The 144,179-nt window shown below is 34.1% G+C and overlaps 3 protein-coding genes across 5 annotated transcripts; 2 read left to right on the top strand and 1 right to left on the bottom strand.

Annotated features, from left to right (window-relative positions):
* Positions 1-22,165: 22,165 nt before the first annotated feature.
* Positions 22,166-24,000, top strand: LOC104648205 (protein SPEAR3-like). Its single transcript, XM_010325110.4, has 4 exons — positions 22,166-22,563; positions 22,916-22,983; positions 23,487-23,571; positions 23,661-24,000. The coding sequence occupies exons 1-4, from the start codon at positions 22,306-22,308 to the stop codon at positions 23,769-23,771; spliced, it is 522 nt and encodes a 173-aa protein (XP_010323412.1). The 5' UTR covers positions 22,166-22,305; the 3' UTR covers positions 23,772-24,000.
* A 7,164-nt stretch (positions 24,001-31,164) lies between these two features.
* Positions 31,165-38,694, top strand: LOC101245558 (polyprotein of EF-Ts, chloroplastic). The gene is made up of 5 exons (XM_004242881.5): positions 31,165-31,442; positions 32,169-33,850; positions 34,754-34,930; positions 36,628-37,333; positions 37,780-38,694. Exons 2-5 carry the CDS (start codon positions 32,233-32,235, stop codon positions 38,423-38,425), a joined length of 3,147 nt encoding a protein of 1,048 aa, XP_004242929.1. The 5' UTR covers positions 31,165-31,442; positions 32,169-32,232; the 3' UTR covers positions 38,426-38,694.
* Positions 38,695-51,231: 12,537 nt separating this feature from the next.
* Positions 51,232-98,022, bottom strand: LOC100462656 (mismatch repair protein). 3 transcript variants are annotated; one of them, XM_004242880.5, is made up of 19 exons: positions 97,736-98,022; positions 97,567-97,623; positions 97,170-97,466; positions 96,070-96,622; positions 87,064-87,159; positions 86,894-86,949; positions 69,540-69,606; positions 69,209-69,304; positions 68,831-68,962; positions 68,699-68,732; positions 68,550-68,597; positions 63,558-63,754; positions 63,348-63,474; positions 62,988-63,259; positions 57,912-58,103; positions 56,583-56,996; positions 56,391-56,487; positions 52,343-52,470; positions 51,232-51,808 (listed from the first exon to the last, which is right to left on the bottom strand). In XM_004242880.5, the coding sequence occupies exons 3-19, from the start codon at positions 97,421-97,423 to the stop codon at positions 51,323-51,325; spliced, it is 3,249 nt and encodes a 1,082-aa protein (XP_004242928.1). In that variant the 5' UTR covers positions 97,424-97,466; positions 97,567-97,623; positions 97,736-98,022; the 3' UTR covers positions 51,232-51,322. The 3 variants fall into 3 exon arrangements, with proteins under 3 accessions (XP_004242928.1, XP_010323410.1, XP_010323411.1); XM_010325108.4 differs by having other exon boundaries at positions 97,578-97,623; positions 97,736-97,983; XM_010325109.4 differs by lacking the exon at positions 97,567-97,623 and having other exon boundaries at positions 97,736-98,011.
* Between the last annotated feature and the right edge of the window lie 46,157 nt (positions 98,023-144,179).

Below are 144,179 nucleotides of genomic sequence, written 5' to 3'. Positions count from 1 at the left end.
CAACTTTGAATTTCGCTACGTCAACCAGACATCTCATCCCTGGTTTGGTATTTGTTTCCATATCAGACACTCTTTCACTTAACATTTTCTAAGATCTCAACTCTCTCTTCCTGTGAATACAACTTATCAACTTTCCTATTCTTTCCTACTGAACCAGGTCCCTTGACAAACATGGGATATGATGCATCAACTAGCTCAGGAGAGGATTCTTCTCTCTTCCTTTTTATTATTTCTTTTTGCCTTTCAGTAGCAAGGAACTTCTTTAAAGTATCATTTTTTTGTCCATGGTTTTTTGGAGGTCTTTTTACTCGGTGCTTCCATTATCCTTCCCTCGGTCGCAGAAACAACATCTGTAGACACTATTTCACTCTCTTCCATATCTTTAAAATCATCAACCAACTCTACATCAGTAACCTGATCCTCATTCACAACAAAGTTTTTCCTTCTTCTCTAGTTCTCCTAAGTTATGGTTTTGCTCAGTTTTATTGCATCTCCCATCCCTTTCTGAGAAGTACTCCTTGTATGATAGGGCCTTGGTTTTTATCCTTTGATCATCGGTCACCTTTTCCATTCTTATAGAGATTGCAAAAAATTTATTTTGAACTTTCTAATGCATAGGTTGGTTGTCGTCATTATTATCACTCTTCGCAGGTACATTAGAAGAACCAGATCCCTTTATTGCCTGAACTCCTGTGGTTGAACCTTGCCTTTTCTGTACTCACTTTATTAATGATGGGTCATCTTGGTCGTCCTTTTTAACTTTTTCCTCACCCTAAACAAAAGTCAAACCAGAAATAAGGTTTGATCAAATTTTGGTGGGGAACCCACAAGAAGAGATTTAGACTTAGCCAAAAACTAGGGTTCCTCCTCCAAAAGTGATGTTATGTTATCTTCCCGCGTTTCAATAAGAAAATTAACCACTCATTCATCACATATAGCAAGAATATTTGACTTTGCACATTTACCTTCAGGAAGATCTCCGTCAAAATTTAGTTTAGAAAAGGTAGGATGCATCGAATTGGTTGAGACTCACCAGTAGCAAAGATCCTTTTCTCAAACTTAACCTCAGTAGTATCCTTTAGGGGATGAGTTTCGGGATCATTGAGATCTAGAGTATCAAAAACTACAACGGAGGCTGTTTTTAAGATGGTTCACCACCATGTGTTTGGGTTGGGAGTTCTTAAACCAGAGGATTGGTTAAAGTAGGACTAGAAGATTCATTTCCTTAAACTGGAGAGATGGTCTAAGTTGGGTGTAGGGGAGTAATTTATTCCAAGGGGGTGGCAAACATTTTTGGATCAACTCCACTAAGGTTCTCCTTCATTTTGATAGTAAGAAAAAAAATCTAGACATTTTTATGAAGTTTTTTTTAAAAAAATGATTATTTTGACACTTACTGACTTTGGAAAAAATTTGAAGTTTTGGGAAGAACTAAGAATAAGGGGGTATGAATGGGAGTTAAAATGTGCATCAGGTCCCTATACATGTAATGAGTTTTGGTATTCAAAGTATGAGAGAACGGTCAGAATCTAGGATGTTAGTCATGTGGCAATTTCATTGTTTTGTATGAAAAATTAGAAATGCAGTGTTAAGAATGTTAACCTTCGTGAAAGGACCGAGTCCCTCTCTATAGCTTAAATGTAATTTCCCAGATCTTTCCTAAACTTCTTTTTACTTCAGCCCTTCTGTTATGTGTGTGTACTACAAGAGGTATAGAACTGAAGATACATTACTGAATTAAGTTAAACAAACAAAACTGACAACAAGGATACATGCTCCCTTTGCATAGTCATAATAGATTTGATTGCTTCAAGAAGGAACAACTCGGTCAAATTTCAACATTGCCAAATTCAATTTGTGTTTCTCAAACATGTCACACTCATAGATTTAGTACAAATGTAAAAGCAATGTGATCGTCAAAATAATTGCATGTTGATATTACCTTTGTTAACATTATCCCTCAAAATGTTGTGCCTTACATCAATAAGCTTAGTTCTTCTGTGATGGACTCAGTCCTTAGCCATATCGAGAGCAGTTGTGTTGTCACACATTAGAGGGATAGTTTGAATGATCATTCCAAAATCCGTAAGTTGTTTGATCCTTAGGAGTTCAGTGCAACAATTTACAACTACTACATATTCTGCCTCAATTGTTGAAAGAGAAAATAAATTTTGTGTTTTAGTACCCGAAGAACTGAGAGACGACCCAAGAAAATGAGTAGTTTCTAAGGTTCTTTTCGATCAACTTGGTACCCTGCATGATTACCATCACCATATACAAGGAGCCTCCTAATGGATATAATAGAACTGGGTCCCATGTCTTCTTCAAATATCTCAAAATCCTCTTAGCAATTTTCAAGTATAAATCTTTAGGAAAAGATTGGAATCTTGCACACATCCCAACAATGAGCACAGTATTAGGTCTACTAATAGTGAGATATAGTAAAGATCCAATGATTCCTCTATACATGATTTTATTCACACTTGGACCAGGTCCGTTAGCCTCCATCTTTGAGTTGGTCACTTTAGGAGTATCATGGGTTTGGCATACATCAAGTGGAAACTTTTCACTAGATCTTCGGTACATTTTTCTTGAAAATGGAGGTTGCATTAGATGTTTGCTTGATCTACAAGCCTAAGAGGAAACTCTACATTCCCATCTTTCTCATTTTAAACTCACTACCCATGAGTGCAACAAACTCTTCACACAACACCTTGAAGGTATCTCCAAAGATAATATCATCGAGATATACTTGAATATTCAGTTATTCCTTTCCTTGTAATTTCATAAATAGAGTATCATTGATTATTCCCCTATTCAACCCATTCTCCATAAGGAACTTGGAAAGACTTTCATATAATGCTCTTGGAGCTTATTTAAGTTCATAGAGAGTTTTGTCCAGCTTAAGTACATGATATGTATTATTATAATCTTCAAAAGTTTGGTGGTTTATTCACATAGACCTCCTCCTTCATGTACTCGTTCAAAAAACCAACTTTTCACATATATGTGATACAATTTGAAGTCCATGAAAGCTGGAAAAGCAATGAGTATACTGGTGGCCTCCATCTTTGACACAAGGGCAAAAGTTTCATCAAAGCTAATGGCTTCTTCTTTATTATACCCTTCTTCCACTTGTATGGTTTTGTTCCTTATGATAACTCTATGATCATCAAGTTTGTTTTGGTATACCCACCCAGTCCCTATGATAGTTTTATCAATTAGTTAGGGAATCAAGTGATATACCTTGCTTCTTTCGAACTAATGTAGCTTTTCTTGCTTTTAGTTTACCCAATCAACATATTTCAATATTTCCTTAATTTTTTTGGTCTCTATAGATGATATGAATGTTAAAAATGCAACCAGATTTTTTGTTTTGGATCTCTTGTACATTAAAGAGTTCATTGGAGAAATCATACTATCTCATGGATGGCATGATTTATGCTTCCATCATGTATCTCATTCAAACTGAGTTCAATCAGCTTATTCAACTTCACCTTCTGGATATGCATTTATATGTTTACATTGTCATCTTATTCACTGTTGTCCAATGCACCATGTCCCTTATTAGGCTTATCGTCTTCATTAGTTTATTCAAGAATTGCTAGTTTTTAAGAGGTTATTCTTTATCAAATTCATTATACTGAGTATCTATCTAAATTTGAAATTAACTCTTCAATATCATATCCTCTTTTCTCTGTAGATTCTCAATTTCTCTAGATTCATCAAAAGTCATATTAGACATTCTCTAATGCACATTGTCCTTTTCTTATATACCCGATAAGCCTTGTTGTACGAAGAGTATGTAAACCCCAAAAATATTCTAAGCTAAGCCTCGAACCATTATTTAATTACTTGTAAAATTGAATCGGGTGATCCTTTAGTTACTCATATGTGTAAAGGTCATTTATTTGGTATTCGAATAGATTTGGATAGACATAAGGTCGTAAGAAACCCCAGCACAGAGTTGAAATCTTTATTTTAGATTAGGTTTTGACTTAAGTTTCTACTAAAGGTCAACTCCAAACGATCATATATCCCAAAACATAATGAATTAGGTGTCCTATGACTTACCGAATTAAAGATCTTTGGATCATCTTTCCAACGCCACCAAGTTATTTTTATTTCAGGTTGGAGTAAAAAGTTGACCATTTTACCAAAGACCGTCAAAATAGATTTTTCTGAACCTATGAACGATGACTCCAAAATGATGGGTCGTGGTTTGAAAGACAACCCATCTTGTCAAGTTGTCAATGTAATACCGAATCAATCTTTTGGATCCAAATCCTATGAACCCAATCGACGTTCCGTGGGTGGACCGACTAGTCATTGTTTGGACTCGTAAATGGACTTTTGAGCCTTAAAATTCAACATTTAATCCACGGATGGGATCTATGGTCCGTGGGTCAAACCACGACCAGTAGATGGTCTCATGGATAGTTTTTGAAAGCTTTTAAAAAAGGGTATTAAGTCTTTTCAACCTCTCTAATCCTACCCCGTGACTTTTTTTTCACCTAATTAAGCTAAAGAGTGTAAAGAAATTATTTTACATTTTATAACAATTCAAAGACTTAGAGCAAGGATTCAAGAGGAGAAAAGCTAGTATTTTCTCAAATTTCATCAATTTCTCCAACAACTTTATTCTTCCTAGGTCTTTAAGGCTATCATAGTGATCGACTAAGTTCGTCCTCACTCTCTACATCTAATTTTGATCGCTAAAGAATAATATAGGGTTACATTCTCAGTTTTTATAATTCTTGAGATGAGTTCAGTCTTGAATTCCGAGTTGTTATTCCTAATTTTTGAGTTGCTATATATTATGTATTGATATTCTTAAGTTGATCATTCATACCCATTTTTCAGTATGAACCCTATTATTTGAAGTATTCACTGAGTTATTGATGAGAATCTTTTTAACCAAATAATTATCTTAAATTGATTTTATCATAAAGTAAAAAGGCATTTTTGAGGAAGGTTTAAGAGGCATTTTGAATAAAGCTTAAGGGAATTATTGACTCCCAAGTTTATCATTTTTACCGAGAGAAAAGACGAACCTTGATTTCTAAACAACTAATGAGTTCAGAGTTAATTTAGAGCAGTTGCCTCTTTTAAGAGGATAGTTGAGAAATTATCTCAAACTAGATAAAGATCAATGTTTTGTACATTGAGGAAGGTAAATATTATTGAGATTAGTATTGAGCACGCATATGAGGGAGATTTCACGCAACTCACGGCCCACATAATCCATGTATTGTCATCATAGATACAATACTATACTTTTAGATGAATCCTAAGTTCCTAATGGCAGAGCTTAGTAGATACACTTAGTTGAGGTGTTGTATATCCCTGCACGATATAGGAAATTTCTAGCAGTGTGGACAAAATATTGTATCATCACTTAGCTCATCATGATGGTTGTCGGTTAAAGAATCTCTCATAGAGTTAAAGTGTTTCTTATATATCACTTATTATGCTACCGTTCAGATAATGAAAGTGTTTTTTTTATAAAGTGTTAATGATTTCACTTCCTTATTTATTTATATTCAGTTGAATATATATCTACATCTATTGCAACCCTTTCTTTTGGTTGTTTTCTATTCAGATATATTGCATACTCGTACATTCAATATACAGATGTCAATTAACCTTCATATTTCATGATGCAGATACAGGTATTCAGGATCACTAACAGGCGTTTCGTCGAGATATTTGTGCTTAAGATATCTTTGGTGAACCTCCTTGCCTTTTGGAGGATTTCACAATTTACTTTCATGTTATTGTTCAGTTGCCTTGAGTCTTATCCTGAATTATATCCTTGTATTAGATCTACACATATAGTTAGAGTTGATGAGTCTCTCAGTATTTCCTTTTGTTTGAGACATTTTGAAATTATTTTGCAAAGTATTATTATTATTATTGTACTTAACCATTTTCAAACAATTGAGTTGAGTATTCACTTGAGTTTTGAATGTTAATAAATATTATTTTTAAAGCTTCTTTATTCTTAAGTAAGTTTTCCGCTAAACAGTCATCCAGACCAAGGGTTTGCTTGGGGATGAAAAACTTTTATCGTGCGTGGTCCACGTCCAGGGTGTAGGCTCGAGGCATGACAGGGTATCCCACAAATACTCCTTCATCACTCGTGTTCTATGCGTTTTTCGAACTATGCCTTCAAGAGGAGCTTCCATGAAAAGGAATATGAATGTGGAAACTGTAGCACCACAAGCTCTTGTTGATCATTTGTCCATAAGGTCACTCATGCATAATTAAGGGTTGTTTTCCAAATGCTGGCCTAAGCCATGATTGCTCAAGCTAACTATGAGGTTGTATCTCCCACGAACCCAAATGTTGATATGATGGCAACTAAAGTCCAAGACTTCACTCAGATGAAGCCTTTCTAATTCTATAGTGCAAAGGTGGATGAGGATCCACAAGAATTTGTTAAGGGTATTCAAAAGATTATCAAGATTATGGGTGTCACTCTAGTATAAAGTGTGGACTTGGTGCTTACCAACTGAAAGGTGTTGCCCAGATTTGGTTCAATCGGCAAAAGGAAGAAAGGGCTATTGATGGGGTTTCTATGGATTGGGATAAATTTAAAGGTTCTTTTCTAAGTAGATTCTTCCCTCTCGAGATGAGAGAGGCAGAGTTTAAAGAATTCATCAACTTAAGATAAGATAGTTTGAGTGTGAAGGAATAATTCTTAAAGTTCACAGAACTTTCAAAACATGTTATGGCTATGGTGTTGTCTCGAGGGCTCGAATGAGAAATTCCATTTTCGGTGTCTCACAGATGATTCTAAAGGAGTGTAGAACCTCGATATTGATCAATGAGATGGGATTTTAAAAGTTGATGACTCATGCTCAACAAATTGAGGGATGAAAGTTAAAGAGAGTGCGTTGACATTTTTATTATGTGGTTTTTCAAGTGGCATCCCTCAAAGGATGTGACTAGAGCTCTACAGGAGAGTGTTAGGACGCGTTTTATGGAGTCTTATCACTCTTGGCATAACTTTTCATAGAGGATATGTCATGTCATGTTTAATGAGTTTAAGGTATGTGATTAGTTATATAGTATTTTAGTTCAGTTTAATATTATTTAGTATACTTCTAATCATATAAATATACTCATCTTATTTTCAAATAATGTGTACTTGAAAGAGAAAGTATAATATGATCATTGCAACCACTTTTAAGAGGGGGTCAATCTAGCTAAAAAAAAAAGCTCAGAATTTAAAGATATGTGAAACTTGACTTTTTCCAAGTGTCTTTGAAGAGTTGTCTTGATATTGAAACATAGATGAATTCAAGGCTTTGTCTGAATAATATCAAGAAAGCTAGAAACAGTGTTAAGAGTGGCTTGTGTATATCGAGGGTGTAAAAATTGTTGGAACAATAATGAGGAAGATGGAACATTTCTCTAACTTTAAACTTCTAAAACATAGATTTAATTAAAGTTAATTAAAATATTAGTTGATTGTCATCAGAAATTATATTATTTGTTCGTAAGGAAAAGCATTGGACCACACTCTCCCTTGAAAATGAGGTTTTCAAGAGAACTCATGTAAAGAAGAAGAACAATGAGCCGGATCTGAATGATTGATTGAGGAAAGGGTTGAACAAGATTATTTAAGTTAAAATTTAAATTTTAAGATAAAAAGCATAGATGTATTACGTATATATTTGATATTTACTTTTGTTTTTACTATGCAAAGAGATTATCTATGACAATTGTTTAAGTTGAGCCAAACTCAAGAATTTCTAGGAAATTAGATCCAGCTTACACCTGAACAAGCCTATTAAATTTAGAAGGTAAAAGTCATAGAGGAGACAAATAAGAAGATTCTATGGTATAGGTTCTAGGAACGATTTGCGACGCATTCAGTCAGGACTAGAATAAATTCAATCATCACGCCAAGCCAAGTTTATCGACGATATTTAGATAATTGTTATTTCGCAATCAAGCACTTAGCATACATGTGTCTCGCAAAAATTCAAAGCACAACAAATTGCTCAAAATAAAAGCATGAGCAAAACGGTAGAAAAATCAAAAAATAAGTAATTAACATCGTTCAGAGGCGCAATGCATCTCGTTCTCCAAGATGATTCTCTAGTAGCAAGGACCTAAGATTGATGATGAAGTCAAATGCATAGCCTCCATCCTTATTATCCCTTAGTGAACATTTTATTTTTTTTAAAAAACCCAAATTTTTAAAGACTTATAAGTCCTTATATTATGATTTTAATGTTTATGAATATTTAATGAAGTTTGTTATTATACTATGTTTATATATTTATTGTTTGGTTTAGTTGGAATGGTTAAATTGAATTTATATGAATTTCTAATTTAATTATAGGTGGTCATTAGAAACAATCGGTTTCTATGGTAAAAAATGTCGAAACGAGTCCTTTTTTCCATCATTTTTTTCAGAATTTTCTTAAATAAAATTTTGAGAAAAATGGCATCATTTGTCGCTTTTTTTGAAAAAATAAATGACGTTGTCCGTCGTTTAGGAAGAAAAGATATTTTTATAAAATACGTGATGTATCGTTTTAAAGCGATGTTGCCCGCTGCTTCTTTAAAAAATGACGAGGTCAAAAGGGACGAAAGTGGCGGCATCTCTTTTTTGTCCATTTTTTCCATAATAATGTTGAGTAGCTAATTAAGTGTACAACTGTTGATTAGTGTTAGTTAATTATTGATTAGTGTTAGTTAGTTGTCAATTAGTTTTAATTAACAGTAAGGTTAGTTACAGTTTGTTATTGAGTTAGATAGCTAGTCACGTTTATATAAAGCATTGTAAAACATCTTTTTTAGTTAAGCTGTATAGTGATAATTCAACTAATACAAAATTTCTTCTTCTGTCTCTAAATCAGTTCTTCTTCTTTAGCTTGGTTAGAATTGTTGGATTTAACATGATATCATAGCAATTGGGAATGATTTTGAGGGTTTAATTATGAGGATTTTATAGCTTTGTTACAATGAAATTTACAAGAATTAATTTATGGCGATCGAGGATGCATTTGCAGGAGAATCGAGCGGTAGAGCAACAAGAGACGCCATTAATAGAAGCTTAGTCACTCTTAATCATAATCATCTTTTGTACTTGAGTTCTTCTGATGTACCAGGAGCTTTATTGATTTGGATTCAATTGACCGGAATGGAGAATTACATAATTGGAGTCGAGCAATGGAAATTGCACTGCTCGGAAGGAACAAATTGGGATTTGTCGATGGATTTGTGTTGCGCAATGATTTCAAAGGAGAATTGAAGAAAATTTGGGATTGCTACAATGCTATCGATCTCTTGGCTTACATATAACTTGAGTAAGAAACTGCTTAGTGGAATGCTTTATTTCTCCAGTGCACATGAGGTATGGCTTGATCTCAAAGAGATATTTGATAAGGTCAATGGATCAAGGTTGTATCAGTTGCGCAGAAGTATATTTACGCTTACACAAGGAATTTTGTTTGTCTCTACTTATTACAAAAAATTGAAAAACTTGTCGGATGAGTATGATTCAATTTTGCCTCCACCTAGTTGTGATTGTTCTTAAATTTAAAATTTTGGGATTTCCTCCACCTAGTTGTGATGGAGTCTTTGGCAAAATGTATCAGAACAAGTCGACCACAACAATTCAACAATAGACAAATTCCAAAGAGGAATTATCAGTCCCTTTATTGTGACTTCTGTAACATGAGAGGACATGTTAGGAAAGACTGCAACAAGCTAAAAAATTTGATCATTGCCAATCAACTGGACATGTGAAGGAGAATTGCTACTTGCTAATTGGATATCCTGACAATTTCAAAGGAAAGAAAAAGGTCAATGCAGTTATTAGAGGCGGATCAATGCAATAATAGGACACTCACACTTATATGCAGGTCCTTATGGACAAGATGGCACACATAACTACAACAAGACAAACACCTAGTGCTTAGAACACACAGGAGCAGTGGCTAGAACTGTTACACAAGTCCTCACCACAACAGCTTCAACTCATGCTTGAGACATTGCAGGAATGCAACGCTCAAAGCAGTGTCAACATGGCAGGTAATTATACTTTTTATTTGAAGTGGATTATAGATATAGGGGCCTCAAATCACATGATACATAATCATCATCATTTGATTAATGAGAAACTAGTAAATAGTAGAGGGAAGGTGCAACTACCTACAAGAGAATCTGCTATAGTTTCACACATTGGAAGTGTACAACTAAATGAATGTGACATGATTAGTGAAGTCATGTGCATACCAACATTCAATTTTAACCTATTGTTTCTGAACAAACTGACAAAAGAGTTAAACTGTTATGTTTGTTTTTCCCTACTCACTGTATTTTTTAGGACCTCTTGTATGGGAAGGTCAAGGGATTGGTAAAGTAGAAGATGCATTGTTGACCAGAACTTTTGCACAAGAGATTACGACATGTTCCTATGGGAGTACTTCGGAGAATAAATGAGTTTAATGCTAGTAGTTGTTTTACTATTGATCATTGTATTGTCTGTCCACAAGATAGGAAAACTAGAATTCCATTTTCTCATAGCAGTACTATAGTATATAATGTCTTTGACTTGGTACATATGAATGTATGGTGCCCATACAAAGTCACTACTAACAAAGGAATGAGATATTTTCTCACTCTAGTTGATGACAAGTCTAGGTGGAGCTAGAAAAAATTCTTGCTTTGTTTGAAGTCTGATGTAATTGTTTTATTGAAACAATTTTTGACCACGATAAAGAACAAGTTTGGAAAGTGTGTTAAGGTATTCAGGTGTAATAATGAAGGTGAATTTTTGAATTCTAGCTGCTGTGAATCATTTGTCTCTTGGGATTATTCATCAGAAATCATACTCACACAGTCCACAACAAAATGAAGTTGAAGAGAGGAAGCATAGGCATTTATTAGAGACTGTCAGGGCAATCAAATTCCAAAGACATTTACCAAATATGTTTTAGGGAGAGTGTATTGAACCGGGAACATATATTATCAATAGGATCCCACTGTCTGTTCTGAAAAACAAGTCATTATATGAAGTATTTTATGGTAAACAGCCTTCTTTGTCACACCACTGGGTGATAGGTTGTCTTGCTTTTTCTACAAATTTGAACGTGAATGATAAAATTGCACCTAAGGTGAGGAAAGTTGTGTGCTTGGATATGCTACTAGTCAAAAGGGATATAAGATACTAGATATTGAATACAAAAGTACATTTTGTCAGCAAAGATGTCAATTTTCATTAGGATGTGTTCCCCTCACAAACTTCAGGTCCAGAACAGGACAAAGATGAAGGTGTTGCATTATCTTATTTACTAATGGAATATGGTAATCTTACACCTTGAGTTGTATTCAAAAATACAGTGGATGCCCCTATAACTTCAACTCAACAGGATGTTGTCACTAACTCTTCTTCTCATGGTTCAACCAACCATTGAATCTCAAGATCAAGCACCCTTGGTTTCTTCTCCTGAACCAATTATTTTAACAACTCGGTTACCTGTTGTTACAAGAAAATCCAATTGACATGCAAAGCCCCCAATCTTGCATACAGATTACATTCTATCAAAGAACAAACATGTAGGTTATTGCTCCTATCGTATTTGTGTTGGACTACCAAAGTATCACATCTACTTACAGAAGTTTTGTCACTAAATTTTCACAAGAGAAGAAACCTGCTTCTTATGAGGTGGTTATACAAGATCCTAGATGGATTTTAGATATGCAAAGTAAGATACAATCATTGGAAGACAATCATACATGGGAGTTTAAACTCTGCCTAAGGATAAGACGGCAATAGTATGCAAATGGGTATACAAGATTAAAGACAGGGCTGATGGATAAGTTGATAGGTTCAAAGCAAGTTTGGTAGCCAAAGGTTACAATCAAAATGAAGGCTTGGACTATCAGGAAAATTTTTCTCGTGTCGTAAAAATGGTGATTGTTAGATCAGTCATAGCATTAGTAGATGCACAACATTAATAAATACACCAAATAGATGTATTCAATGATTTTCTTCAAGGAGATATGACTGAAGAAGCTTACATGGATTTGCCCTTGGGATTTGTCCATCAAAGTGAGAAGGGGACAGGGACCGTATGCAAGCTTACAAAGTCACTTTATGGACTTAAACAAGCCAGCAGACAGTGAAATATCAAACTGACCACAGCAGTAGGCAACTCAGGCTTCCAGCAGAGTCATTATGACTATTCTTTTTTCACAAAAAATCATGGAAAAAGGTTAGTAATGGTGCTTGTTTATGTTGATGACCTATTGATAACAGGCAATGACCACAAGTTGATCTTGGAAACAAAGAAGATTCTTCAAGACAATTTTCAGATTAAAGATCTAGGTGAGTTAAGGTACTTCCTAGAAATTGAGTTTGCTTGGAAAAAAATGGAATCCTTATGCATCAAAGAAAATATTGCCTTGAACTGATTTCAGATATGGGGTTATCTAGTTCAAAGTCTATAGATTTTTCTGTTGAGTTGAATCAGAAGCTCACAACTGCAGAAATTGATTTACACTTCCCTTCTACTAATGAGCAGGATAAGTTGCTGAGTGAGCCTGAAATTTATCAAAGATTAGTTGGGAGATTACTTTATTTGACAATGACAAGACCAGACATTGCATTTGCAGTGCAACTACTAAGTCAATTCATGCACAGACCCTATACATCCCACATGAATGCATCATTAAGGGTGGTGAAATATATTAAACAGACACCAGGATTAGGGAAACTTATTGTCAGGATTAGGGAAACTTATTGTCAGGATTAGGGATGCTGACAATCATCTTACTGCATATTGTGATGAAGATTTGGAATCATGCCAAACAATAGGAAGTCCATAACAGGATACATGGTTACGTATGGAACTCACTAATTTCGTGGAAGGCCAAGAAATTGTACACTATTTCAAGGAGCTCAGTTGAAGCTGAGTATAGGAGCTTAGCTTCAACAGTGGCAGAGGTTGTGTGGTTGGTTGGTTTCTTCAAAGAACTAGGGGTTCAAGTGAGGTTGACAGTACACATACAAATCATCCATATAGATAGATGTCAATCAAGGGTTTCATGAACGAACTGAACATATAAATATTGATTGTCATTTCATTAGGGAGAAGGTTTTAATGGGAATAGTTCAACCAGTGTACTTAAATACAACAGAACAACCTACAAACCTATTTACTAAAGGACTTACATGTTTGCAGCATAGCTATCTACTTACCAAGCTAGGAATGAAGAATGTTTTTCATACACCTAGCTTGAGGGAGGATGTTGAGCAACTGGTTAAGTGTACAGTTGTTGATTAGTGTTAGTTAACTATTGCTCAGTGTTAGTTAGTTGTCAATTAACAATGAAAGTTAGTTACAGTTTGCTATTGAGTTAGATAGCTAGTCAAGTTCATATAAAGAATCATAAAGCATCTTTTTTAGTTAGGTTGTATTGTGATAATTCAATTAATACAGAATTTCTTCTTCTATCTCTCAATCAGTTCTTTTTATTTAGCTTGGTTACAATTGTTGGATTTAACAAATAATACATCATGTATCTCTTTTGGCTTTCTTTTAAATTTCACGCATTTGTTTTAGGCTTTCTTTTTAATCTCACACATTTGTCTTAGTTGTGAACACTATAACAATCTTAGTAATAAATTTGAAAAGGACAAAGTAAAGTTAAATAGAAACCCAACTTATAAATCTTTAGTCCCTTTTCAGTTTACGTGGTATTTTTCATTTTTTATGAGTCAGTTTGATTGTTTTGGAAACTAAATTGAATTAGATTTAATTAAGTAATTAAGAATTAAAATGTTAAAAATTATATATAAATACTATAAATTGTAATTTCTCATGTTGATATGAAAATATCTATATTTTTAAAATATTGATCAAAATTTATCTAATTTGAATCTCAATAAGTCAAAAATGTCATATTAATTGAGACTGAGGGAATAAAAGGATGCTAGACATCATGAAATACCTTTTATTTAGTTAAGTCTATTTTCCTGAACATAAGTATTTATTTTTTTCGTAAATGTAAGTCTTAACAGTTAAGATATACTTCTTTTGTCCCAATTTATGTGAGGCATTTCAAATTTTTAGATTCAAATAAGTTTAATTTTTAACGTAAATTTTTTATATATTTTTTAAATATTTTGAATTATCAAATATTATGACTTATAGTACTTTTATATATAATTTACAAATATGTAAATTACATTTTTAAAAAGTAAAAATCTCATAGTCAAATTTTTGATCAAATATAAATTATTTGACTCTCAAAAAATAAAATGTCACATAAATTAGTTTAGTAGTTGGCAGAGAATATGGGAGGGAGCAGAATCGATGGATTTGTAGGGAAGTCATGTCCAGTAGTTGAAGTGGTTAGTTTCATGACAGCAAGTTAGCAAAAGGATGTAATTTGCAATGTTTAAGAAAGTTAAAAGGAAGACTTTTTTATTTTTATTTATTCTGATGACACAAAGATGTGCTTTCTTAGTTTATTTTTATTGATCATATTATATTTTTTGAAATTAAATTAGATTATATTAATATATTAAATAAAAAAATTAAATATTTAAAAAACTATATGAAAAGTATTATAAATTGCAGTTTTTTGCATATTTATATGATGAAATAATGCATCTGAAAATGTTAGTCAAAGTTTTTATAGTTTAACTTTAAAAATAGAAATCATGATCAATAATAATGAACGGAGGGAGAATTTGAGTTTGAAGTATAAAGAAAGGGATGTCTTTAGCGATTAACTCATCTATTTTCATTCGTTTTAATCAACAATATTATTTTGAAATAACAAAATCAACTTGTTTATTACTTAAAATTCGTAATTCTTATATCCACTTTTAATTGTCATGAAAGTTCATTTGATCAATTTTCAAAGTTAAATTAAATTACATTAATTTGATATTTTAAATGAAAAAAATAAATGTTCAAAACTATACGAAAAAACTATAAATTATATTTTTTACGTATCAATATGATATAAAAAAGAAAATTACATCTTAAATTTTTAATCAATTTTATTATTATTTGACTCTTAAATGACAATTAAAAATGGACGGAGAGAATATAATTTAGTGAAACTGGAAGATTTAAACTCCATGTTTTAGCACTTGTTTTTGTTAGATTTACTACAATCAATCTGGTGGTGTGTTTTTCACTTTTCTGATGAAAAACATCACATTTAATTTACGCTATAATAAATAATAAATATGATAATATATTTACACAAAAAAATATGCTAGCATCGTTTCTATTTTAGCAGTAAGTAATGTTGATTTTATAATTATAAATCTCACAATATAATAAAAGGGACTGAATTTGGCCCATCCATTAAATAATTAGCGTACAGAAAATCACAATCACAATATAATATAAAATTTGATAATGAGATCAATCTTTTTTTCTTAAGAATCTTTGGATGATTTTTTTTTTTTTTAATTAATGGTAGATGCAGAGAAGCAAAGTGACCCTTAACCCTTTATGGGAGGATTTGGTACAAGTCCCTGTGTACTATATATAATAAAATAATTAATTAGAGAATCTCATTTTTTATAGGATTGTGTGGTTGATTTGGTGTCTAGTTGGAAGTGTAGGATGGTTTATTTTATTTATTATTATTAATTTAATTAATGCCAGCAAAACCCCAAATAAAGAGAAAAGAATAGCATATTTCTTTCAAGAGATTATTATTATTAGAGTATTAATTAAGATAAATCGTGTGGAGTAATGCATAATGTAGTTTTGCATGTGCCCACAATCTATAATAGATATGTTCTAACATCTCTCCCCACTTATTTTTTTTTCCATCCTGTATAATTATTTATTTAATATTATTAATTAAACTATGATTATTACTGACATGAAGCTGTACGATCTATATTATAGGTCTATTTGAAGGTAACACTCCTAATAAGATTTTTTCTATATATGAATTCAAATTCAAAACCTCTAATTAAAAACATTTAGTTAAGGCTCAAACAGTTTCATTATTGTAGCACAACTCGAGTTGATGTCTTGTTTAAATACTAGTAATTGTTATTCTATCTATTATATTCAATTATTCTTTTTCATATATTACTACTTATAATTACGTATTACTCAAAATGTTCAGGCTCTACAAATGTCAATCTAATTTTTTTTTAATTTTATGTTCAACACTTATATTAAAGTCAAACTAAATCTAAATTTGCGTTCAAAAATTTCATATTAGAGGATAAAATGCACTCTAATAAAGACGATTAATATGGTTTACTCACTTTGTATTGTTAGACTTTTTACAATAGGGTGTGTTAAGTACTTTCTATAGAATAGTGGGTTATTTTCTTTTTTATTTTATTTTATTTATGTTTGATATATAAGTAAAAAATATTATTCTAAAAAGATTTGTGTATAATTTTAAAAAATATTATGGAAGGTGAAGGTGGAGGGTATGAGGTGGTGTAAATGGCTATGGATTATGGGCGATGGAACGATGAGTGAAGATCAGGTGTATTAAAAGATGTGAAGGATATTATCAATGTGAAATATCATTTTTATTAGAATAATTATAATTTTTATTTTTAAAAGACTTATTATCAAAAAAAAATTGACCAATCCAACCTTAAAAAAATTAAAACTTATTCTCAATACACTCATATTATTATTGATAACCCAATAAATATTCCGTTGTACAGACCTGGGACAAACAAAATGGTGATGAAATTTTAATAATGTTTCGTGAGACAAACTTTGGGGTCTACATGTCAATATTGTTCCACTTTCCTAAGTAAATATTCTATTGTGATTTTGGAGTAAGAATAAGATTACTTTATTAAAGTAATTAACTTAAAATGTGGTATTCAAGAACACCTAATTTTAGAGAGATTTGCCTAAAAGATTTCTTTTTAAAAAATGGGTACAGATATTTACTCATGAATTTAAATTTTGAATAGAGTAAAACGTGTATTATTATACATATTTTTTTAATTGTTATTACATGTCAACTTGATAACGAGGAATAACTGAATTCCTACCTTTTATATTACGTAATTACTATTGCTAAAAATAAATCTTGATCTAAGCAAATAACGTCACATTCTATACACTCTGGCCCCACCCCACTTCCCACCCTATCTAATAAATATATATTAAAAATAAGTAACTAAAGAAAGTCACTTATTTTTCAAAAATATATATATATTTTAATAATAAAATTCTCCCCATAAACAAGTTCTACATAAATATTTTCCATGAAAACACTTTCTACACCCTAAGTTAGCAAACCTTAAACATTAGTACCTTACAGTTATCCCGTGAATGGACCATTAAAAAGTGACTTCCTATGGAATGACAAGAGAAGGAAGAGATCTGAAAGAGAATATGACACTTTTAGGTAGGTGTCTTCAAAATTGAATTAAAATTGATAATTCGAATCAGAATAAAGTTAATAATTTATTTATAATGAATAATTGATCTAGTAATTTTTGTAATGAGTTTTATTTTTTTAATTATCGAATTATTGATTATTAACTGTTTGAGATTTTCTTTAATGATTAGTCGATATCTCATAACAAATTATATTTATATCATTCGATATAGAAAGTCCTTAACTTAGGCTTTAGCTTCATATTTTTATTTTTGAGCTGTCTCAAACTCTCAATTTATTTTACGATTTGTCGGAGCTCCTTTACGCAAAATGCAATTTGTCACTTATGTGCATGGTTTATTTGATTTGACACCTTATTTATTAGTGATTTTTAATTATTTTTTTTTCAAATCTTAATAGTTAAATCGATAATCAAATTGATAACGATCTAATCAATTGATTATTGATGAGCCACTATCTTCATATTTTTATAATGAAATAGCATATTTACAAACTGAAATAATCAATAAATCAAATTAATAAACTTTAAAATCAAACTAAACCGATCGATACACTGTCAAAAAAGATTTGTTTTCTTAAATTGTAATGTCTAGAGTTCACATGTTTGTTTAACAAATGAGTGGATTCTCTCTTTCCACCACACAACAACTCATAAAATATGCCCCACAAATCATGCGTCTAACAGCTTTGATTAGATTATGATTTACACCTTTAAAATTCTACATTACTTCCTACGATTATGTTAAGTATATTTAGCATACCCTAAGTAAGTCATTTTGGTAAAATATCTCTTTAATATATGCATTAAAATTGTAAAAAATCTTTGAAACTTTTTATTAAAAAATTATCAAAACATTTACTTAGATAAGGGTAATTTTGTAAATAAAAATAAATCAATACTTCTTTTATAAAAAAAACAATTATTTTGGAATAAATTAAAAGACCAAAAGATCATTTAAAAGGGAATGAAAGGGAGTCATAATTTATTTCTTTACTAGTATAATTTATCCTTCAGATTTGGATTCAGATTCTGAAATAAATTGCATGAATTGTAAAAAAAAATAATTTACAAGTGTCCCCTCAATTTATGTTCGAATTTTAGAGATACACTCTGAATTTATTTTATTAATATTTTTTTATCTTTTTTCGTCCTACGTGACACTATCTTGTAAGCCTAATGCTGATTGACTTTTTTTTCAAGTTAGTGTCACGTAGGTCGAAAAAGGATAGGAAATTACTTATAAAATAAAAGAGTAATAGTACCTTAGTATATTATAAGTGTGTATCTGAAATTTCGAATATTGATTAAGGGGATAATTGTGCATTTTTTCTAAAAAAAAATGTTATATTGTTCACATTAATTACAATTGTGTTGTTATCTTAAACTCATATACATTCAAGATCTGATTCTCATTAAATTATTATTCCTTACACGAGACTCATCAGTTTTCAAATAATAATAATTAAAAAAAAAAAGTTGTTCTTTTAACAAAAAATAAATAAAACCCCAGCTGTGGAATTATTTTTAAGTATATTTAGCATGTATGTTTGCTTCATGTAATTGGTTATAAGGTCAAAAAGTTTCATTAATCCTACAAGACAATCCCTACAAAGTAGCTAATAAAGATTTCAAGGATCTATAATTATTATATATTGTAACTCTTCAGGACCATTTGGTTATAAATATTAATTATTATAAGTATATTTTGGGATTTTTACTTTTTTTTTTTGTTTTTTTTTTGGAAAAATCTGTTTAATCATAACATTTATCTAATTTTGGGAAATCTTTGTTTCTTCTTTTTTTTTTTTTCAAAAACTCTAAAATCTATGAAAACAACAACAATAATAATAATAAAATGATTTTCGCTAAAATGTACTAATGTTTTCTTCTTGTATCAATTTTTATAGGTTTGTGAACTTTTAAATATGCAGCTTTTATGTCTTTTTTTTTTTAAAAAAAAAGGTTAAATACACATGTTGAAACTAGGGGTGTATAAAACCGAATCGAGTCAAATCGGTAAAAAGAAATCCGACTAGTGATTTTGTATAGGAACAAAAAATCCAACTATATTTGGGTTGGTTTGGTTTTAACTAAAAAAACAATCCGAGATCAAATCAACCCGACATTTTATATGTAATTTTAAAATTTTATTGTATACATAAAAATATTTACTTTGATATCATTTTTAAATATTTCTTATATTATTTCATAGCTTTATCTTTTAATATATCATTTCAAGTTTAAAACTTAGAATTCGGAATGGTTCAATAAAGATTATAGTTCATAGATGTTGATCATTATAATAAAACTTAAATCAAAATCAAATTAATATTAATGCAAGAAGAAAATCAATTAAACACTAAGAATGACAATAATATTGAATATTTGTTTTTTAGCTTTATATTGGTTTAGACAATTAAAATACATAATCTAATAATAATTTTTCTTAAATATTTAGTAATGTAACTAATATTTATCAAACTTAATTTAGCATGATTTAGTACTTTTAAATTATGATTAGTTTCATATGACTTTACAATATTTATTTTATATGATGATTTCATTATTATTTTTTATTGAATATTTTTGTGTCATCAATACTAATCTCATATTTTGTGTTATTTTTTTAAGAAGCACCTTAGATAATTGTATTTTGGTTGGGCTAAAGAAATTTTGGAGCACAAGTTAATTATTTGTTTGTATGCACACATAACCGAAAAAATCCAAATATCTGAGAAAATTTGAAGTTTATTAGTTTGGTTTGATTTATAAATTTAAAAAATTTGGCACAATGGTCCGATTTGGTATTTGAAAAACCCGAACCAACCTGAGATTGAAAAATCAGAAAAAATCCAAATTTTATTAGTTTGGTTTAGTTTATAAATTTAATTTTTTTACACGAATAATTTGGTTTGATATTTGAAAAACTCAAACCAATCCGGTCATATACACTCCTAGTTAGAACTTCAATTCAAATTTCACCAAATTTTGTTGGAAGTGAGGACCTTGATCGGATGACAACAATCCCTCACGTTTAATTTTAAAATTGTGAGTTAAAATCAGCAAAGACTAAAAAGGTGAAAACTCTTAATTAAGGACAAAAATTAATTAATCAAATAAAAATCTATGTCAAACGTTAGATAATTCTCATATGATAATGCACATTTACTTACGAGAATCAAACAGGACCATCGACACATTGCATCTTACTCATCTAGATAACATAATTCCTCATATTTCTTCCAATTTGCGTATAAGCAAATTATTAAATATTTCTCCCTTCAGTCCAAATAAAAATATAAATACATTAATCAAATGTCAAATGGTTAAAATTATCTTCTTCTTTTTTCACTCTTTTCAAACTCTTTTTAAAAATAAAAATAGTCATTATTTGCGATATAAAAGTAGCTAAAAGATCCATTAAAAAGAAAGATAGTTCTATAATCCATTAACCAAAATAATTTCACTATAAAAAAGTGTCAACAATCATTATATTGGACTAGACGGAGTACTTCAACGGAATTAATAAAATGTCAACACATAAAGGGTGTTCAACCAATAGGGTATAAAATCTATTTTCAAAACAAATAATTATCACCCATACAAAAATTTTAACGCAAATAAGATGCACGCTATAATATTATAGATTATCATTATTATAGTCAATTCCCAAGAGAGGTAAGAAAAAAATAATTAATAAAAGGAGGTTAGTGAGAAGAAACGTGGAATCGAAGCACATAAGAGAAAAAAAAAAGATTTTGTATATATAATTGCATTAAATTAATATGAGTTTATGATTGAAGGACAATCAAATAAAATAATACTACCTCTGCTTAAAAAAAGAATAATTTCTTTTTCTTTTGGAAACACTACATGATATATTTAATATTATATTTTTCCATTTTTAATTATTATGAATTTTTTTTAGTGTTAAATTATAAAAACTTTAAATTACATTTTATGATATATTTTTGGTAAAATGTACAAGTATCCCTCAACCTGTCCGAAATCTCAAAGTCACACTTATACTATACTAAGGTCCTATTATCCTCCTGAACTTATTTTATAAGTAATTTTCTACCCCTTTTTGGCCTATGTGGCACTAGTTTGAGAAAAAAAGTCAATCAACATTGGACCCACAAAATAACTATACTAAGGTCCTATTATCCTCCTGAACTTATTTTATAAGTAAATTTCTACCCCTTTTTGGCCTATGTGGCACTAGTTTGAGAAAAAAAGTCAATCAACATTGGACCCACAAAATAGTGTCACGTATGCCGAAAAGGGATAGAAAATTATTAATAAAATAAGTTTATGGGGTAATAAGACATCAGTATAATATAAGTGTGTCACTGAGATTTTGGGGATAGGTTGAGGGGTACTTGTGCATTATCCCAATATTTTTTCTTCATATGTGTGAATTAATGTAATCTAATTTAACTTTGAAGATTAATCAAATTAACTTTCGAAAAGCGTAACATAACAAATAAAAAAAGGACGGAGGGAGTACCACAATATTAAAGTGCATTTTCATACATTTATTCTAACTTTAATTTAGGATAATACGATTGATAAATCTTTTTTACTTTCCTAAATTTTGTACTCAAATCAAGAAAGATTATTCTTTTTTAAACGGAATGAGTAATATCGAAAATTTTTGGAAGTTGACAAAAAAAAGAAAAAAAGACTAAAATAATTAAAGGGCATAAAATCCAAGCAAGTATAAAATAAAATAAATGAAATGAATCTGATAAATGTAAATAGACAATCTGATCCAGCAATGCATTAATTATAAAATTATAATAGGGAAGTTGGAGATCATATATAAAAACCCCTTTTAGGAGATCTCCTTCCTCTTCACAAACAACTACTTGACACACAAATTTATTTGTTAGTTCTTATTTTTTGGAAGAGAAAGAATGGGAAGTGGTTATTTTGGTGAACCAAAGTTGGGAAATGAAAGATCATCATCATCATCAAGAAAGAGCAAAAAGAACAATAATTTAGAGAAGCCAAAACAACCACAAAGAGGTCTTGGTGTTGCTCAACTTGAGAAAATTAGATTACATACTCAAATGGGTTGCAATACTTACAACCCTTATTCATCAACTCCATCATTCTCATCATATTCATCATCAACCTCTTCTTATGCTTTTACACCACAACAAACCATTATGGTACCCCTACTTTTTATCTATCTATCTATCTTTTTTTTTTAAAAAATCAATTCCAATATTATGGGAAGAGAATGCACATTCATTTTTATTTGATTCTAATCCTTGTGGATTAAAAGGTAGACTAGACTGGACCTGACGGCCGACCCTCTTAATATAATGACTTGTTTTTTTGTAATAGATGAACATTACATAATTACAAAGTGTCCTAAACCAATATGACAAAATTGTACCATATGTTTGGATACTAAAAATTGAAATTTTTTTATGCTATTTTGGGAACTATGTATGTGTGCAACTACAAGATATTTTTTTCCCTATCTATGAGTGATAACAAATCTTTCTTTGATTTCAGATGGGATTGGGGGACATTGAAAGAGCAAATATTAGATATGGAGATTCCCAGCTACCTTCTACACCTAGGTACTATTTACTTTATTAATTTTCCTACTTAATAGAAAATCAGTTTGTACTTTATAATTAAGGGTGTGTTGAAGGAGAATATTTTTCTTTTAGAAATTAATTGTGTTTTCCTACTTATTTTCTTGTATTCTCTAGTGCAAGTGAAAAACTATTATCATAAAAGTAACTGTATACATAATTTTTATAAATACTAAACAAGATGGGGATCAAGGTGAAGATGAAGTTTGTTAGAAGATGAAGAGAACACAGTCAATATATATAAAATGTTAATAGTAGAGTCAACTTTCACTAAAGAGCTTATTTTTTTTGACCGACCTAAATGTGTTTTGTCACTTGTAATTCCTAAAAACCTTATCATGCTCAATATCCTTCATAAATAAAACTTTACACATATATGTTTTTGGATCGTTTTTTTTTTCATAAATGAGTCATTTCATTAGGACTGTTATTATTACCCTTAGCTAATATATGATTTTTTTACCTTTTATTATTATCACATTCAGTGCTTGGCATCCTGGCACAGTGTATGAGCCTCATCAATTTGCTCAGCCAAACATGAACAGATATCTACTTAACCTACAAATAGAGGTATATATTTTCTTGCATTTCTCAATCAAATAAATTGGAATTTTCATATTATTTTTGTAATGTCTTATAGTTTGATGAATGAACTACAGGAATCAATGGAGAATCGAACCAGAAATAACTCAATTGGATCAAGTACTAGTCATATCTCTGAATCAAACGGCGACCATGAATTAGATTTGGAGTTGAGGCTTTCAATTTAATTAATAACAACAACTCTGTGTATGGATGATCATCATGTTATAAGCGTATAGACTTTATGTAGATTTTAGAGTAACATTTCGCTTCGTTTCTTAACAAAAATTTATGGAAATTTGTTACTCTCTTCTGGAATAATTGAAGGGAGTTCACTATCAGAAAACATGTTGCACTTGCTTGATAGTATTTCATTAGGGTATATATGGATAATATAGCAAATTAAACATCTAACAATTAATGGCTTTTCTATTTCATTTCTTATAACCTTTTATATATTTATCAGTACTATTCATGATTTTGAAATGCTTTTTTTTTGGGTGGTATGTAGACACGTAATTTTGACCGAATTTAAATTTAACATCAACTTTTAGAGCATAAATAATTTTATCAATCTAAATTGAATATATTATAATTTTATTTATTTATTTATTATTTTCATTAAGTTTATTTAAAAGATATAAGAATAAACAACATAAACATAATTTTTATTAGATAAATTTATTTTGATAGTTGAAAAAAAATAAAAAAAATAATATATATATATATATATATATGTATATGTGTATGTATATGTATATATATATATATATATATGTATATATATTACATATATTATTTAAATAAACTAATATTTCTTAATTATGTCTTTTTTGTTTTAATTATCCATTTAAATATTTTTATTTATTTACTCAAAACAATTAGCAATTAATATAATTATCATTTTCATATATATATATATATATATATATATATATATATATATTTAATATTTAAAAAAAAAGGAACACACACACACGATCCCTCCCCACTCCCCACTCCCACTCACACCCCACGTACACCTGCACACACTACACAAAACATGTATATATATAAAAAAAAAAAAAAGATCAGAAAAGAAAAAAAAAGGAGAAAAACACACGAGAAAAAAAAGAAAAGAGGAAAACAAAAAATCTGCAAGTAAAAAAAAAAAAGAGAAGAAATAACAAAGAATTTTTTTTCCGAAGAACACACGCACAAAGAAAAGCACAACTAAAAATAGTGGAGTTCGAGGTTTCAAGTTCGTGGTTCTTAAATTCTTTCTTTTTGTGAAATAATTTCCACAAGAGGTAATACTAATTTTATTTTGTATTAGTTTTATGTCATGATAATGCGAGAATGAATCGCAATATATATTAAAGTTGTTAAATTTCGCGTATGTTTAAACCATTAATATTTATTCATGTTATTGTATGAAGTATGTTCAAACGTTCATATCAGTTTATGTTTAGATCCTTGGTATAATTATATTTAGTGTGAAATTATTATATCAAACCACGATTTATTTTATATTTAAATAACCCATAGTTTATTTTGTATTTAAGTAAAAATATTGTCCAAGTCATGTAATTTTTAATATTTAGTTTATAATGATAACAGGTGTATCTATTATGTAAATATATTAATTTTAGTTAGTAGAATTTTTATTTAATGTTAGTGACGTAAAAAAAATCGAATAAAGAATGAAAAAATATAATAATAATAATATAAAAGGAAAAAGGGAAAAGTTAAAAAAAAATAAACTGTGAAAAAGAACATACAAAAAAGAGGGAAAAGAGAAAACAAAAAAAAATAGAAAAGAAGTATAAAAATAATATAAAAAATTCAATTGAAGAGGAAAGAATTTTTTATATTTATTTTTTGAAAGTTTCTTTGTCCAAACAAAAAAAATTAAGTTGAAAAAAAAAAACAAAAACAAATAAAACCTTGAAAGTATAAAAAATAATAATAAAATAAATAATAATAATAGCAAAAGATAAGAAAGTAAAAAAAATGTAAAAAATAGAATAAAAAATAAAAATAATAATAAAAACAAAAGAAATAATAATAATAAAGAATATCTTATTTTATTCTGCTTTGCTTGATTTAATTTAGATGTGTATATATATATTTTAATTAAAGGGCATAGATTAATAAAATAAGGTAGTTTTAATATATTTATATAAGTCAAAGAATGAGGGTAAATATATTTGTCTTAATAATACAATATTCATAAATTAGTTTAAGTCATGAATGTCCATAAAGCGACCGTGCTAGAACCACGGGACTCGAGGGATGCCTAATACCTTCCCCTTGGTCAACAGAATTCCTTACCCAAACTCGTTCGCAGACCAAACAAAGAGTCATTTCCTTTTGATTAGGGATTAAATAAAAGGTGACTTGGAACACCGTAACTCAATTCCGAGTGGCGACTCTGAAAAGCTAAAATAATCCCCTAATTAATTACGTCATTTAAATTGGAAAAACCCATACGCCGCCGCGCGAAAAAGGGGGTGTGACATGGTAAATAGGAGATGATATATTATTACTACTACAACTATTAGAGGTAAAATTGGTTGTTTAAGCGAAACAAAAGAGTTCTTACTTGGCTATGTCACCTTCATCGATTTGAAATAAACAACGATCGAACTTCTCAAAATATGAAGTAGTTAACTTGCTTAAAAAAAAGTTTTCTTGAGTATATAGTTCCTGAAATGTTTGCTGAACTGCATTCTTTGCAAACACTAGAAAAAGTATCTAAAAGGTGGGTTTTGCTCCTAAAGCCCTCCTTAGGAGGTCTGCCACCCTATTCTGCTCTGAAATATGTGTATTGGCAACGCTTCTCCACCTACCCGGTCATTTTTGAAAAATTTCTTAAAATTATCACTTTGTTTCTCCCAATGTTAATTCCAAGTCTTCTATAATTGATTTGAAAGTTGATTTTGAATTTGAGTAAAAAGTTGAGAAATTGGTTAGTTTGTGAATTTTAAAGGCTAATCTGTTAAGAAAGTGACTTTGAGGTCTTTTCGAGTTCTGAGATTCGGAATTAAATTTCATCGATTTCACTAGTCTTGAAATGTGAAACCCCAACCGTAAGAGTATTCAATTTTTTATTTCAAATCTTTTTGAGGATTTGAGATCCTAAGTTGTGAAATAAAATTCAATCTTTGGGTTGACTTTGGTCAACATTGAGGGCTCGCATGCTCGGATCGGAATTCGAGAGCTTGCTTAGATTTGGGGGGATGATCTTAGGCATAGGTGACGTCTTGGTTGATTTTGAGAGGCCTCAAGCTTGTTTTCGCCTTTTTAGGTATTGAGTTAGTTTCTTATGATTTTCATGAATGTCAGATTAGGGACACCTCATATTCGTGTTTTGACGGTTCCGTTAAGTTTGAACGTCGAGTATATTTGATTTGCATGTGTGGTTTATGTGTACGGATTTTCGAACAATTATGAGGGTCCTTTCGATGATTTTTGAGTTCTTGGTGTTCTATGGTTTAGTGCAACCCTTTGCGTTTGTGGAGCTTGTGGTCGCGTTTGCAGAAAGGATGGGGTAAGAACCCCTCATTTTGCAGAGTCTTGAACACATTTGTGGGAGGTCAATGGGTTGATCTCCACGTTCGTGGAAGACCTACTGCATTTGCGAAAGTTCAACTCATTAAAACCCGCATTCGCGGAGGACCCTTAATAGTGTTTAAACCTAAATTTTGGGATTTCTTACCCATTTTGATTTTTGGAGCTTTGGAAACTTGGTAGATGTGATTTCAAGTGGGGGTTTTAAGATAAAATTATTGGCTAATATTTTTTAACAATAAATCTTTGATTACCCATTATTATTATTATATTATTATTATTATTATTATTATTATTATTATTATTATTATTATATTTATGATTTAAATCAAGATTTTGAGTTGATAAATTGAAGTTATTCAAGAACTAATTGTGTAATGAAGTAAAAGTGAGTTTGTGAACTTATTTTATGTCCTTTTTGAGATGATTTTCCCTAATTAGTTTCTAAAGTATAGAATAATGTTTTCAAGTATTCAATTTTGAATTCAAACCTTATTTTTTGAATTGGGTTTGTGTTGATTGATCCAGTTTTCAAGAGAATTTGATATAGGTATTATCGTTTTCAAAATAGGATTGTGAATACTTCCTTGTGCATAGATTGTGTGGCTTTAAAAGTGATATAGAGGGAGAGACTCAACTATTAGAGTGATAGTTGATTGATTTAAGACAAGTGGGTTTCTAAACTTTGTATTCTAATAAAATTCATTTACTTCCTTCGTTGATGGTGTGTTGGTAGCAATGGTGATGGGTTGAAGGATTTAAATTGTCCACTTACTAATATTTAAATGAATAAAAAGGGGTAGAAATGAAAAATATATTATGTGATGAACATGATCATGTAAATAGCTTTATTTGTTGTTAGAGATTGATTGATGAAATCCTTGAAAGCATAAATGCAGATTTGAATTGTGCAATTTATTGTCTCTTCCTTGTGGTGTGATATTGATGTGTGCATTGATCGTTGAACATCGTGATGAGACATATGATGGCTGTTATGCGGAGGTCTTTGCTGGCAAGTGTTATTATACAGAGGTCTTTGCCAGCGAGTGTTATTAGACCAAGGTCTTTGGCGGTGAGTGTTATTAGGTTGAGGTCATTTTCGGCGAGTGTTGTGATGTCGAGTTCTTTACCGACGTGTGTTGTGATGACAAGGTCATATTTCGCAAGTGGCTACAAAGTCAATGGGAAATGGTTCTTACAAGAGACGGACTATTATGACTTGATGTACATGATATTTATATGTTAGTTGGTGGTTAATTGTTAGCATACTTGTTGTGTGTGATTAAATTACTTGATTTTGAGGTTGACTTATTTGATTCTTTTAATTGTTAAATTGTGGTTATTGGACTGTGAATATTGGGCTTTTTGGGTCATATTGTAGAATTTCTAGGCTAGATTGCTTTTTGTGAAAGTATTGAGGAGGTTCGGTTGGAGAGTCAGGGTTATTCACGTTCTAGCTAGTCGCTTTGATTAGTAGGTTATTTATTAGGTACTATATTGTTGGTACTCACCCCTTTGCTTCTACACTTGTGTAGGTTTCGAGCCTAGACTCAGGTGATCTTCTTCTCCTCTTGACAATTGTGGTTCGTAAAGGATTTTGAGTAGTAGCTGCTTGTCATCATGAAATACCCTCTTTCCCTTTCTCTTTAAGATTTGTTTTACTTGATATTTAGACTTGTATTTGTCTTTCCAATTTTGTATTTTCATAAGTGTCTTGTACATGTTACAACTAGGTTTTGGGGGTATCGTATAGAATAAATAAGTTTTTCACCTTTGTATTTGTAGTCACTTAAAATTTATCAAAAATACATTTATTTAAGTTGTTTGGATTATATTAAGTTAATTAATATATTAGTCCAAATAAATATTATGGATTAATATAATTGATTTAATTATTTTAATTCTGATAAATATGAATTTAATTAAAGTCCGCTACATAAAGCTCATATGATATTTCAATTAAATCTGATTGGCTGAAGGGAGTCCGGTTCCAATCACAACTCCTCTATTCTAAAACTATAAATAGGGTTCTCATAATTTAGAAAAATAGAACCAAGAATTCTAAACAAGAAGCTAGAGAAAGCTCGTGGATCAAAAGCTATAAATTTCTCTACAACTTCAAGAATTCAAGAATTCAAGGATTCAAGAATTCAAGTGTTCAAGTTCAAGATTTGAAGAAGTCAAGATCAAGTTCAAGAACAATCAAGATCAAGACACCGGATTCAACATCAAGCTCGAAACCCTTGAATTCAACTAGAAAGTCAAGATCAAGAAAAAATTCAAGTCAAGATCAAAATGAAGTCCAAGATCAAGTTTAAGAAAAATCAAGATCACCGGATTCAAGATCAAGCCTCGAAGCCTTTGAATTCAACTAGTCAAGATCAAGATAAAGTTCAAGTCAAGATCAAGATCAAGTCCAAGAGCAAGATCAAGATAGAGATCAAGATAAATCCCAACTTGAAATTATATTTGAAAAGGCGAATTCAGAGGAATCATAGATATTGTAACACTCGCACTTGAAATAATAAATCGATTGTTGCTATAATTTTCCATTCTTGATCATTGTTTTCTCGACACCAATTTTATTGTCTACAGTCTTGTTCTTATTTTACTGTATTTCCGCATTTATTTCTTTTTGTTAGGTTGAGGTTGATTTTTCTGGGTAGGAATACACAAGTGACGTTACATCTATTTTTGAGTTGAGACAAAATGATATCAGGTTCATAAGTCTCAAATGTGTACAATTCAAGTCTAGGTAGAGTCTTGAGGATCAGTAAGAAAACATTGTAATTATCTTAAGAGGCTACAAAGATTTTTAGAAAACTTCATTTTGTTCATCCTTTCTTATTGTGCGTGGTTGCATTCGTTAGTGCTGAGTTACCGCGTGTTGTTTTGACATATGTCGAGGACTAGGGCTTCTATTTCTAGTGGTAGGGGGGAGGCAGTCCCCGAGGTTGTTCTTGAGACCAGACTAGGGATAGAGATAGGGCTCGAGCTACAAACTATGCTTGTAGAGTGGTACCGAAGGCCATGTCCGTGGAGAGACACTAGCTAGAGGTAGAGTTGAAGAGGCTTCTCTTAAACCACAGTTTGACGTTGCTGAGGTTCAGGTTCCTCCTAAGTTTATATGAAAAAATATACTAAAAAATTAGTTTGTTACAAACCATCGTATCCCATCATATAGTTTGAATTACATCATCTAAATTGTGTTCCAAATAATTTAGTATTCCAAATTATCAAAACAAATTGTATTTCACAACACATATATTCAATATTCAGTTTGGATCAAATCAACTAACTTTTATTCCAAATAAATTTATATTTGAATCATCCCACAAAAATATTTACAATCATTCGATCAATCAATAAATCCAATCATACTTTCATTCCAGATAAATTTGAAACAAATATGTATTATAAAATTATTTGTATTTACAAACATCTTATATTCAATATACATGCTGGATTGCATCACCTAAATTCTATTCCAAATAATTTTGTATACCATTAATTCAACACACAAATTCACAAATTTTTTAAATTCATTTAATATTGTATTTCAAACAAATTTACAATGTAATCAGACGATATACATTATTAGTCATTGTTTTGATAAATGATTACTGATTTTAGCGGTACTTTTTATTTATTATCATTTTATAGCAATTAAATAATAATATTATGTTAAATCTGCAATTTGTATTATAAGTGAATTATGTTTGCAATATATATGTATAATAATTGTGTATTTTAAAAAAATATATTATACTTGTTTGGTAAGAAATTGACACATTGTATTATAAGTGTATTAAAATATGAAATAAATGTATTATATCCATCAATAAAACTTGTATTATATGTAAATGATAAATTATTCATTGTAATGTATATCTAAAAATGATCAATTATTCATTGTAATATGTATTTAAAGTGTATTAAAAATGATCAATTAAAAAAAAAACAATAGATATTTTTTCAATATAACATGTTTTCCCTTTTATAAACGGGACAAAAAGTAAATATCACACTGTGTGTACAAAATCTCCGAAAGCATGATGGGCTTGTTGGAATTGACGACCCGACCCGAATGAGAGGAGCATGGATGGGATGATGGTCCGGATAAGGATAGAAACCCCCACCTTTCGTTTCCCTCTTCTTTTATTAGCCATAAAACTCACAAACAGGAAGGAAGAGTTGGTGTGCTTGAGAGTCTGACCCCTATCCCCTCCTCCCTCACCAGCAACTTCATTTCAGTTACACTATCTCTTGTTTCTTCATATATATGCATACAACCCACCCTGTCAAAGGTTTGATTTCTCACTTCAACTTCCGTCTCTGTTGAGTTATTCTTTCACTAATCATTTTGAGTTTTTACTTACTGTACTAGTTGTGCCATAATTGATGGGTAATGATCAATTATATGCACCCATAACAATTGATTCAATTTCTTAATTTCAATGTTCAGAAATGTTAATCGTTCTACCACACTTGGAATTGTTAAATATTTAGCTTCTAAGTTAGAGTTTCTGGTATGATAGTTAGTGAATTTACTTGCTTCTTTGCAAAGTACATATTATATATATATATATATATATATATATATGTATGTATGTATGTATGTATGTATGTATATGTATATATATTATTAGATACTGAATTGCATTTGTGTTTGTCAATTCTCAAGGTGTAGTCTGTTTTTTTTGATGAATTTTTAAATATTTATAAACTGCTAAGCCTATATGTTATAATCATTCTTGTTTATGGAATTGCTTATGATGATTTCTCAACCACAATCTGTAAGTTCAAGAGCAAATTTATTAATTTTTCTTTTTTGAGTGCTTTTCAATGAATTACGCCTAAATGACAAACGTATGAGACTATCCGTTTATTTTCAGCAACTCGGGCTTTGCTGTTTGTTCTATATGCTTATAGTATTTCCGCCATGCTGCAGCTGATATCCTATCACACTATTATTAAATGATATAGTCATGTTTTCTTCTTTCTCTAACCGTTTTTTTAAATATATTTATCAGGTGTTGAACAGATGATCTAATCCTTGTACTTCACAAACCTTAGCAACCCCAAATATTAATCAACATGGCTCCAATGGTTACAATTGCAACTACCAATGTATCAGTTACTCCAGGAGCTGTCCTTCTCACGAGAAGGAATCAATGTTTATCAAAATACGATGTTTCACGAAAATCCAGCAAGCAGACTTTACCTACCCCAAAATATATCCTGCCCCTGTCAACATCTATTAAATTGTTTCCCCATTTTAGAGTTGGTTGCATTTTACGACATAAATTAAGAGGTCTCGTAGTATCAGCAACTGAAACCGATGTAGCAGTGGAAGAAGTAGAAGCAACTGCTGCAGATGATGGATCTGGTGGAGTTGCTGAAGCTTCATCTGATGCTGCTGAAATAAGTGAAGAATCCTCTGTATCAGATGTGAGTCCTAGATCTGTTCAGTCTAAGCGTTCAAGACCTGCTAGAAAGAGTGAGATGCCTCCTGTGAAGAATGAAGACCTTATTCCAGGTGCAACTTTTCCTGGAAAGGTCAGATCGATACAGCCATTTGGTGCTTTTATTGATTTTGGAGCTTTTACGGATGGATTGGTGCATGTTTCTAGGTTGAGTGATAGTTATGTAAAGGATGTAGGAAGCATTGTATCTGTTGGACAAGAGGTTACAGTGAGATTAGTTGAAGCAAACACTGAGACAGGGCGCATATCTCTCACCATGCGTGAAAGTGATGATCCTAGTAGGCCACAGCAACAGAAAGATGCTCCAACCAATAGTGACAGACCCCGAACTCAAAGGAAGAGCACACAAAGGAACAACCAAAGGAGAGATGAGAAAGTCTCAAAGTTTGTCAAGGGGCAAGATCTTGAGGGCACTGTAAAAAATCTAACCAGGTCTGGTGCTTTTATATCTCTTCCTGAAGGAGAGGAAGGGTTCCTGCCAGCATCAGAGGAAACTGATGAAGTGTTTGGAATTATTGACAGTGGCTCTTCACTAACAGTAGGCCAAGAAGTTAATGTCCGTGTATTGCGCATTGCCAGAGGACAGGTAACTTTGACCATGAAAAAAGAAGAAGCTGCTTCAGAGTTGGACTCAAAGCTCAACCAGGGTGTTGTCTATTCGGCAACAAATCCCTTTTTATTGGCTTTCCGTAGCAACAAAGAGATCTCTTCATTTTTGGATGAGAGGGAAAAAGAAGACGAACAAGCTGAACAATCAAAGGAAGATGCACAGGAATCAGATGCGGCGACTATTAAAATAGACGTGTTGCCTGAAACTACAAGCATAGAGGAAGAATCAGTAAATGCTGCAAATGATGGTGTTCCGGAAACTATAAATGGGGAGGAGACGAAACAAAACGTTGATGAAGAAGTGGAGTCAGCTCCTGAAGGAAGCACATCCACAATTGGTCAGCAAGCTGAGGTGTCACCTGTAGGAGATGCTGAGGAAACTGAAGCTGAAACTGGCTCATATGAGCAAGCAGCTGATCAGATCTCAGCATCTGAAACTGTGGTGGGTGAGGAGGTCGTAGAGAAACTAACTGATGATAATGTAAATGTGGTTGCAACTGAAATACCAAGTGTCACAGAGGCTGTCAAAGAAACAGAGGAAACTAGTGCCAGTGAGAATGATAGTATATCAAGCCCAACTGGGCAATCTGAAGCTTCTTTGGAGAATAGCAAGGATGAAGGTGTCTAATAAGAAATTTTCCAGTCTCCCCTCTGATTTATTACATCCTTTCATTCTCGCTTGCATATTTATGAGAAACAATTAGATACAACTATTTCAACGTTTAGACAATTTTGTTATCCAAATAAGGTTTGGTGCATGGTATAAATACACTTCACTCATTATGTGGGGAACAATGTTATCAAAGGCGCACTGAAGCCTTGAAACGAGGCTCAAAACGTGTTTGAATGCTTCCCCTCGCTTCATGTGCGCTTTAGTGTTGTCATAAAGGCTCTAAGACATACTTTTCCTTGTGAATGAGCATTTCCTAAAGAGGTGACGCTAAACCATTGATATTTCACTTTGTTGTAAAAATAATCAATTTCTTTGTCCATATATTTGCTATTTATGCTTATAACTGTTAGTTTGGAATATATATATATATATATATATATATATATATGTTTGTTTGTTTTCTCCATTTGCGCCTCTTCTCAGTAAATCCCACACTTTATTTGCACATTGCACTTCAAGCCCCAACGAACCTTAGAACTTTTCTTGCACTTTTTGCTTTTGATAACGCTGCTGAGGAAGAGATGAATGGTAATGATATGAATCAATCTAAGCAAAGGCACTTTAGTATAGTTCATGTTGATAATTTGGTATATCCTTCTTCTGTTTCTTCTTCTGATTGCATCTTGTTCAACATACACAGTTTTCAGTTTCATATATGGAGAGCTTTCTGGTGACCGAGACATGTCCTTTTCTTTTGATTGAAATAACGACAGGATGATGTTCTTGCTCTATGTAAACTCTTGAAATCAATTACTTATAGGACATAGTGTTGTGTTAGCCTGTTAGGTGAGAAAGATAAACTTAGGACGAGTTACCAATAAAATAGCTGACAATCCAATTTTGTACACAGAAAGTCAGGACGGTGTTGGAGTTTTAGACACTCAAGTTGAAAGTGCTCCTTCCGTAGGGGAACAATCATCTGATACCGCTGCTCAACAGGAAGAGGGGGCTCCCAACACTGATCAAGATATTGCGAACTCAAGTGAGCAAAATGGGACTGCTTCATTAAATGAAGCCGCAGCAAAAGGTTTTGCTTTTATTTCCCTTTCTATTCTGGGATATTTCTGCTGTTAACTTGTTAAAAAGGAAATACCATTCCTTACAATAAAATTTGCAGATCTAGTTGCCAAACATTTGTATTAGTTGGTAGGATGTGAAAATTCATGGCTGAGTGATGAAATAACTGAAACTCCAAAGATTAAGAAGCTTGTTGTGTTTTTCTTTTTTTTTGGGGTGGGTGGAGGGGTGGGGAGGGGAAGCCGGGTGGTGCTTCATTTACCTACTTGGAGAAAGAAGTTGCATTAGAGGATATTAACTTTTTACACATTTACATTAGACTGCATGCAGATGCTTCACTGAAACTGTGAATCAGAGAAAATGGAAGAGAATTTCTTCTCTCTACCTACCTGGTACTTATAGATCTCTTTTTTAATATGGTAGTGGTATCCAACCTAGCTTGAGAACAACTCGACTAATACACAGGATATCTGCTACCTCCCACCAGCACAGTGATTGGTTATCCACCACAGTTTGGGCAAATAGGAAGAAACACAACTCGACTAATCCACAGGATATCTGTTACCTCCCACCTTCACAGTGACTGGGTAACTCTATCCACCACAGTTTGGGAAAATAGGGAGAAACCACCTAGTATTTTTTTTTGCCTCCCCCTGGGCCATTGAACCTGTGAACTCATGGTTCTCAAGCCACTTCATTGACCACTAGGTCAGACCTTTGGGTGGTCTTACTAATATTAAATCTATTATAAACATATATCTTAATTTGATCCCAGATAATTCATCTGAGTTAAAAATCTGCTTGTTCTGATGCCTTCATCATTCAATTTTGGGAGAATAATGAAATGACGAGATTTGTGCTAAAACACATATACCTGCTCATCAAATCTTTTGTAGAGATCTAATTCATTAAATAGCTTATTGAAACAATAGCAGTTACTACTTGTAGCCTTAATTCCTAGCGAGTCAAAGTTGGCATATGAATCTCCTTGTCCATGTTCCTTTATTTTGAGTTGGATAGTAAAAACATATATAGAAGAAAAAATGGATCTAACACAGTGGATATCCTGTTGAAACATGGTAAATTAATTCATTTCCAGAGAACATTTATGAAGAAAGAGATAGCAATGAGATTAGTCTTGAAGAGGATTTGGATGCTAATATCCAAAAGTGTCAAATTTGTTGTCAAAAAAAAAAGTGTCAGATTGACTCTCCTTATTGTATCACATAAAGTCGTAGAGTCTTGAATTATGAATATAAATTACAATGCTGAAGAAGGGCGATCTTTATAGTTAACGCTAATGGTTGTCAAAATCTGAATGTATCCTAGTTTGCCTTTATAACTGAAATCTGTAGGGTTGTAAAATTTAACCTATTTGTTTCTTCCTGACACTACCCCTTTCAGTCCATCTATAATTTATTAATGGGGCCAGTTACTTTCAGAAACTCTATTATGTTGTGCAATATCCGACTTCCTCTGCTTTCCTTATATCTTGACCTTCTTTTTGTTGGTCTGTTTGATTGATTCCGCCAAGCTATTTGTAATATTAATTCAGATTAACTGAAACAAAGAGTCTGGCTATATTGTTCCTTGATATGTCTATGTAAATTGTCATTCATCGAAGAATTAGATAGTACTTTTGTATCGAAACAAGAACTTTCACATTCATGTCTGGTCACTAAGTCCTGTCCTCTGTGTATGCAACAGCTATTTCACCTGCTCTTGTGAAACAATTGCGTGAAGAGACAGGAGCAGGAATGATGGACTGCAAAAAGGCTCTTACAGAAACTGCAGGTGACATTGTTAAAGCGCAGGAGTATCTCAGGAAAAAGGGCTTGGCAAGTGCTGATAAGAAATCAAGTAGAGCTACAGCTGAAGGCAGAATTGGATCATACATCCATGATAGCAGAATTGGTGTCCTGGTAGAGGTTAACTGTGAAACAGATTTCGTATCGCGTGGTGACATTTTCAAGGAATTAGTTGATGATTTGGCCATGCAAGTGGCTGCATACCCTCAAGTGCAGTATCTTGTTCCAGAAGATGTGCCAAAGGAGATCATCAACAAGGAAAGAGAAATCGAAATGCAGAAGGAAGACCTATTATCAAAACCTGAGCAGATCAGATCCAAGATTGTTGATGGGCGGATAAATAAGAGGCTTGAAGATCTGGCATTACTGGAGCAGCCTTACATCAAAAATGATAAGATGGTTGTAAAGGACTTGATCAAGCAGACAATTTCAACGATTGGTGAAAACATCAAAGTGAAGAGATTTGTGCGATACAACCTGGGAGAAGGTCTTGAAAAGAAGAGCCAAGACTTTGCTGCAGAGGTGGCTGCTCAAACAGCAGCTAAACCTGTCTCCTCGCCGGGAAAAGAGCAACCAGCTGTTGAAGCCAAGGAGACTACTGTCGAGTAAGTTTCTAATTTCTTGATAATTACTTCCTATCAATATATTGTGTTTCTTCAAACGCTGAACAACCAGAAATGTGGCAGCAGGGCATTCCATGACATGTCAAATATATAGTTTTATTACATTAATTTTCAGTTTGCTTATTGTTGTTACTCAACTTCTCATTATTAAATGATAGCTTTAGTTTTCTGCCATCTTTAGACTCCAATACTGCTTATACAATCTTCTAAACCTAAGTACACGTTTCACTTCAATAATTTCCAAATAAAATCTGGTTCCAACATCATTATGGAAGAGCTAATCTGAAATAACTGTCAGAAGACTCTGTCTTTCTCATCTTACTGTATAACTCCATGCCAACATTTTATCCTAAACCGTTTCCAATCCCAAAACTCCTATATTGTTTTGTGTCTCACTGTTAATTTCTGTTTTATGGATTCTAATGCAGGGCTCCGAAAGCAGCAGTTTCAGCTGCTTTGGTTAAACAGCTGCGAGAAGAAACTGGAGCTGGGATGATGGATTGCAAGAAAGCCCTCTCCGAAACTGGAGCGGATCTTGAGAAGGCACAGGAATACCTCCGAAAGAAGGGTCTTTCAACAGCCGATAAAAAGTCTAGCCGACTTGCTGCTGAGGGGAGAATTGGTTCATACATTCATGACTCTCGCATTGGTGTGCTAATTGAAGTTAATTGTGAAACCGACTTTGTTGGGAGAGGTGAAACATTTAAGGAGTTGGTTGATGATTTGGCAATGCAAGTTGCAGCATGCCCACAGGTGCAATATGTATCTATCGATGAGATTCCAGAAAGCGCTGTCAACAAGGAAAAAGACTTGGAAATGCAGAGAGAAGACCTTAAGAACAAGCCTGAAAATATACGGGAGAAGATTGTTGAGGGCAGGGTCTCCAAGAGACTTGGAGAGCTTGTTCTTTTGGAGCAGCCTTTCATAAAAGATGATAGTGTTCTTGTGAAGGATTTGGTAAAGCAAACTGTTGCTGCTCTTGGGGAGAACATAAAAGTTAGGAGGTTCGTTCGATTTACTCTAGGCGAGGAAGCCAAAAAAGAAGGAATAATTGAAGAGCCAGCTGCTGTATGAAGCTAACTCTAACTTGAGATGAGCAAAGCATAGGAGGACACTCTACTTGTGGGATGAAACAAGTTATAAATCTTGGGGTTGAGCTATTTTTGTATAATGTAGTCCATACTTGATGTACTGTGAGGCGATTAGTTTTCTTCTCTTTTACTTTCTTGTAGATTTTCTGGTCATGTGTCTTGTATTTTCATCACAAACTAGGAGTTTCGGAAGCCATTTTAAAGCAAACATGTAAAAGAGAATCTTTTGATTAAAGAAGAGTTTTTCTGTGACTATTTTTTTAACATTAAACTTGTCAATTTATGAGGAATATTGCTGGAGTGGTTGTCATTTTGCCTGCTTGATGTGATGCCTTTTCCTTCTCATGTCACACTTGCAGTGATTTTGGAATCTAAATGATATGTATAGAAATGATGGCCCCAAAATAGGGGATTTTAAAAAAAAAAGTGACTTTAAGGTTTCAAAATAAACGGGCGGTTACATAAGTTTTAAGTATTGAGTGTAGGTGAAAATTATGTGATTATGATTAAAAATTGTGGAGTTGCTCTCAAGTTTATAAGTTGACAGTTTGGTCTATTAAATTAAATGACGGGTAAAAAGATAAATTGACTAAAACCTAATTTAATCAATTTTGTTGGGAATTAAAATTGGAGGGAAGCCACCAGTGAGCTGTACGTATTCCTCCTCTTCTTATTCTTCTTTCTTCTTCCTCTTTTTTTCTTCTTCTTTAATTAATTTCTTCAGGAACAATAAATGAAGGAATTATTTGTAGGTATTAATTGTCCTGGTAAACGAGTCGAGAAGAAAAATTTATAAATTTGGCATTGAAAGGATGGTAAGAAACAAAGAGGGTCGGTAGAGATGACTGTCGAAAAAAATATTTTGTATGATGATTTTATTTGAAAGGATGTCAAACCTCAATTGTTGGGAGAAAATTCAGTTTGTTGCATTGTTCATCAATTCTATCAGCTACGTTGTGAATTATGTAGTTGTGATTTAGAAATAGATGACGCAGTTAAAGTTCTGTATTAATTAAATTTTCATGTGTAGAAACATATATGCATTTCTTGCAAACTCATGGGGAAAAAAATGATTTTTTTGTGATTTGTACTGATTTTTGAATTTGTTCTTTATAAAATATTTTATCTAAAACTTTTTTGGCATTTTCCATTGCTAAATCGTTCAATTATCGATTAACCCATCCTAAAAGTGACATATATATATATATATATATATATATATATATATATATATATATATATATATATATATATATATATATATATATATTCTGTTGAAAAAATTGCAACAGACATGTCATATGTGACAACATATGTATTATACAATGGTCTTTTGGAGGTTAATTCAATCAAATTGTCACCTAATTCAACATGTAACACTCATATATAGTCTTACAACATGTCTAAGTACAAAATTATGGTCTAATACAACTAGCACCATCAATTATTTTTACAAAGACTATCATACCACTAGTACATCATACAATGACCAAGTAATTTCATATAATAGTTTTATAACAATCTTGTAAATCGTTTTTTCAAGTGTTGTAACATATTTTTGTTGCTTAATTATGGTTTAAAGTACTAAAATTTGATCTAATTTGACATTTTTTCATTTCTAATCGCTCAATTTATCGATTAAGTATCCTTGAAGTGACATATGTGGCAACGTATGCACGTTCTGTTAAAAAAATTGCAACAGACATGTCATATGTGGCAACATATGTATATCCTAAAATGGTCTTTTGGGGTTAATTCAATTAAATTGTCATTTAATTCAACATGTAGCACTAATATATAGTCCTACACCATGTCTAAGTATAAAATTATGGTCTAGTACAACAACCTCCATCAATACTATCAATTATTTTACAAAGCATATCATACCATTAGTTCATCATACAATGACCAAGTAACTCCATATGATAGTTATGTAACATCCTTGTAAATTGTAGTTTCAAATGTTATTGCATATTTTTATTGTTTAATTATAATCCAAAGTTCTAAAATTTGATTCAATTTGACATTTTTTCGTTCCTAAATCGCTCAATTTATCGATTAAGTCATCCTTTAAGTGACATATGTGGAAACATATGCATTTGGAAAAATTGCAACCGACATGTCATATGTGACAACATATGTATATCCTAAAATGGTCTTTTGGGAGTTAATTCAATTAAATTGTCACTTAAATCAACATGCAACACTCATATATAGTCCTACAAGATGTCTAAGTACAAAATTAATATGGTCTAATACAACAACCTTCATCAATTCTATCAATTATTTTTACAAAGACTATCATACCACTAGTTAATCATACAATGACCAAGTAACTCAATATGATTGTTATATAACACCCTTGTAAATTGTTGTTTCAAGTGTTATATATTTTTATTGCTTAATTATAATCCAAAGTACTAAAATTTGGTTCAATTTGACATTTTTCCGTTCCTAAATCGCTCAATTTATCGATTAAGTCATCTTTGAAGTGACATATGTTGCAACATATGCACGTTCTGTTGGGAAAATTGCAATAGACATGTCATATGTGGCAACATATGTATATCCTAAGATAGTCTTTTGGGGGTTAATTCAATTAAATTGCCACTTAATTCAATATGTAACACTAATATATAGTCCTACAACATGTCTAAGTATAAAATCATGGTCTAATACGACAACCATCATCAATTCTATCAATTATTTTTACAAAGACTATCATACCACTAGTTCATCATATAATGACCAATTAACTAAATATGATAGTTATATAACACCCTTGTAAATCGTTGTTCCAAGTGTTATAAAATATTTTATTGCTTAATTGTGGTCCAAAGTACTAAAATTTGGTCCAATTTGACATTTTTATTCAATTCCTAAACTCGCTCAATTTATCGATTAACTCATTCTTGAAACGACATATGTGATAACATATGCATGTTCTGTTAGAAAAATTGCAACCGACATGTCATATGTGGCAAGATGTACATCCTAAACTGTATTTTTAAAAAAATAAGATAATAGTTCAAAAGGAATAACAATCCAACCATCTTACAAACAAATAAGTGATAAAACCACTAAAAAAAGTCCTGATTTAATACCAGTAAGTACTTCAAAATTCTAATTTAATTTTACCTTAGAAGATATCAACGATAAACTAGAAATGATGAGGGCAACATCACTTTTTTAGAAGAAAATCGCAACATATAACCACTGATGTTGTAGAAAACATCGCAACAACTTGAACTGTAAAGGAATAATGGAACGAGAGAAAGGAAAGAAGAGAAAAGAACACGGAAATTAGTAAAAATAAATTAAATTTAAAATTTGAAACGAAACGACCTTTTATAGAGGAGAGGAGAGAGGGAAAAAGGAAGAGATGATTGTTTAAGACATTTTTATTTTACTTTTTAAAATTTTTTTGACAATTCATAGTGTAACTAACATCTATTGCCACATATATCCTTTTTGTTGGGGCACATGCATATAATTCTATAGTGTCTTTACAACAGAAGTTATATATGTTGCCACAAACAGCACATTTCTTCCTTTCCGTCATAATTGATATTTGTTCCAACAAATAAAAATAAAAATAATCATTAATAGTAATATTATCAGCAAAAATGAATAATTGGTGACAATGCAATGTTGCCACATATCTCCATTCTGTGACATGTGTTACTACATATCTTCTTTTTGTGACATATATTGCCACATATATCCTTTCTGTTGGGGGCACATGTAGATAATTCTATGATTTTTTTTGTATATATTACACATTTCCATCATAATTGACATTTGCCAACAAAATAATAATAATAATGATGATAATAATAATAATAATAATAATAATAATAATAATAATAATAATAATAATAATAATAATATCAGCAAAAATGAATAATTGGTGACAATATACTCAGTATTTACATATCTTCTTTCTGTGACATAAGTTGCCACATATATTCTTTCTGTTGAGGCACATACAGATAATTTTGTAGTATTTTTTACAACATAGGTTATATATGTTGTCACATATACCACATTTCTTCTTTTCCATCATAATTGACATTTGTTCCAACCAAAAAAATCATTTATATTGTCAGCAAAAATGAACACTTCACCAATTGTTTTTATACAACTTATCAACAAAAAAGGTAATTCACAACGGTATACATAACATCAATCTAATCAATGGTGAATATTGTTACTTCACATCACAATTGACGACTTCATTTTTTTTCTCTTTCTCTTTCGCTTTCTTTTTCACTTTCTCCTTCTCCTTCTCCTTCTCCATCTCCTTCTCCTTCTCTAGGTCCTTCTGCTTCTCCTTCTTGTTCTCCTTGCCTTTTGGGTTTGAGTGTGATACTGAAATAGTCACTGTTTTTTTTTCTTTCACTAATTATAGATAGTGATTGAGAAATAAATTTTTTCAATTTCCTACACTTCAAATATATGTTGGACAACTGAACAAGACTATATTTCTAAAATCATATGAAAAAAATGATCACAAAAAGATCAACAAAAATAACAAAAAATAAATTTTCACCGAATGTTAACAATACATATAGATTTTTTCAAAATTATGACTTTTTGAGTTTGTTAATTTTCTTTCAGAAATAATAAATAATAGGTACCATTATACTCATTTTTCACATCTATAGAACGATTTATTCTTCATTAGCCCAAGAAAAAAACTTAGTATTGTTCTAAAATTGTAAAATCTCTAAACAAAATGACTTACTCATTTTAAGTCGAACACAATCTTCAATTCAGAAAGAGGAGAGAGTCACAACCAGAGATGAGGAGGAAGATAAGATAATGGGGGAGAATATTTATTTTGATAGACGGATTGTCGAATTTTATAAGGAAGAAGAGAAGAGAAGAGAGAACATTGGGAGAAGAAGAAGAGAAAATCCTATTCTCATTAACATCTTTTTTAAAAAATGGATTTGATAGAATTATAAAAGTTGAAAAATGGAGTGTTTTTTTGTATTTTATAAAATATTAGAAAGTTTTGAAAATGTTAATTTGGTCCCAAATTTACTTAATTACATTTCAAGAGGATTTGACCATCTCTTTGTCAATCTTTCACCTAAAAAAAAGTATCTATAGGGGCCTTAGGAAGGGATCTGACTTAATGCCTGTTACCATTGCTTTGGATAACATAGGTTTTTCCTACACTATATAGTCAACAATCCCAGCAAGAGAAACAAGATAACATCGATACACTCGATCCACCAATAAGGACTCACCATTGTGTCATGATCCAAAAATGAACATGCTGAAACTAGTCTATTCCTACCATGATAAGTGAGTGTCTACCCAACAATGCGAAAGAAATGTGAAAAGTAAAACAAGAATAACATAAGAGCAGAAAACTTAGTCATTCCAGTAAATCCTCCCAAAACATGATTGTCAAATGTACAAGACACTAATATAAATACATAATTAAAATATAAGTACAGGTGTCATAGTCTTTATCTCTAGAATTAATCAAAGCATAAAGTAAAAAGAACAAGAGAGACCCACTTGGATGATAATGTAAGGACCCTTAAAATGAATTAAGGTGCTTAGAGCCTCACACGTGTCTACAAAATTTTAAAATATGTTAAACCAGTGTTTTACAATATGCATGTTTAATTTGAAGTCGTTAGGTCAAACGTCCAAGAACGTCCGATGATGTTTGAAAGTAAGCCTTGAGATGTGCATGTGTGTCTTGGTGTATCTTGACATGTTTTACGTGTTCGTTTTCTTTGAAATTGATATGGAAGGTCCTTAAATTGTATATGATTGTATATACGTTGGAAACATACGGGTACGACTCCACAAGGACCCCGCAAAAAGGCCCTCAAGGAGGACCTAAAGGCTGCCTAGACACTGCCATGACAGTGTCAATCGACGATGGATCGACGCCCCGTCAATGGGGGGTAGCTTAAAACTTATATGGGTGAGCATATTCTCCCAAAGTCAGCCTCAATCACCATCGACGGAGCAACAGGACAGGTCGTCCCTCCATCGACGCCCCGTCGATTAGCTTTTGTAGGTGCTGCTTGTAATTGATTTATAACATGAAAACCCTAAATTACTATAGACGGTTATTTTATGTATTTTTGGGTATTTTAAGTTGATTAATAACATGAAAATCCCATACCCCATTCATTTTTCAAATTTGACTTTCCCCTCTAAAAAAGAAACCTCTCTAGAAACCTCCATTAGAGTTGAAGCTCAAGAACAACCATGGTGATGGATTCTCAAGATTTCTTCACCAATTTTTTGTGGTCCTTTTCTACAATTAGGTACGGTGATGCTTCATCCTTATTCAATCTTTCTTCTAAGGCGTCCCTTTCAAATGTTTTAAATGAAGATTTCATTAAACCTCCAATCTTTCAATCTAGCTGTGGGTTCTTTCTCAAATTGTTTTCAAAGGATTGCTTATGTCAAATTGATGATCATATACTGTTTTTCATGTTGAATTCAATCCAATTTCATGATGAATCCATGATACCTACCAAATCTTGATTTAACTATGTGATAATTATTATGATCTTGATGTTAGGGTGATTGTAATGTGATTCAATTATGATAAATTGTTTATAGCTACTGCCAATTATGTAAATTGATGGTGATTTATTGATGTGTGATCAATGATGGTCAAGGTTTAGGGATTGGGTAAATTGATCTATATTACTCTATTTTCTATAACCTTGATGAAGTAGTGTACCTAATGTGATCTTGAAACCATGATGTTGAAGTATGATTTCGTTTATGTAATGTTACCTTTAGCTACTGTTTTATACGTATATTGATGTTGAATTATGGGAATTGATAAATGATGATCAAAGCTTGGTTACTTTTTGTCAATCCTTATATGTGATGTGATCATGACCTTAAAGGTAATTGTATTATGAAGGTGTGATGGTGATGATCACCAAATGTGAAGCGTTATGCCTAGTCTTCCATGCTAGTTGTGACCTAGGTTGTATTGCTAATGTCATAAGCATGTGAATAACTATGTTAGGTGTGGTTAAGGTGCTACCATTGATGAAGTAATAATGTTTAATGTACCCTACCTATGTACCCTTATATGCATACGTGTTCTTAGTCAAGGTTAGGAGTCTTGGATACAAAGTGAAGTTACCTTGTATCCTATACTAAATTATGGTGTGTGGTCTATGTTTGAATGTACATTGTGGTCTAAAGAGGGTGACTGACTCAATGTGTTGTTGATAGCCATAATGTGATCATGTTGACCAATGTACACACACTCTTACCTCATGCATGCTTACAAGTAGTATAGGTTCATGGTGTCTAATGAAAGGGTGTTCTCATATGTACTTGTGTCTACTACCATGCATGTAAATATATGTCCATGAAGTATGCTATGTATCACTTAACTAGGATGATTTGATAGGTGTACTATTATGGACAAGGGTATGGGACCCTATCTATGCATTTCACTTATGTGCCTTGATAGGGTAGTTCCTAGGTTGATTCTATATGACCATGAATATGAATGCATGATTAATCTGTGAACATGTCTTATGCATGAATGAAGTGAAGTTTGAACATGTGTGGCTTAAGGGTATTTATGTGAAAGGTTTGCTCACATATATGCACACACACATGAAAACATGTCCATTATACATGTATGATGATCTAGTCAATAGAAGGGCTCTTGAAAGGTGTTCTTAAGGGTATCCTAAACTAGATGATGCTTGAATATGCTATGTCCATGTGAAAGGTTTTCTCACATGATTTAGGTTGATGAACTCCCATTTATGACCTATGATCTAAGCATATAGGAGGTCAATCTCCTAAAGCCTACTTTTATAAAGTAATGATTAATAATGGCTTTTCAATAAAGAGAACTTAGCCTAGCACTGAGTGAACTAGAAGATGAGGGGTGCCCTTTCCCAATGTGGGAAGGCTTATTCACCATAGTCCTCACAAGGTGGATAACTACAATGTCTCAATAGGCATAAAGAGGGTTTCCATATATGCCTCCTAGTTCCATAATTATGTTTCCCCATACGACCTAGCTAGTGGATCCATCTAAAATTCTAGAATGATATTCATGTCTTACCTTGGGAAGTAAGATACCCTCTCTTGGTGTGAGGAGATGACATCAAATTCCATGTTTAGCATCCATGGTCTTAGTGTCGATTAAGACTATAGTTTCCCTAAAGTAAAATGGACAATGGAAGTAAAGCAAGGACCCTAACTAGGATAACCTAAGGGAAGTTGCTTAGTGTAGGTGAGGCTATGAGACTTTACCTATGCATTGCAGAAGTAGCTCCTAAAAGGAGTTCTAGGAAGGCTCTCTAATGTATATGTATATGTTTATGTTCATTATGTGACATTGTAGTGTTGTCTACATGTTGTGATGATATGCATGGTATAAGTCTTAATGAGTCTAGATAATGTGGTCTTACCTTATACGCATAAAGTGGGTCTTATTGACTATATAGCGAAGGTCTTGCTTGTCATGTATGAAGTTGTCTATACTTGTCCTTTGGATGCATGAAGTAAATGGTAGGCTTGTAGTCTCTTTGTAGGTTTACTTAGTATGTGTGAGATTATGGGACTTCACATGTACATTGTACTAGTAGGATTAGAATGAGATTATGAGTAGGGCTCTATGATGTTTTATGAAATGAAGTCCAAGTATGTGTTGTTGACTATTTCCTAGAATGATGTTATTGATAGTGTTGACTTACGTAATGTCTTGGATTAAGTCTTATATGAGGTTTATGCATTATGTTGAGTTGTATGTGAAGTTTGTACTACCATGATAAGCTATGCCTCTATGTATATGTATATGTATATATATTTGATGATTAATGAAAATTGTATGTATGATTACCTTGTGGCCTTAAGGTGATGTTTGAGTGTGGATAGTGTAATGAGACATTAAATAATACATTGCACCAAGTATCACTAGAGGGTTACTTGGAAAGTTAAAGAGTGAAGAAAAAAAAGAGCTTATTGTGAAATAAAAGAGAGCACACTGTAAAGGAAAATGAGTTACTGTAATGTGATTCAAAATGTGACATAAATGTCATGTGTGATTTTATGTGATGTTATACTATTGTATATGCCTAAATGAAGCATGTGAATTGTATGATTCTTATGGTATCAAAGTTTTATGAAGTTTTCACAAAAAAGCATGATGCATAGTTTCAAAGCAAAATGTCCCCCTTTTAAATGCATGGTTTCGCATGGTTGCCATACTTAGTACATTCTTGTACTAACATTATTTTTCTTTACCTTTTTACACAAAGTGTAGGTTATGAATGCTTAAAGGATGTCTTGTGAAGGGCTTGATATGTGTTTCCCAAGCTCAAGGAAAGGGATCCTTAAGTTCAAGGATTTCCTATGTCATTGTTTTAAGTAAAGTCTTGTAATAGTTTAGTTATGATTTACGTTGAAAGGGTCGTGTCCCTATTATACTCTAATGATGTTGAGTCTACGAAGGAAACGAGATTTAGAGTCTTTAACTATGTATTATGATATTTTATATGTTAGAAGTGATGTTCTAGCATATGATGTGCTATAAAAGTTTTAAAATTTTCGCTAAATTTACCTGTGAAAATGCGATAAATGATAACTATAGGCTTGTATAAGATTTGCGAGAGTTCAAGTATGCCATGTTACTTCTAGGGGGTGCTTACCGGCCGTGACAGATAAACAACTACCTATCGATGTATCCTCAAAAGGCCTCAGAGATAGAACAAGAAATAGAAGATCATACGGGTCTGGGCTCGAAATCTACACAAGTGTAGAATCAAGGAGTAAGTACCAAACAACACAATGCTAAAAAACAACCTACTAAAAAGGCAAAACTAGCTAGAAAACGAGTACTCTTTTCATCACAATAGAAACTCCTCAAACTACAACCTACATATAAATCAGGCCAACCTAACCGTTTTACCATGCACAGTTCACAAGGCTCTACAATTACAATCTAATAGTCACAGTTAATAGCCAACAAGTATCAAGTATATCAATCACAAGTATCAAATGAATCAATCACAAGTAGCAAGTAAATCAATGACAAGTATAAAAATGCATCAAATCACAATAGTCAAACTCTTGACCAAACCATTTCCCTTCAGCTTTACATTATATCACTAGCCGGAATCATTTCCCCCGGCTTAATACCATATCACTTGCTAGAACCAGACCCCTTTGGCGCAATACCACTAACTAGAATCATTTTCCTTCGGCTTTTTTCCATATCATTAGTCGTAACCATTTCCCTTTGGCTTTATATTATGTCACTAGCCGAAACCATTTTCCTTCGGCTTAGTCAACAGATGTCTCATCATAGTGCAATGAAATCACTGCAGTTAAGCAATTTCATGCCATAAGGAAGAGACAACAATTCAAGAAATTCAAATCCACATTAATGTCATTAATGCATTTCACCGGTCAACAAATTTGGGTTCATAATAAGGAAATTCACAATACATTATGCTCAACACATTGCCTTTTCATCAATACATTGCCTTTTCATCAATCCATCTTTTATTCATTAATGTCAATGACGTGGAACAATGAATCCATTACCTCATTCCCTAACACACACAATGAAGGAAATACATGATTTCAGTAGATTTATAAGGCTTAAGAGATCACTTGATGGGCTAGGTCGGGCTGACCCATTTTTTGTGGGAAGAAAATGATTAGCCCAACCCACAAGTACGTGGGCTACGGGCTATGCTAAGCCAACCCACCTTATTAAAAGTATTGTTTTTTATAATTTTCTTGAATCAAATTATAATTTTTAAATATTATCATAAATATCTTCAAGACAATATTACATGTAACTTGTTAATCAAATCCACAAATAAAATTATCTTTATGATATTTAATAAGTTTGATTTCAAGTAAAAATATAGATAGCTAAATAGAAATATTAACCTAATTATTTTCTAATTATCATACTAAAACACAAAAACATGACAAGATTGTATATGGTAAGTCCAACGTAGTGATTCTCTAGAAATTTTATTTTGTGCAGTACGTATTTTATAAACATAATTTATATTTAAAGTTCAATATTTAAAATTTTAAATAAATTTTGAGTTTGGACTCTTGATATTTTTAATATTCTATTTTGTTTCTATTTTTTATTTGGCCCATGGGTCGGTCCTACTCATATTTCTCAAGTCTTACAGATTAGCAGACTTATTTAGGCGAGATTAAAAAGTCTTTTTCTAAATTGGGCCCCAAAAATCCTAGCACAATTGTATCGAATTATGGGTTAGGCCAGGCCGGCCTACGGGCCTAGCTCATATTGAAGACTCTATGTTTCAGTTGCTAACTCGATTGAATACTTCATTGAGTGCCAGTCGCGCCTCATTATTTTTGGGCATGACAAACTTGATATCAAAGCAGGTTGTATCTCAGGGGTCCACAAGTCGTGTCAACTAGAGTCTTGTTTACGAATGTATTATGCACCACACTAATGATCAAGATGCTAAAATACATTAAGGAATGGTTTCATTTCTTTCAATTGGTAGATCGTTCTATGGTGAAAAACTATAAGAACACATAAAATCTAAAATGTGCTATATGCTTCTTATCTAACATGCTACACACACTTTGGAGATGGCACAACGAGAGATAGGTACTTGTCGTTTCCTACTGAATCAAAGGGATAGATTTCCCTTGGAGGCACAAAGGGAATCTCCAGTGCCCCTAGTACCAGCTTCCCCTACACTTGTTGAAGCCCGAGAAGATACAATAACCCCAGCATCACCAGTTCCATTGTTACCTAAGAAAGCTAGGGACACAGGACCTCCAAAGTAGATGTTGTTCCTCCACCAAAGAATGTGGATAAGGGATGTTGTTCAGTTGCAGACTGGGATGGTTTAGTCAGGAGCAGATGCTCGAGAGACTGGTCAGAAAGATTGAAGGTATGAGAGTTTCTTCATTCGGCCCTCCATTATTTACGGGATTCAGTTCTACTGAGGATCCCCAGGATTTTATAGACCATATATACAAAGTATTGAGGGTAATGCATGCCAAAGCATCCACACAGCGATGAACTCTGGCTCTCATGGTACATACAATATATGGTGCATATCTCGTCAGACAATTAAACATGTGGCTATTATTCCTTAGGCTCATCTTCCCTTGCAAGACTAATTAGGCTGTTATTTTTGTGTATACACGTGAGTACAATGATTGCTTCCGAGATTGTTGGTCTTGTTTCTCTTTTTATGTTTCACTTGCCAAAAATTCAGAAAAGATTTATTTGCATGTAGCTATGGCTGGCACTTGGGAATTTTTTTTTTTTTGTAAAAAAGAAAAGAAAATCCAAACCCCAGTTATAAGCAAAAATATGTTTGATATAAAACCAAACTATTAGATTCAACAAGTATTTATGATTTCAGAAGTATGAAAAGTCATTTTTTTAAATCCTAATATGAAAAACAGAGGTCACAAAAACGGAAATAACTTTTAATTTGTTTTCAATATAACCTGCGAAATCCACTTTTTGAGTTTAATTTATTAGAGTAAAATCATTAATTTTTCTCGTTCATTCGACAAACTTCACGGAGAATTTAATGAAAATATAATTTACTTTATGTATGTAGCAATAATAACTTAAGTAGGTTGGGGCAGAAAACCCTGTTCAAAATGGGTAATTTTCAATTGAAATCGGGCAATTGGGGCTGATTTTGGGGTATATCTGTTGAATTTTGTAACAGCAAGGATAAATTTGACCAAATAATATACCGGAGGATAAGGCCAACCAATAAATCATTTCGACCCTTTTTCCCACATAAAACATGTACACCCTTTCTTCCAAAATAAAAACATCATCAGTTTACAGCATAATGGTCTATTCAAAAGACCAACATTTTCAGCAAGTGGATCTATCAGCCTTAAGTTCATGCCACAAACAAAACAATGTATCAAATAGGTCATTGTCGTCATCATTGTCACTATTTAGTCCACCATCCGTCTTCGAGATATCCAGAAGAGTCGTGAACCATTGCTCATGCAGTGTTGAAAAGTTAGCTCTTTGTTCAGAAGACTTAAAACTTTCTCTGTTCATTTTCTTCATTACTTGCGCCGCACTCAATGCAGATTCAACCACAGTTTTCGGTATTCCAGCCATAAGGGCTACTTGCATCCCATAGCTCTCCGGGCATGCTCCAGAGGTTAGGCGGTAGAGGAACACCAGTTCTTGCTCTGTTGGAGATGAACTTTGAGATTTCAACTTGAAAGAGCAGGCCATGTGTTGTAATGCCACATGTGGATGAGAAGCAAACTCTTTAGTGAGTGGATGATAATGTGTGGCAAACAGTAAGCGGCAGTTCACCGTCTCTACAAGGTGTCGGAATACCTGGACAGAATTTCTAACATGTCAAAGAGTACACCTCACAGTTTGAATGTATGAAACAAAAGCAAAGATGTCACGACCAAAATGACTCGAAGACAATCAACAGTCTTAAAGGCAAAGAATCTTAAAGGCATTGGCTGAGTCCCCAACTAGTTCGCTCCATTCTATATCTTGTGATCGTATACCTTTAGAATAGTTCACATACATAAAAAGCTAATTCAGATGGCAAAAATGAACACTTCAATAATTGCAGACAAACTAATATAGTATTTTATACCATGTCTTCAGGTAATACTTATTCTCAGTGACTCAATTAAGCTCAAGATATCATAGTAAAAAGCTGTTAAACTATAATCATGTATATGAGGTAGAGCACCTATCATTACACCAGTTAACTGGGAAAGACGGATCAAGTATCAGGTAAACAAATGCAAAAAAAAAAAAAAACACTCCCACAATCTATCACTAGAAAGAAATTAGAACTCTTGCATGCAGCTAATCAATCATCCAATAAAAGAAATTAATGGGGAATCTCACAGCATATGCAATAGCATATCCATCAAAAGTGCTTGTTCCTCTACCCAATTCATCCAAAAGAACAAGGGAATTATACGTAGCATTTTGAAGAACTGATGCGGTCTCCGTGCATTCAATGAAGAAGGTACCTGCAAAATGTATACAAGATAATCAAATAAATTTTAACCTGCATATTTGGTATAGATGTTTCTTGCTTGAGCTTTACACATAACACGGTATATTTTCTCCATGACATCATTGATTTAAACATCATCTTTATCTGTGATGCAAGCCAAAAATGAAAACGAACCCTAAACTAGGAACAAGAAAAGAAAAGATAAATAGCTTGACATAGGAAGATTCAAGCTTGACTTCATGTTTTGAGGCCTTTTCCTCATAAAGTCCAATTTAATTTCTTACCACACGATTTTCTTGGTACAAATCTTGATAAATAGTTTCTTATACATCTAATTCTAATTTTTTGGCTTTGTAACTTGATTTAAATTAGATCAAGTTCTTTATGTCCGACTTTGTTTCAAGCAATTTTCCTTTCTTGGGTTTATTTCATTTCTTTTCATTGTTAATTTTCTTGATTCAAGGCTGTTAGATTTTCTTTGAGTCAACCATTTTGACTCTTGGTATCCGTTGATTGAATCGATAGCAACTTTGGCCGAACTCTTGAGTGGTAAAGGCTATAGTGTGATTTGAGTGGTGCTAGCCAAGCACAAAGGAGTCCAAACATGAGTGATAGTGAGGAACTTTAATTACTAATCTTGTCTGTTCATATTGTAGGTCTTGGAGTTATAAGATCCCAATTTAAAATGACCTACCTTCTTTATGGAAGCTAGTGGAGAAAAGTATGAAAAGTGGGAATCCATGATGGAAATGGTTCTTGGGACTCTTTAAGAGAAGCTTGTTATTTATTGGAAGCATAATAGCAACAGAACAACGAAGGTGGGAAGCCCAATTGAGACTTGGGATGCATTGAAAAGGAACTTGAGGTACCATTAGTAGGGGCATAAAGAAATCAAAGCTGCTTCCCAAAAGAAGCAAGATTTCTCAAAAAGGATTTTTGGAGTTTCGTCCAATGATAATGAGAGACAAAAGATAGAGATAAGCAAGGGAGTGGATCGTGGCAACTCTAGAGTGGAAAAAGGAGAGGATGTGAGGAGTGAAGTGACCAAGTTGCCACAAATTTTTGCTTATCCTCTCTTTATAAGGAAGGATTCTTGTGTAGGTATATAAGCTTGGCGAATGGAGGAATACAAACTCCAACAAGGAGCCTACACTTAATGATGTGATCAATATGATAAGTCTCCTTAAACAAACAATTTGACATGCTTAAAAATATGTGAGTCGAAGCTCCGGTTCAAGGTAAAGAAAATCCTTCTTGTGAGACTCAAGTTACCATAGCTAAACTTGACACGTTAAATTTTTCAAATGAACAAAGTATGAGAATAGCTTGTCTTCATGTAAGCTTAATGATTCTTTATAATATAGTGATAATTTCTTTGTTGAGAATGTTCATACTCTAGTTGATCTTATTGATGACCGGATTAATCCTTCTTGCAAGGTTCATTTGTGTCCACCTAGTGTTGACACTTGTGCTCTGAATGATAGTTCGTTTTCATGTGATGAAGAGAGTACATACAGAGATTTGTTTGAAAAGAAAGGTAGCATACTTGAAATTCACTTGTTCTCCTATTTCTCGAAGTCCATTAAGAATATAGGGTTGGGTGAAGATTGTGCTAACTATCCAATTGTTGATATCAATCTCACACTCTTGAAAAAGGATGATCCTTTGGGTAAAGATAACCTTGATTTGCTTGATTATTTGAGAAGGTCAACTAGTGATGGTCCTTATGATGATGGTCTTCATTGTGACTCTTTGTATGACACCCCACCTTTACTTAATTCATGTAATGACTTGAGTTATAACCACATTGACGTTAGTGGTGATTTGTGTCAAATTGGGTATTATTCTTTGAGGAGGAGGAGGAGGGTGACACTTGTTTGAAATAGGGTACTTCTTTAGGCTGTCCTATTCTTGGTAATATGCTTGATGATATTTTGAATCTAATAGTAATCTTATGAGTGGACCCCATGGATGAAGTTATTTTGCGAGACACGTATCTTTATTATCTATTTGTATATGATGCTCTTATTTGTGTAGAGTGTCTCTTATATGACATGAGATCTAATGGGGTAGATGATTGTTGTCTTGACCATAATATGTGGATCTCCTTTCCTTTTGACCTCGGTGATTCTTTAAATTGTTGTGATTTGGTCGTGGTATCACCTTGGAAGTGGTTTGGTTTATCTTGAAATAGCGGATCAATTGTGATGTCTTCTAAATAAATGTGATATCGTGATCTAGGTATTTTGACACCATAAGGACTTTTACGACATTCTTATTGCATCATCGTGGGAATAGCCAAGCATTTTATGCTTCATGTGAGGATTTGTTCTTTGTGAGTAAAGTTGATTTTTGGATATATCACAAATTTGTGCATCCTTGGCATGTTGATAGGTTTGTTAACCCTCATGCTATGAGGTTCTTGTTGTTGTTTGTCTTGCCTATGTATTTGCGAGGTTTGAATTCAAGGAAAAATCCTTTTCAAGAAAGGGAGAATGATGCAAGTCGAGTTTCATTAAAACCTCGCACACGAAGCCAAGATAAGGAGTTTGTACATACATCTTTGAGTTGTTACTTTGGAAACTTGGAGGGTGCTTGGAATGGAGAGTTGAAGCTCAAGTACATGCTCAAGTTGAAGTACAAAGCTCCACTTAGAACACTACTCTGAAGAAGGGAGAAAGATAAGTATGCAAAGTGGCTATTTCTAAAATGCAAGTATTTTGTGTAAGAAGAACCTTATTTCACAAAGGGTATTTTTGTAATAATTAGCCTAGGCTATAAATAGTGGAGATTAGCTCCTTTAGAATTAAATTATTTTGGAAATTGTTGATATTCAATTTAATAGTAATACTCTTGAGGGAGTTAGGGCCAAGGCCATTGTTGATTGATATGTGGACGGGATTGCTTGCTTGAGGTTCATTCCTCTTGAGGATGTTTCTATCATATAGGTGTTTGTTTGGTGTTCTTAATAGGAGGTTTTGGGTTTAGTATAGTCATTGCTGCCTATTAGTCCCATTTTTGTATCATGCTTCCTATAGATCTGGTGTTTTTTAAAATAGGGTAAATGGGGGTATTGGTTGTCATATAGCCATGGTTCTCGACTATGTTGCTCGAACTCTTCAAAAATGTTTATAGGTGCGTGTCAGAACCTCCAAATAAGTGCATTTATTGAAGATCCGAGCCGGGTACAAAAGCATTTTAGGAGAGTCCGAGTAACATAGGGTCCAAATTCTTATCCACCTTGTGTGTTTCTTCTATCTTTTATCTTTTGTTCATCTTTGTTCTTGTTCTTAGCATTTATATTTTGATCTCCACATCTTGATATTGCATAAAGGTAATATTTATATTATGGAATCCCTGAGATGGCATCAAAGTGTGTCCAAGTACTTCCATCTTCATGAATAATCCTTGTAGTGTTTGGAGATCTTGAGTTTGACTCCTCGTGAATGGCCTTGATGCTAGCTTGCCAATGAGAGTAAGGTGCTTTCTACTTTCCAGCCCAAGTTCACAGCTTAACTTTTGACTCACTCAAAAATTCTGTAATAAAGTAGGAACTATGTACACATAAGAAGACCACCTGTCGCATTGAAAAGAACAGGCAGCCTTTTAGCATTGTGGTAATGATGGGATATTCACAAGCTGAGTAGTCATGATGAGGAAGACTATCGCTTGAATATTCCAAAAGCAGCCAATTATAGGCCTCTTTGCGTCCAACTAAATTGTCCTTTATCTCTTGTCTTTTATTTTTCTAATTTTCGTTCCATGCAGACAGTGGTCCAGTACAAATTGGAGACTGTGGCAGACATCTTAAACTAGACTTTTCCCAGTGAATTAGAGAACACATTCGTCCAAAGAATGAATGACTGTATAGATAATAAAACAGAAGGTAAAGAGGGGTAGGACAGATAGTTCAAATTTTTTTATATTACTTACTTTCACCAGTCATGATTCGATCAGTGGCTCCAAGACGTGTAAAGATGATGTCCACAAGTGAAAGCACACATGTTTCTCCAGGCACATAGCAACCCAACTGCAATAAAACAGATATCTTTGAACTCCAGAAGCCAAGTACTACTTAAATAAATAAATAAATGAGAGAATCTCTAGACCTAGAAAAGAATGAACCTGAGCCATTATGACAGCCAGACAAGAGGCACGTAAAAGAGTCGACTTTCCACCCATATTTGGTCCGGTCAATAGTAAAGTTCGAGGATAGCGGATATTTGTATTCCCTCCAAGATGGAGATCGTTAGGAACAGGAAGTCCCCCACTTTCACCAAGAGCATATGGATGCCACAACCCTTTGATGTTTAGTGTTGATCCACCAGTGTCATTGCAGATATTTGACGGCTTTGAAAGAGGCAAGATCACTGGTCTACACATGACTCCAGAAGAAAATTTTGCAGTAATGGAAAATGATCTTAATACATCAACACAACTTATGGCATAAATTAATTGAGACCACTCAGTAGCCTTCTCAATAAATAGCTCCATCAAAATGGATAGCGTTTCAGTATCAAAATCAGTAGCATTATGGTCCTGACACAGTACAAGAAAAATGAATTACAAACTCTAAGCATTGCATGATTAGGTTTATAATCCATATAACTACAGTTAAGCATCAAACTTAAGTACCAGATCACTACATAGGGATAATTGAGGGAGCTAAATTCGTGAACTGGTAAACTGTTCCTTCTTTTTTATTTTGCAGGGAGGGGGGGGGGGGGATATAGTGGTTGTTGACAGCTGTGGGGAAAGGAAGCAATTCCAGTACCAAAATGATGCTTTTATGTGGAATTAGCAAATTATTATTTGCACTGGGATTCCAAGACAACATGATCACCAAGCAAGGTGCCATATTATACATACAACCTAACGAGAACCTAACATGTCCCATAGTATTTGTCTCCAATTTGCTCTTAGGCTAGCTAATCAATAAAATTTTCAGAAATAAGCATAAACAATATTTTGATTATAGAAACAAGAAATAAAGTTGTCAACTGTCGAGTATAAAAGCAGATATATAGGTCAATCTTATATTATGTTTCCTAAAGCCTTCAAACGCCTGCTTCTTCCAAAAATTAAAAGGATTGTGAATGTAACAGTTATCAATCACAAAACATGAAAATACAGCTTTAAGAAAACTGTGACAAGATTAACGGCCAGACTCTAACACACATAATTAGACAATCAACAAGCAAGCACTTTCTTTTTCCTTAGAGGGTAGAGGGTAAAGGCCAGGCCTACATTCTCTGGAATTTTGAACCTGTATGCTGACTAGAGTCTCACTAGAAGCCCACTGAGGCAATCTCCAATACATACCAAAAAATAGTGAAAAACAGAAGAAAAGAATAGTGAGCACATTCACATACATCGAAGATTAAAAGCGATTTAAATACAATGGTCAAAATATTCTTGACATGGAATGAGCCAAAAGTATATTGTATCACCAACCTGAAAATTGGGGAAGTCACTATCAATTGCTGCTTCAAATTGGGTCAGGAACTTATCAAGACCATTGTCACCATCAAGAACAGGCAAGGATACAACTTTAGCTAGGGAAGCGGTCAGACATTCCTTCTGCAACAATCTTAACAAGTCCAGCCCAACCCGTAGCCCTTTAACGAGCAACCCAAACACTTTGATCTGTAGTAACAAGAAAACAACCTTGGGTGAAACAGAGCTTAAATTGACTACATCAATAGATATGAAAGGGCCATTTTTAGGTGATCAGGAAAATTTCTTCATTGAGGAGAAAAATACCATGGAACGAATTGTGCAGAAGCACATAGAACGTCATACTAATATTCATTATTTATATTCAATGAACATACGAAAATTTAATTAAAAAGAGAAGGAAGCTATTAACTTATAACAAGCCAACCTTTAATCTGAATGCCCCATTTTACGGTTTTAAGACTCTGTACAAGTCAATATTACAATTTGGGACTTGTTGGGATGGTTCAGGTTGGGACCCGAGAGGTCCAGGTAAGTTTAGGGCAAGAAAACCCAGATTTAAACTGTGCATCTTTTACTTTTTCCTGGTGCCAATGCGATCACGCTTGGGACGCGATCAAGTAGAAGGATTCTATCTTAAGGACCATAGCGCCAAGGAAGTGCCATTGTACTGTTGGTCTCAGTTGATCACCGCAATCGCGGCTGCTTGGGTACTATAGCACTGCTGGTCTAAAGGTTGTACATGCATATAAATTTCAGAATAAGGACCTTTTGCTTATTTGACTATTTATGGATCTTGGGAGCTCAAATCAAGGCAACTTTCAGTGGGGAATTCATCTACAATGTTGGGTAAGCAAGCTAAACACGGGCTTGATAATATTTCATGATCGCAGATTGAAGCTAACACCTAAAAGACGAATTTGAATGGTGAATTTGGGGATTCTGACCTATGTTTAAGAGTATGTAATTTGGAGATTAGAACATAGAACTGATGTACGATTGAAAACGTATTGAAGGGTAGTTTCAAAAAAAAAGTATTGAAGGTTCGGGCATATTAAATTATGTCAAACAAAGAAGAAAAATATTATTGTTAAACTAAGAACATAATTTAATTCGATATTTGACCGCGAGGTTTGGGGTAGACCTTTTGGGTTTATTTTGAATTTGACTGAGACTAAAAATATTTAATTGACATCAATGGATTCATCTGACAATTCAATAAGGCTAGAGTTTCGTCGGACTCGGGTAAGCTAAGGCTTTGGCCTCAACGGGGGAATTTTCCCAAATTGATATTCCCTTCTAGTCCATATTAAGTGAACTGTTGGAACTTTTTTCATAGTTCAAAATAAGTGAACTATTCAAAATTCAAGAGAATTGTTAGAACTTTTTCTAGTTTACATTTTCTAGGAGAACAGTTTGGAAATAATCAAAAGGGTAATAGTGGAAAGTAGCTTTGGATTTATGTCATTAAATATTATTCTTAAGGGGTGTGTCATACTCCAACAATTCACCTTACATGAACTAGAGGGAGTATTGTTTGACATATACTAAGTATATGAGAGTACCATAAATGTGAGGTGACAAGCATATATGCGACTACCAGAATTTTGATTGTAATACGAGGTATAGGGTATTATTGTCATACATGCTTTACATGTTCTTTTTTATACCGTGACTTTTTGAGCAATATACCGTGCTAGAACAATGTAATAAGCATCGTATTTACATGCTAAATTAACATTATGAGCTATGTGCATGTTTGATTACGTGTGTAGTTGTTAGTGATAAATTGTACATAAACAATAACATACCTAGTGTAGTCCCACACAGTGGGATTTGGGGAGGGTATTGCGTATACAGACCTTACCTCTACCTATGAGGTGATGTACAGAGGATTCCAATAGACCTCGGGCTCAAGACAGAGATAGTCTAGGAAAAAACTATATGGAAGTACAATAGACAGTAGATAGTAACAAAAACAATAGCGTAATAGTCTAACAAAATAATACTACAAATAAACTACACGGAATAATAGGTACTCAGTAGTCACTGAAATTGAAGAACAAGAATCTACAAGAGTAGTCCTACTACTACTAGTAAGGGCAACTGGCAACAAGACAAAGCACTCCTACCTACTAGCATGGACGCAACCTGGTCCTACATACTAACCTTCAACCCTAATCTATGTCCTCCACACCTTCCAAATAAGGTTATGTCCTTTTTAAGCTGCAATTGTGTTATGTCACGTCCAATCACCTCTACCCAATATTTCTTTGGTCTACTTCTATCTCTCTTGAATCCATCCATAACAAACCTCTCACACCTCTGCACTAGGTCATCCATGCATCACCTTATCACAAATCTAAATCATCTCAACCTCGCTTCTCGCATCTTGTCTTCCACCAATGTCACCCCCACCTTGTCTAGGATATCCTCATTTTAATTGTATCTCTCCTCGTATACCCACACATCCATCGTAATATCCTATCTCTGCCAATTTTATCTTTTAAATGTGAGAGTTTTTTACTAGTCAACACTCCACACCATACAACATAGTTAGTCTAACTACTACACTGTAGAACTTGTCTTTAAGTCTAGGTGACACTTTCTTATCACGGAAGACTATGCAAGCAAGCCTCTATTTCATCCACCATGTACCACTATAGTGAGTGACATGCTCATCAATTTCTCCATTTCCTTGGATAATCAACTCAAAATACTTGAAACTACCTCTCATTCGGCAGATGTGTGTCAAGTCTCACTTCTACACTAGCCTCATACATCACGCCATTGAACTTGCACTCCAAGTAATAAGTACAAAACCTAGACCCCTTTAGATTCTAGGGTTTGTCTCCAAATCTCCAACTTAGCATAACTTTGTTGCAAGTCTCATCAATCGAAACTAGGTCATCCACAAATAACATACACCATGACAACTCACCTTGAATATGTCGCGTAGTTGGCTAATATAGGATTTTCCAAAGAGATATTATTCATATCAAAATCTGATCCTCGAAGATCATAGGATAATTGTGGTAATCTAGAATATCCTATCTATGATTCATTCTCCTTATGTAGAATCATATATATGATTCCGTACAGTCACATAATTCATGGAATTTAGGTAATTCGGTTTCACAATCTCTTATGCACATTAAGTCATGTATATGTGATAAAAAGATGTGAATGAAATTATTCAACTATCTTATTTCACATGGTATCAGAGCTTTGGGCTTGTTCCTAACCAATTTTATTCATCTTGTCTTGAAAATTCCTTTTTTTTGCTATCTTTTAACCGCCCAAAGATGGAAACCATTCAAAAACCATGATAAAAAATGGTACGCAAATATTCCAGCCTCTGGAAATGTTTCAGCAATCATAGAGAATAACTCTACAGTTGAACTGGAGACTCTTATCGGTTGAATGGAAAAATTACCTAAAAAGGGCTCAACTACTTTGTACTTTTTAAAGGGTAAAGGGAAATTATAACAGCTTCTCGATACAGGACCATCTAAAGAAGACCTTACTTTGATGAATGGATTAACATGATGCAATGGTAATGTCTTGGTTATGGAAAGAACTTAAGAAACAGTAAAAGAAATTCATTACTTTTGCCGTAAAAAATAGGAAAGAATATTTCCACAGCATGAAAGTGAACGGGATATGATTAATTGGTGAATTTGAGGTAAATCGTCATTTCACAAAGAAATATTAGTCGTTGTCTTTCTAGCATTTTTCCAAAAGGGCAAAGTAATCAAAGCTGAAGTTGAGATGGCCAGTTTAGTATCATCAACTTATGTAATGCTTTTCAATAATAAATACATGCAGAATAGGACTATATTCATATATAATTAACACTCAATTGTTTATTTATACTTTTCATATGATAACAAGTCTAAGATAATGAACAAGTTTGAGAAATTTAAAGGTAACAACAAAATTGCCTCCAACCTTACATGGATTTATAGTAGAGGAATAAGGAATCTAACTAAACTAGAAAAAAAAATAGCATGCCAAGGAAAATCATTTGGTGGATGCTTGAATAGAAAGAAATCCAATACAAATGCCATAAAAGATATGTAGTAAAAGTTGGCAGAAGTGTGAGAATAGTGGAAGAATATAGAGGAGCTTCCCTTTGAGCTCCTACTTCTTGTAACTATTGTTACTCTCCCACAATCTTATTCTTCAATTTTGTTGTTACTTGTTGTTTCTTTTGCTTCAATTATTGTATTATTTGTTGTTGCTACTGTTCGTTTCTCCACTACTATATTTCCTTTCATACCCGGCTTGTTATGCTTTTCTTAAGCCAAGGGCTTTTTAGAAGTAGCCTCTTTCTACCCTCACAAGTTTAGGGTAAGATCTGTGTACACACCACCTCCGAGACCCACTTGTGGGATTACAATGGGTATGTTGTTGCTGTTTGTAAAATTAGGTCGTACGTCTAACACACCTCCCAAAAACTAGCTTAAAGGGAGGAGGTCTTCCCAAGCCTTATAAGAAGTCCACCCATCTCATTAACCACCAATGTGAAACTTTTGTCATTCTTCATCACCCGACCTCATGTCCAATGCTTAACATCTGTGGGCAATTTTTATTTTTTGGGGGGCCCTAACATTGAGTAAGATGGACCCTACTATAATATCATGTTAAATTAGGTCTTAGGTCTAACTCACACCTCAAAAGCTAAGCTCAAAGGTAGAAAGACTATTCAAGTCTTATAAGGAATCCACCTATCTTATTAACCACCAATGTGGACTTTTGTCATTCTTTAACATTGTTGTTATTGTTGTTTCTGCTCATTTGTCTAAAAAGCAGGAAAGATGCGAAAATGACACATAATTTCATCCAATACGCAATAAAGAGATAGTCAGTCCATTGTTTTCCCGGTAGTAGAAAAGTGTGAAAATTGCAAGAGATGCTCAAAACTAATTATCTGCTAGTCTTCTTTTTGGAAGCAAATTGAACTACTGTGTTTTTAACCACACAAACTAATAATTCAGGAAGTGAGAACTTTTGGAGAATAACTGCACGACAGACTAAGAAAACCATATTCTGATATTAAATAAGACTTACCCGCTGCTTCAATATCTTGGCACCAATCAAGGGCAGAAGGAGTGCTTCAGAAGATTGAATGCTAGCCTTAACCCGTCCAAGCAGCCTATCCAAATCTGGAAGCTTGCGAAGATATTGAGCAGTGGATAATGTAGCATTGTCAACAAGTTTGTCAACTACATCAAGCCTATGATTGATTTTCTCTACATCTTTGAGGGGGTGACAAATCCATTTTCTTAAAAGTCGCTTCCCAGGTAATGTAACACAGTTATCCAGATACCTGTATAAAGTACCTGACACACAAAGAAGAAAATACAATTGCCAGAACTGCCCCTTAGAATGAGTCAGAGCTTTGATTTGACAAAAAAAAATTGTACTTGCCTGATGGACTCCCATCGACATTATTGTTGAAGATTTCAAGATTGACAAGTGTCTGTCCATCCATTTTGAGGCAACCCTTATATACTTCGTATGATAGAATATCACCATTATGTAAGACCTCATTTAACTGTTAAATTCAGAACAATATATTCACCAAAATAATATAATAAGTATTACACACAAAAAATAGGCCATGGTTCTGAGACTTACCATCAATCGCTCTAAATGATTAACAAGACTCCCAAGAGCACATAAAGCAACATCATGGTCCTCTCCATCAAAGGCGTGATCCCACTTATTACAAGATCTTTTAAAGTAACCTTTCAAGTCGAGGAAATTTTTCACTTCTGCAGGATCAACAAAATCTGCACCTGGCTGAACTGGAGATAGAAGTGGTGCTGCAGGACCTAAAGGGACAAAGGATATTTATCAAGAGATCTAAGAAAGTGAAAACTCTACCCTCCCCCACCCCCAGCCTTTACTTTTTGCTCAACTTCTTCTCCTTTTGCTTTTCCTATTCTTTTCTTGATTGCCCCATGTAAATAAAAAATGATTCTGTCAGTGAGATTATAGCAGAATTCACGGTGAAGAAAATTCGTCCATATGTCAGCATTTTACAAATGCAGAAACAAAATAAAACTCAGGGTTTGTTTATCTAAGAGATCTGATGAATTGACAACTCCATCAACACCATCACCCCTCCACTCTGTTCCTAAGGCTCATTTCTTATCGTTTATTAAAATTTCTCAAGTTGGAAGCACCCATATCTGAAAAGCATTTTCAGCCCTAGAGACTTGCAACAAGAAAATAATTAGACATAGAAGTACTGTAGAAATTTAGAGATATTAGGGGCCGTCTGTTTGTTGGTTAGACTTGTGTACGTAATTAGTAATACATCTATTAGTTATGCAGGTATTCGTAATGTAGGTATTAATTATGCAGGATTAAATAATTTCTTTGGCTACTGATTTGCTATATTAAAAATTGATAAAAATTATATATTTCTTAAGAATTAAAATATTTATTTACAATTATACCCTTGACCTTTCTTACCTTTGTATTTCTTTTTTCTTTTTGCTATATCGTTTAGGCTAAATTATAGAAAGGAATTGGGTGTCACATTTCAACTTCCTCAAATAGTTGAACAAACGTGTATATATATACATAAGTTTGTTCTTTCTTTTTGAATGTCGTGGCTTTTTTTTGTCCCGGCCATATTTATAAAAAGTAATCCATGGAAGCTCTCAGATAATGAAGAAAAGCCTCTTGTTAGTTGACAGGAACTTCCTAGTTGATTGCCTTCTTGTATTGTCTCTATTGTATAATGAAGTAGCAGGAGACGTCATTCTAGATTTAGAAATGCGCAAAAAGGATTTGAATGTCTCCTAAAAAAAGTGGAGTACATTAGATTGAGAGTGATCAAGGGTAAAGTTGTCAATTACTAGAACCTTATTCCGGTATAACTTATTCCATCTTCTGCCCCCACATAAAATAATGAGCAAACTTATACTATTTAATTACTCATCATAACTATAGTTTGCTATAATTACCACTCACGACTAACATTATACGTTAATTACGTGGCCTGATTTCAAGTTTGTATAATTACCGCGTTTGTATATGTATAATTCGCCAAAATATACAAATACATATGTATAATATACAATTATCTAACCGATATACGTATAAAGTTCACCTCTCACTCTCTGCCCTCTCTTGCTCGCCTCTCTCCTGCCTCTCCCAATCTCGCTCGCCTCTCTACTTCTTCTCCCTATCTTGCTTTCCATATATACAAATACATATGTACAATATACAATTATCTAACCAATATACATATACAATTCACCTCTCTCCCATTCTCTGCCCTCTCTCGCTCGCCTCTCTCCTCCCTCTCTCAATCTCGTCACCTCTCTCTTCCTTCTCCCAATCTAGCTTGCCATATATACAAACGCATATGTAAACTATACAATCATCTAACCAATATACATATACAATTCATCTCTCTCCCACTCTTTTCCCTCTCTTGCTCGCCTCTCTCCTCTCTCCTCCCTATAACATGTAGCTACGAATTGTAATTATCAAACTATAACTATGGAGAGTAATTAGACTATTTTTGAGTGGCTATATGTGAAAGTTCCTCTAAAATAATACATAGATTAACTCATAATTTATGCATGTATTAGTCATGTTCTTTCCAAAAATTTTAACCAAATATTATGTGTGTTGAATCTTATACCTCATATAAAAATCCTACCAAACACGGTAAAGCTTATGCAACATTTTATACTTGAATAACTCATCCCTTCAAGTAACCAATTTAAGTTTGATCGGAAATTTGTGCATAGAATTATCAATTTTCTTATATGAAACTTTTATATTTGTAAACTACTTAAAAAGTACTCTAAGTCACAAGAATTGACAATGCAAAATATATAAAAGATATATGAAAAATTTACGGTCAAAGATAGACTCTTGTTTGAATCTCGAAATCCGAAAAGCACCGCATAAATGGGGACAGAGGGAGTATTATGTTAAATCGAAAGAGAGTGTGTGAGAGTGAGAAGGAGAAAGAAAGTCTACATACATAAAGAAACCTACACACTTAATTAAAACTTAGAATAATTATTTACGTATTTATAAGATAAATTATAAGAATAGAGACATACACACAATGAAGGAGTTTATGCACTAAGCCCAAATCACTATTACAGACTATAAGTTTATGATCTTGCAATGGAATTAAGTTGACATGTTTGGTCGATAAGTCAGCGACATAATAGCTCTTGATTGTCTTCTTGTACAGGAATTAAGGGAATGAACAAAGCTGAAAATGCTTTGGAAGGTCAGCAATGGAAGTGGGAATTTTTGTGGGAAAAGGGAACAATTGCACAACAAACTTAAAGGAATTTATGGAAAGGAAACCAATCAATTGCTTGGTTACAATAGCAACCAGTGAATGAACAAACTAAGCTCAAGGCACAGATTTGTTCAAGCACTACCATTAACATAAGGAATTCAAGCTGGGCTGCAATAAGCTTCTACAGCAACTCAACCCTTCACTTTTGAGTATTTGTGTTCCATTTCATGTTTTGAGGCCTTGCATAGGTTGGTATATATTGTTTGGAACCTGTTGATATAGCTTGGGTTTGAGACCTGAAGGGTTTGAATTGGTTCAGCACATGTTTGAGCAAAAACTAGTGTTTGTGCAAGTCCAAAGTTGGTGCGCTGGAATTGCGGAGAAAAGGACCGTATTTGCGAAGAACCTAGTCTGAGCCCATCATTTTGGAGACTCATTTTTTTAATGACCATGGTGTCTAAGCCAGCTTTTGCGCACATCGACTGATTCAATGGGACACCTTCCACCACCATAGGTTTCGAACATGGAAAAGTGATACGACCTGTAACAAAAAGGAAAGAACAATTTGTCCTAAAGATCAAATGAATTGAATTGCTCTTGAACAAATCACTCAAGAACCCTAGGACTCGTTTGATGTGAGGGATAAGAATAAATAGTCCTGGGATAAAAAATAGTCATGGGATAAAATTTAGATGTCTTTTTTGGTTGACATGTTTGGGAAAACTTATCCCACCATTTAAAGGATAGCGATGGGATAAGTTATCACATAATGATGGGATAAGTTATTCCATATATATGGTGGGATAAGTTATCCTAAGAAAACTACCCAGAATAGTTAATCCTGAGATAACTAGTTCCCAACCAAACGACCCCTAAGTATTCTTATTGAGTTAGAAAGGAGAGAGTTCTAGACTTTGAATCACCAATACAAAATGCTTACAATTGCTATAGTATTCATTTATATGTTGATGAATATGGGAGGGAAAGTTAGTTACAATTAACTTTAGGAAAGGCCAACTAATTGTGCAGATGAGTTGCATGTGACAACTAATTGATCCTGGATAACTTTTCAAACTAATTGCAGATGAAATGAATACGGAAGCAAAATGAGAAATGAAAACCCGCTCTAATTGTATCATATCAAATACCACCCTCTTCGAAAATTCTTTGTCCTCGAGGATTAAAAGGTGTGATCAGCATTACGTTATGTGTAACCGAAGAGGAATATTACTTTACCAAATATGTCAAACCAAGATCTTGGGTATTGCTTCAGTTCATACAAGGATTTCTTTCGTTTGGATACCTTTCCTTGACTTTGATCAGACCAGCAAGAATCTCCATGTACACCACTTCCCCAGAGAACCTTGTTCCACTTGACTAAATGTTTGACGGTGGAATCATTTTCCCATGTCCCTTTCCATAAGAAATCCCTCCTAATTTTATCAAGTCTTTGTATCACCCCATTAGGAATAGGGAAGAAGGACATCATATAATTAGGTAAGGCATCCAAAACTGAATTAATGGGAGTGACTCTGCCTCCCTAGGAGATATTTTGAGATTTCCATCTGGTAAGCTTTTTCTCACACTTTTCTATCAGTGGGTTCCAGATGTTCAAAGCCTTTGATTTGGCACCTAATGGCATGCCCAAAAACCCTGAGGCATTTGATATACAGGTTTGAGTTGTGGCTCCTCAAAAACCCTGAGGCATTCCTTCTCTCTGGACAACTTTATCATGCTATTAAGGCCCTCCATAACAATGATAAAAAGGAAAGGAGATAGGGGATCTCCGTGCCTCAGACCCCTTTGAGCAGGGAAAAAACCTTCTGGTGCACCATGTATAAGGACTGAAAATCTGATAGTAGAGATGCAACCTCCTTCCGAAACCCATACATGCAAACATCTTCACCAAAAACTTCCAGTTCACATGATCATATGCCTTTTCTATGTTTAGTTTGCACAAAATTCCTGCCTTTCCTCGGGTAATTCTTGAATCTACTACTTCGTTTGCAATTAGAATGGCATCCATTATTTGTCGATTTTTAATGAATGTCATTTGATGAGCATCCACTAGCTTGTCAACCACTTTCTTTAGCCTTTCAGTCAACACTTTGGATAACAACATATACACACTTCCGATGAGGCTGATGGGCCCAAAGAAAGACAGATTTTTCACATGATAATTTATATTGTATGATAGATCTAGGCTTTCACATCACACAAAGAAAGACACAGATTTTTCACATGATAGGTAGGACAAACTGCTTTAAACAATTAAAGATAGCTTTGATCAAAATCACAGTTGTTTCATGATACAGTGAACTTACAAGAAACAAGAAAATCCTCACCTGTTGATGAATACTTTTTCAGAGCTTTCTGGGCATCCTTTGACAAACCTGTTAAAATGGAGATGCGAGACAAGGAAGTCAGGCTCAACACAATTATTTCCAGAGAACAAAATAATCCTCCCAAAGTCTAATTTGACAAAAATATGTACCCCTTGCATTGAATATAACTTCCTTCGGTGACACCTACACATGCAACAGAGAGCAACATACAATTATCAACCAAGCAAATCACACATCTATTAAGTTACTCAAGAAATATATTAGATCTTTAAGTGTCGTACTTGCATCAGCAAAGCTTCCAAAGCTGCACAAGATGCATCATCCTCGACGGAACCAACCCAAACTTTCAGAGCAGCACAATCGACAAAAGCAAATCCAATAGTGGTTGAACCATTCCCCAGCTCCTTGCAAGTCTAATTCATAGTGAAAGAAGTACATTTAATCATCTGCCTCAGTTGAAGCCTCACGTTGTAACACAAGGATAACCATATGGACAACAAAAGATTTTAAAGCTTTCTTTTGATCATTTTGCCAGAGAAAGAAAACGACATAAGATTGCACAAAACTTTACTCTGCACTTACAATAGATAACTCTACTGTTGTGTAGAATTAACAGACTCTATCATGCCAATCTCAATTTTATTTAAAAAGATGCTGACCTCCTTGACGGCAAGAAGATGAACTGCATCAGGCCCAATATTACCCTCACTTGTCGTAGAAGGGGTGAGTACATGAACTAGTTTTCTACGAATAACCTGAAACCAATATTTCTCATTATCAAATCACTCAATGCCATGATGAACAAAGAGCAGTTTAGTGCTCATAGGAGAAACAGAAGAAATTTTTGATGCATTAATTGCTCCAATGTATCTTCTGTTACTTTGTTATCACATTTGGAACAGTTAAAGGACTATCACCAACCTCACCGCCCCAAGCATTACAAAATATTTTAAGAACAACCTAAACCCAATGAATTCATGCTGCACTTACAGAAGTAGAGCCTCTAGATTTTGCTTGCTCGGATGTTTCCAACTGTTCCATCCGTCCAACTTTGTACCTTCAAATTTGTTAGGTAAACTCAACATAAACGACAAGATATATTTGATGAGAATAAGACACTAAATAAGAAATTATCAACAGGGTGGTCAATTCCATTATCAATCTATTCCATCTTTCTCTAACTTTCCACACAATTGCTTTCTCTCTCTAAAGACTTTCTCTTTCTAGATTTTTTAGCATTCTGTGATGGAGATGATCGCATGCCCAGGTTCCCACTAACGAATCTCAACCAAAGACCAAGAAAGAGGTTGCATCTGGGCTGGGATATTCTCCCCGAGCCACCTAAGGTATTACATCTATCTTCAAATGAGATCTGTTTATTGTATCTTGTTTTCCGCTTTGGCATTGCTAGATCTGATTAAGGTTAAGTTATTTTTCACACCAGGTATGATAGAGACTCAAGTCTTTATGTATTCTATATAGTATCTTGAGTAAATCTATTGTGTTCTTTCTATAATCATATGGTACTTTTAGCTGGGTGTTTGTATTTCAATTTCGATTTTCATTTCTTCAGCATGAGAAAAAGAATAACTATATTTTACCAGATCTTTCTTTTTCTTTTCTGATAATCGCTTTATAATTAGATCCGATGTGAATTATCTATTTTTGAAATTTTGTGATTAATTATGATGTGTCAATTAAATCAAATTGGCTTCCTTTTACCAAAATTTTATGTGGAAGTATGTCATAATGTCAATAATCAATTGAAAAGCTCTCATGGATTTGATTACAATTACAAAAAGGGGGTGGTCAATATTGATTGTGCTTCTTCTTCTTTTTTTGAGAAGGAATATTTATTGTGCTTCTAAGATGGTTCTTATTTGAAGCAGACATTTTTAATCCAGTTATGTAAACTCACCTGACAAATCATAGTTGTGTTAACAACTATTTCGCGATTAGCCAAAGCTCTATCTAAGGCTAGGCCAAAAATAAACACTTGCTACTTCCAGAACCAGTTCGTGCAGAAGTCATTGGCAGGGACAGTTTCAAGCTCTGTCCAGGTTATATCTTCCGGTTTACCCTGTCTTTTAGTTCTTGTTCTGCCTATTCACTTCATTATTTAGCCTCTACTTATTTAGTTCTTGATTTAGACTCTATTTATTTAGTTCTTGATTTAGCCTCTATTTATTTAGTTCTTGATTTAGCCTCCATTTATTTAGTTCTTGCTTTAGCCTCTATTTTAGTTCTTGAGCAGCCTTTGTTTTCTAGTTCTTGTTCAGCTTCCTGTTTGATGTTCTTGTTCAACCTATTTAGTTCTTGATTCAGACCATGTTTGGATTGGCTTATGCCACATATTCCCAGTGTTATCAAAAGCAAAAAGCGCAAAAAATCTCCAAGGTTCGTGGGGGCTTTAAGCGCAAAGCACAAATAAAGCGTGGGCTTTAATGAAAAAAGGCTCAAAGGGAGAATATGATACAAATATATATGTTTAGTCCAAGACTAATAATTATAAACATGAATGACACATTTTTTACCAAAGAAATTGAAAATAATTAGTAATATAATGAAATATCAATTGTTTAGTGTCACTTCTTCATAAGAGGCTCACTGGCAAGGAAAAGTTTGCCTTGGAACCTTGATGACGACACTGAAGCGCACATAAAGCGAGGCAAAGTGCTCAACATGTTTGAGCCTCGCTTCAGGGCTTAAGCGCGCCTTTGATAACACTGCATGTTCCTCACCCTTTTGGCCTCAGATGGTTAATGCCTAACACTATCAGGGAAGTTCTTGAATACTGGAGCCACTGGAACGTTGACAGCACCATCAAAAAGATTTGGAAGATGATACCAGCTGCCATCTTTTGGACTATCTAGAATGAAAAAAATAGAAGATGTTTTGATGGCCTCTCAACTAGACAATCAATGCTCAAAGCCAAATGTCTTTTGTATTTATATAGTTGGGTTTTTTGTCCCAAATGAATTCCCCTGATAGCTTTTTAGATTTTGTTTGCTCTATGATAGTGTACTAGAGATAACATACTACTGCTCACTCTTTTGTAACTACTTCGCATCTTCTTGATGCCATGAATGGAATAAATTACTTCATGTAAAAAAGTGCTTTTAAGCCAAAAAAGGTTAAGCATTTTTGGAGTGTTTGGGTAAACTAAAAAAGTGCTTATAAGCACTTAATATTAAGCTAAAATGATAAAAATAAACCAAAAGTCATAACTTAGAAATTCTACCTTATGGCTTTTGTTTTATAAGTCAAAAATTAAGAGTCAATCCAAACTTGCTGCTCTTAGCCACAGCTTTTTAGTTCTTGTCCTTCTTATGTAGTTCTTGATTTAGCTTCTATTTTTAATTCTTGTGCAGCCTTTAATTCCTAGCTCAATTTATCTTATGTCTTGTTCAGCCTTTGTTTTTAGTTCTTGATTTAGACTATTTATTCCGGAATTTTAGTACCTATGTTAGTGGTTTTAGGGTTTGATGGTAGTTTCCAAGTCCTTGGTTGGGGGAGGGAGCAAGGAGCAAGGAGCAAGGGTACTAAGGGAGCTTTTAGGTTGAGAGTTTGGTCTTGGAACATAGGGACTGTAACACCTCGCAAATTCAAATCTAAGGATCCAACCCATTAGTTGTAAGTGTATCAACTTGGGCCAGGTGATGTGCTACTTATACACGTGTGTTAAGGTTCATTCTTAAGTATGAAAAGTATATCAGATGTGGTTTAAGGTCATAAAGGACCTTCAGCACTAAGTCGAGTTCAAAACCTTCCTATCGGCTAAGTTTTTCATATTAGTTCGGTTAGCTTCAAACGATCATATCTTTGTTAGGTGGCTCACTACCTAACAAATTAAAGGTCTATGAGTCTTCTTTCCAACGTCACCAACCATTCGTGAATTCGATTCTAGAGTAAAAAGTTATGACTGATATACCAGAGATGTTTCAATCTGGCAGTGAGTGACTGTTCGTCACAAGTGTGACGGCCCATCACATGTGGGCTTCACACATGACCAGTCAGCTCATTTTTTTGGCCTAGTTATGACGGCCTGTCACCCAAGCGACAGCCTATCACTCGGACAACGGTAGAACGTGAAATTTCGTAGATTTTGTGTTAGAGAAGGGTATTTTTTATCCTAAAACCTTTGGGCAAGTTATCTTAATGACCTTACAACAATCTTAGGACGGTTAGACAATCAGTTTTCATCATTTAAACCATTTCATTCTCTCCCCAAACATCAACACTCAAGAATTTTCAAGAAACACCAAGTTAGGGTTCCTCTTCCAAGGTTCTTGATCTAGCTTTGTCAGGTATGTAAGGATATCATATTGAGAAACTAAGTTTTTCCTCATGCCCTACCAGTGTTATCAAAGGCGAAAAACGCAAAATAGCTCTAATGTCCGTGGGGGCTTTAAGCGCAAATAAAGTGTGGCTTTAACGAAAAAAGACGCAGAGGGAGAAAAAAATACAAATGTATATGTTTATGCAAGACTAATAATTATAAACATGAATGATCAATATATGACCAAAAAGATTGAAAAAAAGTTATAATAAAGTGAAATATAAATTTTTTAGTGTCACTTCATCACAAGAGGTTCATTGGCAAGGAAAAGTTTCTTAGAACCTTGATGACCACACTAAAGCGCACACAAAGCGAGGCAAAGCACTCAACACGTTTTGAACCTCGCTTCAGGGCTTAAGCGCGCTTTGATAACACTCTGCCTTACATCTATAATCTAAGTAAGATCGAAGTTAAGGTGTCACCCCAAAGTTCATGATTTCAAATTCTTTTATTTCGAATATGCTCATTGTTGATTCTATTATTGAATTCATTATAGTTTATGTTGTTAATGATCCTTGATTAATTTAGGGTTCATGCTATTCTACCACGTGACCCCTTCTTAGCTAAAGTTAGTTGAGAATCATGTCAAACAATTTCTTATGCATTGTTTTCATGAGCAAAGTATATTTCAAGAATGAAAGAAGTACTTCAGGAAGAATTTCAAGAAAGTATATTTTACATTCAAGATGCATATTTTCAGAAAGAAGATCTGCATAAGATCTACAGTGTTGTCATACAATACTAATAAGAATAAAAATAGAGCTATCCAATACTAGATAGGTTTCTGCCGGAGTTTTCCACCTTATTTTCTCATCTAACCTGAGTTATCACCTTACGTGATAGCTCACTCTTTACCTGTTCTTTAGTCTAGTATCTTCATCTAACAATGGGAGAAACAGGATCTATTTTAATGCGGGTTTCAAGTCGTTTGATATTACAAGATGGAAATCGGTAAATGCGGAGTGGTATGATTTATGAATGGGTAGAAAGAAGTCGTAAGATGATAAGGGGATCCTCCATGAGCCGCAAAATTATGGAGTGGATCTGTGTCATTCTAAGAGAAGCTTCTGGCGACAATAAGAAGACGATGAGAAGGTAGAAAAATGCTGAGAAAGGGGCTGAGTATTTCTGCACAAGAAAGTAACTATTAATAATGGAAGGAGATTTGTCCTAGTTATCCCAGAGTTAACCATTAATGCTGGATGGTTAGAATTTTTTTTTTTTGAAACTGTAACATTTGTATCTCACAGAGTACTTAGGTAGTACTGAAAAACCATATTTACAAAAGCAGAAAGTAAGTATAATCTATCCAAAAACTGAGCCAAATCTAAATGGATCCTAAAACATCTATGATTGACTCAGTTTCATTGGAGTAGACATTTGTACACCAAAAGCAGAACAACAATATTCACTTAAGCTTAACTTCCTGCAGGCTGTTGTTCCTATTCTCAAAACATCTCTCGTTTCTATCCCTCCATATAGTCCACCAAATACTAGCAGGGATCATCCGCCATCTTTCTCTGTTTGTAGCCCCAACTCCAGCCATCTCCCAATCGAATAGAGTCTCATCAATCTTGCTAGGCATACACCAAGATATGCCTCTAAGATTAAGGAAAATCTGCCACAGTTGCCCAGTAAAGTTGCAATGTAAGAAGAGATCTCTCACTGTCTCATTAGCCTTCCCACACAAGGAACATCTATTACATAGAGAGATTCCTCTCTTGGCCACATTATCAAATGTCAAGACTGCCTCCTTAGCTAGCAGCCATGTAAAGCATGGCACTTTGTGTGGCACTTTGATCCTCCAGATTTGCTTCCAAGGCCATTTGAAGTCTTGAATGCTACCAGTAATTTTCTGTTTGTATCCTTCTTTCACCTTGTAACTACCTTTGTTGTGCCCCTGCCACCATAAATAATCCTCGCCTGTTTGTATACCTTGAAAACTCTCCAGAACCTTAAACAATTCAAGTATTCTGGGAATTTCCCAGTCATTCAAATTTCTTCTGAAAATCAGATCCCAGCCTTATTGTGTCCACATTTCAGCGACAGTCTTCTGTTGGTGTTGAGCCAGTGTAAAGATGTCATGGAAACGATCTTTGAGGCTCATACCAACCATTTATCAAGCCAGAAACTGGTTTTTCTGCCATTTGGTACCTTGACAGTTGATTTGTTACTGAGAAAGGGCCAAAATATTCAGATGGATTTCCAAAGGCTAATCCCATAGGGGGTATTTACCGCTTTAATTACCCATTTATTTAGCTCCTCATACTTGTGGTTGATCACCCTATTGCCATAGTGCTTGGTCCTCTTGATGATACCTCCATAACCATTTCACCTTAAGAGCTTTGCTATGGTTTTTGAGATTCTTGATACCTAATCCACCTTGCATCTTACTTATGATGATGTTCTTCCACTTGACTAAGTGAAAGCCTTTTCTTTCCTTATTTCGTTGCCACAAGAAGTTTCTTCTAATTTTGTCCAACCTCTGAACTACTAACTGGGGAATATGGAAGATAGATAGCATATATGTAGGTAGAGCATCCAGAACAGAGTTTATCACTGTTATCTGCCTCCCAAGGAGAGGTATTGTAATCTCCATCTGGCTAGTTTGTTTTCACATTTCTCCACTATTGGGTGCCAAATGTCTATGGCTCCAGACTTTGCCCCCAAAGGCATGCCCAAGTATACTGATGGCAGAGTACCTATCACTCCTCCCAAGGTTTATGAGAGGTGTTCCATATCCGGAACCACATTAATTGGATACAAATGGATTTTGTTCCAGTTTATATGTAGTCGAGATATGGCTTCAAAGTAGACTAGTATAAGTCTCAAAATCAGCAATTGCTCCTCAGCCCCACAAAATATTAGTGTATCATCAGCATACTGTAGGTGTGTGATCTCCATGCTATTCCCAGCAACCTTACTGACTTCAAATCCCTGTATTCTTCCAGTTGTCTTGGTTATCTTCAACATATTGTTAAGCCCCTCCATAGTTATGATGAACAAGAAGGGTGATAACGGATCCCCTTGCCTGACTCCTCTGTGTGCATTGAAAAAGCCTTCAGGAGACCCATTGATGAGTACTGAAAACTTAACAGTTGAAATACAAAACTTGATCCAACCGATCCATCTGCTACCAAATCCCTTTTGTCTCAGCATACTTAGAATGAAATCCCAATTCACATGGTCATACGTTTTCTCAATATCAAGTTTTCACAGTATACCAGGTTTCTTCTGGGACACTCTAGAATCAATTGCTTCGTTAGCAATGAGCACTGCATCCATGATCTGTCTGCCTCTGATAAAAGCCATCTGTTGTTTGTCTACCAACTTATCCACAACTCTCGTCAACATTTCTGTCAAAACCTTGGACATTAGCTTATAGAAGCTTCCAATTAAGCTGATGGGTCTGAAGTCCTTGAGTTCCTTCGTTCCGATCTTCTTAGGAATCAGTGCTATGTAGGTTGCATTATAGCTCTTTTCAAACATCCCAGTTGAGTGAAAATTGTGAAAAGCCGCCATAAAGTCATATGCTTAATGATCTCCCAACATTTTAGAAAGAACCCCATTGTGTATCCGTCACGACCAGAGGCTTTGTCTATAGCACACTTTTTTAAACACTCAAGTACTTCTTGTTCCTCAAAATCTGCCTGCAATGCTTCATTTTCACCCTCAGTAATGGTAGGATGGTTGCTGATATTTCCAGAGGGTCTCCAATCTTCAGGTTCTATATACAATTTTTTGTAGAAAGAAATAATTTCTTCTTTAATTCTGTTTGGCTCTGTTATGGTCTCTCCCTGAACTTCCAGTTGATCAATATTGTTGCATCTCTTATGGGCATTAGCTGTTTGGTGGAAGAACTTTGTATTCCTATCCCCTTCCTTGAGCCACAAAGCCCTTGATCTCTGTCTCCAGGCCACTTCCTCATTCTTCAAACACCCCTCATACTCTATGAAAAGTGTGGCTTTTTTTTCTATCTCCTCCTCAGTTAACACTCTGTTGCTTTGATGTGATTCTAACTCAGCCATATGATTGAGAAGGTTGTTCTTTTGCAATTTCAGATCACCTTGTTCATTTCTGCCCCATTCTTTCAATTTCCATTTGAGGGCTTTGAGTTTGCATGCTAAGATGTAATCTGGCTTCCCATAGAATTCAAAATCATTCCACCAAACCTTGATTCTATCAACAATCCTTATTGTATCAGCCACCAATTTTCATACTTAAAATAGGATTTAGATTGTTCCCAATGCCCACATATCAGAAGTCACTCTTTGCATAGTAGTTTGCTTTATGTTGGAGAAAAAGAAATTCCATTCTGTTGAAGCCATAATCCTGTCTATCCTGGATGATTAGACATTACATTTAAGATTGAGAATTTCATTAAATGCGCTAAAAGATGGAAGTTGTCAGCCCGCCGAGAGTTACTGATCCAAACTACACATATGTGAGGGTTGTACGTGATAGTAAATGGCAGTCCAAAAAACTAAGAGATGCAGACAACACAAACAAGGATACTGGACTACTGAAGAAGTGTCTGTCTGGTAGGACAACCGGAAGGGAGGAGTAAAGTAAAACCATCCTTGACAAAGATAAGAAGATGGTCAACTATGCTCTGGAAGAAGGCTTTCAGGGTGAACATTCATGTAATGTATGGTGATAAGATCCTCTTAGAATTCCCCAACAAGCACATCGCTGAGCAAACCTTACAAGGGAAGTGACGTTGGAAGAATCAAACTTTCAGCTTGGAGTGGTGGAACCCAATGGTAGGGTGTGTACCTAATAGTATGATTTCCACCGGAACTTGGATCAGAATTGTCGGAGTCCCTTTCCATCTATGGTCACAAAAAGACTTCAAAGAAATTGGATCCTATGTGGGGGATGGGAGGCCACTGAAGAAGAAACAGAGCTGAAGAACCACATGAAATGGCCAAAAGAAGTGGCGATATCTAGAAATGGTGTTATGTACGATTTTCCGATATGGTCGGAAAGCAAAATCAGATTTGAAATATCACAGGAAATGGACAGCAGAATTGCTGAAGAAGAAAGGAGAGACAAGGACCCAGTTAATCCAGTTATCCAGAGGATAATAGACTGTTCCTACTGTTGTGAAGTACAGCAATCCCACTTTTCTAGGGATCTGCCAGCAATAGACTACGAGGAAGCGGTCAATTCAAAAGCTGCCATAGTGTTTAAAGAGGAGCGCATGAGAAGCATGTGACCACTTTAAATGAAATTGAAAAATTGGCCAACGTCTGAAGCCCAATAAAGATCCCATAGTTTCAAGAAAAGGGGGCCTGATTTCTCAAGCTTAGGCCATTTTTAATAACTTAAGGGATAGCAATGGGTTGGAACAGAATACAGACATCTCAATTGAAACTCCAGAAGTTCAATATCTCCCGGGAACAGAGCTAGCAACCATACAGATTAGAAAGCGATCGATAATTGAGGAGAGTGACACAACGAGTGTGTCCAAAGAACGGTAGAAGTAACAGTAGAAGGTGAGCAACAAATAATAGAAACAACTGACAGGAAGTTGGGGGAGAAAGAGACTGATAATATCGAAAATATATTAATTGAGGTTGGAGAGATAAATTCACTTACTATAGTAGGGGAATGGGATATCACGGAGGCAAAACCTCTGCAAGTCCAGCAACAACAATTGATAATATGCAAGGAAAGGGAAAAATTATTGCGGGTGAAGCAGAATATGATTAAACTGGGCAAAGTGCTTGGAGCACACTTTCAAGGTCATGAAGAAGAAGCTCTGGAACTACTTCTACTGGTGGATAGTTCTCGACAAGCCAGAAGAACAGAACTGTGAATTTTTGTAAGAAGGCAAGATTTAGAGGCTCTCAGGAGGCTGAAGAGTCTTGTGTCTTTTGATGTCAAATTCAAAAATAACAGGAATAGGAGCAAGGGGAGAAGTGAAACAAATAGTAATTGATGAAGATCAAACTTGTCTCATGGAATGTTAGGGGGTTGAACAACAGGGATAAAAGGAGATTGGTTAAGATTTTACTGATAGGATGGAATGCAGATATTATTTGTCTGCAAGAAACTAAACTGGAGGGAAATTTATTTGAGGAGGTGAAACAAATCTGGGGAGGAAGATGGGTTAAGTTTGCTTGCCTAGAAGCTAGTGGCACTAGAGGGGGTATACTATTGCTATGGGACAGCAGAACATGGAGGGGAGAAATCTTGGAAATCGGTGCTTACTCATTAACCTGCAAATTTGAGGCACAATTGCAAGACTTCTCTTGTCATATCACTGGGCATATGCTCCTAATTGTTACATAGGAAGAAGATTAGTATGGGAGGAGATAGGGGCAGTAAGGGGTCTGATGGAAGGTCCTTGAGTAGTATGTGGGGAATTTAATGTGGTCAGATTCATCTCCGAAAAGAGAAACTGTCTAAGAAGATCAAGGGGCATGAGAGAATTCCCTGATGTCATTGAAGACTTGAAGTTGATTGATATACAACGTGAAGACAACAAATTTACTTGGTTCAAAGGGGATAACCAGAACATAGCCTCTAGGATTGACAGGATCCTATTTTCAGAAGAATGGGATGAAAGCGTCAACAATTTAAAACAAATGTCACTGCAGAGGTTAGGATCTCATCACTCACCTATTGCCCTACAAGGAGTGTGGAACAAGAACAAAAACTACTTCAAGTTTGAAAATGGTGGCTTGGCACAGAGGGATTTAATGACAGAATTAAGGAGTGGTGGAGCTCTTTCAAGTTCTCTGGAAAGCCGAATTTCATCCTTGCTTCCATGCTTAAAGCTCTAAAAATAAGCGCAAGGAATGGAGCAACAGTGAACAAGGAAACCTGGGAACTAAAAGAAAGAATTTACTCAATAAACAGGCAGAGTTTGATAAAATAACGGAAGAGGAGACAGAAAGGAGGGCAACAAGTTTGTTGGAGTATGAGGAATTAATTAAAAATGAAGAAATATCATGGGAGGCAAAAGTCAACGTCATTGTGGTTAAAGGAGGGTGAGGAGAAAGCAGAGGAGCTCTTTATGAAAATTGATAATAATAAGCAAGGGAACAAGGTGGGCAAGGGAGAAGTCACAACAAACAAAAAGAAAGGAGCAAACGAATTAAAAAGCCTGGAACTGGATACAAAGTTCATGAGCTTTGGCACTAGAAGTAGAGGGGTATACGTGGCAATAGAACAATAATGAAGCTAAATATAGTGTCATGGAATATCAGGGGGATGAACTCTGCTAGAAAGAGGAAGTGATCAAAAATATTATGACGAACTGGAAGGCAGATGTAGTATGTTTCCAAGAAACCAAGGTGGTAGGGGAAATTGAAAATATTGTGAAGGAAGTATGGGGGAATAAATGGGTGAATTATGCACAGTTAGAAGCCAGTGGAACCAGGGAAGGCATCGTTATTGTGTGGAATAAAAGGGAGTGGGAAGGAGAAACTAGCAGTGTAGGGATGTACTCTAGGGATGTACTCTGTCACCTGTAGCTTCACAGGGATATGTCAAGATTTCAGCTGGCACCTCACAGGTGTCTATGCTCCAGATGATAGAGACTTGGTGGGAGATTGGTGCTGCCAAGGGGTTGATTGCAGGACCTTGAGTCCTATGTGGGGATTTCAACACTGTGAGGTACCCAACGGAGAAGAAAAATTGCAACAGAATCAACAAAGGAATGACAGATTTCATAGAAGACATGGAGTTAGTTGATCCTGAATTATCTGGGGGAAAGTACACCTGGAAGAAAGGAGACAGGCATACAACAGCAAGCAGACAGCCAGACTTGACAGAATTTTGATCTCGGAAGAGTGGGAAGCAAATTTTAGAAATATAAGGCAGCACATACTTCACAGATTGACATCAGATCACTCTTCCATCATGTTACAATGCGGCACTTGGGAAAACACAAAGTCATATTTAAATTTGAGAACTGGTGGTTGGACATAGAGGGTTTCAATGACAAAATTGAAGGATGGTAGAACTCCTTCAGTTTCATAGGGAAACCTGACTATGTCTTGGTTGCAAAGCTCAAAGCACTAAAAGAAAAGCTAAAAGAATGGAGCAAAACTGCACAAGGAAACTTGGGAACACAAATACAAAATGTCTTGAAACTCAGCTAGCTGAGTTAGAGAAGATACAGGAGAACAGATCCTTGAAGCCAGAAGAGATAATCTCCAAAACAACATTGATCAGTTAGTTTGAAGACATAGCGAAAAGGGAGGAAATAGCTTGGAGGCAAAGATCTAGGGAAGTGTGGCTAGAGCAGGGGGATAGAAACACTAATTTCTTCCACAGAACTGCAAATGCACACAGGAGAATGAATATCATCTCAAAGCTGAAAGTGGGAGGAGAAAATTTGACTGAACCAGACGAGATACAGAAGGAGATAGTAACTTATTATGAGGAACTATACTCTGAGCCAGAAGAATGGAGACCATACCTAGAGATGAGAAACTGTACTATGATTCATGAAGAAGAAAACAAATTACTCTTGGCACCTTTTGAGGAGCAGGAAATTCTAGAGAGAATAAAAGCATGTGCAGGGGACAAAGCACCAGGGCCAGATGGTTATTCCATGGCCTTCTTCAGCCAATGTTGGGACATTATTATACCTGGTGGCTACAGTTCAGCAGTTCCACAAGGCAGAGAAGTTTGAGAAGAGTATTAATGCCACCTTTGTGGCTTTGATTCCTAAGAAAGTGGGAGCTAAGGAACTGACAGATTTTAGACCTATTAGTCTAATAGGTGGAGTTTACAAGATCATTGTCAAACTGCTGGCAGAAAGGTTAAAGAAGGTGCTACACAGACTTGAAGACAACCAACAAATGGCATTCATAAAAGGTAGACAAATAATGGATGCAGTGTTGATAGCAAATGAATGTATTGAGTCTAGACAGAGAAGCAAGCACCCTGGAACTCTATGCAAGCTTGATAAAAGAAGGTCTATGATCATTTAAATTGGAATTTCTTACTACTTATCATGCAAAGGATGGGTTTTGGAGCCAAATGGATTAGATGGGTCATGGGTGAAATTCTGCATAAGCACAGTTAATTTTTCTATCTTAGTTAATAGAACTCCTAGTGGCTTCTTTTCATCCCAAAGGAGACCGAGACAAGGTGACCCCCGACACCCTTTTTATTCATCTTAGCGATGGAATGTTTGAGTAACCTAATTCACACAGCAAGGATGAAGCGCTGGGTAAGGGGCTTAGGGTGGACAGCAGCGCACAAAATGGCTTGGAGATTACCCATCTGCAATATGCAAATGATACTCTCATTTTTGAGAAGCAATGACAGGGCAAATGTCGATCCTAAGAGTAATGTTCATCATCTTTGAAGCAGTCTCTAGATTACATATCAATTGGGGGAAGAGTTACATTTATCCCATAAATGAAGTGGCTCAGGTGGAGAGTCTGGCAGGGGTTTTGGGTGGTAAGGTAGGGGAAATACCAACAATATACCTAGGTATGCCATTAGGGGGAAAGAGCAAATCAATAGGGATCTGGAATGGAGTGATAGAAAAATGCAAAAAGAAGCTAACCAACTGGAAGAGCCAATATGTGTCTAGGGGAGGTAGATTAACCATAGTTAATAGTGTGCTAGATGCAATACCTGCTTATATGATGTCTGTGTTCCCAGCACCAGACAAGGTCATATAGAGGATAGATGCTTTGAGAAGAAATTTCTTTTGGCAGGGAAATGAAGATAAAAAGAAGTTTCATCTAGTCAACTGGGAAGAGGTCACAAAGAACAAGAAAGAAGGGGGACCGGGGATTAGGAACATGAAGAAACTAAACAAAAGCCTAATGTTGAAATGGCTTTGGAAGTTTATGACAGGCGAGAATATGCTATGGAGAGAGGTGATCAGGGCAAAATATGAAATGGAGAATAGGTGGATGACAAAGATGGTAACTACACCATATGGATGTGGTATTTGGAGATCGGTAAGAAATCTTTGGCCTCTGTTTCGTTCTAGAATCAGATTCCAGGTGGGTAATGGAATGAAGGTGTCATTTTGGGAGGACAGATGGATAGCCCAAAGAACCCTGAAACAATTATTCCCAGACTTATATACACTAAGCTTTCAACAAAATGCAACTGTGGCTGAAATGTGGACAGGACAGGGGTGGAACTTACATCTTAGAGGAATCTAAATGATTGGGAGATGGGGAACATAGTGGCCTTTTATGATACAATGGGACAATTTAGGAATATGACTAGGGAAGAAGACAAGGTTGTGTGGAAGATCGGCAGCAAAGGGGTTTTCAGTGTCAAAACAGCTTACAAAGATCTCAATCATTCAAATTAAAATGACAGGATGGAGCTCTGGCCATAGCAGATGATATGGAAACCTAAAATCCCATACAAGGGTAAATTGTTTCACATGGTTACTAGCAAAGGAAGTAGTGTTGACACAAGAAAATATAAAGAAGAGGAAGTTCCAATTATGCTCAAGATGCTATTTGTGTGAGGAACAGGCAGAGACAATCAACCATCTCTTTTTGCATTGCAAATGGACTGATCAATTATGGAGAATATTCAGCAGCCTTAGGAAGATCACTTGGGTGAAACCAAGAAACATAGCACAACTCCTAAATTGTTGGACTAATATAGGCAATACTACAATTAAGGAGGAGAGATGGAGAATTGTCCCAACTTGTATATGGTGGACAGTGTGGAAAGAAAGGAATCAAAGATGTTTTGAGGGCAAGAAGAACAATTTGCAGAATTTCAAGATGAATTGTATCGCTCTTTATTATTTTTGGTGTAAACAGAAAGTTTTAGTACAGGTAAAAGAACTTTTTGATGTTATAGACTATTTGTGACAAAAAGCACAGATGGAGTCAGTCTAGTTTGTAATACTTTTGGAAGGGAGCTACTTTGATGTAGTATACCTGCGGATAAATAGGAAAAGAAGCTATCGTACTCAAAAAAAAAAATACCAAATTTTTTCCCAAGATGGAAAATGCACACAAAAGGTACAACAGCATTGACCAACTCATGATTCAAGGGGAATTATCTCAAGATCCAGGAAGATTGAAGGGGAAATTGTCGAATATTATAGAAAGTTATATTCTGAAACCACAAGATGGAGACCAGGTTGTTTATTTCCTAATTGTCCCAGACTAACAAATAAGGAAAAAGAGATGCTACGAGGGGGTTTTGAGGAGAGTGAAGTTCTGCAATGTTTAAAACTATGTGCAACAAACAAAGCACCTGGTCTAGATGGCTTAGCAATGGGTTTCTTCATAAAATGTTGGGAGATACTGAAGCAAGACATCATGCTGGCCTTTCAGAATTTCCATGAACAGAAAAGGTTTGAAAGAAGTCTCAATACCACTTTCATAACTCTCATTCCAAAGAAAAAAGGAGCCAAGGAGTAGAGGGATTCTAGACCAATCAGTCTAGTAGGCAGTATATACAAGCTATTTTCCAAAGTACTGGTAGAAAGGTTAAAAGCTGCGATAGCCAAGTTGATTGATCTACAACAAATGGCCTTCATCAAAGGTAGACAAATCATGGATGCAGTGATAATAGCTAATGAAATTGCTGACTCCAGAATAAAGCAGAAAAAACCTGGAATCTTGCGTAAGCTAGACATGGAGAAGGCATATGACCATGTTAACTGGGAGTACTTATTGGATTCTATGAGAAGAACGGGTTTTGGTCACAAGTGGATAAAATGGGTCAAATAGTGCATCTCAACAGTAAGATTTTCAGTGCTTATCAATGGCTCACCGGCAAGATTTTTCAGTGCACAAAGGGGTTTAAGACAAGGTGATCCTTTGTCACCCTTTCTCTTCTTAATAGCTACAGAGGGTCTTAATAGCATGATCAAAACAGCAAATCTGAATGGGAGGCTCAGAGGATTTGATGTGGCCAGAATTGGAGAAAGGAACCTGGAGATAACTCACTTGCAATATGCTGATGATACTCTGATATTATGTGATGCTGAAGAGGATCAACTCATGACCTTGAGGGTGATTTTGGTACTTTTTGAAGGGATTTCTGGGTTGCACATTAATTGGAAGAGAAGTTCCCTATATCCTATTAATGAGGTGCAAAACATGGAGATTTTGAATGCAATCCTAGGTGGGAACTGGGGAATCTACCCACCATCAATCTAGAGATGCCACTGGGAGCAAAATCACAATCAAATGAAATACAGAATAGTGTAATTGCAAGGTGTGAAAAGAAATTGGCAAGATGGAAGACTCACGATCTCCCTAGGGAGACAGACTAACTCTCATCAACTCAGTCCTTGATTCACTCCCAACCTACATGATGTCTATTTTCCCCATTCCAGACGAGGTTATTAATAGATTAGACAAGGTGAGGAGAAAGTTTCTCTGGCAAGGAAACAATGAAAGGAAGGGTTATAATCTGGTCAAATGGGAAGCAGTGATAACAGCGAAACGACAAGGGGGATTAGGAACCAAGAACTTGAAATTCCAAAGCAAGGCACCTAGAATGAAGTGGCTATGGAAGTATAGCAATGAGAACCAAACCCTATGGAGGAATGTTGTTAATGCTATGTATGAAGGGGAAGACCACTGGATGACAAAGAAATAACAACACCCTATGGAGTTAGATTATGGAGGTCTATCAGAACATTATGGAGTGAATTCAAAACCAAAATTAAGATTAAAGTTGCAAATGGTACTAAAACTGATTTTTAGAAAGATGAATGGCATAAGTCAGAAAGACTGGAAAATTTGTTCCCAGATATTCATGCATTAGTCTCACCAACAAAAGACTATTTAGAATTTTGGACACCCCACGGATGGAGATTCAACCTTAGAAGGCATCTAAATGACTGGGAGATCCAAAGAGTTGCAGATTTCTTAAATACCATCGAACAATTCAATGGACTGGAGGCAGGTTAAGATACCTTATGGTGGAAAGAAAATACGAAGGGCCAGTTCAAAGTAAGTAACGCTTATAGGTGGATGAATCAAACACCTCAATGCATAAGCAACTGGCCATAGAAAGGCACTGGAAAAATAAAATTCCACACAAAGTGGCCTGGTTTATCTGGTTGCTAGCCAAGGAAACAACTCTCAGCCAAGACAATCTGATGAGGAGAGGATTACCACTTTGTCCTAGGTGTTATTTCTGTGGGAAAAAGGCTGAGACAGTTAATCATATATTTCTTCATTGCAAAGTCACTGGACAGCTATGGAGGATTTTCTTAAATCTCAAAGGCATCTCATGGGCTATGCCTGGAAGATTACCGGAGCAATCCAGAGCTGGGAGGAAGCTGGCGTGCAAGCAAAAAACAAAGATAGATAGAGATTTGTCCCTGCTTGTATCTGGTGGACAATTTGGAAGGAAGGAATGTTAGATGTTTTGATAGCATAGAAAATTGTATGCAAATGATTAAGCTAAACTGCCTTTTGTTACTATGTTTTTGGTGTGATCAAATATATTCAAATGACACTATCTCCATAATTGATGTTCTAGATTCAATTTAGGTAGGAGTTAGCAGGATTTTGAAGTAAAATTTGTATATATGGTTTTCAGTACAACCTATGTAGTGTTTATGAGAAATATATGAAGTTACCTGTTCAAAAAAAAAAGAGTGCTGTCATACTTTTATGCGGGAAAGCAGAGGGAGTTCTCTTCTACTCATCTTCTCCTTATTTAGTAGTATTATTCAATATTCACATAGTATCTTATTCGTCATTTCTTCCTACAACCATTGTTTCATTTGCTTTGTTTATCCCCGGACCCACGTGATTACACTGGCATGTTGGTGGTGGAGGTGGTCAATTGTAAATTGTTACTAAAGAATAAGTCACAAGTCATGCTGAAAAGGTGACACAGCTATGAGCACGAGTGATGACTTGTTAAAAGATGACTAATACAAACAAACAGATAAGCAATTCTAACTACAGATAAACTAGCAGAGCCATTAGTAAGTAGGAATCGGAGATCAGAAGCAGCAAAAGCTATTATCATGTTCCTTAAAAAAGATACAGATCTCAAAAATGAGATTTCTAACTCTTACCCTCGCGCTAGGAGCTTCTGAACAGCTTCATCAATTCCACTTTCAGATATACCAACCTGAAAGAAAAGCAAGAAAATAAGTACATGAATCAGATTCCATAGACTAAGCTAAACCTGAAAATGATCAAAACTCCCTCTTCAAACATCCCAAGTGAACTAAGTACAGCATACCTGTCGACATTTTCCCACGCCACTTTGCGTCATTTTCCAATCAAGCTCCTTGTGACCAATTTCAGCATCTAGTTCATACAGCTCATAAAATTTTCCCTTTCAAAGCATTAATGTTTTAGAGAAAGCTATATATATAAGTAGCCTTGTGCAAAATTGTATTGAATTGAAGGAAAATAAACAGATAAACTTATTGCAGTATAAAAAATCAGATAAAGGCAAACCATAACTCACCAAAGGTAAATATTCTCTTCTTCTCAAGTCTAACCATATATAGGTTATCTATCCTAGCACTTACGGTGCAAGTATCTTTGCCTATATTGCCCTTAAACTTATATGAATCGATCCACATTACATTCCAAACACTTATTGTTCCCTGTATTTTCTCCAAAAAATAAATTGCAAAATGTTTTGAAACTATTCAAATATATGTTGCCCAAGCATCAAAATCAAATGAATACATGTTCCCAAAGGATTTTCACAAATAAATCTGTCATAATATTGGTTGGAAAATCCACAACATCTAATAAATATTTAGACCCAAAAGTTATGCTTTGCAAGATCAAAATGTACATATTTCAAGCTTCCAAATGATGTTTTCATTTTGCTAAGGTTTTACAATGAATTTATCTATGGCTTTCAAAATGTTAAAAGTAAAGGCTCATGAAATGGGAAGAGAATGTTAAGATTTTATGAGTTTTTCTTGATTTTCTCATATCTATAGAACTATGATTTCCTTCATTAATTGATCATACATGATTTTATAAGTTCTCCACTAAAATGCAACATGATTTGAAACCTAAAGAACTTAATGTGCAAGGAGTCGAATGCTATGATTTTTCGAATGGGCCAAATGTGCCAACCATATATTGTGTTTGGGGGCACCACTTAGTTGGCTGAGAGGGTATTGTCCACAGGGCCAACCAGAGGGCGAAGCAACTAAAGCAAAGTCTTTAGGCCCCAATTTTATTTTTTATGCGGTGTTTGATATTTTATTGTGGGCCCCAATTAATTTGGATTCCCCCACTTAACGACCATTAAGGAGAGAAGCACTTTCAAGAAAGACTATTTTCCATGTTGGAGCTTGAGCCCAAAACTTTTGGTTAAGTAAAGATGAGGCTCATTGTTTACCAATAATAGATTTATCGACTAATATATGTTTAAAAAAACATTGAGCATTTAAAAGTAGAAAAGTATTTTGTTTATTACAAAAAAAGGAAAACTACATAATTAGACATACTTCACATTACGTATCTTACCACTAACTAAGAGTTTCCAACGTGTCTTACACTTAGCTACATGTACTTTTGCTACCAAATACATAAAAATAGGGAGAGAGGCGAAACAGATTGGGAGGGAGGCGAACAAGATTCGTATATATCCCAGATACATGCAAATAACACTTGATACACACTAGATACATGTATCTATATGTTTCTAGAGTGATTCACATGTATCTGGGATATCAATAACCCCAAATGTATGAGAGAGTGGCGAGTGAGATAGCAGAAAGTTAACATTTTATAGACAACAATACACCAATGGTGATGGTGTATTTCAGTAGTAGTAATTACATCAGGAGTATACAGTAAGCAAAACCAAAAGATATTTATACCCCTCCTAAACTATCTAAAAAGTGAGTAATAGCCTACCTCTTTGGGGAGGACATGATTACACCAAAAAATAAAGGGTTGCACAACGGTTCAACTTCAAACTCTGGAAAGGGATGCTCTTGTTTTCGAAGCATCTCTAGTTCCTTTCCTTCCAAATTGTCCACCAGATGCAAGCAGGGACAATCTTCCATCTCTCCTCGTGACCTGATGTATTCCATTCTATATTACAGCATGCTAGAAAAATCTGAGGTGTGTCTTGTCATGGACCAGCTGATTCCCCTCAAATTCAAAAAGACCTGCCACAATTTCTCCATCACTCTGCAATGGAGGAAGAGATGGTTTGTTGTCTCTGTTTCTATTTCACAAATAATTGTCTTCCCTTTTTCATTAGATTGTCCTAAGTTAGAACTGCTTTCCTAGCTACCAACCAGGTGAAACAAGCCACATGGTAACAACATTTCAGTTGGCCTGTCAAAATGTCTATAAGTTGATTTCAATTGGAACTTCCCATTGTTGGCCGTCAACCATTGTAAACTGTCCTCCTTTGTGTCAAGGTTATTTGAATCCCCTATGAATGGCTATGAAGCTTATGTACCTACCACTTTCATAATGAAAAGTGGTCCTTCATGTTCCATCTCTTTATCGTCTTCCTCTTTTCTTCCATAGCTACATTGAAGACAAACACCACCACTTCATGACATAAATGCTAATAGTAACTTGTCGCATTAAATATCTGTTGCGCTCAATCCAGCCGAACCATACTTCTGAATCTTAATATCTCATAGTAATGTTGTAGGTTTTAAACCCTACATTATAAAAATCCTATCTTCCCCATATCTATTGAAAAATTCTGGCAAATTTCTCCCCTGGAGACGGAAAAAATAAAAAAGGACTAAAATTGACAATGCATAGAAGCGTGGTTTTTAACTCTGTGCGCACCAAAAGAATAGCGGCTATGGGTTTTCCTTGTCATAAAAAAAGGACTAAAATTGATAACCTCAAAAAAGTGCCTAATAGCATTTTTTTAGCTTCAGCTAGATGTGCCCGATCAAGCTCAGGTATATCATAGAGGTTCATAACACACTAGTATTGTTAAGTTCTTTTTCATTAATATCTCATCTTGCACGCACATATCCTTGTTTTGAATATGTAATATTAAAAGCTTAAGGAAGGAATAAGTTACCGATTTCAAAAAATAAACAAGCTTATGAAAGGAAAATGTTTAATGAAAGAAAAGTACTTCTTGGAAGGAAAAAGGCAATATTTTTTCCTCTTATGCATGTATCATGTTTCATAATTCATGTAACATTGATTCGCTCGATTAAGTCAACTTACTAAATGTCGGTCCGTCCCACTAACGTTTTGGGGTGTGGCATATCCCTCCTAGTTCACAACACAATATAAGTGACTTGAAAATTTACTCTAGAAACTCTAATCTCCATTCCAAATATTTAACTGAGTTTTGATTCAAGCACCATTATCAACCACCAATCTTATGAGTTGCAGGAACTAGTCCGCCCTTCACTTATTTTTTCTATTACCCACATAGTTTCAACAATGTAGGATTTTGTCACCAATTTTGCTTTTCAGGTAGATTCTTTGAACTAGGAACTTTGTATTCACACAAAAGAACTCATCAAGAAAGTAATGAAAAGAAATTTACAAACCCTCAAGTGGTGCCTCATACTCAAAATCCAAAAACAAACTTTCAAAAAAAATTAGTTGGTCTATAAACTCCATCAAAATATCTACTTCCCCCTTAAATCTTGCTTACACCAAAATACAAAAGACTAAGACATTTCATCTTGATCTTTTGTGTATTGCCAACCTTCTCGTTATAATATCTCTAATTCCTTTTGATAAAATAGTAATAGGTATATACAATTCTACTTAGAATAGAAATAGGAATAATATATATTGCCCTAGTTGGAAAAGGTGTTTATTGTAGTGTCTATAAATAGGTTCTCTCTGTAATAATATGCACAACAACAATTCAATAACATTTTTCTCTTATATTTCTCACATGGTATCAAAGCCTCTTCGATCCTGGTAGAAAATCAAATAGTTTCCGCTGCCAGAGGGTGGCTATTACTCATATATGCTGCCCTTCATAATTATGTTGGCAAAAGTTGGGTCACCGTTTATCTTTCCGATGACTATTTTCTCATATCTAATTTGTGTAACACCGTGGTGACTACTTTTTCATATCTAGTTTGTGTAGCACCGCGCCATCTTCCTGGTGACTTTTCATATTTAATTTGTGTAGCACCTTGCCATCCTTTCGGGGACTACTTTTTTTGCATATCTTATTTGTGTAGCACCGTGCATCTCTCCGGACTTCTTTTTATATTTAGTTTGTGTAGTAACGTAGATTTTTCTGAACTACTTTCTCATATCTGAGTTGCATATCATCATGTGTCTTTTCAGTAACTCCTCAGATTTGATTTGCATACTTCCATTCGTCTTTCCGGTGACTCCTCAAATCTGATTTGCATAGGGTAGTGCTATCATTCAAACCCTACCCATATAATATTATTTGTTTGATCGTGACTACTTTTAGCCATCAAATCTAATGCTCTTGTGTAATGTGTATAAGCATGTTCCGGCCAATTTTTGGTGACTTTCTTGTTTAATATTGACTCGTCTATTGATTCCAACATGATCCATACACTTTATAGAAGATTTTAAGCACTTCCAGCGATTGTTGCATTGCGAAAAAATTTATTTGGGGCAACCACCTAATTTTATTGCTCAGGGGAAGTTAAGTAGTCTTGTATGTCGATTGTGTTAGTCACGCTATGGTTTGAAATAGCGTGTGCAAGCTTGGTTTGGGAAGTTCAACATTGTAATTTATCACTCTATGATTTATCGGCATTATGCATCAAATCTGGTATTCATGAGAAGACTAAGCACATTGAGATTAAATGTCAATTTTGTGAAGTCGAGTGATCAACTTGCAGATATCTCACCAAGCTCTTCACCAGTCCTCGTATTAATTATATTTGTAACAAGCTAGATACATATGATTTGTATGCACTAGCTTGAGGGCGACTATTAGAATAGTAATAGGTATACACAATCCTAGTTAGAATAGAAATAGGAATAATATATAGTTTCCTAGTTGGAAAAGGTGTCTATTGTAGTGTCTATAAATAGGGTTACTCTGCAATAATATATACAACAACAATTCAATAATATTCTTCTCTTATATTTCTCACACCTTTCTACCATTGTGTCCACCAAATGCAAGCAAGGATATTTTTCCACCAATCTTCCTTTGATCATCTCTTTCCAATTCCTTGCCAGTGTGATTGGGACCTCAAAAGTGGTTTTGGGAATTGTCATGTTTACCCCGAGTATACAAACGAAAATGTTCCACAAATTCGTCGTTGTCATGCAATGCAAAAATAAATGGCCATTCACTTTAGCCTCTTGTCCGAACATATAACACCTTGAACAAATTTGTATACTCTTCCTTGTAGCACTTCAAGAGTTGGACAAGCTATTCTAATTACAACCATGTGAAACAAGCAACTTTATAGGGATCTTTATCTTCTAGATTAAATTCAGGCCAAACTATTGCCAAAGAGATTGATATTCCTCTCGAGTTACAGGACTTCACTGTAAAAACTCCTCTGCTATGAAATTTCCAAATTGGTTTGTTGAATGTTGTGGCAATGCCTGAAAATTAGTTTAAAGCATGTAGTAGGTTTTGCTACTCCTCCAACCTCCCAATCATTTAGTGTCATTTTGAACATAAGGTCCCAACCTTGAGGGCTCCAAAGGACCAAATCTATGTTATAGTGGCATTCTGTTGTAGGCTAATAATGTACAACTTAGGGAAAAGTATCCTCAAGTTCACATCACCTAACCAGATCTCAATTCAGAAACTAGCCTTCAAACCTTTCCCCACTCTAAAGGGCACCTTCGCATTGAAAGCAGTCCACATTCTCCTGATAGTTTTCCACAGAAAGCACACAAAAATGTCATTCACCTCTTCAATTATCAAGTTGCTCTATAAGCCATATTTCTCAGCAATGAACCTCCTCCATAATGCCATATCTTCACAACTGATTTTATGAGACTCAATCTACCTCCCAAGGATAGATACTTTTTTTAAACTGGCCTCCTAGGATAGATATTGACTCTTCCACCCTGTTAGTTTCCATTTACTTCTCTCCAAACTTCACTCCATACTTCCAACACTTCGTTCTTCGCTCAAAATGGCATACCCTAGGTATATGATGGGAAGACAAGCCACTTGATAGCCCAAATTTATTTTTTTAAATTACCGAGAAATTTGTCTGTGACCTACCCTTTGGACCAATCACAACCTTCTAAACTCGGCGGATAGAGGGTCTTAACCTCTACCCTTCTCCACTTAAATACCAGACTTTGCTTTGCATGATGTGGGCTTGAAACTACGACCTAAGCCACAAATCTTCCACCTTTTGCCACTCGAGCTAGGCCTTAAGGGCTACTTGACAGCCCAAAATTGTAGGCAAGGCTTTGCATATAACTCCCTATTCTCTATCCAGCTCAAGAAATCAACCATTACATTGGTTATTCTATTGCATCCTCCCCTTCTGCCATTGTTCTAACGGTATTGAAGTCCCCACAATGGGAATCATGTAACTCCATACCCTCTATGTTTTTCACCATAGATGGCTCACTACTCTTATTATCTTTTGATAGCCATTTAAAAGAAAGCTTTTGTTGTGTAACTTCTGATCCCTCACTCCTAAACCTCTCTTTTCCTTTACGTAAATTCATTGTTGGTTGTCATTTGTTCATGCCATGAACGGCCAAATTGAGCGGCTTAAGACTCATCTTATACCAAAGGGTACACTCAGATATTTGAACTTGATTACAATCTCATGGATAAAATAGCATATGTGTGCCTTTTTCCATCCATAGTTGTTGTTGGACATTAATAATGCTTTCGCACGATGACGTTGAGGATTAAGTTTATATGAAGCAACTAACCTAGTTTTGTTGCTCTAAGGGAGCCTAGTACAGCCTTACATGTTGTTTGTGCCGATCACTGGTCTGAAACAAACTCCTTGAGTCTAGTTTGGTAAATTCAACACAATAATTTAGGACTTTGACAGACTCTTGTTTAAGTTGATTACTCTATGTATTAATAACATTCTAATTCAACTCTGTGTATTCATTTGCTGGTTTATATTTATGATATCGTTATCACCGGCAATAATCAAGATATATCACTTATTTAAAACATCTCTTTTAGCACTTCAATACTAAGGATCTTCACAAATTGAAGTATTTTTTATATATTAACGTGGTTTGGTCCAGATCATGCATTGTTATTCACAACAAAAGTATGCCCTAGACATTGTTCAGGAGATAGAACTGGCAAAGTGTAGATGCATTGACACATAAATAGATTCAAATGCTAAACTACTACCAAGACGAGGGAAATCACTTGGTGTTCTTGGAATATATAAGCGGTTGATTGGTAAATTGAATTACCTTACAAATCACAATGACTAAACCTAACATTTCTTTTCTTGTGAGTGTTGTAAGACGGTTAATTTCTACCAGTCATAGTCATTGAATACAATTGTCCACATTTTACGATATATAAAGTCAATCTCAAGCAAAGGGCTAATCTTCAAGGATTAAGGTCATGGCAGATCGGTGGATATAAAGTTGTTGAGCAGGCAGGATCACCTCCAAATAAATGTTCTACATCTAGATATTGTATTTTAGTAAGAGGTAACCCAGTGTCCTTGTATAGCAAGAAACAGAATGTGATTGCTCCATCAATGTAGAAGCAAAATATCAAGCAATAGCTACAACAACTTATGGGCTAGTTTATATCAAACATTTGCATAAAATCTGGAGAGATCATTCAGATAAACTTGTGTGTGATAATCAACTAGCCCTTATATTACGTCAAATTGATATACCATGAATGGACTAAGCACATTAAGATTCATTGTTACTTTATTAGAGAAAAAGTAAAATGATTATATTGTAACAAGCCCAGTGTGTATGACTTATATGCATCAACTTGAGGGGAAGTGTTCCATAGTTAATGTATATAGTAGACTTAAGTGTCCCACATTTGAATAGCTGTATGTATACTGTGTAGAATATAAGTATAAATAGGGCTTATACAGTAAAGCTACGCATCTTAATACTATTTTCTTTATGCCTTTACTTCTCACATATGTAACCTACATAAAAAGTAAAGACCCGAAAATGTTGATAGATAAACTTGAAAGCAAAGAAACTAAAAACAAAACCATGCTTGATGGATAAAATTACATAAAGAGAAAAGAGCAAGAAAACAGTCAGAATTCCAAGAAAATCCTAGAAGTTATACCATCTAGCTACATCTTGTTAAAAAATTAACCTTAAGAGTAATATGATCAAAAAAATGGATGACCATGGCATATGGGCCAGCGAGACCATCAGTTCTTAAAAGAAAATGATGGATCATCTACGAAGAATGAGTCAAAGATTTAGAGATTGGATTAAACATAAAAAACCAAAGTCATGTCTTATGTGTTCCTAATAGTTGTTACTTCCCATGGACTCTACATGACAAACTTAGAAGAAAATCATCAAGTGGTTGATAATCAAATTCATGATAGATAAGACAAAGACTTTTGGGTAGTTATAGCCATAGCCACCATGCAATAAGAGGTTACTCAAAAACCACTAATGGAGGAAACAAAAATAAAAAAAACTAGGAAAAAATAGTGAAAATACAAAGAGGATGTTTTGAGAAAGATACCATTGTGTAATAATTTACTATCGTAATTTTCAAATATATGAAACAATACTTATGCAAATACCAATAAAGAAACTTAACCAAAAAATTATCTGAAACAAACTAATGCATAACTTAACTTGTATCTCAATTGTCACAGTAAATATCAATGCGCAATGCATTAGAGTCCACTCATATGGCAAAAATATCAAAAGAACAAGAAACAAAATTTCCTTAATGGCTTTAAACTTCAAAGTTCTTTTCCAAGGGTATAATTCAGGGCATGTAACAAGTGTAACCATATTATCATTGCCCAGAGTACACAGACCAAGTCCTACCATAATGATATAGAAGAAACTACATCTCAGATAATAATTATGGTTGTTCCCAAGTTCCAACTAGAAGACTTAAGGTAATTTATTTACTCAATATTCACAATCCTATCCATCTGAATCGTTACTATTTTCAGTTTATTATAGCTCAACTTCTTAAATATGATGAAGTAAAATCAGCACTTAACACTGTCTAAAAGCAAAATCTGATACAATAAAAACTTGTTGCACTGGAAAGAAAAAGAACAAACAAGCATAAAATTACGGGGGAAAGTCACTTTGCTTGAAGGAAGAATATACAAGAGGGAAAAGCAGAACTGACCACTTTAAAGAAAAGCACAATGTCAATGTATTTACATTTGACATCCCAGTACTGCTTCTGAGAAGCGGACATTTTTCTCAACACATCAGGTGGAATATAGAGTGTTTGCTTATCATAGAGTGGGTCCCCTGGCCTTCTACCATTCGCATCCTTGATTTGAGATGGATGAAGCCACTCAAACTTGCTAGTCATTTCAAACTCCTCCTCGAGATTCTTCCTTTTAAAATTCAAGCCCTTAAGACTTTTAATCCTCTTGCTTGCATTCAATGAAAAGCAATCACTCTTATCACCTGAGGAACAAATGTTGTCTTGGACTCGCTTTAATCCAGGTTCATAAGGTTGCATACTTGGTGTTTCTGGCTCAAAACCATGATCATCACTTGGAATAAGAGATACTAATCCTTTACCCTCTTGATTACCCTTTCCATTAGAACAGACAGAACTTCTATTAGTGTCTGATTGTAAGGAAACAGAAGCATTTCCCAGCCCGTCTGATCCTTCATTTTTTGTAAAAACAGAGGATATCTTACATGGATCACCTTTCGCAATATTCCTGTACACAACATCAAGAAGTAGTTAATATCATAACCCATCTCACAAAATTGTATGAATATTTTGCAGATACAATAAAACCAAATGATGAACAACATTTCAGCTGCAACATGATAAATAGCCAACAAAATAGCTAGGAAGCAGTGTGCATTCCATCACCCACAACAAAATAGAACCAAAATATAAGAACATGGTTATTGCAATAACTGAAAAATATTAACAACGAAGCATAACAACACCACCTTTAGGACTGAAATGTATACCCTTGGTTTCAGTGGTCAAAGCAGAAAGAAAAAAGCAACAAAAAAAAAGCAGCAAATGTACATAATTTCGACCAGGCTTATATTAACTAATTAGAATAGAGAGCCAAAAATTGTAACACATAGTAGCTCCAATTAAAGCAGAATTTGCAATAGTATCAAACAATTTGACAAAGGTAATTTTGACAAGGCTTTAGTAATAGAATGTATAGTATGAATAATACCATGAAAGGTAGATAAAATTATAAGCAATCAAATACTTAAATAGAAAAAAGCAAAAAGTGATACCGTGGTTTTTCTCTGTTAAACTTGTGCATAATAGAAGAGAAAACAGAAGAGTTATCCCCATTGTTGAACGGGAGCGGCACCTTCTCAGGAGGAGTTTCAATTCCCAATATTTCTTCCTTAAGGTCTATGGTGGAAGAATTCGGAACTGCATTTCTACTTGGAAATTTCCGTCCATTGATTGTGTTATCGCCGGAGCTTTGGTCCTCCGGCGAAGGTTTCTTGAGGTAAGAAAGTAAAGTTTTCTGCCGCTGCATTTTTAGTGGGGAAGAGAGAATTGGCACCAAAGGACTTCGCAAGCTGTCAACACCAAACAAATAGCTTCAAAATATTAAGACATGCCAAGGTTCAAATGGACTGATTAACATGAACAAATGACAGGTAAATAGCAAAAGCTTACTGAAAACTAACAAGGGGCAAATTTAGTATCAACAAAGCTTTATCATCACTTTAAAACCTACAGAATCAACAGGAACTCAGGAAAAAACTTAATAAATTGAATCCGGAGTCAATACAACACACTGACTGATCAACAAAGAAAAAGAAAAAGAAATGAGATGTAATATTACCTTTTCCTGGGGCGAGACGAAGTTGAGAGATACTAAAATCTAGACTCCAAACCTCTTGAATTAGGGCTTGAAAACAGGATAAGGATCAGGTACATTGAAATTTGAAACTCATATGCTGGGTCGAGAAGAAGAAGAAGAAGATGAGGGTCGGTCCAGTCGTTTGTACGTTGTGTGTGTGTGTGTTTGAAACTCATATGCTTGCCGAATTGTGTTCTTGTCTGTATTGGGTTTTGTTGCATTTTTGGGGCAATAAAACCGGGAGTACTAGCCTCAATTAGTACTCACTTAGGAGTCAATATGTGGTTATATTTGCAATTACCAAATGGCCATTTGGAATTTTTTTAGTCATAGTTGACTATTCGCCTAAAACTTAAATAAGACTAATTAATTAATGAGTGTTTAATCTTAACAAAATAAAATAATTAACTCATAAATATAAATTATAATTAAACTAAACTAATATATATACATATACATTATTTAAAAATTAAAAAATAACTTCAAAATATTTTTAATTTTATAAATACGAATTATTTCAAAGTTTGAAGTTGGAGAAATTCGATAGTTAATTCATATTGTGGAGGATTAAAATTGAGTGTCAACAAAGTAAAACTAAAATATATCAATCTAATCAAAATTTTGAAACGGATTTTTTTATATTTGATCAACATGAATTTTACTTCATATATTCTGTTTGGTTACATTTTCTCTTCATTAGCAATTTTCTTCATTGAGACTCATGCTTAATTCCAGTTTTTAAGCTTAAGGCCCCAACATACTTGGCCCTTTTTGGTAATTTTCAGTTTTGATTATTCTGCTAGTAATGAAGGTTGTTTTATATTGTTACACTAAATATATTTGTGCAATATTTATGTTGAAAAATAAATTGAATATTCTCCTCGTTTGAAAATGTGATATATTTCCTCATTTCCTAGGACAATCAAATATTCAATGAGCTCCTCTTTTAATTATCCAAAAAGGTAAAATTAATTAAAACAAATGATATATTATTTAATTTTTTGACAATTTATGATTTAAAATTCATATATTTGGGATTACAAGCATAACTAATTGAATTAATTGTATATGAATTAATACAACTAATACATGCATTGATAATGCATGCAATATTAATACACTCTATTTAACATTATTATTATACACTCTATCAAATGATCCCGTGACTTGAATATATATATATATATATATATGTGTGTGTGTATTAAAAATATGCTAAATTTGGACCAAAGTCAAGGAGATTTTTCCATTTTACTAGTAATCTCACCATCCCTTCATGTCCCAATCTTGACAAAATACCAATAATGACTTATATTTTATGTATTATCAACATTCTGATTCAACTTTATGTATTCATTTGGTGGTTTATATTTATGATATCGTTATCACGGGCAAAAATCAAGATGTATCACTTATTTAAAACATCTCTTTTTAGCACTTCATATTAAAGATCTTCACGGATTGAAGTATTTTCTATATGTTAAGGTGGTTTGGTCGAGATCATGCATTGTTATTCACAATAAAAGTATGTTGTAGACATTGTTGAGGAGATAGAACTGGCAAAGTGTAGATGCATTGACACATAAATAGGGGGAAAAAATTTAGTATAATTTTTTTTCAAATAAGTCAATTATATTTTTATATTTTTTATTAATAAATTACTCATTTTAAAATTTATCAAAAAAATAAAAATAATTTTTTTTGTTGAATTTAAGGTTACTATATTTATTTGTGAACTTTAAAATATTGAAATTTTTGGATCTAAGGTTACTATATTTTTTTTTTTGAATTTTTGGCATTAATTTTATTTTATTTTTTATATTTTTCCTATTTTTTATTAATCAATTACTCATATTTGGGATTTACCGAAAAAATAAAAATTAATCAAAATTGTTAAAAAGGAGTCGAATTTTTATTTAAAAAGGGATTGATTTATGGGTCGAATTAGGTGTTTATGAGTCTGAATTCCTCTCCATTTTCATATAAATGTCATGTGTTAAGGTCAAAATTACATGACAATTCCATGTGTCATTTAAATAAATGAAAAATGAGTTGGATATGTTCAGCATACCAACTAACGTCCATAAGGACACATTTGAGCCAAAAGTTGGACAGCGAGGGCATGAGTGACCCAAACTTTAAACGGAGGGTATATCTAGACCTTTTCGAATAGTTTAGGGGCATATTTGACATTTTTCTCAAAAAATAAATTGAATATTCTCCTCATTTGAAATTAGACGTAATATATTTCCTCATTCCCTAGTACAACTAAATATTCAATAAGTCCCTCTTTAACTATCCAAAAAGGTAAAATTAATTAAAACAAATGGTATATTATTTAATTTTTTGACAATTTATAATTTAAAATTCATATATTTGGGCTTTAATTTGAAAGCAACAAGCAATACTTAAATAAGCTCATTTAATCAATTCATTGTGGTCTCGTTTGGTAATCTCTGTGGTACAATGTATTAACAAAAATAATGAGTCATTAGCCTTGTGTATTATTAGTACCTTGTTCGATATTCTTTTTCAACCTGTGTATAACTAATGTTTGTATTAGTTATACACTCTAGTGTGTATTGCTAATACCATAGATTTCTAGATATAAGCAATGAAATGATTTTAATGCATAGAGACTCAATTATCCCTCAATTTTTTTTTACATCTTTTCCACCATAATAGTGAAGGGTATATCGTAAATAATTTTTTAATGCAATATATTTTATTTTTAATGCATCAAACCAAACAGTGCATAAAATAATTCATATACAATTAATACAAGCATAACTAATACATGCATTGATAATGTAAGCATTATTAATACACTCTATTTAGCATATATATGTATTAAAGATACTACTAAATTTGGACTGAATTCTAGGAGAGTTTTCCATTTTTACTCTTATGCAAGTAATCTCACCATCCCTTCACGTTCCAATGTTGATAAAACTCCAATAATGACCTTGTATTCATATCTTAAACTTATAAAGGAATTACTTTTACCAAATATTTAAGAAATCAGTTAACACTGAATCTATAAGACTATTATACAAGTATAAAATTTTATATGTACATGGTCGTCTTTGTTGGGTTTAAATAAGGTCTGAAATAAAAAATGAGAAAGAGATGTGGAAAACATGAAACCAAGTGGAGGAAAAATGAAAAGACATTTCTTCTATATTGCTAGAAGAAATAAAAAATTGTGTCCTTAAATTAACAAACACTTATTTAAACTGTAGAGGGTTAAGTAAAGGGTGCCTCTCGCGCTATCATCGTCGTCATCACTTGCTCAGCTTCGATAAATAATTTGATTAAAAATTTTTTAGGTAAAATTTATTGATCAATCTCATTAATTTGGAATTATTATTTAATTGATTCATGGGATTTTAATTATAGTCAACAATTTGCATAAAAATTGAATAAGACAAATTGATACTAATTAATCAACGAGTTTTTTGATCTTAACAAACTCAAACTATTAACTCAAAATATAAATTATAATTAAAGTTTTAACAAACTATTTCATTAAAAATATTTTGGTGAGATACGATTTTGAATATTTATAAAGGTAGTAGTCATATAAAAATTGAATATATAACATTATTTGAAAATGACAAAATAGCTATTAATACTAATTATTTCAAAGTTTGAAATTGAACAAAGTCGATAGTTAATTTATATCGTGGAGGGCTAAAATTTAGTTTCAACAAAATAAAACTAACATAGATTCATCTAATCAAAATTTTTTAATTGTTTTTAAAAAAGTTGATCAACATAAATTTTACTTAATATATTTGGTTTGATTACATTTTTCTCTTCATTAGTGCTTTTCTTCATTGAGACTTACGCTAAACTCCACGCTTTTGAGCTTAAGGCCCCAACACATTTGGTCCTTTTTGATGATATTAAGTTTTGACTAGTTTTGACTATTATACTAACAATGAAGGCTATTTAGTATGTTTATCCTTAGGTTGCGCGGATATTTTAAAATAAATATTTTTTTAATTTAAAAATGACAAATATGAATTATTGAGTGTATATATTTATATATATTATATATAATTATTTATTTATTATTATTTTCTTTTTTTAATAATATTTTGAAAACATTTACTATTTAAATATTATTTTTATATAGCTATATCAGCGATACTTTAAGTTTTATAATACATTATGTGTGTTATAAAGTATTTGTATTATAGTGAATGTCTATCATGTGGAGTCTCTTTTAGGATATGATTAAAGAGTCCTCCAACTTGGGGATCAAGTTAGATTTCTCCTATAAATAGAGTGCCCCTCTTCATTGTAAATTCATTCATCATCAAGAGAAATAACAAGTCTTCTCTTCTTTTCTCTCTATCTTCTTCTTCTTATTTAATAGTTTTATAACACGTTATCAGCACGAGACTCTAATTTCTCAAAAGTGAAGGTTAGATTTGAAGAATTAATAAAGGTATTATTTATTCTTTTGTTTTTAATGGCCAATCTTACAAAACTAGAGTTCACTGCCCTCCAAAGTTCGGGCAGGAACTACCTCTCATGGGTGTTGGATGCTGAAATCCACCTTGATGCAATGGGTCTTAGAGACACCATAAAAGAAGAAAATAAGGCATCAAATCAAAACTGTGCACGAGCAATGATATTCTTGCGTCATCATCTTGACGAGATTCTGAAAATCGAATATCTGACAGTTAAGGATCCACTTGTTTTGTGGAAAACCCTAAAAGAAAGATTTGACCACTTGAAGATGGTCATACATCCAAAGGCACGATATGATTGGATGCATCTAAGGCTACAAGACTTTAAGTCTATACATGAGTATAATTCTGCCATGTTCAGAATCACTTCTCAATTGAAATTATGTGGAGAAACGGTTAGTGAGATTGATATGATGAAAAAGACATTCTCCACTTTCCATGCCTCGAATGTGCTCTTGCAGCAACAATATCGAGAGAAAGGTTTCAAAAAGTATTCTGAACTAATTTCTCATCTTCTTGTGGCCGAGCAAAATAATGATTTATTATTGAAAAATCATGAGAATCGACCTACTGGATCTGAACCACTTCCTGAAGTGAATGAGGCGTACACCCACCATGCTAGGCGTGGAAAAGGTCCCGGTCCTAATCGTGGACGTGGACGTGGTCGTGGTCGTGATTATGGTCAAGAACATAATTCTAATCTTGGCATTAATCATTCATCAAATAAAAAGGAAAAAAGAAAGGATGAGAAACGTGAAGCAACTAGGGAAGGTTGTTTTCGATGTGGTGGAAGAGGTCATAATGCACGTGATTGTCGTACTCCCAAACACTTGGTTGAGCTTTATCAAGAATCACTAAAGAAGAAAGAGAAAAATCCTGAGGCAAATTTTATCTCTGAAAATCAAGTTGACATCACGCACTTGGATATAGCAGATTTCTTCGCACATCCTGAAGGAAAAATAGATCACTTAATTGGTGATGGTTCTGTGATATGGAAGAGTGATATTTTTTTTGTAGTATTTATTAATAAATTTCATGTAATGATAGTTGTTTGCATGAATATTAGTATTTTAAATTAGTTTAGTCGTTCATTAGCTTGTTCCTTAATTCTTAATAAAATAATATATATTTTTCATTGTTTTATTTATATGATTCTAATATGATAGAGTTAGTCAAATACTAAACTTTTATCACGTGTTTGTATTATATTAGGTCTTTAACTTGATCTAATGTTAAAAAACATGCAGTCTGTTATTAACTAGGATTAAATAATGATTTTATTTTATTTTCCAAACAACTCGTTTTTGACTTAGAGGAAACAATAAATTAAGGCTCAATTTTTAATATTTAATCATTAATTTATTCCTTTGAATATATTGTACCCTTTTGACAACACTAATATTTAATATATATTTATTTTGTGTATGTCATTTCATGTGAAGATATGGATAATTCTAAGAACATATTATCGAAATATGAAGATATTTGTTTGATTGATTCTGGTACAACACATACGTTATTCAAAAATAAGAAATATTTTTCTCATTTAAGTATGGGAAAAATAAATGTTACTACAATTTTTGGTAGTACTAATATGATTGAGGGCTTTGGAAGAGCCATTGTAATTTTGCCCAAGGGAACTAAACTCATCATTAATAATGCTATGTTTTCTCCAAAATCTAAGAGAAACTTGTTGAGTTTTAAAGATATCCGTGAAAATGGTTATCATATCCAATCAATGGATGAAATAAATCTTGAATATCTTGGTATCACCAAGTATGTCTCTGGGCAGACATGTGTTATAGAAAAGTTCCATGCTTTATCTTCTGGCTTGTATTGGACAAAAATTAGTGCAATTGAGGCACATTGTATAGTAAATAAGAAGTTTACTGATTCCAATACATTTGTACTTTGGCATGATCGTCTAGGACATCCTGGGTCAATAATGATGAGACGAATTATAGAAAATTTGAATGGACATCCACTAAAAGACCTAAAAGTTCTTTTAAATGGTGAATTTTCTTGTACTGCTTGTTATCAAGGCAAGTTAATTGTGAGACCATCACCAATGAAAGTTAAGATTGAGTCCCCTGCGTTCTTGGAACGTATACATGGGGATATTTGTGGACCTATTCACCCACCTAGTGGGTCATTTAGATATTTTATGGTTCTAATAGATGCGTCTTCTAGATGGTCTCATGTGTGCCTATTGTCATCTCGTAATTTGGCATTTGCAAAATTATTGGCACAAATAATAAGGTTAAGGGCACACTTTCCTGATAATCAGATTAAGTCCATTCGTCTTGATAATGCTGCAGAGTTTTCATCCCAATCATTTAATGATTATTGTTTAGCAATTGGGATAAGAGTTGAACACTCCGTTGCTCATGTTCATACTCAGAATGGTCTCACTGAATCATTAATTAAACATTTGCAATTAATAGCAAGACCATTGCTTATGAAAACTAAGTTGCCCACTTCTGTGTGGGGACATGTAATTTTGCATGCTGCAACACTTATTCGTCTTAGACCGACAAGTTATCATATGGTTTCTCTATTGCAATTGGTTATGGGTCAAGAACCTAATATATCCCATCTAAGAATTTTTGGAAGTGCTGTATATGTGCCTGTGGCACCACCAAACCGCACTAAGATGGGCTCTCAAAGAAGGTTAGGAATATATGTTGGGTTTGAGTCACCCTCCATTATACGCTATCTTGAACCATTGACTGGAGACATGTTTACTGCTAGATTTGCAGATTGTCGGTTTGATGAGACAGTTTTCCCAAAATTAGGGGGAGAGAATAGTGAAATGAAACGAGAAATTTTGTGGAAAAATTTATCATTGTCTCATCTTGATCCATATTCTTCTACTTGCGAACAAGAAGTACAAAAGATTATTCATCTGCAGAAAATTGCAAATCAAATGCCAGATGCATTTACAAATTTGAAAAGGATTACTAAATCACATATTCCTGCAGAGAATGTCCCAATTCGAATTGATGTCCCTAAAGGACCATCCACTAGTGTCATAGCTAATGAGTCAAAAACACACCTAAAGCGTGGTAGACCATTGGGGTCTAAGGATCAAAATCCTAGAAAAAGAAAGATTAAATGTCAAGATGACACTATGAAAGAATCTCATATGGAAGTTCAAAATTTGAATAAGTCTGATATTCATGAAAGAATCAATGAACTTGAAACTCAAGGAAATAATGAACTATCCATAAATTTAAAAGATGTTGAAACTAATATGAATCGATCAGAAATAGTGGTTGATTATGTCTTTGCATATAATGTTGCAACAAATATCATGCAAGATATTGAGGATCATGAACCTCAATCTGTTATAGAATATCGACAACGAAATGATTGGCCAAAATAGCAAGAAGCAATTCAATCAGAGTTGAATTCACTTGCCAAGCGTGAAGTTTTTGGACCTATAGTTCAAACACCTAATGGTATTAAACCTGTTGGTTACAAATGAATTTTTGTGCGAAAAAGAAATGAGAAAAATGAAATACAAAGGTATAAAGCATGCCTTGTGGCACAAGGATTTTCTCAAAGGCCTGGCGTCGACTATGAAGAGACATACTCACCCGTTATGGATGCAATAACATTGCGTTATCTCATTAGTTTCACAGTCCATGAGCAATTTGGAATGCATTTGATGGATGTGGTTACAGCCTACCTTTATGGATCACTTGATAATGAGATATACATGAAAATTCCTGAAGGATTTGCGATGCCTAAATCGTGTAATTTAAAATCTCAAGAAATGTATTCAATTAAATTGCAAAGATCATTATATGGTTTGAAGCAATCTGGGCGCATGTGGTATAACCGTCTTAGTGAGTATTTAAGTAAGGAAGGTTATACAGATGATGCAATTTGTCCATGTGTCTTTATAAAGAAAACAATATCGGAATTTGTTGTACTTGCTATTTATGTTGATGACATAAATCTTATTGGAACTCCAATAGAGATTCAAAAGGCAATTGATTATTTAAAGAATGAATTTGAGATGAAAGATCTGGGAAGAACAAAATTATGTCTTGGTCTGCAAATTGAGCATTTGACAAATGGTATTTTTGTTCATCAATCTGCCTACACAGAAAAAGTGTTGAAAAGATTTTGTATGGATGAAGCGCATCCGTTAAGTACTCCAATGGTTGTTCGTTCACTTGATGTGAATAAGGATCCATTCCGACCTCAAGAAAAGGATGAAGAAATTCTTGGTTCTGAAGTACCGTATCTTAGTGCAATTGGTGCACTAATATATCTTGCTAACACTACAAGGCCTGATATAGCTTTTGCTGTTAACTTGTTAGCAAGGTATAGTTCTGCTCCTACTAGGAGACATTGGAATGAGATCAAACACATTTTGCGATATCTTAAAGGGACAACTGATATGAGCTTATTTTATTCTGTTAATTGTAGCCCAAATCTTGTTGGTTATGCTGATGCAGGATATTTATCTGATCCACACAAAGCTCGATCCCAAACAGGCTATGTGTTTATATGTGGGGGGACTGCTATATCTTGGAGATCTACAAAGCAGTCCATCGTAGCCACTTCATCTAATCATGCTGAAATAATAGCTATTCATGAAGCAAGTAGAGAATGTGTGTGGTTAAGGTCTATGATACATCTCATTCGAGAGAAATGTGGTTTAAAATATGATAAAGTACCCACCACTTTATATGAAGATAATGCAGCATGCATAGCACAACTTAAGGGAGGATTCATAAAAGGAGATAGAACAAAACACATTTCACCGAAGCTTTTCTATACACATGAACTTCAAAAGAATGGTGATATAAATGTGCAACAGATTCGTTCAAGTGACAATGTGGCTGATCTATTTACCAAGTCTCTACCAACTGCAACTTTCAAGAAGATGGTGCACAAGCTTGGAATGCGAAGATTCATGTCTCTGGATTAATGTTCTCATTAGGGGGAGTGAATACGCGCTGTACTCTTTTTCCCTCACGAGATTTTGTCCCACTGGATTTTCCTTGTAAGGTTTTTAATGAGGCAGCCTAGATGCGTATTAATTGATGTGTACTCTTTTCCTTTACTAGAGTTTTTCTTTTCTTAAAGTTTTTTTTAGTAAGGTTTTTGACGAGGCACATCATCTATGAATTAGACATTCAGGGGGAGTGTTATAAAGTATTTGTATTATAGTGAATCTATCATGTGGAGTCCCTTTTAGGATATGATTAAAGAGTCCTCCTACTTGGGGACCAAGTTAGATTTCTCCTATAAATAGAGTGCCCCTCTTCATTGTAAATTCATTCATCGAGAGAAATAACAAGTCTTCTCTTCTTTTCTCTCTAGCTTCTTCTTCTTATTTAATAGTTTTATAACAATGTGCTAATTTTTGTAAGGGTAATTATAAGATTATTTTACCTTGACCAAACGTCAAATATTTTTAAGTGTTTATCCTTTATTATTATTTATCATACCGTTGGAATATTAAAAAATCTTCTTTTTTGTTAACAATTTATTAGTTCTAACATTCTACATGAAATGTTCAATATCACCAGATTAAATTACATGTTGATACATTTAACTAATGTTTTATTCAAAAGGAAAAATGCACAATTATCCCCTCTCCCTGGATTATGACTGAAATTTCATATACACAACTTAACTAAACGAAGATCCTATTATCCCCTTGAACTTTTTCTTTTTGTAATTTTGTGCAAATTTTGTCTTATGTGGCACATTCCGTAACTCCACATAATTGAGGAGCGTGAGAGATATTAGGATGTCAAGTAAGTAAAAAAGATACACAAAATTACCCAAAAAATAAGTTTAAAGGGGTAACAAGCCTTAATTTAGTTAATGTGTGTCTTTGATATTTCGGTCATAGTTAAGGGGTACTCGTGCATTCAAAATAAATAGATTCAATATATTGGTATATTAAACTAATGTTTTATTCAAAATCAAAAGATTTAATGACATATTGATACATTAACAATTTACTATTTTTAATTTATGTAAATTATAATAAAAGAATTATTTAGATGTAATAATGATCTTAATTAATACATCTGCTAAATTAGGTTTACTCAAGTGATTATTAGATACTATAAATTTTTATTTGAACTATATTAGAATATATATGAATGTTAGATAAAAAGAGTGTTATGTTGATTTGAACTTTATCCAATTAAACACATTATGTGTAACTACAGTTACCCGTGAAATTCAAGTATTTTAAATTTCAATTATGAATTAAATATTGTATCATATATTTTAAAATTGTAATTTTCAACTAAAAAGCTAATGTTGTTATATAATATTGTGAATAGTCTTAAGTTTGCTAAATGACTTATAGTTGTGATATTGTTCAGGATGAAATTTAGCACTTCCTAAATATAAATAAATATTATTTATCTAGAATTCAAAAGTTTTATTTATACTTCTCATAGTATTATTTTAAAATTTGATTATCCTTTTAACAATTTGTTTAGATATGAAAAGGTAATGAGACATTTTAAAACTGCTTATTTAAATTGTGATGGTCAATAATTTTGACATTAGTAGGGTTTAAGAAGATATAAATAATGGAGTTAAAGAATGATTTTTGCTAATTGAATATGTGTCTTATATGGTTAGCTATTTTTCAAGGATAAAACTAATTATATATCCTTTAAATTTTAAATTTTAAATTAATTACTAAAATTTCAAAAACTACCTATTTGGATATTGATTTGGATAACTATCATTTTCAAAAAAAAAAAAGTCAAAAAGGGAAACCTAATATGGAGTTACATTTTTTTATTTTGTTTTATATGCCTCCGAAAATTTGGTGAAGATTAATAATAATGGAAGCAAGGATGTCACTGGTAGAGCTGGAACTTGAGGGATTCTGGAACTGGAGGGATTTGTAGAGATCGTAATGGTAAAATTATCAAGGCATTTGCTCGAAGTATTGGTAGGGATACTAGCAATATGGCTGAAGACAAGGCTGCTCTAAATGGCCTGGAATAGTATTCTCAAAATGAGTATAGCAATGTAAATATTGAAATGTGATTCAAAGATTGTTGTTGAGATGATCAAAGTAAATTACAATATACCTTGGCAAATGAAAAATATCATTACTCGTATTCAAAATATTTCAAGTACTATTACTTGTGATGTTAGATATTGTTACAGAAAAGTCAACCAAGTTGCAGATGCCTTGGCAAAATGGAGTATTACAAATGAGGAGTTGTTTATTTCTGCACAGGCTCACATACCAACAATAATCATCGGACTTTACAAACTTGATCTCATACAAATGGAGTCTCTAAGACATAAGTAGAGGAAGAATTATTTTGTATAGAACTGATCTTGTTAATTTGTGCAAAACTTGTATAGTTTTTATCATAACCTTAGTATTGCTAAGCAGCTGCTGAAACAATGGGATGAGCTTAAGCTCTCCTTAGCTTTGTAATTTTATTCATCAATATAAAGGTCTCACCACCATATGGTGATAAATTTAAAAAAAAGTAACCATTTTCCAATAATATTTTGTAGTATTAACAGTTTTTATTTTTATTATTAGATTTTAAATTGATTTTAATAATTCATACATTATATACATGGAAAAAAAAGCGTAGTTCACTCTCTTTGAGAGAGTGAGAAGTAAAAAATAATAATTAAACTTTGATTTAAAAATTATATATTTATTTTATATTGGTCTTCTGTTTCTATCCGTTTTTTGTTTTAAAAATTTTTAAGTTCCCTTGCAGTTTTTGTTTTATTTTTTATTTTTACCTTTTTCCTCTTTTTGTTTTCTCTTCACCGGAGCAATACCTGCGAAACTCAGCTCCACCCTGAAATCATCGCCTTCGTCAGCTTCCCACCATAATTTGGTTTTCATCCTCAAATCAAACATTTTTCACGTTAGATCAATATTTCATTAGTGTGAAAAATTGACAATCACTTAAAATTAAAATCGGAAGTCTAAGAGGATCAAAGTTTAGTGTCATTTTACCTATCATCGAACACATACAAATAGAAGCGTTGCCCATCGGAGGTGGCGCCACAACTATGATAGTGCTAGTAGGGGGGGATTATTGATATTTCGAATGCTCGTGAGGTGGATGTAGGTGTGTTGGGGACTTACTCTCAATTCATACATTTCTCAATATATTTACTTGAGTTGGAAACTATTTTTGAATTCAAAGAGCATAGGAGGAATCACTAATATGTTATAAAAATGTTTGATGCTAGTTGAGGGGATCTTATACATGAGAGAGAAACTCAAGGTTTCTCAAATCTTATCAAGGACACTAGTTCGATAGAACAAAAGTGTGGGAAGATTCTTTACATTGTAAAATAGTCATGTTCATAGAAAGATATTAGTGGCCAATGACTTATGGACGTAAGAGAAGTGATAATCTTTCTATATTTAGTATGACAATGCCATTGATTCTCGAATAAATATAAGTAGAATATAACTTTATATGGAGAATCATTATCCTCAATCTTGTTGAGTTGAAGCTTCAAAGACGTTCATATGCAACATCATTTGTTTCACCAAAAACAGAAGTTGTGCGGAGAACCAAATATACAAAGGTCATGTGGATAGAATGTAATATGAAAAACACAGTGTACTTCTCTTGGTATAAAACTTAATATATGTCTACTTCTCCAAAAAAACATCTTTTTGAACAAAAACAACCTATGATAAAATCAAACAAAATATCAAGTTATTGAGTTTGATTTTTTCATGGGTTGTTTTTGTTAAAAAAGATGTTGTTTTAGTAGTGCATCGAGAGGCGCTCCATGATTTTCAAATTATATTCAAATTCACAAGCCCTTCGTATATGTGGCTATCCCTACAACTTCTGTTGGTTGGTAAATAATATTATACTGTAAGACCTACAAAGTCTCTTATCGTTGCTTCCATAGCCTTGACTACGTCGAATCATCTCACTCACAGCAGTATGATGTATCACCTATTGCAATAGAAAAAACTAATTCATTGGTAGACAAATGAATTAGAGTTATCAAACCTCTCTAATCTCTGAATCTTCTCTACCTCCTCCGAAAGTATCATTAGTGCATGACGGATTAGGCATGAAATCTCACCTTAAATTTGATAATCATCATGCCGTCATGTTGAAGTGCCTCAAATTGGTCCCTCTTTTAACTCTGGTAGGTTGCAAGACTAAGTTTCTCTAGAATTGCCTCTGAAAATTGAGTCCAATTCAAGGAAGGTGAACCACTTAGTCTAGAATTAATTTATGGCATCCACATCGTATTGCTCCACCAACCGAGGTTATGCAACATCTCATTACAGGTTACGTAGAACTCAAAAGCACTCCAGGCCTAATCTCGACTAGAATAAGTATGACGTATCTTGACAAATATATCAAACATATTTTTCTCCTCCAAACACATAACAATCCTACATATATGATGGGGAGAAAGATATGATAATGGTGAAACACCCATATTGTGAGACATAAGATTAGTTGGTTGTGTCTCAAAAGTCTAAAGGTCTCGATCTAGATTGGGGAGAAAGATATGATAATGGTGAAACACCCATATAGTGAGCCATAAGATAAGCTGGTTGTGTCCCAAAATTCGTAAGGCCTGAATCTATAAATTTTAATCTAGTGTCTTCAGAATAGTGAATAAAAAATACTTTTAAGATGAAAAGAAGTAATATCTGAGGCCACAACATTCTTCTTTGTCCTTAAGAAATTTAGTCCCTTAAGTGAATCACATGTTGTGAATTATTTCCTCATAAAATAAAAGAGATCTACTTGTTAAGGAGGTAGTGACATCTCAAGCTTTAGAGGACTCAAAAGTCAGCAATGAAATCATACAAAGACTTAACTTTGTTTATAAGAAAATATATGTAGAAGAAAAGAATCAATGAAAAAAATAAGGAAACACCTTACTATTAATAAATAGTGTTTTGTGTTGGATAGATACAAACTGACATGTTCAAAACACAGTCATTTCCCGAATAGGCATGACATTTGTTTGGAGGAAATGTCTATTTTAGGTCATTTCCAAATAATTTCATAAATTTTAAATCAATTTCGGTCCATCAATTAACTACTTAATTAATAATTCAGTGAATTAATATTAGGAAAAAAGTTATTTAATGAAACTAATAAATAAATTTTGTCGAAAAGTAATCAGTAAATCACATTGATTGAAAAATCAAAAGTCAAAATCGAGTTGAACGAGCGACGATGACGATGACGTGAGGGGCACTCTTGTCTTTAAACCTTTAAGAGCTAAAGAGAGTATTTCCAAATATAAGGACAAATTTTTCATATATTCTACCAATGATGGAGAATTGATTTTTTATTGTCTTTTCACTTAGTTTTCCCAAATTACCCAATTCACATCTTATTGAAACCCAACAATTCCCCCAAATTAATGGGGAATGAGTATAGTTAAAAGATATGCATGAAAATATTATGTGATCCGTAAGTAAGGATTAATTGCATCTAGATGAGTAAGTTTTCCTTACTGAAGATAATACCGAATTTACTCGGTCAATCATACATTGCTCAATATATTTACTTGAGTTGGATATTAGTTTTGTTTTCAAAGAGCATAGGAGGAATCTCTAACTTGGTCTAAAAATGTTCAGTTCTAACTAGTTAAACTCTTAATTGATAACATAGGAGCTCTTATATATGAAAGAGAAACTCAAGGTTTCTCAAACCTTCTCTTGCACACTAGTTTAGACTAAACAAAAATGTGGGAAGATTTTTTACAGAGAAAAATAGTCATGTTCTTAGAAAGATGTTAGTGGTCATTTATAAATTATGGCCAAAAGGGGAGCGATAAGCTTTCGATATTTAGTATGAAAATGACATGGGTTCTCGAATAAATATAAGTAGAAGATAACTTTACCAAGAGAATCATTATCCTCAATATTGTTGAGTTTAGGCTTCAAAGATCTTCATCAACAACATCATCTGATTTACCAACAACAGAAGTTGTGCAGATAGCCAAATATACAAAGGGCCTGTAGATTGAATGTAATCTAATAACAACGAAGTATCTCTCTTTGCATAAAACATAATATATGCATGCTTTTCCAAAAAACATCTTCTTGAACAAAAACAACCTATGATAAAATGAAACAAAATATCAAGTAATTGAGTTTGATTTTGTCATGGGTTGTTTTTGTTTAAAAATATGTTGTTTTAGATGCGGACATATATTATGTTTTATGCAAAGAGAGGCACTCCGTGATTTTCAAATTACATTCAAATCCTCATATCCTTTGTATATTTAGATATCCCTACAATTTTTGTTGTTTGTGAATGAAATGATAATGTAATACCTACAAACACTCTTCTCGTTGCCTCCATAGACCTGAATACGAATGATCTCACTCTCTGTAAAATGTTGTATCACCCATTGGAATTGATTAAACTAATTGAGTGGTATTCATATGAATTAGAGTTATCAAACCTCTAACTATTTGTCAATCTTCTTTACCTCCTTCGGAAGTATGATTAGTGCATGTCGAGATTAGGCATGAAATCTTACCATATACTAGATAATCATCATGCCCTATAATCATCATGCCCTAATGTTAAAGCCCCTCAAATTTGTCCCGCGTTCACTCTGTTATGTTGCAAGAATAAGTTTCTCTAAGAGTGCCTCTAAACATTGAGTCTTATTTAAGGAAGTTGAACCACCTAGTATAATATCACGATAGTCCATCCACCTCGTATTTCTCCACCAATCGAGGTTATGCAACATCTCATCACATGTAACCTAGAACTCAAAATAACTCTAGTGCTAATCTCTACCGAAATGAGTAGGGCAGATCTTGATAAATATATCAAACATATTTTTCTCCACCACACATATAACAGTCCTACATATAATATGGGGAGAAAGATGTGATAGTGGTGAAACACCCATATAGTGAGCCATAAGATTAGTTGGTTGTGTCTTAAAAGTCTAAAGGCCTCGATCTAGGATGGGGAGAAAGATATGATAATGTTGAAACACCCATATAGTAAGCCATAAGATCGGTTGGTTCACTACTAGAAAACATGCCTGTAGCAACAATTATTTAGCAACAGTTAAATATGTGTTGCAATAGATACTCATTCACGACGGTTATAACTTTCACAATAGACAACTAAACCTAATGAAACACTTTAAGAATTAAATTGTTATATTAGTACTACAACCGTTGGCATAGTATCTTTATATTGCAACCATTCTTACAAATCGTCGCCTTAGGTACTCTATGGCAACGGTTCTGCCAATTATTTTCCCTCAATTATTTCCCTCCTCCTATTTCACTACACTCGCCAATGTTTTTAAAAAATTAATTGTAAAAGTATAAGAAAAGGTAAATATCACATTATTTCTTTTTCATCTTAAAAGTTCAGACCATTCCTCATAGGTAACGACGACATTCTCTTCTCTCTCAAAAAGAACCTAAGAATTCATCTTCTTTTTCGTGGGTTTCACTTTAACCATTTTTGTTTGACTTTCCTTGTAGGAATCTACAACTTGTGGGTCTTTTTATTTGTGGGTTGTACGTTTTCGCAGCTACGTGTATGTTGTATTTCATCTTCTTCAAAGTTAGAAATTATTAGAATCTAGGGTTCTTGACAAATGGGTTTCTGTGAAGTTGTTGTTATTGCTAGATTTTATGTTTATAATTTTATCTAATTGTGCATTAGAGTGTATATCTTAATTTTTCTGAAGATTGAGAAATCTCGGCAAAAATGTTTAGATGGAAATTCTTAGTTTAGGAAGAGTTAATGTTATGAAAGATGAGTTTCGATTCTTCAATCTTCATGATACTCCGTTTGTTTAAAAAACAATGGCCTAGTTTGACTTGGAACGGAGTTTATGAAAAGATATAAGACTTTTTAATCTTGTGGTTCTAAATTAAAATTATGTCAAATGTACCAAAATGCCCTTTAATCTTGTGGTCTTAAACATTCCACCTGGTAAGTCAAAGTTAAAGTGTTGCCAAAAAAAGGAAAAGGGTCAACATGCAACTTCTCAATAACATCATATATCACACCATTAAAGTTCTCATGAAGACATATTCATGCAACATTTCCAATAAGAGGTCAACATGCAACTTCTCAATAACACATTAGGCATGCTCTACAAATAAATCTCATATAACAATATAGACATGCTCATTATTCAACCTCATGAAGCAAATAGGCAGCCTACACTACATGCACATGAACATGAGGAAAATGTTATGCATGAAAACTCATTTTCTCATTAACAAGGATTCAACCAACACATGCATAACATAAGGAGAATATTTAGAAACTCTTTTTTCACAAAAGACTTTAACATAAACCAAATTACTAGAGACGCTTAGTTTTAGGCTGAATAAGCACATAAGGAAAAGATAAGGGTATCTCACTCCAACAACCATACTATTCACCATACTCCCCCACTTAGCAGAAACCCTCTAAGGTCAACATAAACATAATATAAGGATTTCCCTCAAGGAACCTTCAACCTTACCAACACCTTCTCACCAACTCTTCAATATACTAGACCTCTTAAAACAACAACATCTAGTCTATCTCATAAAAACCAAAGACTCTCAAAAGTCTCATCATCTAGCCACAACATCCCCTACTAGGAGAAACCCACATTTACTCTTTCAAATATCTCTTCCTTCCTTTCTAAGGTCAGCTCTAAACATCTTCAAACCATCTCAACTATCACTCCCCCACTTCTCCAACATCACCTTCCATATCCAATCTAACAAGTTACACCTGATCTTTTTCTATCCCTCAATCCAAACCTCTTAAAGGCCACACTCTAAGGACCACCACTTAAGGAACAAGGTAAATACACCATATAACAAATCTCTTAGGAATTATTAGAACAATGAAGAAGTGAAACTTTCTTAGCACCCAATAGCCTCCTATTCATATTGTGTTGCGCTTCACATTATGAACAAGACTATACTAGATGTGGTTTAGGAGACAACCTAATATATTCCAAAACCTTATGCTCTGATACCAACTTTGTCACTACCGGAAAGCACCCCATAGAAGTTACCAGCATATGAGCCCCCGAGAAGTTTCGCACAAGCCTCTCGTATCAATGATTGCACAATATACTCCAAAATAAGTAATAATTTAAAACTTTCTTCCCACACGATTTTTTTTCCAGTAACACGCACGTGGAAGACGTTTTTAAAACCATCTACCTTTACAATGTCTCTTAAATTATCTAATACTTTGAATGTACACCATTGGGACTAAGCCCATAAAAGACTTAAAATAAAGACTAAAGACATGAAGGAACATGTTGGTCTTGTCCTCGAATCTATGAGGACTCACCAATACTTCATCTTCAAGCCTTAGAAACCTATCCATCATCCATGGCATATCAAGACTTCCAATTCCCTACACTTTAGTCCAAAAGGAAAAGAAGGGGTTACCACATTGAATGCACTAAGTACGGAATCCATGCAAAAACCATGAAAAACGGACATTTAGTATAGAAACACACTACGTTTCGATAAAAACATTCAAAAAAAAGTTTAAGAGACATAATATAAGACAATATAATTACATATAAGACATATTCAAGTAACATCAATCACATAACTATATTCACATAGACCCGTACTAAAGGTTATCCTAAGACCCACCTAGGTAAGATATGAAGCGGTCGCCCATACAACCCCTTCACACACACCTAGATGGTCCTCAAGACTACCTAAATTAAAGTTATTCCAATACATCACATAGATCATATTCAATAAGATAAGCCTTAGGTCATTTAGACTCTCTACCTAAGGTTACTCTAAGACTAACCTAATTAAAACATGAATAGACCGCCCATACACCCTTTTCAAGACTACCTAAGTAATCCTCAAAGTTGCCCTAGATAAGAACCTTTCTATAAAACATGCTTCATTAAGAGAACCTACTTTCATTAAAACCATTTTGAAAGATAATCATATGTTTAGAGGACTTTCTATAATGGTCTTGAAGAGGACATAGAGAACCCTCATCCTAGAATCTTCATAGCCTACTCGTGTCATGTATAGATAACTTCCCATTCCAATACCTACACGTTGTAGAGTTTATCCAACACTAGAATAAATCCCACATGATGAGAATAGACATTAACCGACGTCGACCATACTAGCTAGGCATAGAACCCGGAGTGTACCGTACTCCAATGGAGGGTGTACTACTTGTGAAGGGTAGAACTAGGACACATCCCATATAGGTACATGGTTTAGGAATATCAAGAGTTTCTTTGTACTTTAGTGTCAACTTAAGTAGAGTCACTCTCCAAGCTTATTCACTCAGTGCTAGCCTTGTTCTTATAGATTATGTTCAATCACAACAAGGCATATGAAAAAGTAACACTTCTTAGTCTTACCAAATCACAATACCTCTACCAAGGATGAGTCCACTAGGGCTACCACTCAATGGTCATAAGGATAGTGAATGACTTTCTTTGAGATGGTTTCATGTCATTTCAGCCAACCTATCCCTAAGTCCATCATTCACTTACGACCTTCAACTTCAAGGATATCATAACCTTCTTTTTATATTGAAGATTCCAAGTAAATGACCTTCTTTACATGTTCATGGTCATATAACCATCATTCATACACATACAAGACCAGGGTGCTTAAGCCTACCAAGTCATGAGATCACATATCCACATAACTTTCATGCATCAAGAAGAGGAACTTAGGTCTACCAAATCAAGACACAACATTCCTCATATCACATATTCATTATCATTCAAGTACCAAGTAGGGACATTAAGTCTAACACACAAGATAGCATATCAACACATATAGAAACTCGTCATAGTGTACCATAGCCACATATAATCATTTAAAGGACAACATGCTTGACCTCACCCCTACATATACAACATCATCATATTCCATCTCTTTAAGAAGAATCATAACATAATCAATCATACAAGATTATATAAGATTTTCAAGAGTACTTCACTGCCTATCCTCACATTATACAAGATTATACATATATAACATCATAACATCACCTCAAAATTTCACACAAATCATAACGCCTTATACATGATCACATTACTTCACATAAACATCTTCACATTATACCTTCATACAAGCCCTAACATGATACTACTACAATTTACATAATAATGCCGACAAGGACATGATCATCAAGTGATCAACACATAAGCACCACCACCATAAGTGGACCATACCAAGAAATTCTATATCAATTTCAATATAGAGAGATTAGGTCATATTACCACCTTTCAATCATCAATATCATCATTCATTATCCTTTTCAATCAATTCACTATACAAAGGTTCTTATCAATAGCCATATACACAATTCTAAACCAACATTCAAATCATACCACTGATCTAACAATATACACTATTAATATCATCAATTAAGGCAACCTATAAACAATCCAATTAATTTATACATAATTCAATAGCCCAATGCAATATACACATGAATTGACTAATATCAAGCTATCAATAGACCCACATTATATCCAAATTTAGAGATTTGAGAAGATCAAGGGTTCATGGAGATTTTCATTGGGAAACATCAATTATACATCAATAACATCATATCTCATTGTTTGAAAACGTTTCATGCAAGAACCCATGACTTAGAGTAGAAATTGGGCTTTTCCATAAACTTTAAAATCATTTTGAAATTGGCTCTAAGGTTATACCAAGCCTTATATAAAGAACTCACATACATTATTAGAATAAATCCAAAGAGAATTTAAGAAGAAGTCCATTGAAATCCATCATCCAAGCTCCATCTTGACCTTGAGCTCTCATGGAGGTTTTTTGAAGAGAACTTTGAGAGCGAAAGGTGTTAGGATCTAAATGAGAGCTAAATCACTTTAATACTCTAAAAACAAGTACACCTAAAACAACCGTTTACACAGTTTAAAAGACTTGGGTGAATTTCCCAAAACACCCCAAGCTTAGCCGAGTCTTGACAGCTTTTGCAGGTGCCTAACCACGCCCATCAATGATGGTCCGTCGTTTAGACCACGCTCCATCGTTTGCTGTTCGTGGTTTTGGCCTGCAGCTTAAAAATGAGCATAATTGCAGGCTCCATCGATGCCCCAAGTTGACAATCAGTCGTTTGAAAAAGTTGTTGTCGTTTTGCACTGCCAAACTGCTGCGTGGCAGCTTCAGCCTATGAGTTGGGGTCCTCCTCTGGGCCCCTTGTGGGTCCTAGGTGGAGTTGTACCCGGACGTTAAACCCCTAAACATGCTTATCTAGGTCTTATGAACCTCCCCTATCAATTTTAACACCAAAAAAGTCATGAAACGTGTAAATACACACTAGAACACATGCAAGCACATAAGGACTAGTCGTCGAACGTCTTGGTCATTCTTGGACGTTTGACTTCAAACTCAACCAGACTGACTTCAAAACTCACATACACATTAATTTAGCTATTTAACAGTCCTTAGAACACTAGTGAAGCTCAAGATTGATTTATTTCATTTTAGGGTCATTACACTTAATCAATATCAAACACATCATTGTGAAGCCTTAGAAAAGATGTTGAAGCCTATGTAATCTTGGGTGAGCTAACATGATATTCCACTCAATTTTTTGCAGTGGAAACACTTAGGGGGATCAACAGTAAATTGTGAAACCCTTTGTTTACAAATAATTCCACTTCAATATTTAAGACGATATCATATGCCTGGGTCCTAATCGAGATGAATCTAACACAAACCCTTCCTAAGAAGATTAAGATATCAGGACTAGATAGAAAAATGTTTGAGAAGGCAATCAATTATAAATAGAATTAATCATCTATAAATAGAGGAATATATTCGGCTATGAGTGCCTCCCGATAGGAACCAGTGTTAATACAAACTGACAAATAAGCAGGAGACACTACAAGGCAAAAGGTGCACGGACAATATGTAAAGGGACAAAACAGAGGAAATGTACAAGCTAAAAATCATATGGCCAAGAGACTTTAGCTAAAGAAACCTTAGGCTAAGAAAAAAAATGATGTGTCAGATATAAATATAAAACATGTCTTAGGTCTATGGAGACGAGACAACTTTGGGTATTTGCTATTTAATTAGCCTTTAATTAATTAAGTTTAAAATTAAATGATACTATAATAGACGTTGTATAAATAATACATCAAAACTTATGCAAGCACTCCTGTTAAATGTTTAAGAACAAATAATACATCAATAAGGTTTTACTTTCTTGAACTCTTTGTGAAGAATTGAAGTATTTCTTCGATATCATATTTGTGAAAGAAGTACTTTACAATAGTATATTTTGAGGTGATATTTGAAGAGTACAAAAAATGAAAAATAGTTGAAACGTACGTATAGGGATAGTGTCATTTTCAAAACTAACCAAACGAACCGTCTCATTGACGCCCATACTTTTGTATATATCCTTGTCCAAGAAATCTTAAATAAATAAGGGTGTGTTTGGTATGAAGGAAAATGCTTTAAAACAAGTGCATTTGTAACTTGTTTTTTCAAATTTGGTTGGAGAGTACAAAACATTTTCAGGAAGATGTTTTTAATATTGGTTGTGGAATGAAAAATAGTTTTCACATTTTTTTGGCTTGAGACTAAAAAATATATTCTTTAGGAAAATATTTTGTGATCCGAAAATCAATCCTGATAATTGATCTAGGACCCAACCCCGACACCAAACCTAGGACAACGCCTCGATGACCGTTCCAAAACCCGACCTAATAAAAAAAATTTATAAACAAATTTTTTATGATGGGGTCGTCGAGGAGGTGGGAGGGGGGGGGGGGGTTTGGGAAGGAGTATGGGTGGAGGTGGTATAATAATAAAATGGAAATGAGCCTAAAATACCCTTGAAGTATTGGAAATGGTACAAAACTACCCTCCATCCACCTATTGGCTCCAAAATGCCTACTCATCCAGCTATTGGCTCCAAAATATCCTTGTCATCCACCCTTGGATTCAAAATTGACCACTTATTTAATTGCTTTAAAATTAAGTTGTTTAAATATTTCTTTAGATACTTGGCGCTCAAGTATTAGTTATGATTTAATTTATTAAATAATTGATAAATCAACCCACTACCCACTCATTACTAACTAATTAACTCCGCACAATTAATAAACTAATATAATATCAAAATCGCCATAAACACTACTAAAACACGACGAAATTATAGATTCCTGAAAATGACATCCAATATTATTCGAGTCTGAATCAAAACCTCAATTAAATTTAGGTTGAGCTGCTTATATAGGAGGACACTTTCAATAAAATTCTCTTTCAAACTTGAATTTCAAATTTATGATTAAAGGTAAAGAAGTAGTACATTCTAAATTAATTCATGCACTTTTTTAAAATATAATTTTATAAATATTTATGATTTGTTTTAAAACCTTTACTATATTATTTTAAAAAAAGTTATCTATTAAGTAACATCACATAATCGAGACAGAGGGATAATTAAGATGAACATTGTCCGACTTTTAAGTTTATCGGTAAATTTTATTTAGACATTTGAATGTATTATAATTTACTTCTGTAGATATTTTCGTTCAAATTTCTAGAACACTCATTGGCAGTAGCTTTTTCAATTGTTGCATTAGTAATGGGGCGTATTTATTAATTGGGTGAGGTTTAATTAGTAATGGGTGACTGTAAATTGATTTATAAATTATATTAATAAGTTAAATTATAATAAATATTTGAGTGCCACGTATTTAAAAATATTTAAATAGTTTAAATTTAAGACCGTATAAAGGTGGATGTGTCACGACCCAAACCGGGTTGCGACTGGCACCCACACTTACCCTCCTATGTGAGCGAACCAACCAATCTAACCTTAACATTTCAATATAATATCAACAGAAAGTAATGCGGAAGACTTAAACTCATTAAATAAAGACCAATTCATTAACTTCTAAAATTCAACATCTATTATTCCCCAAAATCTGGAAGTCATCATCACAAGAACATCTACGATCAAATGACTAAACTAAGAGTATTCTAAAAGCTAAAAATTCATAAGAAGCTAGTCCATGCCGGAAGTTCAAGGCATCAAGACTTGAAGAAGAAGATCCAGTCCAAGCTAGAAGCATTAGCTCACCCTGAATTTTCGATGTAGTAAGACTGGCTTGAATTACTGCTGAGTTGAAGACGATGGCACGTTTGCTGCACTCCACAAATAAACAAGAAGAAAACATAAAAGTAGGGGTCAGTACAAAACACGGGTACTGAGTAGATATCATCGGCCAACTCAAAATAGAAATCAATATATACCGAGTAATATCATAAAATCAACTATGATACTCAACATGTAGCAACAACAAATACTATATCATTAACAATTACCGTCAAGTTCACACATGAGGACTCAAGCCTCGATACCATACTCATTTGGGAATCATGTTCATTAGATTGAGTATATTAACATCTTTCAAGATTCATTATCTTTATTTCTCTTGTGTCGGTACGTGACACTCCGCTCCCTCATATTCATTAATCCTTTTGTGTTGGTACGTGACACTCCGATCTGCTAAATCTACGTGTCAGTTCGTGACACCCGATCCCCTAAATCTACGTGTCGGTTCGTGACACCTGATCCCCTAAATCTACGTGTCGGTTCGTGACACCCGATCCCCTAATCTCCTTCCATCAATTCATCAAGCCTTCTTTCTTACCAAGGTATCATCAATCTCATTACTTTAGTTCATCAAGCCTCCTCCCTTACCAAGGCATCATCATTAAAAAGAGATTAGGTTTTTATCAAGATTTGGGATTCAATAACTTCATCATGCTTAATATAATCACAATTATATAATCACGTTCATGCATGCATACAATTAAGCACATAGTAGGGTTTACAATACTACCAATACATATCATTCTCTATTAAGAGTTTACTATGAAAGCATGAAAACCATAACCTACCTCCACCGAAGAATTGCGATCAACAAGCTATCTTCTCAACATCCTTGCTATCCTCTTCGTTTCTCTTTCTTTTTCTGTTTTCTCTTTGTTCTTTCTATTTTTCTTATTCAAACCCTCTTTCTTTTACCCTAATTAACATATAATCAAGTGTAAAAGATGGCAATAATAACCCACTAATTAACTTAAGGTTACCTCTTTTAACACCCAAGTAATTAGACTTATTAACATTAACCCACTAACCTTATAATTAAAGCAGGAATAGTCAAAAACGTCCCTTAAAACGTATAAAGAAATCCGACCCGGACTGGGATTGCGCAACTTGTGACGGGCCGTCGTGCCTGCGACGGTCTGTCCTGCAGGTCGTCGCAAAGTTCAGAGACCCAAATTTCCACCAAGGGTCTGTGACGGTCCGTCACACCTGTGACGGTCCGTCCTGCCATTTCGTTACGAAGTTCAGAGAGTCGATTTTCAGTACCCAATTTTCAGTTTTTCTAAGTGTTTTGAAACGAGACACCCTCGACGGTCCGTCGTGCCCATGACGTTCCGTCGTGGGTTCCATCGTCTCAGCCTATTTTTCCAGAAATAAAATCTGCTGCTCAAAACGACTAAACAGGTCGTTACATTAGATACCAATTTACCCATCGTTCGTCCCCGAACGATCACCAGAAGGAGAATAAGAGCGAAAAGGAGTACCTGAATCTGTGAACAGGTGTGGATATCTTTCTCGCATATCAACCTCCTTCTCCCAAGTGGCTTCTTCAACGGGTCGATTCTTCCATTGAACTTTGATGGATGCAATCTCCCTTGATCTCAACTTGCGAATTTCTCTATCTAGAATAGCAACAGGCTCCTCCTCATAGGACAAATTCCCATCAAGCAAAACTGAATCCCAACGGATAATATAGTTTCCATCCCCATGGTATCTTTTCAACATCGACACATGGAATACCGAATGTACTCCGGACAGCCCTGGAGGCAAGGCTAACTCATAAGCCACCTCCCCTACTCGCTTAAGTACTTCAAATGGACCAATATACCTTGGGCTAAGTTTACCTTGCTTACCAAATCGCATCACCCCTTTCATTGGCGAAACCTTCAACAAGACTTGTTCACTCTCCATGAACTCCAAGTCTCTAACCTTTCGATCTGCATACTCTTTCTGTCTACTTTGAGCCGCTAATAACTTTTCTTGAATAGATTTCACTTTATCTAACGATTCTCTCAAAAGGTCAGTACCCCAAGGTCTAACCTCAAATGCATCAAACCATCCAATGGGAGACCTACACCTCCTCCCATATAGTGCCTCAAATGGAGACATATCAATGCTCGAGTGATAGCTATTATTGTATGAAAATTCCGCTAAGGGTAAGAAGCTATCCCAATGGCCACCAAATTCTATCATGCATGCACGAAGCATATCCTCCAACACTTGAATCGTTCGCTCAGACTGACCATCAGTCTGAGGATGGAACGCAGTACTAAGGTCCAACCTAGTACCCAATTCCGCATGCAATGTTTTCCAAAACATAGAAGTAAACTGCGTACCTCTATCTGATATGATGGATAGTGGAACCCCATGCAATCGAACGATTTCTGAGATATAGATCTTGGCTAAATTCTCGGCATTGTAAGTCACCTTAACCGGAATGAAGTGAGCAGACTTAGTTAACCTATCAACAATTACCCAAATAGAATCAAACTTTCCCAATGTCTTGGGAAGACCAACCACAAAGTCCATTGCAATTCTCTCCCACTTCCATTCAGGAATGAGCATTCTCTGAAGTGTTCCTCCGGGCCTCTGGTGTTCATACTTTACTTGTTGACAGTTTGGACATTTGGCAATAAAATCCACAATGTCACGCTTCATTCTACTCCACCAAAAGTGTTGCTTTAGGTCACGGTACATCTTGGTTGCACCCGGATGTATCGAATACCTTGAACTATGAGCCTCTGTCAGAATAGTGTTGATCAAATCATCGACGCGGGGTACGCATACCCTTCCCTTAATCCTCAAAATACCTTCCTCATCGATTTGTGCTTCCTTAGCCTCTCCTCGCAACACTTTATCTCGGATCCGGATCAATTTTTCATCATTAAACTGCTTTCCCTTAATCTTGTCAAGGAAGGAAGATCTTGCCTCCACAGAAGCCAACAATCCTCCCTTCTCATTTACTTCTAATCTCATCAAGTCATTAGCTAGAGTCTGAACCTCTCTAGCCAATGGGCGTCTAGAAGCTTGCAAGTGAGCTAGACTTCCCATGCTTCCCGCCTTTCTACTTAAAGCATCCGCTACAACATTCGCTTTTCCCGGATGATACAAGATAGTGATATCGTAGTCCTTTAGTAGCTCCATCCATCTCCGTTGCCTCAAGTTCAAATCCTTCTGAGTAAAGACATACTGAAGGCTACGATGATCCGTGTAGACCTCACACTTAACCCCATATAAATAGTGTCTCCATTGCTTTAATGCAAACACTACCGCAGCCAATTCCAAATCATGAGTTGGATAGTTACGTTCATGCACTTTTAATTGTCTTGAAGCATAAGCAATCACATTCTTCTCTTGCATTAGCACTGCACCCAAACCCGAATAGGATGCATCACAATAAACAATGAAGTTCTTACCCTCTACTTGCAAGGTAAGGATAGGTGCGGTAGTCAACAAAGTCTTGAGCTTCTGAAAGTTTTCCTCACATTCGTCCGACCATACAAATGGAACATTCTGCTTAGTCAAGTTCGTCAATTGGGAAGAAATAGAAGAGAATCCCTTGACAAATCGACGGTAGTAGCTAGCTAACCCAACAAAGCTCCTTATTTGTGACACATTAGTAGGTCTTACCCAATTCTTCACTGTCTCAATCTTAGAAGGATCCACCATCACTCCATCCTTAGAAACCACGTATCCCAAGAAGGACACTGAATCTAGCCAAAACTCACACTTGGAGAATTTGGCATAAAGCTTCTTCTTCCTCAATAACTCTAACACCATTCTCAAATGCTCCTCATGTTCCTTCTTGCTCTTTGAGTATATCAGTATATCATCAATAAATACGATCACGAAGAGGTCCAAATATGGCTTAAAAATCCCGTTCATCAAGCTCATGAACGCAGCAGGAGCATTAGTAAGACCAAAAGACATCACTACAAATTCGTAATGCCCATACCTCGTTCGAAAAGCAGTCTTTGGCACATCCGTTGTCCGTATTTTCAATTGATGATAACCGGATCTCAAGTTAATCTTAGAGAAGACACAAGCACCTTGGAACTGATCGAACAAGTCATCAATGCGAGGAAGAGGGTACTTGTTCTTTATGGTTACCTTGTTCAACTATTGGTACTCTATGCACATCCGAAAACTCCCATCCTTCTTCTTCACAAACAAAACCGGAGCACCCCAAGGAGATGCACTTGGTCTAATAAAGCCTTTGTTTAACAACTCTTGAAGTTGGGCTTTTAACTCTCTTAACTCCGCGGGAGCCATTCTATAAGGGGGTATCGAAATGGGGCGAGTACACAGTTCAAGGTCAATATAGAAATAAATATCCCTATCTGGTGGCATACCAGGAAGATCTGCAGGGAACACATCCAGAAACTCACGGACCACTAAAACCGACTCAATCGAAGGTACTTGGGTAGTGTCATCCTTGAGATGTGCCAAGAAAGCTAAACACCCTTTACTAACCATTTTCTTAGCACGAAGAAAGGAGATGATACACACCGGATTGGAAGTGTAGTCACCCTCCCAAACTAACGGATCTGTCCCAGGCTTGGCTAACGTCACCGTTTTAGCATTACAATCCAAGATCGCAAATTGCGGAGAAAGCCAAGTCATACCCAGAATTACATCAAAATCATCCATTTCTAAGATAACCAAATCTACATAAGTGTTGCTCCCCACAAAGTTCACCAAACAAGACCTATACACCTTTTCAACTATCACAGACTCACCCACCGGAGTAGAAACACGAATAGGCATATCAAGTAATTCACAATGTAAATTTAGACCATTAGGAAATGAGGAAGATACATAAGAAAATGTGGATCCAGGATCAAACAATACAGAAGCCATGCAATCACAAACCAGAAGATTACCTGTGATGACAGCATTAGATGCCTCCGCTTCAGACCGCCCAGGGAAAGCGTAACAATGGGCCCTATCGTTCGTCTGTCCGTTGCCCCTACCATGTTGTGATGTAGTGGCTCCAGTTTGCCCATCACCTCGGCCGTTTTGGTGACAACCATTACCTCGACCACCACGTCCTCCAGAATGACGACCTCTACCATGACCACCTCTACCTCTAGCCATTGGGGGTCTATAACTCTGTTTTGGACAATTTCTCCTAATATGCCCAGTCTCCCCACACCCATAACACTCTCTGGAGTCAAGCATAGGTCTCTCAGAGAAGTGTTGACCGGTCTGAGGTGGACCCGTAACTACAGCCTGTAGTGAAGACTGAATGGGTCGAACTGAGTAACTTTCGGAACCTTGTCCTCTAGAGTAAGAACCATTAAACTCACCTCCCTTTCGAAACCTTTTTGATGTCGATGTCGTGGTGAAGTCATCTGGCTTCACTCCTTCCACCTCTATCACGAAGTCTACCACCTCTTGGAAAGATTTCGCTGTAGCCGCTACCTGTAAGGCTGAAATCCGCAACTCTGATCTCAACCCCTTCACAAAACGGCGAATCCACTCTTGTGGACTGAAACATAGTTGGGTGGCATATCTGGATAGTGCACGAAACTTAGCCTCATATGCATTGACCGACATCCTGCCTTGCTCTAGGCTCAAGAACTCATCCCTTTTCCTATCCCTCAATGTCCGAGGGATATACTTCTCCATAAACAAGCTAGAGAATGAGGCCCAAGTCATAGGTGGTGCCTCTGTTGATTGACACTCAATATGTGACCGCCACCACATTTTGGCGTTCCATTGAAACTGATAACTCATGAACTCAACACCAAACCGTTCTACTATACCCATCTTGTGTAGTAGCTCATGACAGTCAACCAGAAAATCGTAAGCATCCTCAGATTCCGCACCCTTGAAGACTGGAGGTTTCAATTTCAAGAACTTACTGAAAAGTTCATGCTGATCATTTGTCATTATAGGCCCAGTAGTCAGACGTGGAAACGTGCCTATATCTAATGAGGCATCCATACGAGCAGCCATAGTGGCTGCATGTTGTACCTCTGAAACCGGAGGTGTTGGTGCAGAAAACACTGGAGGCGCCTGACCCTGATCAGACAACCCACTAAGATAAGCGAGAACCTGATTGATCATCTCTGGGGTAGATTGGGGTGGCAAGTCCTCATTTTGCACTCGTTCATTTTCCCCGTCCTCCCCTTCTCTTATTACTTCCTCAGTCGGTGGAGGAGTCACCGCCCTAGCATCAAATGGGCTAGGTGCTCGTCCTCTCCCTCTAGAGGACGTCTTCCCACGGCCTCTACCACGGGAGAAGGGTATTTTGGAGTCAATAGGTGGATGAAGAGTAGTTTTATTCCATTTTTAATACTTTAAGGGTATTTTAGGCCCTTTTCCTGGTGACACCTCTTTTTCGCGCAGCGGTGTAAGGGTTTTTCCAATTTAAGTGACGTTATTAATTAAGGGATTATTTTAATTTTTTTAGAGTCACCACTTGGAATTTAGTTATGGTGTTCCAAATCACCTTTTTGTTTAATCCCTAATCAAAAGGAAATGACTCTTTGTTTTACGGTCTGCGAAATCAAAAATTGGGCAAGAAATTCTATTGACCGAAGGGAAGGTATTAGGCACCCCTCGATCCCGTGGTTCTAGCACAGTCGCTTTATTGACTTTTATGACTTAACTAATTTTTTGAAAATTCTATAATTAAAACAAATGTATTTACCCTTATCCTTTAGTTTACTTAAATATATTAAAAACTACCTAATTTTATTAATCTATGCCCTTTAATTAAAATATATATACGCATATAAATTAAATTAAACAAAACAGAGTAAAATAAGATATTCTTTATTTTTACTTTTTCGTTTGTTACTATTTTTTTTACGCTCTTTTTTTTTCTTTTACCTTCTTATCTTTTACTATTATTATTATTTTATTATTACTATTATTTTTATACTTTAAATGTGTTATTTATATTTTATTCAACTTAATTTTTTTTTGTTTGGACAAAGAAACTTTCAATTTTTTTCTTTTACAATTGCATATTTTGTTTTAACTTTTCTTTTTTCTTTTTATTATTATTATTATTATTATATATTTTTTTCCATTTTTATTCAATTTTTTTTTACGTCACTAACATTAAACGAAAATTCTACTAACTAAAATTAATACATTTACATAATAGTTACACATGTTATCATTATAAACTAAAAATTAAAAATTAAATGACTTGGACAATAATTTTACTTAAATATAAAATAAACTATGAGTTATTTAAATATAAAATAAATCATGATTTGTTACAATAATTTCACACTAAATATAACTATACGAAGGATCTAAACATAAAGTTGATATGAACATTTGAACATACTTCTTATAATAACATCGATAAATATTAATGGTTTAAGCACATGAAAAATTTAACAACTTCAATATATGGCAATCCACTTTCGCATTATCATGACATAAACTAATACAAAATAAAATTAAGTATTACCTCTTGTGAAAATTATTTCACTAAGAGAAAGAGTTTAGGAACCGCGAACTTGAAACCTCGAACTTCACTATTTTTTTTAGTGCGAGTGTTCTTCAGAGAAAAAAAATGTTTTCTTTGTTATTTTTCTTTTCTTTTTTCTCTTCTTCTTTGCTGATTTTCTTTTTCCCCTCTTTTCCCTTTTTTTTTCTCTCTTTCTTTCCCTTGATCTTTTCCTTTTGTGCCTTCCTCCTTTCTGATTCTCGTTCCTCTCCTCTTTTTTTTGTTCCCCCTCCTCTTCTCTTTTTCTTTGTACCCCTTTTTCTTCTTCTTCCTCCTCCCTCCTCCCATTATTAATGTATATATATTTATGTAAAATGTGTGTACATGTGTATGGAAGAGTTGGATTAGTGGAGTGGGGTGTGGGGTGAGTGGAGAGAAATGGTGAAGTGGGGGTGGGATAATGGGTAGGTTAATTTCTTTTAACTTATTTTTTTTGTTATAAAATAATAATAATATTAATTAAGAAAAATTAAATAGCTAGATAAAAATATAAAAAAAATTAAAATCACTAATTTATTAAAACTTTGAATGAATAAATAAAAATATACCTTAAAGTGTTATTCTAATTTTTTGTGGTTTTCATATCTTTTAAAAATAAACTTAATAAAATAAGATAAAAGTCAAAATATTTATAAAAAATATTTAAGCTCTAAAAAGGTATAAAACTTAAATTCGATCAAAAATTATGTGTCTACAGTTTGCCCCTCTTTGACTGGAAACCCGAAGAGTTTTCAGACAAAGAAGTAGAAAAAGGGACAAGTTTTGACCGAACTCTTTTTTGAAAGACCAAAATTTATGCGACCGAGTCCTTGTTTTGGTCAGCCTACGTATCCCAGGTTATAAGGGAATCAAGTCACGTGTAGTTCAAGGAGATGAGGTGATAAGTTGAATTAAGTGGGGTTCCCTCGAGGCTCTAGATCGCGACTCTTATCCTTACATAAAAATATAAAATTGAAAGCTAATAGTTAAAAGAAAAACAAATGTACAAACTTCTATCCATGCAGCTTTTCTTGAATCTTCACTTGAATTTTGACTTTAAGATATCACTTGATTTTTTGGTGAATATCTTAACCTAGAATTGGAATGGAGGCTAAACTTGCCACTTAGACGGAACTTTTGACATTCTTCAAAATGACAATTTGAAAAATGCTCTTGAATAGCTTCGTGTTTTCTTGATCAAAAGTTGAATAGTATAGGATGTGAGGAAGTCAGGCTGCTACATGCATTGAAGAAGCTAATTCTAACCATCATTGAATTGCTAAAAAAAAAATCTTTGTTCTTCAATTTAAAATCCATGTCTCGCTTGAGGAAACCTGAAAACCACCACAAACAAAAAATAATCAAAAATTTTGCCCCAGTTTTCATTGGGAAATTTTTTGTGAGTTATTAACAAATATAAATATAAAACATAAATTCCGACTAGTAAATGTTTAGTTTAGGGGAAAATAAAACTAAAAATCTAGACTAGGAAGTGTTTATCCTATGAGAAAGTAATTTAATCTCATTATTCAGGAGGGTCCTGCTAGTCCCATTATCCAAGAGGGTCCTGCTAATCCCATTATTCAGGATGGTCCTGCTAATCCCATTATCCAGAAGGATCCTGCTAGTGCCATTATCCAGGAGGGTCCTGCTAGTGCCATTATCGAGGAGGGTCCTGCTAGTCTCATTATCGAGGAGGGTCCTGCTAGTCTCATTATCGAGGAGGGTCCTGCTAATCCCATCATCCAGGAGGGTCCTGCTAATCCCATTATTCAGGAGGGTCCTGCTAGTCCCATTATCGAGGAGGGTCCTGTTAGTCCCATTATCCAGAAGGATCCTGCTAGTCCCACTATCGAGGAGGGTCCTGCTAGTCCCACTATCGAGGAGGGTCCTGGTAGTCCCATTATCGAGGAGGGTCCTGCTAGTGCCATTATCGAGGAGGGTCCTGCTAGTCCCATTATCCAGGAGGGTCCTGCTAATTCTAAATTTTATATTAAAGAATATTTTATCAAACAGAATCATCATTTAGAATCACCACAACATTTTTTATTTTTAATCCAGTTTGCACTAGAAAATATTTTTTTATAAATTACTAGTCATGAATGAGAAATACATGTTCCCAAAAGAAATGCAAGACAATATGCAATTAGGGAGTTTGTTCCCTAGAAATGAATGATGATATTTTGTTTTTTAGAAACGGTAGTGTATTTTTTTTAACAAATAAAATTATGCTCAATTTTTAAATTGATGAATTTTGAAAGTCTTTTTAATTAATCATTTTTTATTTATTATTTTTTTTAAAAAGATGATCCATTTTTTTTATCATTGATGGATATAAGATTTTATTTCTTGAGACCGATCCCATTGTGAGACTGCCTACGTATCTTATATAACAAGAATCAGGTCAGACGTAGTTCATTAAAACCTAAAATTATTATTTTTTTGTCTTGATTTTTTCTACAAAAGACATCGTTTGAGAAATGAATCAATTCATGGTTAACAATGTTTTGACTTTAGTTGGTACCAACAATTAGCATGACGTATATGAGTCATTTTCAACTACTTTCAGACAAATTTGAGGTCAACTTTGAGTAATCACTATAATTTCAAATGGTATCTCAAACATACTTAAGTGTTTACCTGAATTGATATTGTCTAAGTTAAGGGATAAAGTCATTCATATGTTCATGTTTCAAGTGCCCTCGCAATAATAAAGTCCTACTTCGCACAATAGAAGTGTTTCGATCTTAGGACTTTTTAAATCAAAGTCACTCACACTCGGAAAGATATTCAATGTATGAGATTGAGATACCATATGGTTGGCCCTTATGTAAGTATCCATTGATGTGAGAACACACAAAATGGGATCAAATAGGAATTATTATTGTCTTGTAACATAGGCTTGGAGAAGGTAGGACATTCATTTGGCGTAAAATGATTATTTCCTCCTTAAAATTTGCACAACATTCAATATTTTTTTTATATTTTTTTGAAATCTTTTTCCATTCATTTTTTTTCTCTCCTTTCATTTTTTATTATAGCTTTTTTGTCATTTTGCTTGAACTTGCACATACTTGTTCTTTTGACTTTGATATCCAACTTAGGTCTCGGTGCTGTTTATCTAATTGATAATACAAACATGGAGGTGAGATCCAGAAAATAGTGCATTTATGCTCTAAAAGTGATTCATGTGAAGTGGTGGTTATTCAAATAAAAATGTTTCAGGCTCAAAATGGGAGTCTTATGGATAAATGTCATTTGGTAGGCTTGAAAGACATAATCGGTTCAAAGAAAGCCTATAATCATTTCCTAAGTTAAATGTTGTTCACAATGTCACTTTAACCAACAGTTAGGCCATGTTCTAGATCAAAAGTCATTCCATTGAATTTTATCTAAAGCTCACCACACAATGCACAGGAAACAATGAGGTTGAATTCGTTTTAACCTTAACTCTAAGCAAAATAGTTTCTTAAGTATAATATAAATATATCAAGAGATACCAAATGAATTCTATAGGTCACAACAAAGTTAGTCCGTACTGTCAAATAGTTTAACACTTTATTATTTTTCTTATGCACAATTGTAAGAATTTTGGTACCAACCAAGTCAAAGATTGTTAAAAAAAATAAAATTAAGAAGATTCAATTTTTTGCCCCAATTTTTGTTGTGAGGACTCTTTAGATTTTTTTTTTGGTTGGACCGAACCTCAAAATAAGGTTGTCTACGTATCTTGTATAAAGCAAGAATCAGGTCGAACGTAGTTCCAAAAATTTGTAAAGAAATACTTCTATTTTTTAATTATTTTTTTAAAAGATCACCGAACCCGAGGAGGATTGCCTACGTATCTCATCGAGTTGAGAAATAGGTGTGCATAGTTTGTTAAATTTACCTTTTTTATTTATTTCTTAAAAAATATGTATTCTACCTTTCGAAAACTATTTTTATTTTTGTGATGTTGTTGTAAAAATACAAATATTAAACTTCTGAGATTCTACAAATAATTCTATATTTATTAATTTTGAGGAAAATCCTTTTTTTTGTTTACTAAATTATTCAAACGTTGATCGGCATTCAAATAGTATATTTGTAACATATAACACATACACTTGAACCCAATGTTGAGCCACATTAAATTTTAAAAAAAATGCATATGCAACAAATAAAGTGAATCCCATTAAGGACAATAAATGTTTGACACCTGGTTTACTAAGTTTAGCAAACTAATGTAATGAGTGTGTAGACAGTCTATAAAACGAGTGGACAACTCAAATTGAGAAGGGACAGTTTATCGGTAGCAGGGCTTTCCGGGCTCACTGTTTATCTTTCCCATCCTAAGATTTGTTATTATAGAATCCTTCCCAGGAGCATTGTCGCATCTCTGGTATCTCATGGTTTGGGAGCGTAATCGCATCTCCGAATAAAGTATCTCAGAAAACTCAAATTGGTGTTTATAGAAGACAATTTATATTGAAATTCAAACAATATCATAGCGGTAAACAAGCAAATATATACAACATCAATATAACAAACACAATAAAATTAATAACAGTCATATACAAGCCAATAGTTACAAGCTCGAATTCTAGTTAGTCCCCAGCGGAGTCACCATCTGTCACACCCCTTTTTCACGCAGCGGTGTAAGAGTTTTTCCAATTTAAGTGACGTTATTAATTAAGGGATTATTTTAATTTTTTTCAGAGTCGCCACTTGGAATTGAGTTATGGTGTTCCAAGTCACCTTTTTGTTTGATTCCTAATCAAAAGGAAATGACTCTTTGTTTTACGGTCTGCGAAATCAAAAATTGGGTAAGGAATTCTATTGACCGAAGGAAAGGTATTAGGCACCCCTCGATCCCGTGGTTCTAGCACAGGCGCTTTATTGACTTTTATGACTTAACTAATTTTTTGAAAATTCTATAATTAAAACAAATGTATTTACCCTCATCCTTTAATTTACTTAAATATATTAAAAACTACCTTATTTTATTAATCTATGCCCTTTAATTAAAATATATATACGCATATAAATTAAATCAAACAAAACAGAGTAAAATAAGATATTTTTTATTTTTACTTTTTGTTTGTTACTATTTTTTTTACGTTTTTTTTTCTTTTACCTTCTTATCTTTTACTATTGTTATTATTTTATTATTATTATTATTATTTTTTTATACTTTCAAGGTGTTTTATATATTTTATTCAACTTAATTTTTTTTTGTTTGGACAAAGAAACTTTCAAAAAAAAATTTCTTTCTTTTACAATTGCATGTTTTTTTTATATATGTTATTTTTATACTTCTTTTTCTGTTATTTTTTTTTCTGTTTTCTCTTTTCCCCCTTTTTTTTTTATATTCTTTCTCACATTTTATTTCTTCTTCTTCTTCTTCTTCTTCTTCTTCTTATTATTATTATTATCATTATTATTATTATTATTATTATTATTATTATTATTATATATTTTTTTCCATTTTTATTCAATTTTTTTTATGTCACTAACATTAAACGAAAATTCTACTAACTAAAATTAATATATTTACATAATAGCTACACATGTTATCATTAGAAACTAAATATTAAAAATTAAATGACTTGGACAATAATTTTACTTAAATATAAAATAAACTATGTGTTATTTTAAATATAAAATAAATCATGATTTGTTACAATAATTTCACACTAAATATAACTATACAAAGGATCTAAACATAAAGTTGATATGAACATTTGAACATAGTTCATATAATAACATCGATAAATATTAATAGTTTAAGCACATGCGAAATTTAACAACTTCAATATATTGCAATTCACTTTCGCATTATCATGAAATAAACTAATACAAAATAAAATTAAGTATTACCTCTTGTGGAAATTATTTCACGAAGAGAAAGAGTTTAGGAACCGCGAACTTGAAACCTCGAACTTCACTATTTTTTTTAGTGCGGGTGTTCTTCATAGAAAAAAAATGTTTTCTTTGTTATTTTTCTTTTCTTTTCGTTTTTCTCTTCTTCTTTGCTGATTTTCTTTTTCCCCTCTTTTCCCTTTTTTTCCCCTTGATATTTTCCTCTTCTGCCTTCCTCCTTTCTTATTCTCGTTCCTCTCCTTTTTTTTCGTTCCCCCTCCTCTTCTCTTTTTCTTTGTACCCCTTTTTCTTCTTCTTCCTCCTCCCTCCTCCCATTATTAATGTATATATATTTATGTAAAATGTGTGTACATGTGTATGGAAGAGTTGGATTATTGGAGTGGGGTGTGGGGTGAGTGGAGAGAAATGGTGAAGTGGGGGTGGGATAATGGGTAGGTTAATTTCTTTTAAATAATTTTTTTTATAAAATAATAATAATATTAATTAAGAAAAATTAAATAGCTAGATAAAAATATAAAAAAAATTAAAATCACTAATTTATTAAAACTTTGAATGAACAAATAAAAATATACCTTAAAGTGTTGTTCTAATTTTTTGTGGTTTTCATATCTTTTTAAAAACAAACTTAATAAAATAAGATAAAAGTCAAAATATTTATAAAAAATATTTAATCTCTAAAAAGGGTATAAAACTTAAATCTGGTCAAAAATTACGTGTCTACATTCCGTAAATAAAATATTAAAAACTTGAAATATTTTTCAATTCAAAAGCAATTCTTTTAGGAAAAGTTTTACAAGGGTGACCCGGGTGTGGGTGGGTGGATGGGGCGTAAAAAATGGAAACTTTTTAAATTTGAAAATACTTTCCAAAATATTTTTTAAAAAATTGATGGGGGTGGCGAGGGAGCGGGAGTGGCCTAGTTTGGGTAGGGAAGGGTGGAGGAGGCCGGGTGGATGGCTTAAAAAAATTAGAATTTAATTTAACATTATTTCAAAATCAATATTTTTAGGGGGCAGGGGGTTGGGGTAATAGGAACATTTTCCAAAAATAATCCATAAACTTTACGTTTTTATAAGAGGGGGGTTGGGTAGGAATAAAAATATATATAAAAATTTTGATTTTTTTTAATAGGAGAGTCAGGTACGAGGTATGGGTAGGGTAAGGAAAAACAATTAAAGGATGAAGTAGAGTTAAGAAACTATTCTCCTTACTTTTGGAGGGAAAGTCATTTTCCTTAAATTTGAAGAAAATAAGTTGATTTGAAAAACATTTTAAGTCAACCAAACATAGGAAAATTTGAAAATATTTTCCATACCTAACGCACTCTAAATGCTATGTCATGATTCAAAATTATGGTGATCTTAGTATCAAAAAGTGATCACGCTGAATAAAGCTAAAAGCAAGGTAGGTCTTCTCTCTGACTTTCACAGCCCAAGACCCCTTTTCTTATAATGGACTTCATCTTAAAAGGCTTTTCGATCTCTATAAGATTTAGTATAGGCTGTATAAATATCCCCCACCCCCTCCTCAACTCAAAAGGTTTTATTCCCATTTTAAGTCTTCCCTCAAACATTTTAGGTGAGACTCTTCTCAAATTTTTCTATTATAATATAGACTATACTATAAATTAACTTATGGATCATTTGTTTTAATATGTAAACATTTTAAAGTTCGATTCTAGATAGTTTAAGGAAATTATTCGGAATTCTTTAAAAGTCATCATCAATCTATTGTAAATTTGTTTGGAGTGTTCTTAGCAAGAATTTAAGGTATATCTAATTTTCAATACCTTCTTATAAAGTATGCCTAGTTTTCATAAACTCAATATTAAAGAATAACTATTTATTCAATTAAATCTTCTTATGAAATATCATTTTTTCTGGCATACTTTTTGTTTACCAATGTTATTTAACTAGACTTTATGTGAATGGGGGACAGGCTCGCATTAAGTCTTTTTTATTTCATTCTATACTATGGGCTATGTATATATACATGATTTTTCCTGCAATTGAAATAGTTGAACTTTCAAATTGATAAATTTTAACATGATTTTATTCAATAAATAAATTAATGACTTAAAACGTGATGGAATGACTTTAAACGTGATTTTTAAACTTGTGAAACGATTGCCTTCCTCTATCTATGTATATGGGGATTTTGAAAAATACATGGTTACTCTCGAGGTTGGTAGTACTTGGTCTAGGAAATATCTTGTCTATGTTTATTTGATTTACCTAAAAGTAAGTTATCTCATCAAACTATGACAGTTTGATTGATACAATTCTAAGGACAAGACTAAAAAATAACAAAACCAAATTAATAGTAAAGAAAATAAGATAAGAGGATAGACACAAGAAAGTAATCAAAGACAACAAATTCAATAGAAATAACCTTCTTTGAATATTAATTCGGACACTTGTCTCATTAAAAAGATATCAAGGGAATTAGAACTCCCAAGCGACCATTCTTTCTAATTTTCAACACAACCAAAAGCTTCAAGAAGACACTCAAATGTCTTGAGGAATAATAGTTTTAGGTTTGATAATAATCTACCTTTCAAAATAATAAGAACTACTACTTATACTAGTTAGAAAAAGGAAGATAATAGCTATTACAATTTTACCCTTAATCAAATTAGGGTTTTGTTTGGTTGTCTTCCTTTGATGAGACGAATTCATGAAAATTTATAAAGTAGCATGACCAACTTGTTCTTTCTCCTTTCTTTATTTATACCAAGCTTTTATAAATACATGGAATCCCTAGGATGATTCCATAAGGAACTGAAATGCATCTCTCTTTTAAGATTCGTCCTTTAACACTTGAAGCTCACGTGCTTGGCTCCTTGTGAAAGGCCTCAAAGCACCTTGGGATGCATCATTTGATTGATTTGATTTGACTTTGAGATAAAACGTGATTACCTTTTGACCTAATGTTTTCATGATTCTATGATATATGTGACTCAATTTTCGTTCTTGAATGTCCTGATACGATTTTAGAGAAAGATGATTTACAATTGGCTGAATTTTCATCAAACAATAATTGTAAGACTGTGTTGACATAATTTCTTTTAATCTTATGATGTGTTTGTATACTAATTAGCTACTTTATTTAAAAATAATGGGGTCTCATATAAAAGAGATGATGAAGCAGTGTGAATAGATCAAGAAAACATTGGCTCTACTTGAGCAATCTGGTTCCAAGAACTCTACCACAAGGGATAAATGCGATTCAACTAATAAATCATCTCCACGTACATCGCGTAAAGTTACTCCGCTGAAGATTAACTTACGCGATAATCTATACTACTCTCCTACATCTCCAATGATCATCCAAATAATGGTGACTGATGCTTCCTCTCCTGAGGAACAACTCGCAAATCTGACGAAGTTAGTTGAAGAATTGATAAAGCATTTACAACACCAAGAGTCTCGAATTGATAAGTTGATGGATAGGATGTAAAATTTTGGATGGAGAAGAGATCCATGCGCCTAGAAAGGATGCTGAAATTTCTAAAGGAATGATCCCACTCGACCGCTAGAAGGAGTTTATTGAAGGCACCATTAAAGATAGGTGTAAAGTCTCCACCAATGTATTTTCTCATATATACACTAAGACATACATTGTTAGGATTGATAACTTAAAAATGTCTGTTGGTTATCGACCTCCCAAATTTCAACAATTTGATCGGAAGAAAATCCAAAACAACATGTTGCACACTTCATGGAGGAATGTAATAATGCTGGAGATTGTGGAAACCATCTTGTCAAATAGTTTATCCGCTCCCATAAAGGAAATGACTTTGATTGGTACACAGATCTCAAACCTAATTCTATTGATAGTTGGGAGCAACTACATCATGATTTTCTGAATCGCTTCTATAGCACAAGGCCTAGGTGATCATGGTAGAACTCACGGATCTCACCAAAGGAAGGATGAATCGGTTATAGATTTCATAAATCGATGGAGGAACGCGAGCCTAAATTGCAAGGACAGGCTTAGTGAAGCTTCTGCAATCGAAATGTGTATAAAAGGAATGAACTGGGAGCTTCTTTACATCTTGCAAAGAATAAAACCAAAATCCTTTGAAGATATAGTTACTCGCGCTCATGAGATGGAGTTGAGCATGTCCTCTGTTGGAAAAGATATGAATATTATCCCTGTTCCTCGTGATGGAAGAGACAAGCAGGAACCCAAGGGATGGAGCAAATTTGTGCCTAGAAATGACAACAAAGAATCCAGGAGTGTTAATGTGTCCCCATCAAAGTTCACTACGATGAGGGCATAAAGCAAAATTTGAGAACGACTTTTCAAGCACGTTCAAATCAAAAGTCGACACTAAGGGAGATGCAAGGAAAAAAGTATCCCTTCTTGGATTCTAACGTTTCTGAAGTTTTTAATGAATTGCTCGAGTTAAAGTTCATTGACTTCCCAGAGATGAAACGACCTGATGAAGATGGAAAAGCTCATGACCCAAATTATTGCAAGTATCATAGACTTGTGAGTTATCTTCTTGAAAAATGTGTTGACTTCAAGAATAGAGTGATGTGATTGGTTAATGAAAAAAATGTCCTTGATGATGAGAAGGCTAGTTATAACCAGATCTTTATCATGTTTGGCTCACTTGATCCGGTCCAAATATGTATCACTGAAAAACATGAAGAAGATTCATTAGACCAGGTTGTTGATATAGATGGGGATAAAGGTTGGATTCTTGTAACTATGTGAAGACGCAACAAGTCAAGCTTATGAAAAAAATCATCCGAGCAACCGATTAGAGGGAAAATGGTGAAGAAATTAGAGAAGAAAAAATAAATCAAGTGCCCAAAAAGGGAAAAGGTATAAGCATATCACAACCAACAACCCCGACGTGCTGTGACTCTAGAGGAATTCTTACAAATCTCGTTCGACATAAAGTATACTCAAGACAATGTCGAGGCATCATGTTTCAATGCTGATAAAGAAGAAACAATGAAGGTTTCTTCTAATGGAAAGGAAGGAACAACGAGTGAATCCTCACCAAAAGTGTCTCCTAGTGACGAAGAAAAAACAACAAGGGAAATCTCAGCAATGATGTCTCTTTCATCTTCTGAAATATCTATTGAACTTTTTCCCAAGAAGCCTAAAATCATATTTACAGATAATGATATTCTATTTGGTGAAACACTACACAATCTTCCTTTACATATGGTGGGTGATGTGTTATAGAAGAAGATAAATAGAATCTTAATAGATAAATGATCTAGAGTCAACATTTTGCCTATTCGCACATTGAAGGAACTTGACATCACAACTGGGGAACTTAGTGAAAGTTGTATGTTGATACAAGGATTTAATCAAGGGGTACAGAGGTCCGTAGGATCTATTAAATTAGAGATCCATGTGGAAGATTTATCAAGAGCATGGATGCATATGATCGACGCAAAGACATCATACAATATATTACATGGCAGGCCTATGGTACGTGAGAATAGAATTGTCTCATCTTCTTACTACCAATGTTTGAAATATTTTGAAAAGAGGAGTTGAAAGGAATATAGTTTTAGATGAAATTCCTTTCACCGAAGTTGAGACACACTTTGCCGATGCAAAATTCTATTTGAGAAATTATGTTGTTAAAGGGTCCAAATGGAACGATGTCAAATCAATCAATTCTGATAAGATCACAAGCAAAAGAATTGATGCGACTATCAGAAAGGTGAAAATTGACAATAAAGACCCTTGTTCCGTTCTTAATTAAGGGAAGATCATGTCTTCAAAGAAAAAGCTGACTTCTATACTTTGTTATGTTCCAGAAGGGAAAAAAAGAAGACCAATCATCTAATCTTCAAGAAAATGCATTGAGAGGGATAAATCTTCCTATTAGATGGATTGATGCAATAAACTTGCCTTCAAAGTTGCTAGAAAAGTCAATCCCTAAAAATCAAGTGGGAGATGTGGCACTCCCTACAACACGCACACGAGAAGATTTTGATCCCAATGCTTACTATTTATTTGTGAAGGCGGATACAACCCTAATGAGCCATCGGTTCTAGGAAGACTTCCATCAGAACATACAACTAGGCAAGAATGTGAATGCCTAGGTTATATCTAACCATCGCCAATTATCATTTCGATAAGAAGGTATAGCAATAACGATATAACTTTTGAGGATGAGGTCGCTACTCGCAATAAAAATTCGTTCATCTTTGATCGACTTGGAGAATCGAATGCAAGAACTTCTTTGTTTGAGAGGTTGGGTCCATTGAAAAAGAAATACAAAAATCTGAGAAGTTATTGAAAAGCTAAAATGCCTAGTTCACATTTAATTGGAATGGATTTCAGAAGTTCGATTCCTTCTAGAATGAGGCGAGGAGTGGAACTTGTGACTTCGTGTAAAGAGGATCTCAAGGTAAAGGCTCACACTTTGGTTTACACCAAAGAGCGCAAGGAAGATGAAGAAAGTGTTGGCTCCTCAAATCATGTTACAATCCAAAATGAGTACGTTTCTTTGCCTCAAATGAAGATTGATGAAGAGGTATAAGATATTGTCTTGTGCTGTCATACATCTGTCAATGAAAATAATCATTTGGAAGAGGAAGATGATGGAGATACTCCACGGAACTTGAAGGAGTAAAGATCACAATAGATCCTTTGAAAGAAATTAACCTTGGTACTAATGATGCCACAAGGACCAACTTAGTTAGTGCATTTCTAGAAATTCATGAAGAAATCACTTATATGAATATACTCAAGAAAATAGGGATGTCTTCGCTTGGAGTTATAAAAAATGCCTGGATTGAATCCTAAAGTAGTTGTCCATCAATTGGCAATCAAAAATGGTTCTCCTCTGTTAAGCAAGCTCAAAGACATTTTAGGCCAGACTTGGTTCCATTGATAGGAAAAGAAGTTAACAAAATCATTGAGGCATGATTTATTTGTGAGGTCAAATATCCTACATGTATTTCAAGTATTGTTCCTATGAGGAAGAAGAATGGTCAAATTCGAGTTTTTATTGACTTTAGAGATCTCAATTATGCATGCCCTAAAGATGAGTTTCCTCTTCACATTCCAGAGTTGATAATTGATGCCACCATTGGTTATGAGGTGATGTTGTTCATGGACGGTTCTTGTGTCTATAATAAAATTCGTATGGCACCAAATGATGAATAACTCACCACATTTCTTACACCAAAGGGTATTTATAGATACAAAGTGATGCCATTTGGATTAAAGAATGTTGGTGACACATATCAAAGGGCGATGCAAAAAAACTTGCTCCATAAAAATGTTAAATTCTATGTTGATGACTTGGTGGTAAAGTCGAGAAAGAGGGGTGATCATTTGAAAGACTTAAGGATGGTGTTTTAGGTGCTACAAATATATCAATTGAGAATGAATCCATTGAAATGTGCCTTCAGATGTCTGAGTGTAGAAATATTCATGAGTAAAAAAATCTCTGAGGAAAGTTAGCCTACTTGAGGAGATTTATCTCAAATCTTGCAGGGAGATGTCAACCATTCGTTAATCTCACGAATAAAGGTGATCCTTTTAATTGGGACCAAACATGTAGCGATGCCTTTAAAAGTATCAAATCGTATCTAGCGAAACCTCTGGTTTTGGCAGCCCTATACCTGGAAAATCATTGATACTCTACATTGCAGCACAAGAAAGGTCTGTAGGAGCCCTGTTAGCTCAAGATAATAGTGAAGGCCAAGAAAACAATCTTTATTACTTAAATAGAACGATGACGCCAAATGAGATAAAATATTCGCCAATTGAAAAGTTATGCTTGACACTTGTCTTCTCTATTTAAAAGATGAAGCATTATTTTAAAGCTCATGTTGTTTGCCTTATTTCTAGAGTAAATCCCATCAAGTTCGTTATGTCAAAACCTGTCCTTAGTGACCGACTAGCAAGATGGTACCTCCAATTCCAACAATTTGAGATTGTGTACATCCCTAAAAAATCTGTGAAGTGACAAGAATTAGCGGATTTCTTGGCAGACCATTGATGATTGGGATTTAACTAATGAGCTTCCTGATGAAGATATGATGTCCATTGAAATTCAACCTCCTTGGAAAATGTACTTTGATGGGGTTGCACATCATGATGGAGCTGGCGCTGGTGTAGTATTCGTCACTTCACGGGAGGAGATTCTACTATTCTCCTTTACATTAAAGCAATGTTGCTCCAATAATGTCGTTGAATACCATGCTTTGATATTCGAACTTGAGATGTCTATCGACGTGAAAAAAATTACACCTACATCTTCTGGTGGACACTTGTAAATCGTGACTGCAACTGATTACTTCTCAAAATGGTCTGACGTTGTTTCTCTTAAATAAGAAAAGAAAGAGAATGCTGCAAATTTTATCCGAGTACATATCATCTATCATTTTGGCATCCTTCGTTATATAATAACAGACGATGGAAGGCCATTCGATAACAAGTTAATGAACAATATTTGTGATCTCTTTGGTTTCAAGTAGCGTAAATCTTCTATGTATCAT

Source organism: Solanum lycopersicum, chromosome 7, assembly GCF_036512215.1.
Source record: "Solanum lycopersicum chromosome 7, SLM_r2.1".
Taxonomy (NCBI): Eukaryota; Viridiplantae; Streptophyta; class Magnoliopsida; order Solanales; family Solanaceae; genus Solanum; species Solanum lycopersicum.
Note: the sequence above shows the minus strand (reverse complement) of the source record. Positions and strands in the feature narration are given on the sequence as shown.

What these genes read in the sequence shown, in the direction of transcription:
- LOC100462656 (XM_004242880.5), bottom strand. Translation starts at nt 97,423, where the DNA reads ATGCAGCGGCAGAAAACTTTACTTTCTTACCTCAAGAAACCTTCGCCG. An exon ending in CCAAGATATTGAAGCAGCGG is followed by an intron (nt 58,104 to 62,987) that starts GTAAGTCTTATT and finishes TTGTTACTACAG; the next exon opens with ATCAAAGTGTTTGGGTTGCT. An exon ending in TGGCTGTCATAATGGCTCAG is followed by an intron (nt 56,488 to 56,582) that starts GTTCATTCTTTT and finishes GTTTTATTGCAG; the next exon opens with TTGGGTTGCTATGTGCCTGG.
- LOC104648205 (XM_010325110.4), top strand. Translation starts at nt 22,306, where the DNA reads ATGGGAAGTGGTTATTTTGGTGAACCAAAGTTGGGAAATGAAAGATCA. An exon ending in CAGCTACCTTCTACACCTAG is followed by an intron (nt 22,984 to 23,486) that starts GTACTATTTACT and finishes TATCACATTCAG; the next exon opens with TGCTTGGCATCCTGGCACAG. An exon ending in TACTTAACCTACAAATAGAG is followed by an intron (nt 23,572 to 23,660) that starts GTATATATTTTC and finishes AATGAACTACAG; the next exon opens with GAATCAATGGAGAATCGAAC.
- LOC101245558 (XM_004242881.5), top strand. Translation starts at nt 32,233, where the DNA reads ATGGCTCCAATGGTTACAATTGCAACTACCAATGTATCAGTTACTCCA. An exon ending in GGAGAATAGCAAGGATGAAG is followed by an intron (nt 33,851 to 34,753) that starts GTGTCTAATAAG and finishes TTTTGTACACAG; the next exon opens with AAAGTCAGGACGGTGTTGGA. An exon ending in AAATGAAGCCGCAGCAAAAG is followed by an intron (nt 34,931 to 36,627) that starts GTTTTGCTTTTA and finishes TGTATGCAACAG; the next exon opens with CTATTTCACCTGCTCTTGTG.